Raw genomic sequence first — 142,762 nt, forward strand, 5'->3', positions numbered from 1 at the left:
ATTTACACAGAGAGCGGTTGCCACACACTGAGTGTAAATTAAATGGATGTATGAGCAACACTTTTGGGACTTTTTCTGGGAAGTTTGAGGGAATGTAGGGTGCATGTTCCAGCAGGAACCAGGCCTTGTGTTCTGACATTCCTGTCTCCTGAGAAAATGACTTTGTAAGATCCTACAGATCCTGTTTGGCAAGGGATAGGAGGGAGGGAAGAGGGGAAGGAAGGGTTGGGCTAATATAGGCCTGAGCATGAGAACCAGCCGAGCTCTTCAGTTACTTATTTGCATGTCCTATCTTGCCTAACTTTAAATATGATAAGCCACATTAAAAAATTGAACGCTGCTGTCTTCGAAATTACAGATACGGTAATTTTAAATAAGTGGAAATTACCTAAATATTCTGACAGGTTAAACACATTGAGGAAAAAAATTTGTAAATCAGGAAGTAGAATAAGTGAAAGTATGAATTAAGTGTGTATTTACCATAAAACAGTTAAGGCAAACCATTAAAAGTGTGAAAGAAAACAAAATGCCACTGGGTGGTTTAAGTTAAGACATATGGACAAAAGCTCTTGCAATCTGAACAATAACATAACGTTTACCTCAAACAGACCTTAAAGCGATTCCATTCAAACAGAAGACCAAACTGCTGGTTATTGCTTTTCCTCATTAAGTGTTGAGACTTATTTCCATATGGACAATATTCTTTATCCCATGTAACCTGAACAGGGGCATTGATGCCATCTAGAGGCGCTGAGGTTCATGCAACATGACACATGAGCTCGTGTTGCACGATCAAGAGCAACAGACAACTAAAACCACAACTCTGCAGGTCAACTTGTTGAGTGAGAAAAGTCTCTTGACAGAGAGATGTTTAAAAACTTGAGAGAAACACTCTTTGATCAGCGTACCACTAGAAAGCAACTCCATAACAGGTTTTTACAACCGCACGTCCCTCTTCATTCATAATCCACTTCACTTCTTATTTGACATACATTGAATATGTTTCTCATCAAAAATATCAAGTTGATGTGTCTGGCATTGATAAACAAAGTATAGTTCTCTGAGTAATTCTTTGTGTACCATTAGAATCTTAACTTTAATTTCTGAATACATTTTAGATACTTCTATTTGATGTACTAACTAAACAGGTATATGCTGTATGAGATGAATGACATGTGTACAAGTGCAATTCAAATGATATAGAACAACATGGCCATGAGAATGTTAGGAGAAAAAACTTCTCAAGCTGCTGCAACACAAATGCACATTGTTGTTTGAGGCAACAATAAAAGTTAATTACAATTCTGAATACCTCAAACCTGACAGAAAACAATATTTAACTCAATTGAACTGTGGCAGTAGTAATTACGGATGCACCACTGAACAGAAGATCTCTGGGAAAGTTCTTACACTTTGTCTGGTCTGTCAAAAGTTAGATCACTGTCAACACAGCACAAAGCATTTTGTAAATAATTGAATTGCAGCTCTAATCTTATGAGAACATGATTGTGTGGAATGACTGTGTTTCTGTTGGGAAGGAGTGTATGATTTGTTTTCCAGGTTCTAGGTCAACCTATTTATTTAAATGATCAAAGATAGCCTTCTGGGATCATTGTTTAATTGATGATTGTTTGGTTTCAGACTGCTGGGTGTTCTCGGACCAAAAGCTGGCATCTTTATTCAACCTACAATAACAATACAACAAAACCCAAGCATGACAATATGTATTTAAAACATGCAGGCTTTAAAAGTTGTAAAAGTTTATTCGTAGAAAGGTTTTTATAATAATCAAGTTTACTATTTCAAATATAATTAAATAGTCAAATAGTGCCTTGAAGAATGATTCAATTTTGATTATCTGGTGTTTTGCTTGATTTAATGCATTTAATGCATAATTTAAAGCTTATTCAAAGCAACCAAAGAAACCGCCTGAAAATAAATTGTTATCATATATGGGCATGCCCATAGAGAGTGTAATGTATATTAAATGTTACCCTTGCATGTATGTTTCTCACTTTACAGTATGTATTGTGTATACTTGTTATGTCAGATCTGGCAGGGATGGGTCTAGGGATATTTTATTTACGTGTTAAAAAACATAGAAAAAGTGATAACATGAATGTCTACTTGATAATCTAAATATCTGTTAAGATATTTGCCACTTGACAAATTGCTACAGACAACTTTAAACTGATTTGTCCAACATCAAAACTTTGACAATGATCAGAAGCAGATATAAATAGCATGTGGTGGTGCAGGTCAAAGTGTGCTCACTGCGTCAGCCACCTTCACATTTCCATTCCGGAGAGTTGTAAGTCACTTCCCTTTGCAGTTGTTTGGAGAGGTCAAACTATTCCACACGGGTAGCATTTGTGCACACGGGTCGACTTGTCAGATGTCACAAAGCCTAACTGCATAATCCCGACATAACTAAATAAATGATTAATAAAGAGGAACCCATCAGCAGATTTGGAGGCAGTGTAGCATTTCAAAAAGGAGTACATTTTGCTGATGTTGATGTTGCTGACAGTCTTGTGGAGTTTTTCAGTAAAGTGAATGGTGAATAACAAGTAAATCAGTAACATGGTTTGAGACTGTTGTTTCACATACTGCTTAGATACACTCGCTACATGAGCTATACATACTACAGGTGATTCTCCACACCCTAAACTTTACTTCAGTGTGATCATAATGTGGCAGAGTATATTTTTCTGTGGTGGGAATTCTTTAATAATTGACATCCTGACCTGCTGAGAGAGAGATGGACAAAAAGACACTAAACAAGTGTATAACCTCAATAATAGCATGCATGTATATTGTTTATGTTATTTGTTTCAATAATATATATATATATATATATATATATATATATATATATATATATATATATATATATATATATATATATATATATATATATATATACAATAAAAAGAGACTCCTTCTTTATAACCTTATAATATTAGCTTTGGCCAATAGGTGGCACCAGAGTGGAGGCCAGAGTGGGTCGTCAGTCTAAAAGCTGCACCAACAGAGTATCTGTATTTACACGAAATAAGTGGAACTATACATAGTATCCAGAAATATTCTGTGAATATTATAATAATAAACCTTGATTACCATCAACACACTGTCGCCTGAAATATAGTTTCTCTAGGAACAAGAAGATATATTTAAGCAAAACAATAGACATGTGTGTGTCTCCATGGTGGTGAGGAAAAACACACATTGGGATGTTCGGCTCATAAGCAGCCAAACAACATAATCAAAGGACAACTGTAATTATTTTCTCCCTGCCAACAAATAAGCTAAACATTAGCTTGAAGCAACAACGGTCTCATGACCGGTTCTGAAAGGCGTGTACTCAACCAGCTCAATATATAAAGCAACCTCCAAGAGGAGCCTACACACGTTACAGAGTGCCCTCCTCCGACAGCTACGCCATCCTTCCCCTTTGCACGAGCTGCTTCTCACCTGCTCACACACGGACAACTTTCAGTTTGGTCTCACCTGTAAGTATTTTCTCTCGGATTTATTCTTCTGTTTCTCTCCTGCACTGTCGCTACATTTTGAATTATGCAATATCAGCTTAGAAGATTAACATACCGCTATTTTCTATACTGGCACTGAGTTTGTTCAAAATGAAGAAATACGCCTATTAGTTGCAGCGTTTTGAAGTTTTGAAGTGGAGTTATTTGTGATTTCACAACGCACGTGACATTTTAGATCAGGGGTGTCAAACTCATTTTCACCGTGGGCAACATCAGCGTCGTTGCTGCCCTCAGGTCCGGTTGGAACTGTTACACTGTATAAATACTCCCAGGCATATTATTAAATAACTGTCTTTGCATTTGATTATTGTTTATTCAAGTGTACAAATAGTGTACATGCATTTATATAAATGTAAATATATATATATGCACATTTCTCTAATATTATAAAATAAATCCATTTAATTATATTTATTAAAACCCACATTACTGTATCAAAGATCAAACACACGTTATTACATTAACTTTGTTCAAAGCTTTTTTGTCACAGTTGAGAAGAACTTAACTCCGGTCCAGCTGCTAAGAACATGTGTGACAGATGTGGTCTTGGGCAGTGGTTCTCCACTGGTCTGGGACAATGGTTCTCAACTGGTCTGGGGCAGTGGTTCTCGTATGGTCTGGGGCAGTGGTTCTCCACTGGTCTGGCTGTGGGACCCACCATCACCCCTGAATGACAAGCGGAGACCCAAATCAATTCAACTTCTCAAATTGATTTAATGAAAAGATGTTGCAGTTTGAACCTGAGATAGTAAATAATATCACAGTATGCAGAGAACTAGTTAGGAATCAGAGAGCTGATTGGCTCTTAGATCTGACAGCAAACACCACATGTTGTAGAAAATCCTTATTGTATGTGTAGTTGTAATACTTAACATTCGATTGTTCGCTATTTGTCTCATGTAGTGCAAATATGTGGGTGTTAATAATAATAATAATAATAATAATGTATAAAGTTATTTATTTAGCATCTGTAAATAAATAATTTATAGAGAAATAACAACTATCTTCATATGTATTTATATAAATGTGTAAATAGATATGACATCCAACAACTACAATATGGCCAATCTTTTGTCCTCAATTCCCAAAATAATATAGTTAAATAAATAAAAAGATATCAAAATGTGGTCTGTAAACTAGTACTAAATTAGTTCCGTAACAACTGTGTTTGTGACTTCCTGAACACTGACTTCCTGTGTGTTCTTTGAAGGCAGCTGAAAACTGTCCGTCTTGATCGCAGTTTTTTGGCCACGCCCCCTGCAGCGGCCGCCTGCTCTCGTCTGGATTCCAGAAAAATGCGCTTCATTCGCGCAAGCTGGAGTTTTTAACTTGTGTGAAAAGTGTGTGAGACATATGACCTTCAAAATAAAAGCACAGGATTTTTTTTCTGAAATTGTTTTTAAAAAAGGCGATCATATGTCTTTCAAGCCGTCGCGGGCCACATAAAATGAAGTGGCGGGCCTTGTGTTTGACACCTGTGTTTTAGACGCTGCTATAATTATGCGACGCACCATTGTGAACCTGGTTATTGTTGCTACACGGACACATTTAAATAATGCATTAGATTTCATGACACTCGGATTTCATTGGATTTAAATATTAGCTATATTTTAATAATAGCAAATCCGAGAAAATCCTACACTGTTGCACTCCAGCCCTATGTCCAACATCAGTCAAAGGATGAAGATAATATTAACAATACCAGATTTACTTCAACAACCCTTAATATTCTTTAATATACGGTAGGAAATTAATGCTTATACAAATATATAATAATAATAATAATAATACATGTTACGATTGGCTCAGATCTCTACAGCCTCCTGTTCAGATAGATAACTCTACAGTAATGTTGTGCTATAGCAATGTGATGCCTTTAATGTGGCTCGCCCTAATAATGACTTACTACTGACATAAAACACTTTCTCATAACTACTTCCCTTTTTCACAACATAGTAAATCATGCCTGCAGAACAAAATGATGTATGCTGTTTGGGCTTGTCAACTATTTTTGGGCTTGTTAATATGTAACTTTAAAAAAAAAAAAGTAAACCATGCAGTGAATAAGGAATATTAACCTCTAACTTACGTATTTTATGTGCTTTTGCAGTGTGTACCATCAGCGGCTCGCTTTCACAATGGATGTCTCTCTCGTCTCTATAAGCTGTCATTTTATGATGAAGCCAACAGACAAACCCTACATACCTAGCTAGCAATATATTTGGATTTCTTCCCATTAGTACTATTGGAACTAAACTAAGGGGAAAGGAACTGAGGGTAATCCATTTTTGTGGTAGAAATTTATTTATAAACACATATTACCCCATACGTCACCATTAAACCACAATCTATTGGCTTGGTTTAACTCTAATTGTTTAAATTAAATAGAATTTCAAGTAGCGATGGATGCAACGGCACTAGCAACCCTGGCTACTGCCACCACAGTAGTTCTGGCCTCTCAGACCACCATGTCAGGCTACTTGTGGCTGCTGGTGTTAGGCTTCGTCATTGCCTTCATCCTGGCTTTCTCTGTGGGGGCCAATGATGTGGCCAACTCCTTCGGTACTGCAGTGGGCTCCGGAGTGGTGACCTTGCGTCAGGCCTGCATCCTGGCTTCTGTCTTTGAGACGGTGGGCTCTGTGCTGCTGGGGGCCAAAGTCAGCGAGACTATCCGAAATGGCATCATTGACGTCCAGATGTATAACGGCTCTGAACACGTCCTGATGGCGGGATCGATAAGTGCAATGTGTGGTAAGTACTCATATGTGTGTGAGAAATTCTGGAATGGTGCACGAAATAAAGCAAAGCACATATTAGACATTTTTATTTTGAGATTGTGAGTACAGGCCTTTCTCATGTTTTTGTCCCACAGGCTCTGCTGTGTGGCAGCTGGCTGCATCTTTCCTGAAGCTCCCCATTTCTGGAACCCACTGCATTGTTGGAGCCACAATTGGCTTCTCCATGGTAGCCAGAGGTCACCAAGGGGTCAAATGGATGGAGCTACTGCGCATTGGTGAATATATGTGGTTACATTACATTACTTGTCATTTAGCTGACGCTTTTATCCAAAGCGACTTACAATCATGTTACATTCATACACTGTAGACACTGTAGACACAGCTACAGGGAACAATTCAGGGTTAAGTGTCTTCCTCAAGGACACATCGACTAGGGCGGGGATTGAACCACCAACCCCCCTGATTGAAAGACGGACCTGCTAACCACTGACCCACAGTCGCCCTATCTGTTTTAATGTGAAATACAAGTGTCGCTAAAAAAAGCTTAATAATGAATGTTATTTCAAATGTCTTTCCAATCCAAAGTGGCATCCTGGTTCCTGTCGCCTTTGCTGTCCGGCATCATGTCAGGAATTCTTTTTTATTTTGTTCGCAAATTCATTCTGAACAAGGTAAGCCCAACGTTACTGTAACACTGACCAGTGTACATGGTTAATGCATGTTATATGAAGTCATCAGTGGTGGATGAAGAGTTCATATCCTTTACATAAGTACCAGAAGCACAATATGAAAATACTCTAGTGAAAGGCCTTCATTCAAAATGATAGGTGCATATAAGTGCATTGGCACTATTATGATAATGTATTTAAAGTGATGACAAATGAAAGTTCTTATTCTGCAGAAGACTGATATATTTTTATAAACAACGTTATTCAATGTTTAATACTGATGGGTCAGTGCTGAGGCAGCGTTTACATACTGTTAGGTAGTTTAATCCAGTCAAGCCCTGACCAAAGCAGTTTAGAGGGGAAATGTTTTTTTGTTGCAACTGCCAACAACTCCTGCGCTCATACATTGATATCCACAGGCTGACCCTGTACCCAATGGCCTTAGAGCTCTTCCCATCTTCTACGCCATCACTATGGGCATCAACCTCTTCTCCATCATGTTTACAGGAGCACCCAGTGAGTACCACGTCCACACGCTACACCAATGCTTCTTTTGATTCACACAGCAGCTGTTGACATCCCTGGAGCAACAGGAGGTCTGAGTAAATGTCACAGGAGACACAGAGAGTTGATGACAGTCTTCTTAAGACAAAGTAGGTGACAAACAAAGAAGAAACATTTGGTTGAAAAAACTGTAGATCATTTTTTTTGTTGCCATTTTAGCCATTAATTCATCAATAACACATCTACCCTGGCATTTCTGTCTGATGAACTGTTCTCTTTAAGATAACACCAGTGATAAAACAGTCAGGCTCTAATTAAGACAGAATGGCAGAACACTGACGCCACCAAACACAGCAAGAATAAAGTAAAACCAGTTGAATGGGACTTTGAGAAAGAAACACATATTAAATGGACGATTTCCACTCCTTTTTCTTTCATTTGCAGGATTGAACTTATCGAGAAGTCAACTGGCCTGGGCCCTTCACTGAAGGCTGCAGGCCGGTGTGTGTGGGTCACGAGATAAAACACACCATGACTCCTGCGATGCAATATTACCGAGTAATACAGCAGAGTGCACGCACACACACACATGTTCCAGCCAACGTTTTGTTTCTGACACAGAAATACTGTATTTTATGTCAATCAACTATGTTTGTGGCTTTTATGGCTTCACATACATGTTGATAATGAAAGCCCCTTATTTTGGAACTATAACATGATACGATGTCTCTAAAAGTAGGCTAAACAGAATAGGAATGTGTAAGTAGGCTACTAACAGATTATTTTTTCTCACCATTACAAAAGGAGCAGCATCAGTTGTGAATAAATGAAAGAAGCAGTTAAGTTTCTGTTTCACCTCATCTGAGACCGAGTTCTCTCTCATGTCCCTATCTTGTGTGAACAGTGTTGGGTTTTGACAGAGTGCCATGGTGGGCTACACTGTGCATTTCGCTGGGCTGTGCCTTGCTCACAGCCTTGGTCGTTTGGTTCGTTGTCTGTCCATTCCTGAAGAAGAAAATCAAGCGTGAGTTAATCTTCGTCTTTATCTGACACAAATGTTATGCTTATCGTTTGCTCTTTAATAAAAAATATTGTTATTTTGGCTGAAATTGCACGCAAAATTCTTGAGCAGCTCGGGAACAATAATGAAAATAGAGTTTTAAGATATGAAATGTGTCACTTGGTCTCAATTGAACACTGTCATGTACTTCAGGAGAAGCAGCTGCTGCTCCCTGTGAAACTCCATTAATGGAGAAGAACTCCAGCAAACGTGCGCCAGCGGAGCCAACCCCAACACCAAGTGCCCCTCCACGCCAGACTCCGCCAGCAGACTGTCAGAAGGTGGCTTTCAAACTCGGAGGCTCAGAGGAAGCTGATTTGGACAACAATGACATGGAAACCAAAGACTTGGATTTCAGCAATGGTGAGAAAGATATGGCTTGAAATTAATTTGACTTGGTAAACTGGTTATATAACTACAAGCAATTCTGACAAAGTTTTTTTATTTGCATAGGTCTAAATGGCACTGTTGGCCCCATGATGATCACTGATCCTCACAGTGGACAGTCTCACGCGATCCACAAGGATTCCGGCCTTTACAAAGACCTGCTACACAAGCTTCATGTGGCTAAGGTCGGGGACTGCATTGGTGACAGTGATACAGAGGAGCGACCCATCAGGAGGAACAACAGCTACACCTCCTACACCATGGCTATTTATGGCATTCAAGGAGATCCTAAATACAAGGACCTGGATGGTGACCTGCAAGGAAGACCGAGGGTGGGCAGTGACAGCAGCTACAACTCAGCAGTGACCAATGGGAGTGCAGTTCAGGAAGAGAGCGTGACTCAGGAAGCTGGCGGGGACATCGCTCCGGAAGAGGATGAGCTGGAGGTCGACCAACCAGCCGTCTCCTTGCTTTTCCAGTTCCTGCAGATACTCACAGCGTGCTTTGGCTCCTTTGCTCACGGCGGGAACGATGTCAGGTAGGCACGGGTGGTTTTCTCCTGGAGAATTTATGTATGTGCCGTTTCTTCAGAGTCGTTACAAAAGCCTTTTTTTATCACCAGCAATGCGATTGGGCCACTGGTGGCTCTCTGGCTTCTGTATGAGAGCGGCTCTGTGGCATCCGATGCACCTATACCCATTTGGTTGCTTCTTTACGGTGGAGTGGGCATCTGCGCTGGACTCTGGGTATGGGGACGTAGGGTGATGCAAACCATGGGCAAAGACCTTACACCCATCACACCCTCCAGGTATGCCACACATTTATATCCTACAACTAAAATTCTAAAATATGTGACAGTCAAAGCGGACTAACATATGTTCTTCCTATTTAGTGGATTCAGCATTGAGCTTGCGTCGGCACTCACAGTTGTTGTGGCATCCAATGTGGGTCTTCCTGTCAGCACAACCCACTGCAAGGTAACAATACTAACAACTCTGAAACCTAATTATAAACAGATAGAGTATGGTAATCAAAAGTAGGCTCCAATTTGAGCATGTGTTAAAAAAGTATTGCATATTCATAGTCACAAATGACTTTTATATCGACACAGGTGGGATCCGTGGTGGCTGTGGGATGGCTGCGCTCCAGGAAATCAGTGGACTGGCGTCTGTTCAGGAACATCTTCATCGCCTGGTTTGTAACGGTTCCTATCTCCGGGCTGATCAGTGCGGCCATCATGGCTCTCTTCATACATGTTGTCCTGTGATCCTCCCCATTCACGCTGGGACTCCAGCTGACAGTTTTTGTTTGACTGACTGATAAAACTGTGCGAAACAAACATGTTCCAGCTGATTTATTTTAATGATGTTTATAAATTCATTCAAAGTTATTTTGAGGTCAAACCCCTGATATGAACTGACATGAATGATGTAGGATCTAATAACACTGTTCAAATATCCTATAATCTTGTATATTCCAGTGTATATTTGTATAAAAGCGATATGTATTAAAAATCAAATAATTCAATTTTCACAGAAAGAGAAGAAAGTATGTGTATGTTTGTGTATTATGTTATTGCTTGATTTTAAGGAATGTCCATGTATTTTACTTACTATTAAAAATGAATCCTCTGAGGTCAAAGGCCAATTTCTCGATTTTTGCACATTTTCTTAAATTCCCCTTTTAATGTACTTTCTTATACCCCCAAGTGTTTCAGAAGAAAACTTGCAGAAAAGTCTCAGTTTTATGTAAGAGAGGGGTCAAATTTGTTCTAAAGCATTGATTAAAGACATAGTTTAAGTCTGATTTCTGAAATTCTTAAAATCTCAAATTGAAACACCTTTACTCATGTGGACAAATTGCTTTTGAGCTTGTAATGGGTTCACCAAAGTCGTATGTGCACAAAAGTAGTGTAATATGTGAATAAAATAGGAGATACATAATAAATGTCTAAAGTTAAATATGTTAATATGATATTTTGAATAGAAGTATTCGCTCTCACTCTACTTTCACCACAGGAGATCAAATGTAACAGAGCAACACAATGTTTTGTCAGCACATCATGTTGAAATGATTCCAGTAAAAGAGTAAAGTACTTTCCTGTTTGAGATTAACAAGGTCTAGATTATCCATCCATCCATCCATCCATTTTCAATACCGCTTATCCTCATTAGGGTCGCGGGGGCGCTGGAGCCTATCCCAGCTGACATAGGGCGAAGGCAGGGGACACCCTGGACAGGCCGCCAGTCCATCGAGGTCTAGATTATGAAACTGGCCAACTACATATTCACCTGATTGTACTGTTCTTCTGTACTGCCATCTAAATCCTTTCTGTTAAAATGAAAATATTCTATTGAAATAGACAGTATTTAAAAACGGAGTTTTAAAAGTGTTACCAATAGTTGTGTAGAAATTATCTTTAGTTTAAGAATATTAAAAAGCCATTGGGAATATTTTTTTTCAGGTTGAATAATTTAAAATAAACATAGTGAGATCAAACAGAAATTAGTACTTTTTGTCTAAACCACTGGGCTTTACTGTACTTATCTCACAGGAGCACGAACTAACTTTAGAGTTTAGTTCACTAACACCGAACGGTCACATGGTGGTGCCCTTCTCCAGATGATTGAATCCAGTTGTTATGGGTTTAAAGTGGATGAGCCTTCCCCATCTTGGTGGCTATAAGTGGCTCTCGTACAACGCGAGCATGTCCAAGGACGCTCCCAGTCTCCTCATTTCCTTTATTAACATGTTCCTCTTTAAATACAACGACCCCACTAACCAACCTCTCTACAGAGGATAGATGGACAGATTCACCACGTAATGAGTTGTTATCTTTCTGCTCAAATGTAGCCAAAGCAACCTACATGCACTGAGGAGAATTCCTTTGATGTTGCATCTATATAGTAGTATGAGGTATGAAGCTTGCGAGGGATCCTGGCTGATTAAGCCAACTTAAAAGCATACCCTGCATTTTAACAAAGGAGAGTATTTCATAGAAATATTTTTATTCTGTACAGTTCATATGTGTTATGTTTTACTCCACGTATCTCAAAACAGTCAGACTCTGAGATCATTAAAGCATTTCACTTCCTCCTTAAAATCCTCAATGTGGACTGGGACAGAAGATCATATTTAGACAGTTTGACCTTTTACTTACATATAACATTGTTAGTGTTATAAGCTGTTTTCAGATCTGCGATGATCAATTGAATTATGTTTAATTTCCATATAAATAGAGAGGGCAGACAAAATGACATTGTCATCATGAAGGAGTGCAAGTTATGCAATTACAACTGCATGTATCATGTGCAATTTATAAACATGACTAGAGTTACAGATAGAAGTAATGCTGTTCATATGGATGTTCATGCATAACACCTGTAGATTAATGCTATACTTTTTTTTACAAAATGAAAGAGATGAATATCTGACAATAAAATATGTTGTTAAGGCTGATTTTACTTTACATAAAAGACTGGAGGGGGAGGGGGTATAAAAAACACACATATCCAGAGCTATTATCCCAGGGGATTGCCAAAAAGTCCTTGTTTTTTCTACCATTTGCAGGTTCACTAATTTTCCAGCAGATGGGACTGTGTTATCACAAAAATATCCAGATCAATCAACTATGAAATCATCTACACATTTTTAATTCACACATTTGACCTCTCTGCTTTCTTTAGAAAGCATCTCACCAAATCATCTAGCTACATCTGTATATTTCCAAGTTCATCCCCATCATGAATTATTGTTATAGTTCTAAAAATGTTGTATCAAATAAATTGACACTATCATTTCAATGACGTATAATCAAACAAGGCATTAGAAGCCAAATTGTAATCGACCAATAAAAAAGAAAAGTCATTATTTTTCACAAAAAATAAATATCTTTGGCCGTTAAAGACAAACTTGTCTGTGAGGGGGTTAGATGTCTCCCTAGAAGTAAGATGCAAATGTGAATATAAAATATATCTCTTAATGATGATCATAATTAATAAATGCACACATTGTGTTCTTCTTCTCGTGTATGTTAGTCCGCTACCGTGAGCAGCAGCCCACCTCGTCATGCCTCACTCGGTTCTCAGTGAAATCGTGTGTCAGCAGGGGCTTTATTTTGAAACCAGATACCGGAAGTTGTATCATTATGTTTTGACGTAATTGACACCGAGGGGTATTTCATCGCTAACCATACAGGTGCTACTGGACATGTATGCCTAATGTGCGGGCGGCGTGAAATGCGTGGTTACGATGTTCGTGCATGCTGTTTGACGTAACAAGCAAGAAATGCGCGTCCACAGAGGAATGGCTCTGCACCTCACACACTGAAAACTGTGCAACGGGGGCATGCATGCACTTGAACCCAGCAGACCAACAAGCTGCTGTGTAGTCTGTAGCAGATCCACGGCAAAACGACGTCTTGGTTTTTCTGCAATAGCATCACTGGAGCTGGAGGAGGAGGGCTTTAAGGACAAGACAACATTTACACAATCTCTGATGTGAAGAGGCAGGTGCACAGATTTGCGCCTCGTCTTTTCTTCTTCTTTTGCAATCAGATTTTTCGAACGCAGCCTGTGATATGCAGCCTCTACCTGCCAGATGTGTGGTACCAGCGCCACAACTGCAGCCTACAGGTCTGTATCGGCAGAATCAATGTGTGCGTGTTGTGCATGCGACGAAAAACATTCAGTATGAGCCGTAAGAATAAATACCATGATCAATCATAGAGGCAACAAAGGCAATGTTCCTCTTTTTGCATGTATTACACATGAACAGCTTTCTATGTGCAACATGCCAGAGTGATATTCTGCCTGCTGGGATTATGATCTGGCTGTTTATGTACACCGCGCTGTCCCCTCTACACACATCTGATGACCATCACAATTATGTTCGATGCAATTTAAACAGTGTAATCGTAATTGCCAAGATGTACAGGCCACTAATGGGCACATAAATGATCTTGTCTGAAACAGTACTTGCTGGGATAAATCACAGCATGTGTTGACCAGTGTGTTTCTGTTCCTAGTCTTTTGTTTAGAGTGCGTCTGCTCTCTACCGACTGCTGATCTACTGGGATCGGAGGTGGAGCACTGAGACGTCCACAGCTGCAACTCTCATCATCATCATCATCATCATCATCATCATCATCATCATCATCATCATCTTCAACGTCTGCCACTTACAACACGACAAGACACAAGAGGAGAGAGGCTGCGTGTGTCTGATCAAAGAGCCAGCAGTCACAAAGCACCTGTAGACAATGACTCCAGCAGAGCTGCTTGGGTGAGCGCAGCATGAGATAATTGAGGAGTACGATACTGATCGCTGATTCAAGCTTTTTCTGTCTGGCGCTGAGGAAAATGTTCCAGAGTGTCAGTTGACTGGCAGGGTTGCAGTGCTGTTGTAGCCCTGGACATAGCCAGCAGCTGAAGCGCGGACACCTCAAAGGAGATGGCTCGTCCAGGATCAGGGTTGCTGGCGCCCGGCAACGGGCTGGGGTACCCCCCTCAGAACCTGGCCAGGGTGGTGGTCTGGGAGTGGCAGAATGAACATGGGCGCTGGAGGCCCTACAGTGCAGCGGTCTGCCACCATATTGAGAATGTGCTGAAGGGGGATGCCCGGGGAACTGTAGTGCTGGGGCAGGTGGATGCCCCGCTATCTCCATACGTCATCGACCTGCAGTCCATGCACCAGTTTCGACAGGACACAGGTAAGAGGAGGTGCAATTTTCTGTCCATGCACACATATGGGGGTCAACAGATGATGTGGTAGGTCGGGATGATTACACAATAGTTCCAACATCTGAAAGAGTTAAATAAATGAATCATGCTTGGATGTCCTCACCACAAATAATGTCATATGATCACACTGGGGAGCGATTAAAACAGAGCCAGCCTTGATGTGGTTGCAACACAAACATTATGTAACTTTCAGGGGAATAAACGAGTCCTGAATGTGCCGTCTGCTTTAGGACTCATGCAGATGAGCCACAGGTTGAACAAAGAGGTGTTGCAAAGAACAGGACATAAAGATTACTTTTAGCAATGATTTATTTATTCGGGAGTGTCTTCATGCGGCTGCAGGAATGCCATGACCTTCCCAAAGGTCATCATGTTGGAGGGGCTGTGCATTCATCTGGCAAATGAGTGCTGTAGCTAAGTGTGACGCTTCTCACTCTTCTCATCTGATTGTATTCATCCAAATGTGTTGTCATTCAGATGTGAGACTGGCAATCACAATAGTGGTTGGTTATAAAGTCACTGTACACAATTACTGTATGAGACCCTGCTCGTTAACCATTAATTCACCCTAATTTATTTCACTCCACATGGAAAGAATAAACAGTGTATGAAAAAAAAAAACCTGGTAATAAAAGCAATATTCCACGAAACCTAAACTACTGAGTGGCTAATCAAAGAGTTTATAAAAAACAGAAAACATAAGTGAATTATATGTGAAAATGTGGGTTCTGCAGCAGAGCATGGGACCAACATAGACTGGGGATTATTTAAACTATGGCCATAACATGCTACCAGTAGTATAACCTTTGCTTTGTTGACTGCAATTCTCTCTGGTGACTGCTACCCTTGTAAATAAGACCAGATGTTGTTGTGCTGCGCTCCACCAAGACTCAACACACTCTCTGCTGCCTGCTCTGTGTGTGCATTCCCCTTCCTGCTCTCCCAGTGTTTGAAGCAAAGCTATGGGGAAGGTTTTAGACATCTACAAGCAGCCATGGACCAAGCAGCCATGGACCAATCTCAGCTGCCCTGACCATATTCTTCATGTCTGATTCGGCTACACATGACTGTATCTGAGCCAGATATATTTCACTGTGACTCCTGTGTTGGATGCTCTTGGGACAGGTTGTGTATGCACTTAAAAACAGATGTGTCATCAACTCATTGATGATGTGAAGCATGAACAGTAAAACTCTCACTGTAAGGCAGAGACCAGTCTCTTATTTAAGGGCATTTGCACCATTAGTGCATAGCAAGAGGCACGGAGATACACATGGGATATACGGAAGGGGACTTCACTGTGCATGAATCTGCACTATTTCACCTTTCATGAATTTGCAACACTTCATTTACATTTGCATTAAAACATATTTGTAGATTTAGTTGGCAATATTATTCAGAACACAGAATAATAACAAATACAGCTTACATTTGAAAACATCATTGGAGTAGCTGTCAGTCTGGCCTGATTATAGTAAAACTGTAAACTGTAAAACTGTAAAAGAAGCTGTAAAACATTTTCGTTATGTGCTTTCTTGCTCCACTATGTGTGTGTTTTTATGACAACCTAAGTCTACAGAGGAGCGTAGCAAACCTGCTCAGGCTGTACATTCTATCTTAGGTGAAGACGTGGACTAAATATAAATATAACGTTAAATATGAACATTAAAATAACATTTTAAAAGATCACTACTTAGTAGACTGTTCCCATTTAGGATATCACTTGTGATATGCCATTGTTACATTATTGCTGTACAAGAAAGAGGCTTTATTACCAACTTGTGTTGATGCATTTAGACGGACATTTCGGTAAATTTTATTATTACATCATCAGAAAAATCCCAACATGTAGACACTAGGCAAGTATTATGTATTCCTTAATCTCTGCAATATGTATACCAGAAGGGGTACAAAGTCCTTGAAAGGGCCTGGAACCCCATATGAAAGTATACTGATGGTACACTAAATGTATTGGCTATACAGTACAAGACACAACTATACCACTTGATATAGCAGCATCTTTCTATTCTTCATCACACTCCTTCCCTGTACCCAAACATGAGCAAACCTCTGCCAAGGCACAGCAATCAATGAGCTCCCATGAGGCCTAGCTTCCCAGCTGTAGTGATGCTGTTGCACTGCTGCTTACACAAAGGGCCCCAGTGAGTTTGTTTTAGCGTGGATTGTGATGCATCTGTTTCACATTAGATGTTTGCTGTATTTGCAGCTCAGCGGGTCACTCATAGCCACTTGCTCTGTTACAGGTGTCCCTGCTGGGAACCCCATTTTGTCGCGGCGCCAGTGATCTCATCCTCTGAGGCTTTTTTTTGGCAAAAGCTGTAAAGTAGAGTCGAGTGTGCTTGGTGTCCCCTGTGTGTTTATATGTCCTTGTTTCTTTACATCTGTGAGCCTGCTGATGATGGTGCACTCTGCCCACTGTGGTGTCCCTGCAGGCTGTGCCCTGCTCCCTCTGTGGGTTTGGGAGGCGCTCCTGTGGGTGGGAACCAGGCAGAGTTACTCCGACTAATGAGACGGCAGCTATAGTTTATCTCCATGGCTCCCTCTAATCAGAGTATCATAACCACAACGCACACACCACAGGCATTGCGGCAGCGCCCCTCTCTGTGGAGAGCAGCCTAAACACATATATATTTACTTACCATTGAAACACATAGGGCATGGAGTTCATACAACTACTGGTGAAGAAAACCAGTCTGTGGCAAAATCCTGAACCACAGTGCTTTATATACGTATGACTGAAGGCGCAGATGCTTATATATATATATATATATATATATATATATATATATATATATATATCTATATATATATATATATATATATATATATAGATATATATATTAGTGTTGATGAATATCTGGCTGAAGGCAGGGAGAGGATTGGCTGCCAGCCAAATAGGATCGATTCGTTCTCCTCCCCAGAGGGGCGTTTGAACCTCTAAACACTGCTGTGGACTGATCCCCTTTCACTGCACCCTCTCCACTAACAAAACACATGGGCTTATCCGCCATCTCCATCATAAAGCTATGACTTTTGCTGTCCAGCTTTTAAGCATTTACCTGATCTGTATGTTCTCTTAAGATGGAGAGGTGGCAAAAAGCAGAGAGACTCGCAGGTGTGCATTTATACAAGACAACTACAACAGTGATCTAACATCAGCCCTACTCAAAACCTGGATAGTATTGACTTTTGTTGTTAGTCAAGTCAGTTCATATATATTTGGCACAGTTTATAAATGACTGCAGTTGACCATAGTGCTTTTTCAGGAGAAATTGCAAAAAAGGAGAGTGAGCTTTTTGATTGGTCCAATATTTGTGTTGGTGGGTACTATAAACTATAAATTTATTCGCAGTTGCTTGTCCCATCTTTCATTAAGTGCTTCCAACGTTATTCCCTGACCCAATATGTTACTGTGTTGTGATTTTAATGACATTTGGGATGTTGACTGATTACAGCTTTTTCTACTGACCTGGATTAAGCAGGATTAAATTGTTTATTCATTTCAATTCAGTTTATTTTGTATAGCCCATAATTACTAATTTGCCTCAGTGGGCTTTACAATCTGTACACATACGACATCCCTGTCCCAGGACCTCACATCAGATCAGGAAAAACTGAAAAAAAAACTTTCACAGGGAAAAAGGGGAAGAAACCTTCAGGAAAGCAACAGAGGAGGATCCCTCTCCCCGGATGGACAGAAGCAATAGATGTCATGTGTACAGAATGAACAGAGTTACAGAGTTACAACACATTCAATGAATATGACAGAAATTATGAATAATGAGTAGTAGGCATGGACCACGATCCAGATAACCACGATCCATGGAACAGAAGGAGGTAGAGAGGAGGGGCATCAGCATGGCCATGGTAGGAGGCAGGGCCATGGAGGCAGGGGCCAGGCCAAGGGGCAGGAAGCAGGGGCAAGGAGTCGGGGGGGGGGGGGGATATGCTGCTATAGGCCTATAGCAGCATATCTAGGGGCTGGACCAGGGCAAACCTGATTCAGCTCTAACTATAAGCGCTATTAAAGAGGAAAGTCTTAAGTCTACTCTTAAATGTGGTGACTGTGTCTGCGCGCCGGACTGAACAAGGAATCCGGTTCCATAAAAGAGGAGCTTGATAACTGAAGGCTCTGGTTTATGTTTGTCAACATTATGCTGGCCTGGTTTGAAAAGGGGAAACATGTCTTTCATCTCTTTTCGTAGGCTATACAGGGACATGACATGCAGTAGCGCACCACAGAAGTTGACTTTTCGTCTCCTAGCAACATCGGCCCACAGATGTCAGACAACCGCTGCCAAGAGAAACACCCACCAGGCTTCAAGCATATTTTTACAAATATGTCCAAAAAAGGTTTTATCCTCATTGCAAAAAATGAAGGGAAAAAAATAGTTGCAGTATCATTATAGTAAATTATTAATGTTTTTTCTAGACAAAACAAAATGACAATTTAAATTAAAATCAAAGAGACAGAATGTAGCGTGCAATTCATGTCTTATTCTATTCTGTTTGTGTTCCTGGAGTTGCAGAGACCATTACAGTTGCTCGGTGCTCACTGTTGTGAGATGGCCCATGTGTGACTGCAGAGATAACCCCTATCAGCGGCTGTTGGCTGCTGGTTTTGCTGGAGCAGGGCTTTGTTTATTTTGCTTGTACAGGCGTGAGAACCTCCTCTCCTCTAGCCCATTTCCCTCTGCTAACAACCGTCCCTGACTAATTACATTGAAAAACACCAGAAAACAAAGCCGAGATGGTCATGTTCTCATGTCTGCTTTGTGTTAAACTGACATACAACTGCCGCTGTGGTTGTGGTTTTGATGCTACCTAGAAACTTGCAGAGCATATGTAATGCTGCAGAATATCGAAGAGGGACGGCTTTAGGTTTTTCTTTTTTAATGTAGTTTAGCATATAGTAAATGTGTGTGGGAACTGTTTTGGAGGTCTGTGGGAGGAAGCTGGAAAAAGGATTCCCGCTATGTACATACTAAAGGTCAGGTGCTGTATGCATCAGCTCTGACTGTGAAATCCCACTTGCGTCAGAAGAAAGCACAATGAGCAAAGAGTTGAGCCCCGAAGGCTTTTTAGAACGGAAACGTCAAGAAACAACACTGGAAGTACAAACCAGATAGAACCAGGCACTTTTATATGCGTCTACAAGTGGGGCAGATGTGCACACATCAGCAGCACGGTGCTGTTTGCTGACACATTGAGTTATTTAGCTCTGTTCTTCTATGGCTTAGACATTCTAGGACTGCTGTTTGCAGGTATCCTTGCTATAGAGGCAGTGTGTACAGTACACTGTATATACATATCAATACATTCTCAGCAAGTCATGTGGACGAAAGATAAACAGACATGACATATAAAGTTTTTTTTCTCCGAGAGCTTTTTTGTAATTAGCGTAATTAGTCATTGAAGGTCTTTGACAGGATTAAAGCGGTGCTTAGCCACGCTGGTGCTAAGGTGTTACTGTACTCAGGGGTCCATTATAGCCACCAACCAGCTGGCTGAAGTCCACTTGGATGTTGGCAGGAAAGGGACGGGAGTGGCGCTGGAGAGAGGGAGGAGGGGGAGTTAACAGAGGTGAGGAGAGAAGGGGAACTGAGGGAGAGGTGGAGCGTTTCCCTGATGGAAAGTGTCAATTCATTTTCAGATTTTGACAAAGAATGTCCACCTCAATTTCCTAGAGCCTATCTGATGTTTTGAAATTAGTTGTTTTGTTCAAACAACATTCTGAAACCCAAATATATTAAATTTACATTAAATCAAACAGACAAAAGGTTCATACTTTAGAACCTTGAGAGACCAAACGTTTGGCTATTTTTCTTAATAAATCCACACATTTTGGAATGAATGCTATACATTAATTAATCAAATAATTATTTCAGCACTTATTACATACTTTTGAAAGTATTCCCTCTTCAGAGCCACCGGTTTTGCCAGCGTTGTCGTGCTTTGGTGTGCTCTGTCCAGGTCCTTATTGCGTTACAGTAGGCTGTGCAGCAAATCACTACTTTTAACTTCTAGAGTGCATATCGTGCTCTGTATCAGCTTCCAAGCTGCTCTCTGTGGTGCTTGCTTATCAGGGAGGTCAGTCAGATCGCAGGGTGTCGTCTGCCTCAGCCGATCAGCCTGCTCGTGCAAGAATAGGAACAAGGCATCATCCCTAAACTGGGTAAACTATCCTCCATCTCCTGAAATGCTTCCCTGTCTAGGATGTTGGATGCTGTCACGTCTTTGATCTACGGGCGTGTATGCTGCCAACGGTTGCAGCGAGCAAAGCTCAGATTTCCATTGATCATTCTCTGTGAAACTCAGAAGAACAGTGATGGACTTCCGGTTTTGGTCTCCGCATTTAACAAGAAAATGCACCCGCAGCCCACTTTAGCGCAGCGGCAGCATGACAAATTGCTAAAGCTGAAACCGGGATGGCTTTCTGGAAAGCTTCTTGGTGGTAAGGCAGTCGTCATTGTTCCAGTGTAAGCCACCGTGATGGCCCAAAAAGATCTTCCTAAACTCTGAACACAGAGGCAGGAGTCACATCTCTGCTGTGGGCCTGTGAACAATCAAATACACCACCAAGTTACTTGGAGCAAATTTCATTAAACCTTTTTTTCACTGACTACGCGCTCCATCTACAATACAACTTTATTTATTCCACATAGGGCAATTTAAAATTAATATATTATACATACAAAGCACAATATAGGAACGGATATTTTTAGTTTAAAGTACTACTTGCAAGCTTTAATGTATCCTTACTAACGCAGTTCTTTTTAGGCACGCTTAAATCATCTCTCTAGGGATAGTGACCTCCTGACTTTGCATCTAGTTATATTGATTGCCTAAAACAAATATGTGTCCAATACTTTGGTTTATATCTGCAAAACAGCCTCAGCTGTACGTTGTATTTAGCAAATGAGAATGCTAACACTAAGATGATGAACATTATACATCAGCATTGTGATTGTGAGTATTTTAGCATGTTTACATTATAATTTAGCTTACAGCACCTAAGTGCAGCCGCAAGTATGTCTCATCACATGTCTGTTGACAGGATTAGTTAATCCACAGAAAATCTGATCAACAACATTTTTAGGTTAAGAGTTTTAAATTAAACTAATTTCAAGCAAAATTTACAAACATTCACTCGTGCCACTTTCTCAGATGTGAATAATAGTGAGTTATTAAATCATTGTATACTGAATGTTTTGGACTGTTAGTTGGACAGAGGAAGTCACTTGATGTCTAATCCTTGTGCTCTTGGAACTAGTAATGGACACTTTTCCTGACATTTTAAGGACAGAAAGAAAGTGAAACAATTCCTCAATTCATTGGAAAAAAAGAATTACTAACAATGGATAGAATCACCAGTTGCAGCCTTAATGTCAATTGTACTGTAATTCAGTAGTTGGTCCAATACTAACTGCAGCTCTAGTGTCAACAGTGATATAGCAACATGTAGTAATAATGCTCATGGCTGGTTGCAGCTGTTTGCTCTCTGGTTTTTCTACAGAGTCGCTCGCGTTCTGAATGCACCGCCTGTTCGGTCTAATGGAAATGAGAGGAGGAAGGAATTACTATGGCACAAGCATGGACATAAGAGGTTCACATTCCCTCACACTCCTACTTTTCAGCCATACAAAAACAATCACTTTGCACTCAGCAAAATATCAATGGGAGTTTTATTCTCCCACCTTCCTCTTCCCCTTTCTCTGTATCCCCTGTAAGTGCCTCTAAAGCTTGGTTCATTGTGTATTTACCAGGTGCTTCTGGCTGAGGCCTCAACTACCTCCACAGCTGCTTACACACCATAATTTTTTCAGATGTTTCATTATTAATGAGAGCTCTCTTAGGATTTAAATCACTCGTGCCGCCAGGTGAATTTCTATCAGAGTTCAATGGCAATTGCTTCTCCTCTGTTCTGTCCTTTATATGGATGCATTCAGTCAGTTAAGACATTTGTTAATACACACTGTAATGTATTTAAGATTTTAATGTACATGTTTAAGGCTAATTGTTTATAATTCACATGGAGTTCTGAACCAAGTAATTTAAAAAAAGCGCTTCACACAAACTGTGGAGTGAACTACTTACACATGAGGTAAATAAAGTTACCTACCCGTCACCACGCCAAAAAAGACAGACTTCATCTTTTGCACGCTTAAAATGTGATATACCAGCAAGCAGTTACGCCACAGTGATGCACAGTAGATAGTTTTAGACAAAGGAAACACGACAGTAATATAATGTATCCGAACACTTTGCTCCGCGCAGATGTCCCACTGAAGACACGTGCTGCATTTCAATAAAAGCTTGAGCAGTAATGGGAAAGACATAGTTGATCATAAAGAAAAAGGGGCTAAAAATGGTTCTGTTTTTGCAAAAGAATTCCAAAGGAACCCCTCCATATATAAAAATACATTAAAACACTGTGATAGATATACTTTGTGTCTGATACGTTTTTTAAAAAAAGGTTAAATTATCTTGTTAAAATATCTTCAATTTTCATCTGCCTCTTCTCATCATTGAAACATCCAGAATCCATTCTCGGTGTATGTGAACTAAAGATTTCATGTTTCCACATAACACAAGTTGGCCTCCAAACTTGTCTGTATTGATGTATAAAACTAATGCTGCACACACATCACTCTGCACTTTGAAGCTGAAACATTAGAGTGAACAACAGTTAATGCGTAACAATAAGCAAAACACACTTTTGAGTGGAGGGGTGGGGGGGGGTCCAAACTACCACTGTAGTGTAATATCTACTTCTCTGCTCTCCAGTTCTATGATCAATTGTTTCTCCAAAATACGCATAATTCCACTGCCTCCAGTGGAGCTTCAGATCTTTGAGGTAGCTCTTAGCATGTGTCTTTTGGGTCGTGTATCACTTTAAGCCCAATAATCCCTTCCTATGAGTGCAACATTAATTTAATTTTAAAGTTGACCCTTGTCTGTTCTGGAGTAATTAAGCTTTCCCAGAAAATCATTAATGATATATTCACCATAGTTCAATATAAATGATGTATGTTTCTGCAGCTGTTGGAGCCTCGAGAGCATGAAGGCATCCGCTTGAACTGATTCTATACTGTAAACAACCTTTTATAATGATACAACATCAGAGTGACGAAATGAAGGGGTCTTCCCTCAATACATTCCAATAACAATATTCATTGTTCAGCAGCTTTCACCTCTCTTCATTGCAACAGAATTAATGACTTCTGAAAAGTGGATTTGTGAAGTTACACCACTGTAAAGCCCATCGGACTCGTGTTCAGGCTTTAAGCTCAATAAAAGCTTTTAGCGGTCCAACAGCAACTTTCCAACGAGGACGGGGCCCTGGTTTGAGTCCAGCTCCTGACCTTTAACCTCCACAAGCACAAGATTGTTCCCTGAATATCCTCTGCTCCTCCTAATAGTCAAATGTATGAGAAGTGAACTTCAGATAAATACAGGAGTAAAAAGCTATTCAAATGAGCTATTAATTAAAATGAATGCCTCTGCATTAATGTTGGGCTATGAACACAGGAGTTGTGATTACACTTGTGATTCAGTAGGGAAAAGGTCTGGGCCTAATAATAAACACATATTGGGAAAGTAGAACATACTTAAAGACATGTTGTGGTTGTTATGGATACAACATTACTATGGTCTGACGCCCCCTGACCTCACACACCGTGGCCACTTAACTGTTGATCAAAGCTGACCAGTGTAGTCTGGCAGAGAGACAATTTACTGTAATGTAGACAGACGTTTCCTCTGATAAGGCCTGACAGCCATAAAGTGGGTTATAAAAGCCTCTCAGCAAACTCATGTACTGCATTCATCTCAATGAGTCAGACTCCTTTTATTTGTCAAATGTCATTTTCTGAGCAGTTTTTCTCTTTCTTCGAACAGCCTTGATGTTATGATGTCATTTGGTAGAAATTAGTATCTTTGTTTTTATTCTGGGTATTACTTTATAATTAAACTGATTTTTATTTCTTTTGTCAGAAGACTCTGTAGGATCAAAAACACATATTTTGTATAGATATGATATATCCACACACACATATAACCTGTAGGTGGTTGAGTCAGAAATGTATGACGTCGGACTGCAGAATAAGAGATGAGATAATCATGCAGAAACATCTTCCTCTTTCTAGAATCTGACCTTACGATGCTGTCATTTGCTAATTTAATTTTTTGTTCAGTGTCGGGGTATTAGCCATACACCTCACATTGAGTGCGATTGATTCACGATGCAGTCATGTAGCAGTTAGCGGTGCATGTACATGTGTTGCAGAGGTCATTTCATGGCGAACCGCATGAGCTATTCTTCAAAGTCTCTTCGGACGCGGTACGGCATCAATCAGCTTCCCACTGAGCAGGCACAATGGTTTTACTGACATCCAGTCTGTCGTGCTGGTGTGACGGCTCACATGAGATATTGTGTTGCCACAGATGAATACTGCGCCATGTTGGGTGTGTGTGTGTGTGTGTTTGTATGTGTGTGTGTGTGTCACTTTCTCTTGTATTGGAAGGACGCAGGAGCGATGCCATCTGTGGTGCAAGGTCAGCTGTACAGATGGTGGCACTCATTGGCAAACAATGCAGAATATTAATATTGACGTCACATTATTGTCGCAATACAATATATGTATATCAATACTTTATACGTTCTGATGTTGATAGATGTAACAATAGGGCAAACGTACACAGAAATCAAAATCACTGTTCAAAATCAGTTTCCTCTTCCAGCTTCGTGGAAAGGACAAGAAGACTAAACAACACTTTGCTGTCTGATTGCAAAAAGTAAAACATGAATGTTAAAATAATCTGTGAAATGCTATATTGTTTCACAAAAAACAGTTTTCAGCAAGACTATTGGATTGGGGGATGGTTATGTTTAGTCAACGCTTAATATCATATAATAATCTCGTGCTCTGGAATGTAAAAACCTATAAACATAAATAGGAAATAGAACCTGAAAATGATGTCCAAATTTAAACAATCCAAACCCTGACATACCTCTTCAGATTTCCACATTTTAAATGAATATGTACAAAGCCTGAAGAACAGCAGCTGACAGTTTCACGTCAGGAGAACCAGTTATATACAGTAAATAAAAATGCAGTAATGCAGTAATTATGGCATAGTAAATGGCCGTGTTCACAAAACAGTTGGCAGCTGTCGGGGATCGGAGGAAATGTTGTGATAAAATAAAAAGCCTCCGAAGTGCACGCAGGATAAGCAGGCAAGAATCCCCAAAAAGGAGGATCGACCAAAGCTGCATTGACCAAATAAGCTGTTTTTAATTTGTTGTCAGATTGCAAGCCATATCTGCTGCTGTTACTTAAATAATGAACATTGCAGGATTTTATTTGCCACGCGTGCAATGACTCCTCTCTGCTAACAAGAAGCCTGTTTCACTGTGACCCTGACACTGCTTGGCAGGGCTGGCATGGATGTGTGTAGCCAAGGCTGTGTGTGTGTGTGTGTGCGTGTGTGTGTGTGTGTGTGTGTGTGTGTGTGTGTGTGTGTGTGTGTGTGTGCGCATGTGTGTGTGTGTGCGTGTAATAACCGTGCCTGGAGCTGTGCCTCCCACTCCCTCGCCCTGATGAGGACACGCATGGTGCTGACGCGGTAACGAGGTTCCTGCTGGACGTGATGAGGTTGAAGTGGTGTGAAGTGGAACTCACAGAGGCACGCTCACCTCTTCAGCGTGTACCACTTTTGGTGTTCTCACACACTGTCACGTTGACTGATTATACACACAAAGTGAGTCAGAGGGCCTCCTTGGCAGAGCTGAAGCTCCTCAGCTGAGGACATCCACAGTGCCAGAAGGTTGTTTCAGGGTCTGTAGCTTCACTGCAGTACAAGAGCTGGCAGGTGGACAGGACTATAACTTCATTTTCTCAAGATTTTTTTGATCTACCCTTTCGTTTTTGTTACCCCAGTAACTGCAAACTCTGCACAAGTGCTCGGTAACTGGCCAGCTCCCCGGGCCGGGCTGTGGGAGAGTTTGCAGAGTTGAAGGGCCTGAGGATGAGGATGAGGATGGTTGCAGTGGGAGTTAAGCCACTTCTTCAACACTTTGTCTTGCTGGCAGCAAAACGGTTTTACTGCAGTGTTCACTTTCTAAGCTCGGGCAGAAGTGAGACATCCTCTTTTTTTATTGTTATTTGGCAGAAAACCTCCACTCATCACATGCTTTCTTCTGTATCTTCCTCCTTTCTCACGTAACATTTCCTCTTCTTCTTTTTCTCCCTCCTCCCCTGTGCCTGGCCCTTCTTCTTTATCCCTATCCACCCACTCCATCTTCATTCTCTTCTCCCTGTCTCCTATCCTTTGCAATCCCCTTTTCTCTTTTTCCCCTACCTTTCTTTCCTTTCCTTCTACTCCCTCCACTCCTCTCTCCTTCATCAGTGTCTCCCCCTACCTCCCGACCAGCGGCAGCTCCCCCACTTTTGTTCATCCATCACTTTTGCAGACAAAGAGGACAAGGGCGCTTAAGGGAATCCAAGTCTTTTTTCACTAGTGTAGCTCATTATAAAGAACTGCATTCTGGGAAAATAAAGTGTCATCTCAGTATAGAATGAGCTTTAGTGTGGGATTTTGTGAGAGAGGAGCAGGAGAGCTGCGATATTGTAACATATAATGCTGTTAAACCAGCTTAATGCCAGACTGTCATCCTCATTATTATGGTCTCTGATCTCTGGGTATGTGCTAATGAGCAGATAATGCTCTTACAGATCTCTCAGACTTTGATGTTCAGGTATGACAACGCTTTTTAAGCATGCAAGTTTTTACATCTAAAGCCTCAGTGATACAAGCGTTAAAGGAGAAGTTCACCTCTTATCATATTCATATGCTGCAGCATCAGATCTTTTGGAGCCGGATGTTTTCTCTCAGTCTGTGATGCATTGTAAACCTCTGCAGTATTCTATCTCTTCATCATATCTAATAGCCAGCTTGGGTGTATTGTTTGTGAAGGCCTTTTTAGGAGATGAAAGTCCTTTTTCAAGCTGTTCTCTGGGGTTTATGTGAAAACATCAAACAAGCTTCAATTATTTCATTTCCCCCATACTGTAGAATTTATTTGCATATTTATCATATGTTCACTATTCATATGTAGGATATTATTAGGGCTGTATTGATTATAGTTCATGCTCTGTGCCTGCGCTGAAGCTTTGCTGCTTTGCAGTTCTTTTGTTTGAACAAAAGTTCATTAACTATCAAATGAAATGAAGAACTATTTCCGCTGACTAAAAAATCTGAAACATGCGCACCGAATCGTGTTTTGATAGAGGAGGGCTGTATTTATTGTATTATGAAGCTGGGGAGGAGGTGCAGTCAAGATGGCTTTATAATACAGAGAGATTCTTCAAAAAGACATAGCAAAGATTGAGGCTGAAAACAGCCCTGTATTACAACAGAGCAGAGGGATGCATTCATGTCTTGTTTAACAGATTATTTTGAAACGCATTTAAAGGCTTATCATTTGCCAAAAGAAGGCATAATAGTGTGTAATACTCACACACAGGATTGTGACTATAGACATGGCTAACTATTTTATTTTAACTAATGTAGCTATTCTAACTACAACGTTTGCATTTCAAAGTAATGGACCAGGAATGTGCGCCTGCATGTTTTTGATCGACCAACAAACGGTTGAAGCAAACGAATGAGTCTAAAGCCTTGCTCGCGACTGTGAGGCCGCACTTAGACACACTGATGGTTTGAGTTGAATACTAATGTCAGCATGCTAACTTACTCACAATTGCATAGCAAGTATGCTTATGTTTCACAGGTATCACGTTTACCATGCTCAACATCATGTTAGCATATGGTTATTGGTTTGAGGTCATTCAGAAAAAGGGTCTCCTTCACATAGTTTGTCCACCAGAGAGGACGGACGAGTGGATTTTTGTACTGTAAAATGTTCAGTTTGAAATCTTTGTCACAATTTAAGATAAAAACAAAATAATTAATCATTATTATATTGTGTTAATAAAAATACATTAGGTCAATAATAGTCCCAATATTGATATCAGGCGGCAACCTTTCTTCAGTTCACAAACCAATGGGTGACGTCATGACAACTACAGTCTATGATTGATATAAGTATTGGTCAGGCTATAATCCATCCAGTAGTGAGGTATTTCAGTCTGGACCAACTTGTAAACAGACTGACTGACAGACCACCGTTGCCGTCCATTAAGTCTTGCTGCTAGCATGGCACAAAAAAGAAGAAGCTCCTTTTTAATGTACACATGGGCCCCTGACTATTGTTTGAAGACGGACTCAAGAAAGTGTCATTTAAAAGGAAAATGTAAAACCTTTTTTTAGGATTTACTGCCATTATTATATTTTGATGTATGTATTTTAGTTGTACCCAGTATGACTTTCAACAGACATTCAGTCTGCTTTATGTAGCTGTCTAAAGTTCATAACAAACAATATTAAATGTTTTCTGGCCAAGTAGAAGTGAGAGTAGGGGGAGAACAATGCTGTGGTATACTTACTGTGCCTTGTTAAAAAAAATTTTTTTTTTAAATGCCACTGAACATGCAACACAAGCAACATGCTGTGGCTGCAGCTTTGTGGCTAGAACACAAATATGAATTTATATGTATGTCTCTGCTGTGATGAATCTCTTGTGATTGGTGAGAATTGTTAATAAGTGTGCCTGAAAGAAGCACTTATATTTTATATTGTTTCACCTCATGTGTCCCTTCAAATTTAGGCTACTGGAAAATTCAATCAAAACTGTTCTTTGCATTGCAGCTGTCCTGCAAACAAACCTCATGTCATCTCTTTGTAAATTATCTGTGAGAAGAAAATACAAAATGGTTTATGCAACCAGAATTAAGTGTTTAGAGTAGTGCGGAAGTAATTTTTAGTATTGCTTATCCATAAAGATGGTGTACTTATTAGAGATATAAACAATGGACAATCCTGCATTTCTCATAATGCATCTGAATAGCATTGTAACATCGGCTTTTTGGAACGATGTTGTTGTCTCCAAGCCCAAATCATACAAATGTATTATCCAACATGGCCGAATATGTTCCTGTTCAAACTTCTGAAATGTGAGGATTCTCTCTTTTGTATGATTTTAAATGGAATAGTTTTGGGGTTTTGGTGTTGGTGGAGAAGACAAAACAAGCTGATTATGTCACCTTGGACATTTGCTGTGGGTATTGTTCACTGCTGTTGGATAGTTGTTTCTGTTCTGTTTAGGCAGCGCCCCTTCTCTGTCACAGATCTGCCTGTTCTCCAGCAGAGACCATGGATTAGCAAGCTTTAAATACCTTTCAGACAGCATTGAGCCATATGAGGCTGGACCTGTTACTGGTCTCGCTCCTTCTGTAGTTAAAAAGAAAAATGCAGCACTATGTTTTAATAGGCTCAACACTGCCCCGGGGAAATTGATTAGGCTTGCCGATTATAAGGATATATTTTAGAGCTTGACCCGGTCACTTCTCGTGCATGGAAGAGCATTAACTACAAGGTGATGTGGGCCCTAACTCAATGACGCAGAATTCTGCTCTCTGTCCAAGTGTTGGGCATTGTGTGAGAGTGGGATGGGGTCCAGTGAGTGACAGAGTGGAAAATGTGAAGAATGGCTCAGGGAGACAGAGCTGGTGAGGAGCCAGGAGAGACTGTGGAGAGCGAGGGGAAAGCTGGCGTCAGCAGCAGATGAAATGAGCGAGCGCAGTAAGAGTTGACTCTGATTGTGCTGTGCTCAGGGAAAGGAATAGTAGAACCGTTCACATACAGGCAACACCCCCCTGTCCTCCTCTCACTACTCCCAGCCCGAGGGACGGCTTGCATGACAACACAACCTCTGTGTTTCTATGACAACAAAGTCTGAATCTCGTGCATTTTGTAGCAGCTGTTCAGGTGGTAACACATCAGGTGCACGTCACTGACACATTACATTACGGTTGTTGTTTTTTTTATCACACTTTCCTGTGTGACCACAGAGTTGTTAGTGTGATAGGAACACACACATCAATAATCTCAGTGACAGATTTAGATTTACTGCTCACTGTGTGAAGAGAAGCAGTTTTACTCCGGAGATGAGTTCTAGCTGAAGGGAAGTGGATTTGGTCCCTGGATGTTGATAGCACATTGTTGCCCCTATTTTTTTGATCAGTTATTTGATTATTCACAAGCGGCATACAAGAGTAGATCCAAATAATTAAATATAACAACAATTTGAAAAAACATACTATTATGCTTTAATGTTAAATTATATATTCGGGCCACACTTAACTGCATCTGATAAAAGCATCCGCTAAAATGAACTACAAAGCATCCGATTGCCAATCTGCTATCTTTCCCTCCAGCAGGCCTCTGAGGGCAGTCAAGGATGTTACAATGTGATGTTGCATATCCTTCCATTTAAAAGAGTTAAACAGGCAGACCTTCCTTCACTTCCAGAGGAAAACAAAACTATCAAGGACAGAGACTGGCACTGCTTCATGTGGCGAACACGTCACTGCAGGTGTGTCCGCTAAGATGTGAGAGGGCAGCCAAGCTCACCCTGAACCCACTTGGCACAGCGTGACAGTGGGGTTAGAGTCCCACTGCGAGGCCCGACGGGGCTGTACATCACAGCTCCAGCACAACCAAGGGGAATCTCGCTGGTGTTGGGCAAGGACAGCTGGAGGACATCGTGGGAGAGAGGAAAAGGGAAGTGAAGGGAGGGCATCCAAAGGCACACAGGGTCAGACAGGAAGTGGCCACTCTCACTTGGTTTCCTGCTAGGAAGAGCGTAAAGGGTCACAGGGAGAACATGAACAACTCAGTCCTGGCTTTTTAGCAGACGCAGGTACAGGAGTGAATTACAGCATAATGGGAGGCAGTGTGCAGATTTTCAGGCTGTTTTTAATAAAACGTTCTACGTGAAGCCCCAGAACTCATTGTTGTGGCCTGTCCCTGTTCAGCGACCTGTACGGTCCCTGCATAAAATGCAAATATTTAAAGAATAGTTCGGGGGTTGTATTGTTTATAGTTTGGGCCAATTGGTAACAATGGTGTTATACTTTGTCTGACCTGTCTGATTTCTCCGACTTTATTGCAGCAATGGCTTTGTTTTAGTGAGTTGGATTATATAACTGATAGAAATGATGGCCAGATATACTGTTATACGTTGAAATAAACTGAAATGATTATGTTCTAAGATACACAACATTGTTCAGAGCTCTATATCATATGAGCATTTGCCTTTACGTTTGTTTTGTGACAGGCCCAGTGTGTGCTCTGCATGCATTACATTTAAGATGTAAGGATCAAAACTTCTGAAAAATAAATGTTCATGGATTTTGAAAAGCTTGAGAAACTGTTTTGAGAAACTATTTTTTTATGCGCAACAAATGTATATGTATCCAGTTACATGTGTGTTTGAGTATATTTGGAAATATTTTCAGAGCAGCAGTAAGTCCTGAAAAATGTCCTTCTAGGTTATTCAATAAATCGCCAGGTGTTTATTTTGATGGAAAACTGGGTGCTTAGTTCAGTGACTGAAACGTCATGGTAATACACAAATCACAAACGCCCGGGGGTAGGTCTGTGAATGCTGAGCAGAGCTCTGTCCTCGCCTCACTTTAACTACAGTGAGGAAATCTGACTGCTGAACAACCATCCCTCCAAGCCCACTGTAACAGGTGTGAGTCTCGCGCAGGCACAAAAGAGGGCAACACACATGATCTTTTGCAAAGTAACCAGCTTTATTAGTTACAGTTATAGTTCCGCTTCCGAACGCTCCGTCAACATCTGCTCCCCGCTCTTCCTCCCGTTCTCCAGCTACTCCTGCTCTTATATGGAAGAGACACAAAAACATCCACTTGACCCCAGCTGAGGCTGATTACACACCGCGGCACCGTTCCCTGAACCACACCACCACTCCATCCCCTCTGCAGCTGAGCCTAACCACACCCCGCTGCCACACCCACTAAACTGTTTATAGAAAAACTTTCAGCTGACCACATGTCATGCATCAGGCTCCATCAGAGCTCTCATGAACAATTACCAGTACTAATAGGCTTTCAAAGAGATATACTGTTCATGTCTCCTCACCAACGTTGTTTGTACATAGATTGATGCTTGGGAATAACACATCTCCACATGTTCAAACATTTATGAAGCTTGTGGTAAACTTTGCACTGAGCAGCACTGTGTAGAGCGTTGCCACTATTGATCGTGGCCAGAAACATGTTGAATGTGTCGAACCTAATGCTTCCCTCAGGAGGCGCAGTGATAAAAGGTTCAGATGTGTAGCACGCCTTCCACCACGATGCTAAAGGTGCAGAGAAAACTACTTAATTCCAGGTAATCAATGAGGGTTTTATTCTGAAATCCGATAAAGGAAATCATTATAATATTCATTGTGGTCCTTAGAGATAATGGAAAAAATCAAGCGACCAAACCGTGAGCAGGCACGGCAGGAAAAGTTGTGCATGGCTGACTGAGTGAAGACGTGAGAGATAGTGGCATCTAGCTCTCTGAGCAGGTGTGTCTGAGTGATTCTCAGCAGCTCTAAATGAAATTAGCCATCAAGCCAAGTCCTTTACCAGCAGTCTGCAGCAAAGATTCAAGGTTAGAGTGGCCGATTCAGCTGATGCTTTTTATTTTCTGGAGCCAGTGAGGGCTTACCGCTGCCCACCAACCACTCTACTCATTCCCACATCCATTCTGAACGCACTCCCATCCCTCCATTATCAACCTGGTCCTCCCAGGCAGGGGAGTGTGCATTTACCCGTTAACTTAGGTGGGGGATGGAGGAGGTCGGAGGGCCTGGATACCTTTGCCGACGTGCAGCGGGGAGATGGATAGGCTAAGGTGTCCTGATTTCCCATGTGACTACAGTAATTGTGTTATAATGGAGGCGGGAGCTGAGCAGCCATCCGCAGAGGTACAGTGCTACTGGCTGGGCATCCCCTTCCTTCCTGTCACCATACAGAACAGTAGACTGCAGACATAGACAGCAAGGGATTATGAGTATAATGTCTGCTTCCCTGAAGGCCCATGCAAGTCAGAGCTTGTATGTATTCTAAAATATATAGGTATTGTAGCCAGTGTATTTATTATAGTCAAATAAGCCTTGTACCTGATTAGGTCAGTGCCACAAGTATACAATAATTTGGCCTCTTGGGTATCGAGTAGCCACCTCATGCATGAGTTCCTCCCCCGGCTTCCCTACGAGGGAGACACCACAGAGTCAACTTGTTCAAACTGCAAACGTTGTCCTTATTAACTTGTTAAGGATGTAAGAGGCCTGTTCACAAGGCGGGCTGGGCTGTTTGCCTTATCACAGCAAAGGCCAAGTTGAATTTCTGCCAATTTCATTCCACTTGTGCAGAGTAGTAATAGCAGCAAATCAAGGCAAGACTGGACATTAGATTGTACCTTTAGTTATGTTACCACCTGGCTCAAGACTGGCAACAAAAATGGAGGCCACACAGAGATTTTTGATCCAAAAACAGTTTAATCAAAGCTCCACAACTTCCATTAGTAAACCAAGAATGAGGCTGATGCAGGCCAAGAGAGAGTGACACTCCCAGAAGTGCTGTCTTTAATGCCTTCTTGGAGGCTCCAATCAGATGGGCTCCAATCAGCAGGAGAATGTCCTAGCTCCTCCCACCAGGAAGCCAATGTAGAGCAGAGTGGGAGGGTCGTCACAAGGTGTGTGTGTGTGTTCATCAGAACAACACTGATTATCAGATCAATCCAATTCATTTCTTGTTTGAAACAAAAGGAGCAAAGGAGGGACAGAAACTGGAGAGAGCAAATGTTTTCAATATAATTTTAACCTCACCAGTGGCCAGTCTTTCAGCCGTTGGCAGATGCAAAACTGTGTCGTCGCTCAGTCAGGGAGCTCGTCCACGATGTTCTTCAGACCGCCAAGCTCTTTCAGCAGACATTTTAGGGTCAATTTGGTTCGGTATTATCACAACCTCCTCCCCCCTATCATATTAGTCCTGCACAGACCGGATAGCTGGTCCAGACTCATTGTACTCCCAGAGCTGGTTCCTGTATCCCAGAGCATCACCAACACCACTCAGGAACATGGCTGCTTTGTGGTGCTCTACTGTAGCCAATCTGATGGCACAAAAGAGACCATTTCCACTCTGTTAACAAATATGTGGTTGCCACTCTGAAGTGCCCCCCTGAGCCATAAGAAAACTAAGCAACTCCAGGGAAACTATAAAACCGGAACATTGCAAATGAAGATGCTCTTTTTAACAGTCCTCTTTTCACTGTCCTTAAAATAGAAACGGTACTGAGGCGAAGAGGTTTTAAGAGTTTTAACAAGATCATTTCAATTTAAGTGCTTTTTCACATTTAGATGTTTATATTTTATTTGGTTTGTAGAAAAACACCAGTAACACTAGCAGTTATCTTTTTCTATTGACCATAATTAAAGAACACTGTGCTAAGGGAATGCTTCAAAATACTGATAATATTATATATAAATTATACACACACACACACACACACACACACATATATATATATATATATGTATATATATATATATATATATGCGTCACATGCATACAGACCAGTCATCTGAGACATTACGTTACTCTCTGGCTTGATTTGAGAATACTTTAGGTAAAATGTCCATGCTGCGGTCAGTGGAAGTCTCACCGGTCCATTGCAGCACGTCTTTCCCAGAAATCAAGCGTCACCAAGCGGCCTCACACAAAACCGGGGCTGCAAACTGAAGCGCCGGCTCCCCAACTGCTCACTTGATACTTTTCTTGTTGTCCATGTTAGCTTAGTATCTGCTCGGAGTAGAAGCTCGGAAAGGCCATTAGCAAACACCAGCCTTCATTTACTTAAGTTGTTGCACGCAATTCCCGCAAACGTAGAGGCTAAAAGAACACAAATCAAGCTGCAATCATTCTACTTTGATCATCAAAATAGAATGATCTCATTCTCAACAGATGGACATGTCCAGTAATTAAATTAAATTAAAGGGGCCCTCACATTTACACATGAAGTTCAATTTATTATTTTTGGGGTCTGATGTATAAAAGATTTGGGAAGCAGAGGAGGTCTTATGAAAGGCGCTAACCAGTTGCTTTCAAATGGATGCATATTTGGAACTTGACCCACAATACAGACTAAAAGTCCATTCCTTTTTTTCAATCGGTCTCTTATAAGTCTACTAAGGAAGATACTTAATACATTGCTGGAGTAAACCTTTAATGACACTTTTAATGAACACTTAAGTAGCTTTCAAAATCAGTAAATTGACTTGAGTTTCTTTGAGTCACCAGAGATGTCTGAGATGCAGAACACAGATAATCTGCACTTAAATATTGCAATGATGTTTATTCTTCTGCACATTTGTCATTATTAATATTTTGTCTCTGTATTTCATCACTCCTAGACATGGAGAGTAGCGGACCATAACCAATGCTTTCTTTGTGATTGTCCTCACGTTCCCCTTCTCGTCTGTCCTTTGCTTTCAGGCACCATGAGACCAGTGCAGAGGAACTTTTACGAGCCGTCGTCCGCTCCGGGGAAAGGTGTGGTGTGGGAGTGGGAGAACGACAACGGCTCGTGGACGCCGTATGACATGGAGATCTGTGTGACCATCCAGAACGCCTACGAGAAGCAGCACCCCTGGCTTGACCTGACTTCTCTGGGCTTCTGCTACCTCATCGACTTCAACAGCATGTGTCAGACCAACAGGCAGAGCCAGCGCAAGCGACGCCTGCGGAGGCGCATGGACCTGGCCTTCCCGCTCATCATGGGTTCCATCCCCAAGTCGCAATCATGGCCCGTGGGAGCCAGCTCCGGCCAACCCTGCTCCTGCCAGCAGTGCATCCTGGTCAACAGTACGAGAGCCGCCTCTAATGCCATTCTGGCCTCCCAGCGGCGGAAGCTCTACGGAGGGACAGCGGGAAACCCGGGCGCCGCAGGAACCCTCGCTGTAGTGCGGCAGAGCAACACCTTTGCTGGAACCTCCTTGTGGTCGCCAACATCCGCCTCCTCCGGCACCAACAACATCAACATAAGTATGGGAGGTGGGCAAGCCAAAGCTGAGCAGGTGCAGTTGCCACTGCCCTCTGCCAACTTCCCCTGTTCCCCCATGATGCCACCTCTTTCATCCACCCATGGCCACCACGCTCTCACCGTCAACGGACAGAACAACCTGAATCGGCCGGGCACACAGCGCATTCCCATGGGCACTGCCAGAGGAGCCATTCCACAAGGGTAATGATATTTGCGATATTTGCAAACACAGTCGTTCATACTTGTTATAGCGTGTCTATAATGCTTGCATTCTGTTGAACTTGCTGAGGCAATTGGAACATATAAAAAGCAAAGAAAGAAGGTCTGCCTGTCTGCTTCACAATGCTTCAGCCTGAGTGTGTCTGGTGTATTGTGCTTTGTCATTTTCTCTCTTTCTCCACTTCTCTTTCAATTGCTCTGCTGATTCATGACTAGTCGTGTTAACATGCTGATCAATGGATGTGCAGAAAAAGTCTTGGGTCCAGCTGATTTTACTGACGAAGAACCCTTCTCTTTCATCTGTGTGTCTGCTCTATAATGAACTTATGTTGGCCCTGATAGGCGTGAAATACTGCAACTCTTCTGGATCATTCTGTTGCCTCTGCTTTGAACTATTTTGTTATTATGACTGTACGCCGTGGTTGTTTGTGTCATAGAATGAGATGTGTTTGTTTTATAATGCGGGTGTGTGTATGCACGGTCATGCATGTGAAAGCGGGCTCTGGTGTAGCTGTGGAAACCTATTTGCCATGGAGGCAGAGCTCCACTGGGGAAGAATGAATAATGGATCAAGGAAAAATGGGAGCTTCAGACGAGCGCTCTGACCTCAGAGCGTTATAGCGAAAGGAGCAGAGGAGAAGAAATGTGTGTAGCGTTGTAACCAATACTTCTGTCCCCTATCCTGCTTTCTTTTACTAAAATAAACCCTCTCTTCATCTAATTGGATTCCACTTTGTTCTTACCACTCATGGGGAGAGACATACTTATTGCATGTTTGTATAATAGCGTCCTTCAACCAGGCAGACATGCTTTCACTTTCTGTGGCCTATTTCTGTGTCACTGAAAGGAAACGTATATGGTTTCTGCTCAGACCATGACCTTGTTTTTATACAGCAAGCAGTTGGAAAATGATGCATCTTTGTGCAACGTTTTATGTAATAGAGAAAAACAGTATGGGACGACGTATTCTGGGACATTTCGTCTGTAGTTTAAGAATTAAGTGAAAGTTCAGGTGAGCGTGGAGGTGTGGATGAAATGTGACTCTTTCACCTCGCAGCACAAAAGGTTTTTGCGTAGATAGAGAGAGTGAGGGTGAGAAGGAGGAAAGACAGGAGGTGGAGTGGAGTGCGTCGTTTCCCAGGCATGTGGCTTGACATACAGGATGATTGTGGTTAACATACACACAGCAGAATATGAGAGCTCACACATACACACATACACACACACACACACACACAAACCTGAAATGTGTATTGACTCGCAGATTCCCACGAGCATGCTTGAGATAGATAACGAAGGAGCAAACTCGGAATGTAAAACATCAGATCTGTTTCTCACACGCCCACAGCCCAATATAACTGGTGCTGGGTACGAGAAAGATGGTTTTCACGCTATGGCGTGTTTACATGAGTTTATCTTACTGCACAATTATCCATCTGATTACAAATCTACCACATTAATATATCCATTGACATTTTTCAAAAAAATACTCTTGCATATGACTGATTTTATCTGTCCGTAGACTAAGCTAGCACAGCGCGTGTGTGCGTGTGCGTGTGTGCGTGTCATCTGTCTTGCGTGCACCAATATAAATATATTATTACTGGGTTGAAGCCGCCCACTTTATCACCCCCTGCATTCAAATGTCGTCATGGCCCCGTGTCTTGCTTACTCACGCTTGGCTCTACTGGAAAACACAAAAGTGGGGATAAGCATCAAAGTAAAATAAAAAAATTAACTATGATGACATAGAGGGATCAGAAGTGATAGTATTGAATTGTCTCTCTTTTTGAAAGATAAAGAAACATAATTTTAGGTATAATGAACACAGAAAGAATGTCACAAGATCTCTGGGGATTTTTCTCAGGTCTTTTTTGTCAGCCAAACCACTTCCTTTCATCATGCACAGTGGTATTTAACCGAGTTAAGACGCGCGCTGCATTGTCTTCACACAAAAGGAACAAGTGTGTGCGCTGCCGTCGGCTGTTTAGGAGCTCCACTCTGCTTGTGTTAAGACTGCTCGTCTGAGTGTTGGCTGGAGGGATGTGTGTGGAGTTCAGAGATCATTTTCTCTCAGTGGGCTGCTGCACCGCTCTGCTCTGGTGCTCACCACATGATGCACATTATTATTGAAATTAATGAATAAATCATGAGAGCTTATATGGACCAAACTCATGCAATTTGGAAATTCTTGGTGTCAGTATTGCTTATTCTCTGGGCCTTTCAGGTACAGTGTGCCCCCTCTCCATCAGTGGAGCAGGCAAAGTTATCCTGCTATATATAATGTATATATATCAATATGCAATTAAGCACTCCTGGAGTTCTCTCACTCCATTTTTTCTCTCACTGTCCTTATGGTGCTTAATAAACAGATGAGGAGATATTAGTCCTCCAGCAGCACTTTCTTAACCAGCTTAATGTGGTCTCTCTATTTGGGAAATCTCATCGCTCTCAGTCTGATTAAATCCTCGAGGCAGGCTGGATATTTTCCCAAGAAAGGAGGCAGGAGACAGAAGAGGGAGAGCGACCCTTGAGTCTTGACCTGACAGTGGCCATAAATAATGTGGTGTTAATGGGTTAGGTATGTTGGGGCTGGATTTATCACTTAATTGCATCGCTTTTAGGTCAGAAATTACAACTGACATGAAAAATACTGGCATTCGAAATTCTTCTTTCTCTCTTCAGTAGTACACTACTGTCCTCCATCAAAGGTGTGAGAGTAGCCAGGCTCAATGGACAGAAGGGAACGAAGAAGGGAACACATGTTAGTAGGAGGTAGAGAAAAATTAGAAATAGAATTGGCAAAGAATAATAAATGCAAAAGGTGAAAAGGTCCAGTCTGGTTAGCTGAAGGTGCTTTTGACTGACGATGAATTATAATTGCTCTTAAGATGTGAATACGAATCACTGCCTTTTGTTCAGGATCATTGGACTGCTTTGACGGTTTCAAGCATAACAATTACAACTTATTGACAATGAATTTGGATGTACACCATCATCACCATGGTGTTTTTAGATAATTATGATGTGAGAGAGGGAGAGGAATGAGCAGCAGGAGTTAAACCCTTGAAATCATCCACCATGAGGAGGTGGCGTGTGTCTTAACCCCCAGTGCTCCAGGTCAGCCAGGACAGGCAGGGTTGATAAAACAAGAGAAAAGAGCGACGCAGAAGGAGATGAAGGGTGCACAGATTATACAGGTTGGCTGGCTGGTAACAAGCAGCTTTGTATAATATATCTGCAGTGCATAGAGAGGTTATCATACGGTTTACAAGAATAATGAAGTACAACACAATGGGAAATTGTTTGCAGAATGAAGAGCTCTCTGTCTCTGTAAAAAAAATGCACTTTAAGCAGTGCAGAGTTTTCTTTTTTCTTTCAGTTTCTGAGATAATGATCATCAGTAGCTGGTTGTGCAATCACACAGTGTGCAGCTGTTTCATCAACATAGCTTATTTATTATGCAATGTTATGCAACACACTCTCTGGGTGATGGCGAGATCTTTGGAAAGCAATAAAGATGAAAAGCATTTCTAATTAATGTTATGCTATACGGATCCCCGATCCTCCGTACCGTATGCGTACAGGAGTGTTTAGTTTGTGAAGCGGCACACAATGAGCTGGTGTGAAGGGTTCTCATGTTGTGCTGTCTCATCCCCTCTTCTCCTAATGAACATTATTTGTTTGACAGTGCTCTCACTGAACAAAGCAAATTATACTTGCACTCATAAGGTGTGTGTGGGGGGGGCGTCTTGTTCAGATCTGGTTTTGATTTGATTTCGTGCATATTTAAATGAAGGAGGAACTCTCCCACTGGGCAGCACCTAAATTATTTTTTATTGCGTATCACATTCTACTTGAGCCAGCCACTCTACTTTGGATGTTCATGTTTGATAAGGTGTTTGTCACTTCCTCTGCCTGAAATGCAGCCTCAGTGAGCTGAGGTTGAAGGTACAAATTCACTCATCCTTTCAGGCTAAGACTACAGTCTTAAGACTGTAGTCTTAGCCTGAAACTAAATCCTGCATCTAAAGGATGTTTCTCAGCCCTGAATTCAACATTCTGACATAACGTGTTGATCACAACTGCACATCGCTGTACTTTCGTTTATTTTGACTCACATCAGAGACACAATGTGTTGTGAGTCCCTAATAGTGCTGCAATGGGACACATCGGTCTCACCCAGGCCTCACGTCCTTTTCTGTTATTGCACTCAGCTTATTGAAGGGCTTCCCCTGGCACAGGGACAGAGGCACTCGCTAATATGAAAGCAGCCTCTTGAAGAGGATTTGTGAAACACCTGAGCGCTGCAGGGCCAAAGATCTCAGACGCGGCGTCATGGACAAAGAGCAGGGAAATGTAGAAGTATATGTGCAGTAGTGTATGTGTGTGTGGTTGATAAACTGATATAACCAACAGGGCCTCCCTCAGCAGCACTCCATTTACACCTGTTCATTTCATGGAACTTTTCCTAGATGTGGTCAAAATATTTCTGGTTTAGTTCATTATAGACTTGACCACTAGTAGTGCTGTGGAGCATTTATTTTAATGAGTGACCCTGTTGTGTTTCCTTTGTTTTTTGCAAGCAATATAAGGATGCGAATAACTTTACAGAAGCACAAGCCAGTGAGGGACACGATGCACATTGATGTTAGAACTGTAATGCAAATATGGGGTGGAGTGAAAATGGTAACAGAATGAAAAATATGTAAATGAGGCCCTTCTACCCTGAAGCTGAGATTTGACTTGATTTTATGAGCCCGTCTCACGTTCAACTCACATCTGGTGCAATTTTGTTGTAGCTTCTTTGTTGAATTGTGATGTGATTTAAAACAAGATATCGATGCAATTGCATTTTAAATGAAGCCAACATGAAACGACTTCACTTTACTTTGTTGTCACACTAAGCTTACTTTTAGCCTGAGGAAAGGAGCTCTGCTGCTCTGTGGTCCTTTCTGTGGGATGCTGATTGAATTGAGGTTCCAACGCTCTGAAAAGAGACTCACTGACTTGTATGCTCATATTAAGGCCTCAAGTGCTTTTGTCCACTCCGCTCCACAGATCTGGAAGAGTGCATAATACAACTGTCTTTGTCGTCTGTGTTCGCCATGAACTCCACCCTCTCCAAATGTCATCCTAAATCAGGCTCTGCTGCAGTGCTTTGTACATGAGTCAAGCTGTCTCAACCCATTGCAGTTGTCTCCGTCTCTGTGGTGGAGCACATGTGACATTTTAACTTGAGTGTTTTTTTGTGGCATCTAAGGGCAGAGCGAGCTGCTGTTCTCACTTTTCTCAGCTTTGGCATAACAGGCAGTGGTGCACGATCAGAACAATTAACTGCTCATTTTAGAAGTTACATGTTTTTTTTTAAGCTTGAAGCCCCCCTAGCCACACATGTGCGATTATCAATATTTTGTGTAGATCTTGATGTCCCAAAATGGCAACTAGAGGTGGTAGTATGACCCTAAATAAATGTATAATGTGCGCTGGTCACTTTCTGTGGCTATGAGTTATTTTGGAAAAACACCAGTCCAGAAAGTCCTTTTGTTTTCTTTCCTTGTGTAGGGTTCCTGCCCTCCCAGTAAAGAACCTGACTGGATCTGGACCTGTGCACCCGGCACTAGCAGGTTAGTCAACATTCACTGTCTACCATCTGCTCAGAAAACAACCAAAGCAAGTGATTTTTATGGTCAAACTCTTATTGATCTTGAAAGACTTACAATCAGTGTTTTTTCCACTCTTGTGTGTGTGTGTGTGTGTGTGTGTGTGTGTGTGTCAGGTATGACAGGTATCCTGATGTGTGCTGCAGGTCTGCCAGTTTGCCTGACTCGGGCACCCAAGCCCATACTGCACCCACCACCCATCAACAAGAGCGACATGAAGCCTGTGCAAGGGATCAACGGCATGCGCCGCAAAACCAAGAAAAAGCACCTGAGGAGAGGTAAGATGGAGGAAATCAAGGAGTAAACAAGTAAAAGTGTAAATGCTACCATTGTATTTTCATTGTGTGCTAGTGAATACATTCTAAATAGACCAGCGACAGTCGGCAGACTTTCTCTGTCCTGCCAACCTTTGCAGGATTCTTCCATTTCAGCTGTCTATAAGTCTGTTGTTTAGCATGCAAACAAAATCAAACAGGTTTTTTATTGTGGTCATAATTGTTCATTTAATGCCTGCCATTTAAGCTCAGTGAGGGTTATGCAATAAATCTAACCTCAAGGTCGTTGCTTTACCTTTCAGAAAGCTCCTATACAATGTAATGATGATTGCTAGTTCAGATTTATGAGCCCATGCAGTAAAAGTGTTACTGTAAACAATTTTATAGGTGTTACACTACATGCACAACAGAGGCAGTTGTGTAAGTAATTAACAAGGGACTGTTGTACCGAGCTGGTTTGAGAGGGGAGCTTGTGTTTAGTTGGACGCCGTTGTGCTTGAATAAGTAAGTGCTGGTCGATGGAAGCCGTGGAAACCGATGGCCCCCTGAAGGAGCCTTTGTCCTAATAGAGCAGTGAGGCTGTTGGGCTTCCATCCCTGCACTGTGGTTGTCCTCTTCAACCCTCCAGAGCAGATGATGCAGCAGCGCTGTGTTTTACGAGTCCCATATAGTTTTCTATAATTTATCAGGAAGGACGTGATATGCGGCTTTAAATTTACAGGAAGGTTCCTGCAGAGGATTATGTCTCCAATTGCAATGATGAATGGCTAATCTCTAAATATAAAGGGTGTTTTTTATAGAGCCGTTCTTTTGTGGAATCTCACCTGAAAATCAATAACTTCTGATAGACTCAGCCTTCGCCCTTTCGCACTCTCAAGTCGTCCAATACTAACGCTTGCTCGGTGGCCCTAAGCCACAAGCTGTGACGCTCCAGGCACCTCTCAAGGACGTGTCGTTTTGGACGTGTCAGGGATGGCGTGTAGGGTTCCACTAGTTACAAGCATATAGCGTCCTTTAAAAATAAACTAATAATGTAATCTGATCTTCACAGGAAATATGGTTGAGGCAACAAAACCACTTAGTTAGGTTTTGGAAAAGAGTGTGGTTGACGGTAACTTGACTAACCACCTACTCATGTGACGAGCAGGTGACCAACAAGTCACGTGATTAGCAACTCACGGGACAAAATGTCAACGTTTACGCTTGTGTTTGTTTGACCAATACACCTCCACCACTCCCGCACACCAAGTGCAGACTATCTCGCTTATTAAACCACGTCAGTTGCTCTGAGCCTCTAATACTGAAGTGGGTGGGTTTATATGGCCGTTAGTTGAAAGTGCAGTGCGTTGGTACGCTGATGGCCACTGAGCAGGCGTCGGTATGTCGTAGTTGGGAGTGAGACCGCGTTGACTGAACACAACAAACTTAACTCTAAAAATACCACAGCCATGCTACCATTACTTAGTCACAGCGATGGTTTGAGCTAAATGCTAACGTCAGCTTGCCTTACATGAAGCCATGCCGCAGGCCTTTCGTTCATTAGAAACTATTAGGAAAGTGTGGGCCTTTTTAAAGTTGAACCCTATATGTGCAGTCTGAGTGTGAACACAGAGATACTGGAGGGTGGTGAGTGGAATGGAGATGTGTTTTTTCTTGTGCAGGGAGATTTGGGCTTATCCTTCTCTGCTTTTTGTACAGAAAAACAGTTAGGGAGGCTTTCGATCCAGCTAATGAAGCCATCAAATAGCTTTAGCAATTGAGTTTCTTCTGTCTTTCTCCTCCCCCTTTTCACAGCTCTCTGCCTCCCCTTCCCTTTATACCTTAACATTATTTTTTGGCTCAGTCTGTCTCTGAGCTCCACTGCTCTCCCTCCCTCTGTTGCCTGGCTGTCCCTCAAATGAACAAACAAAGGCTCCGGGGGGAAAAGAGGTTGCCTGTAAGCGTATTAGGGGTGTAAGCTGTGGGTGTGCTCTCAGCCATGCTAGCCTGGTTGCACACAGGGATTATCAGAGAGTGTTGGGAAGGCTGGGTTGTTATGTCCCAGTTTGAAGGTGACCTCCTCTTCAACATCACAGACATGTACACTACATTCACATGCACACTCTCGGCAGAAAATAAAGGGCTGCAGTCACGCTCAGGCCAAAGCAACTGCTGAAACTGATGAAAGTTTGTCATCCATCAAGCTGTTCTATAGCGGTTATTCTCTTGTGTTCAAATAACAAGCAAATGCCATCCAATGGTCCATCATGCTATTTTTCTTATTTACTTGTGGTATGTGGGTGTAAGTAAGTGGCAAGATGTTTTTTTCCCCCGGTGGTCATCTCATCTCGCTTCTGTTTATTCTATGACAAGGCAAAAACCCAGAGGATGTGGTGCGAAGATACACAGAGAAGATTAAAGTGGTGCCAGATGAGGTAAGAAACACTTCAAAGTGTTGTGTCCACCAAGCGATTGCCTCTGTGACCGTTTGATCCCCTAACTAAGTGTGAAAGTCTCATAAATACAGAGTCATGTAGAATGAGAGCTTAAGTATTTTGCTTGGCTATTCCAGGACTGTACCATCTGCATGGAGAGGCTGGTCATGTCATCAGGCTATGAAGGCATCCTGCAGCACAAAGGCATCAAGCCAGAACTGGTGGGCAAACTTGGCAAGTGTGGTCACATGTACCATCTGCTGTGCCTGGTGGCCATGTACAACAATGGCAATAAGGTGGGTAAAAGCTTGTGAGCCAGACGATGTTATGATGTCACTCTAGGCTCAAATTCTAAACTTGTGATGTCTAACCGGATTGCATGGCACTGGCAGATGATCAGGCTTCAATATTGCTGTACACAGATGGGGATCTTATGCAGTCTTATCAGATCAGTCATATTGGTCTTGACAGCCAGACTTTGTAAAATCATTATAAATGCAGCTCACTTCAGTTCAGTATTCTTGCATGAAATACAACTACAAGAGGATTGTATCAATGTAACATCAACAACATTTGTTCTGATTTCAAGGCAATTTATCAAACAATATGAAAAGGCAAGGTCGTGCAAAATTCCTATTTTCTCCCTTCCCTCAGGTGGTATCCGACCATGTGGTTAGTTTGGTTTGTCCAGGTTTTGAAGTATCCATATACATATTTGCTTGCCCCCTGCTGTGGTAGACAGAGCCTTGAAAAACTTGTTTTGAATGTTTCAACAGCACCTTTACAGGAAAAACATTCCTATTCCTCTCAATTAGACCCTGTCAACGGCTGTCTTTGGGACTTTTGTTTTTTCGCTACTTGGGGGGGGAAGCATTAACATATTATCACCTCTTAAATTTGATTTGTCCAACATGTTTGCAAACAGTTGCATTTACACATCCAGTAAATTCAGAGCAACATTGGCATGCATTTGGGTTTGTGTTCCTAGCAACCTGATAAATCTCTTCCGTAGCTGTGGTTTGGTCTTTTCCCACAAATATACTGCTTCTCAAGACAGTTTTAGGTTTTAGGTGAGAGTGAACCAAAACAACACATCATTCATTTGTAAAACCAAAACAATGAGCTGAAACATTTTGCAGATCTTAGGGGCAGAGTTGTGTGATATTTTTCAACCCAAACTATTTGCATGGCACTTTAGGTGAAGTTAAGAAAATAGTATTTTTTTTGTTTTGGTGAACTGACAGTATAATAATTGCAATATGACACAAAGCAATACATGTCAATATTATCGCATTGTGTTATTATTATCATGCCATTAAATTAATATTTTCTTCCATCCAGGATGGCAGTCTTCAGTGTCCAACATGCAAAACCATTTACGGTGAGAAAACCGGCACCCAGCCTCCTGGGAAGATGGAGTATCACGTCATCCCCCACTGCCTGCCTGGCTACCCGGACTCCAAGACCATCCGCATCGTCTACGACCTTCCTGCTGGGATCCAGGTCAGAACTGTGTTGCTTCACTAAATCCACCATGCTGCTTTTGTAAATCTGTGCCCTTTCTTCAACTGCTTATCCGCTTTAGTTTGACGGACGGTTATCAGTGCAGAAAGGTGAGGTGTTGTGGCTATGTAAGTCACTGAGGAAAGAAACGGCCTCCCTAAAGCCCACACAGCGGTGCTGGGCAGAGATAGACTCTTTGCCAACGTGTATTTATTTGCAGGGGTTTTGTAATGAATTCATCATTTAGTACATCTACCAAATAAATAGATTATGTAAAAGGAACATTGACGCAATTAATTTACTGTACATCACATTTACAGTGGAAAGGAGAGCATGTTTGGGTTGGTGAGATGAAAAGGTTGCATATCTCATCCTGACTGCTGAGAAGGAGCTTTAATAGAGTCAATAAACTGACCTTTTTCCACCAGAAGAACAGGGTGAATGTCCCAGGGGATAGATAATACTGGGGGTGACCTGACCACTGAGGTCAGCATAGCAGCACTATTGCCTGGGAACATTTCTGTAGCTCTCCTGCCTTAAAATCACCAAATGAATGAGAATGATCACAGAAACAAACAAAGTCAATACATCCCTCCACATGTATAAATTCAGTATATTTCTGCTGCTAGATTGGTTTGTTGGTCCATCTCATCACGTCCATCATGTACTCACCCTTTGAATAAGAGAGGATGGCAATCCAACATTTTAATCTGCCCCATTAGCGTGTCTAATAAAGGCAGAAAATAACCTAAACGCTCTGAAAAATGAAGTCCCTTGTTTGTTTTTAAACCTCACCAAAATAAGGACTAATGTGTCACAACAAGACAACTCTAACTACCTTTGATTCCTTAATTAATAAGGGTGCACACAGACAGTTTCCATGCAGATTTCCGATGGGTAAACCCACCCCCCCCCCCCCCCCCCCCCCCCCGCCCCCACACACACACACACCAGATGCCAATGTGAATGTATTAGGACTTATTTGCTTTTTCACATCAGAGCCCTGAGACCAACTTTCAAAAAATATATATTGAAAGAAATAATTGGATATTTACAGTAGCATATCTCAAAATATTTTTTACAAAAGGCCATTGTCAGCCTTGTGAACAATAAAGCTCGCCCTGTGGGGGCTATTAACATTTCCTACACAATTAATTCCTAATTGGAAGAGAAGTAGTTATAATGCTTTTTTTTTGTTGCTCTTTTTTCACCAGACCAATGAGCATCCCAACCCCGGGAAGAAGTTCAGTGCAAGAGGGTTCCCTCGTCACTGCTACCTCCCTGACAATGAGAAAGGCCGGAAGGTAAGCTCCCCATGTTGAGTAAATCCCAGTGCACCTGGATGCATAGAATTCCTTAAATTACTTGTGTAACCTCGGTTTTCTAAGAAGCATGACAATGTCTTTCATTTGTTTTGAGACATCAAAACAAATGTTATGAAAGAGGACTGACATTATAATTATATTAAGTATTATTATACTTTTGTCTCTCCAGGTACTGAAGCTGCTGATCATGGCCTGGGACCGACGCCTCATCTTCACCATCGGCACGTCCAGTACTACAGGCGAGTCGGACACGGTGGTGTGGAACGAGATTCACCACAAGACAGAATTTGGATCCAACCTGACCGGCCATGGCTACCCCGACCCCAACTACCTGGTCAACGTCCTGACAGAGTTGGTGGCCCAGGGGGTCGGTGAGGACAACTTGAAGGACTGATGGTCGGCTGAGCTGATTCACAGGAACACAACCCAACATGCCCCGCCATCTCCCAGAGGACAGAACCCTGCATGACGGGCCAACAAGTAGCCGACAACTCTTTAGTCCCCACAAACCAAAATACCCTGCGGAAGTGGTGACACAAGAGCAACGGAAGCTAACTAAATGGTGTGGTTATGGTCGATATTTTAATTTGAATAACCTACGGTTTCCTCCATGCTGTCTCTTGATCGATGCCTTGAGCATGTTGTATTCTTGCCAAATGTTCTCAGAGGGTTGAAGAATACAAAGACAAGGTGAGATTTCTGTCTTGGTAAATTGTGTTTAACCCCTTTTCGATTACAACTGAAGCTGTTCTTCTGCACTTGATGAGGACTCATATTTGTAAATGGGCCCATATTTGTAAATGCTGAACTCCAGAATGCATGGCCCAGACTAACGCTGCATAATGAAGGTTGGGTAAATATCTGCAATCGGATAAAGTGTCTGTTTCTTGCTTGATATTGTGAAGAGAAATTTAAGAGAATTTCAGCATTTTGATTAATCCAAATGAATTGATTATTTGCGTCCCCCTTTTACTCTAATAATTGATTACTAGTGAATGTGTGTCTGTTAAGTTGCACTGGGCATCTCTGACATTTTACACTTCTAAGACCTTTGGTCAGTTCTCTAAAATGGAAGTTTGTTCTGTCGTGCACAAAGTTGATTCCAGGGAGATAAAGGCTATGAAATATTAATGTTTGGTAATAAGCGTATGTTGTATGGTTAACCTTGTGAACTGTCTATGAGAGGAGACATGAAATAAATGAAACAAGCATCTTACCAGTCAGTTTGATGCTCGTCATGAGGTGTTGTGACTTGACAGGCTGAGGTTGTGAAGAGGGATTTGCTATGCTCCAAGGTTGAACTCATTTGTTTTGTTGACACGCTGATGATGATGATGACCTCTGTGAACATAAATCCTGCATTATTTTTCTCCTTGTTGGAGACTAATCCAGGCATCTTCACAATCCATCATTCTGACCATTCAATGGGCGATTGCGGGCTCTGTGGCAATAACATGCTGACTTGAGGTCCTTTAGGAGAAAAGCTGAACATGCTTCTAGCAGATGGATGTTTCTCTTTCAAACACCAATAGTTCTCCCTTGGCGATCCATCTCGGGCTTTAGCTTGCCAGAGAGCCACACGTCTTGTTTTCTGCTGGGCAGTACGCAGCGCTCCACAAGCTCCACTGCTTGTACAGCGAGCAGGGAAACATTGTATTCTTTGCGTGAGCTCATTCAGTCATTGAGTTGATAGAGCCGATCCTGATGTACATCCCCACTTTCCTCCCCCTACCCGGCAACAGCAGAGTACTTCATTCTAGAAACCTTGTTCTTGAAAAAGAAATTTCATATTTCCCCCTCAGATTTTATGCCCATGGGGTGAAGACTGTTTAAAGGTCCTTCAATGAGGTCTTGTGCTGTTTCTGCGCTCTGAGATAAAAGATAACCCAGTCCTGCATAATTCTCCATTCATATATCTGATACATTTTAATGAGAGGGGGTGTTGATGTAAGGTTTATCGTGTGGACACCCAGCTGTGAGCTTAATTTTGGAGTGAATCATAGTCTTCCATAGCACTTTGAGGCAACGGTTTGGTTTAATCAGTCGTTACATTTTTAGGAAAATATAAAATAGCAACTAAATCTTCTTCTTTTTTTTAAGTTGATGTTTATAAACCGGCTTGCGATGCTTTGAAAAATAGGCCTATCTATCGATATACATTTGCAGATGTGATATATCTTTAAATTCAAGCTCAATTTGAGTCAATGGTGTAAGTTTAATTTATTTTTATACTCTTCTATATCGTAAATATAAAGATGGCCCACATATCTATACACAGGCACATGTTAACATGAATACATAAAATCTGGCAGAGATGAATTTGTCAGTATGTCAGGGACTGTTGAAATATGTATGACATGTTATGGATGTCTTATATTACAAGTAGTCTTAGCGTATGCTGCTCTCGTTACCTTAATGTAGAATCTGTGTAGATGATCCCCTGTGGGACTCCAATAAATACAGTAAATGTGTCTTTATTATTGGTGGGGAGCTTTTAGAAGCATGAAGATGTCCGTTCCCCCCTTTTTTTTTAAAGGCCCTGAAAACACAATACTCCCAAAGTTAAAATTGTTGTTATTTAACATTGTTTTAATGCATATCCTTGCTTTTGTCTTCAGATACAATGCAAAGAGTAATTAAAATACTTTTCTGTGAAAAATTCAAACTTTCTGGCACCTGCACAGGCTTAAACAAACTATACAAGTGTGATATTTGACCCAGGTGTTGAAAACAGATATTGTTTGGCCTGTTCCATCTCAAGTTCTCTCCTTCACAACCTTTTTGACTCCCTTTATAATACGGGACAGCAAGAGATAATGCTTCCAACCTATCAGGGACATTTTTCCATGTTGAGAGAAGTTTAATCAACCAGAGAAATCCAAATGTTTGCTTCTTTGACTTTTCCTTTCCATGTGTTGGCCTTGTGGTATGAATGATTGCAGGCCCTTAAGACTTTTCAGGTGTGTACAGACTTATATTGGATCGATGAATAAAACATGGTATGGTATTGGTCTGATTGAGTGAGGTGATGTATATGCAATTTACAATTTTTAAAATCTTATACATGATTTATGTGTAGCAAGAAGGCATTTTATTTGTTTGAGATGACAATGGATGTTTTCTTTATGGGGTGCCTACTGTACCTCGTGGATTCTGAACAAAGGGGTTGGGATCCAAAGATCACATTATGTGTACTAGAAAACATATATTTTTGATGTCTTTTTTTTTCAATGATGATTGTCTCTAAAAGAATGATTACACAACATTACTGTCTAACTCTTATTATGATTCATAACATACTACTTTGCATTTGATTAGAAGTGGAATAAGGGGTGAAATCAATTTAATCCTAACTCATAAAGTATACAGTTGTACTCTCTCTTAGTATCAACTGCAAACTTTACTTCTTTTTCTAAATGATACCTTGACATGTGTGCTTGTATCTCGTTGTCTGTGCGAGTGTGTGAATGTGTGCCGAGTGCATAAACACGTGTTAGGTTCATGTCCCTTAAAGATGCAGTAATGTTCTCCGAGAGGTGCATGTGAACCAAACTGTGAGCAAGTTTATTGACGATGCATACGTGAAGGCAAATCAATGCAACAATCCGCAAGCGCAAATGACATCACGTCCCTGCGTGAAGAATATCTCTGCTCGCGAGGAGAAACCAATGCTTTGAGGGCAAGGAGCCTCACCTGGTGCATGACTTCTCTCACTGCGCTTCTGCTCACAACGCTTTTTATGTTATTTTATTTCTGACAGTAAGTGGGCGGGCCCAGTCGCCGTTGTGTCAATACATTGAATTGGTTTCAACCCTCGTCTATACCGACACAGACGCTAGGTGGCGGTATCACGGCGGGTTTCAAAACCGTCACTAAACGCCACTCGACTAGATCTCAGACGCGCGCGCAGATCTCATTTGTGCTCGCGGACGCTGACGTGGATTTGCCTTCAGCTGCATAGCTTTTTGCATAATGGAACATCATAGCTTCTTTAGAGATATCACACAGGTCTTCTGGTGATTTAGCACTGTGGTTTTGCATCTAACTTCAGTTAGAAGGGTTTGTTCCTCTATCGTGTTTGGTTTATGGGGACGAGGCAGCGTTTGGCTCCTCTCCTCACTCTTTTGACCATAAGATAGTTTTACATCTGAAGTACCCATTTTAATTGACAGTTTCAAATCATGATTTGTGTGGTTTAATTTCTCTTAATCGGTCTCTACATATTGCTATTTAAAATGGTTCATAAAGAGAAACTGAGATCAACTAAAAGCAAGATATAGAGAGACATTGATTAAACTATAAAGGGCTTCTTAATCTATCGGTCTTTATTGAATTGTGATGACCTTGTTGCATGTTTGTGTGTTTCTTGTGGAAAAATAAATGTGCCCTGGACTGGGGTAGTTTGTTTGACCTTTTGTCATCTTGGCTCCCCCTCGTTTTTCCTTCCACTTGGTGGCATGTCGTCCTCCATTTATCTTCACCATTTCCTTCTCCACAGGCAGCTCTGTGCTAGACTCATTATATGGTTATAAATTAGCTTTGCTGGAGCTTTGGAGTGCAGCAGAAATGTGCATTACGGTCATTTTCTGTAACTATGTTGTTGCTGTGATTGGCGCATAGGCAGGCCTTTCACCTCGGTCATAACCAGCAGTCTTCTCCTCTTTCCTCCTCCCATCACTCACCTCTCAAGCTTAATGAGAGAGCTAGAGTAAATTCAGAAGAATGTTTTGGACTCTTTCACTTACAGTCTGAATAATAATGTTATATTATAATAGAATAGGATATTCTACCACTCAAGGGACTGATTATTTATAGATTAAGGGCTAATTGATTTAATTTTTCCACAACTGCATCTGGCAGGAACATATTTGGAAACAAGTGCATGTCTTTCTTCTTGATGCATTTCATAGGTTATAACTAAAAGCTTATCTGCTATTCTTAAAAAATACAATTTACCACAAAGTCTGACTATAATTCCTATATAATTGTAGGCAGATGCCAGATTCCAATGTCACAGAAATAGATAATTGTGTGATTCCTAAAAACACACTTTCATACAAGTGTAATTGTATTAAAATGATTAATTAATTAATGACAAAATAAACGGGAATTAAATCAAATTATTATAAATAATAAATAAAAAGATAATTTTAGAGTGCAAATATCCACTTTTTATTTCATACACCAATGATGGTTTCAAAATGTGCACCATGGTTTAATTTGAAATGAATTCAGTGTTTAACAATTCTCATGATTTATTATTTGATCCATCATTGAAACGGTGGCAGGAGGACTGGTGTTCACACGGTCCATGGGAATTATGTAAGTTCTGTCCAAATCCTACGTATATTTGTCAATTTTTTCATGAAATTACGCAATTCTCCACTTTCTAGTTTTTGTGGGCGTCTTCTTTCTTTTTGTGAAATTTCAATGCCAACTTTTAGGTGCATATACTGCTACCTATACACTGGATTATGTAGAACAGGATCTAGTTTACATTAGTCTGTCTTTCCAGTATCAGTGCAATATGAATGCTATAAATGATTAAAAAGTCTATTATTATTATTATTATTATTATTGTTGCATGTTTTTTCTTTCTTTAACTGCCAGTGGTGTTGCATGGTAAGACAGGTGGTTTAATTTGTCATATAATTGTGGATATTCTGCCTCAACGGATGAGGCTGATGTGAAAAGAAGAAGAACGTTATACAGACCATGAGACAAATAAATTATCTCTGCTGAAGCTCTGAGGTAGGAAATTTCTCGACAATTCACGAGATCATATGATATGGTCTGTAATAGACATGGACATTCAGACATCATTCATTGGGATTTTCACTTCCTGCGAAGTGGAAATCACTTCGTTGAGAGCTTGAGAATACCAGAAGTTGATATTACAGCCAATTTAAGGAGCTAATTGCTTGCCTTTGTAGGTTTTTAGAGAAAAGACAGAAGGTGGTGGGGTAGGAGTAGCAGACTGAATGTAGACAAGGACATCAAGGTAAGGAGAGGTGGACTTGAAAAACACTAAGATCTCTACACAGCTGAAAAGTAAAATTACATGATTTTTAAAATTGAATGATTGTGTGTCTCGATCAAAACTGGAGAACCACATGGAGGGTCATTAGAAGCAGCTCAGCTATCTCCGAGACAGGATCGATACTATACATTTAATGACTACAATTAAATACAAAATGAGAAATATAAAGAAAGCTGGTCAGATAAGACATGAATACCATCTGCCCGCTTGCCGTACAATCAGCCGTTTACCGGGATCATAATGGTTTATCGGTGGATAATCAATTCCTGAAAAACATTTGCTAAACATTTGCTAAATTAAAAAATATATTTCAATTTAATGTTATCTGTTAGTCTAAAAGTTCATTCTCAGCAATATCAGTACAACGCAGGATTTTCCAGGATATTTTATTTTTTCATCTCATTTTCCATGTGTCTTCTATGACCTGAAAATGTATCAAAGATAAGTTCTAACATACACATTAATGAGAAATTGTAGAAAATAATAAAATACAACAGTGAGCTTTGGCTCTGCTGCCTCGATAAATAGTCTGGTTCTCACAATATTATACAATTAGCGGGCTATACAATGTAAACATAAGCCTACAGGAGCGTGCATATAGCACCTGTAAATTATAGATAATAAGGCTACTCAAAGTTCAATGTTAATGTGTTTTTTTTACTTGTATGTCAGGAATCTACATGCCCACAGACCATTTTAAAACATGCCCTTTTAAAAAATCGTTATAATTATCAGAAGTTATCAATGAACCAAAACTCAAGTTAATTGTAGAGGTTTTCTCTGGCTCTCAAACTTACCGCAAATCGCAAATCCCTACCACCACCCAACTAAACTCCTGTTTCCAAGATAATTAAAATGTCACCTGATCTTCAGCTCATGAACTTCGTCTTTACCTCCCGCCATTTTCTCGAAAGTGCGCCATCGGCACTGTGGATGTGCAACTCTCAACGGAGATGAGAAGCAAGCGAGGTGGCTCAGTTTCAAGTTCCGTTTATTTATAGAGCACATTAAAAACCCACAAAAGTTGACCAAAGTGCTGTACAGAGGTAAAACAACAATACTATATAAGATGGCTCACTCCTGAGCTAGCTTCAGAAAAAGAAAAAAAACTATGTTTAATGTTTTATTTTGCCCAATCGGGTAAGGGATTTACTAGCCCAACCGTTTCATTTTACTTTACTCGGCAAGCTAATTGTTTTTAGAAAATCTGCTCAAACTAAGTTAAATCTATAGCTATTATATTTGTGTGCATGCATGACAATAGTGTATTGGTGGAAATATGTACTTTTCTCTATAATTTCAATTAAAACTTCTTTTTTTTTTTGTACTCAAGTTCTCAATTAAATCTAAAAAGAAAATAATTACTTTATATTTAAGTATTTATTTTACACAAAATAATATGTTGTTGTTTCATGTAGAATATGTATTTATTGAACTACCAGAAAACATGTTATGTTGCGATAGAAGATTTTGGCCATTGTCCAGCCCTAATTTGATCGAAAATCAATGTCATCCATTGTTTCCCATCTTGCTTTTGCTTGCGTAGATGAACGCATGTTCCCACGCAATGTTGTTTTACAAGCTGCAGTTTTTAACACTGTTTACTTATCAATTGTAATAAATAGTTGTATTTCATACAGTCTGATTTCACGCTCTTAGTACATTTGCACTGCGCAGCCAGCTACGTTAAGCTAGCACCTCGACTTATTTGCTTACATCAAACTTGGAGTAAAGAAAGCAAGTTTACCTAATTGTTAATCCCACAATTCACTCTCATGGTATTTTGTATATTTAGTTCCGCTTCGTCTCTTCCAAAGTTGCAAACACTGGCGTTTGACTTTAGTGAATTATGATTATTGCTGCCTCCGTTACCTCAATTCTACCCAAGTTAACCTAATTAATCAATAATGAGGTGTAATTTTGTAAGCTGGTATAAAAGTACAGGCAGTAGTGTTTTTCCTTTTATTTTTTCACAATAAAAGCCCTCATTTAGGGAATATCTCATACGTAAGTGACATCTTATGTTTACTAGTTGAAGAATGTAGAAAATTGATTGTCATGTCTGGCATTTGTACTAAGTGTAACATTTAATGGCAGGAAGAGTGTTTATGCCACTCATACATACCCACAGTTCTTCCTCTGATGAAAGACTGTACCAGGATATAATGTAAATAGCTCCACAGGCAGGACGGCCTATTGAGGCTATCTGGGAGATCACAGATTTGATCTATATTCCACTCACTTACCTTCTCTATTTATGGGAAAGACACTGAAACTACATGCTCTATGGGAAATGGCTTTAAATTATTTTTGCTCATCGTACAGGCAGCATTTTACTGTGGCATGTGCACCAGTATTTCAAAAACTCCTGATGCTATGACCTATAATGTTAATGTCACTGCTACACTACGACCATGGTGATAAATTGCCTCAATAAAATACAAAACGTTGATGAAAGCAATATCAAAACACCTTCAGACATTGTAGATTACACTACAACAAGCTTTTTGCATAAAAAAATGTTTGACCATGACTGAGGTCCTGTACAGTATCTCAAAATATAAAAGCTTCTTTTCACATTTCACAACAAGTGGATGCAGGCCATGCAAGAGATCGCTTGTTATCTACATAAAAGTCAAATCATGCTTCAAAGCCCCCCCTTTGTCGTTAAGTATCATAATCTCTCCCCGGCGCTGCTGAAGTCGGTGGCACTCAGAGAATACAAAAGATTAAAAGTGGCAGAATTCCCTCAGCTTTTTACAGGCATTAGTATTAGTAATCCAAGTCTGTGTTGAGTCTAGGGATTCAGAATGACACTGGTGCCGTCCTCTTTTTCTCGGCGCTGGAAGGTGGCGTGAGCCTGCTCCAGATCCTCTATCACCACCAACAGGCGAGCAGCAATTCTCTGACCTGCCTTCATCCGCTGAACATTGCATTCTGCACCATCTGTGAGGCAGAAATTATACAATGCTATCCAGCAGAAATAGATACTCATATTGACAACACAAGGCTATCCACATTAATACAAATCCATCCACCATGGCAGAACATGTACAGGTTAGATGCAGCCTCACCTGGGTGAACGTCAGAGTTGATCGGTTCTCTATTGCTGGATGTCTGATCAGCGTCTGGCATCTCTACATATTTTTTCCTGAAATATGAATCTTATTATCACTGAATATTCTCCAAAGCCATTTTGCCTTTGCAGGGCAGTGCATTCCTGTGTTGCAACATGGACCTCTAGTGTGCAGTAAATTAACTGCACCCTAGCTGGGAAAGTTTACAGACTGTTTTTTGCCACCGACCTGAGTTTGTCTCTGCCCTGGAGAAGCTGCTTGTATATGGTCTGTGTCTCTCCATCAGGATCCAGCGGATCACTCCAGTCACCCAGTGTCACAGCTGAGTGGGTCCTACTGCAGCCTGTAACTGAGAGCCCGCCTTGTATTGAACAGTGGTGCTCTTCATCTGAACCTCACACAGGTACACATTATATATCATTCCACTTGCCAATTTGACAGAGGTCTCATAGTAATACAAGTTTGTACATTTTTAATGCTAGCATATCTGTTGCTCAGAACTGTGAAAACCCACACAAGCAAGTTAATCAGATGTAGCTTTTAAAAGGTGTCTAAATGTAATTGTTCCGAGAAGATTGCGCTATGATTCTCAGAGCTTCTTCTCCACATGGCAGCTACAAATTGAGGGTTTTGCCATGAAGTACAGATCACCAGGAGCTCATTTGCTCTTTGAAGCCATCTACAAATAAGTTGACCAGGAGGGAAATAATGTATGTTGGCGGTCAACAATGCTGAGATTATTTTAATTCCTGATGATCCTTCTGGGGGACATGTAGTTGTAATTCAAAATAAATGTAGATAGTTACACTACATCCCGAGTCCCAATAGAAGGATTTAAAAATGTGTGCGGCTATAAGAAGTAATGAAAGCATGATTACCAGCACGGTCCGCCTGCAGGCAGCAGGTCCACTTGCCACTGCGATGAGCCCCCGGGTGGAAAGAGGGCAGCATGCGCTCATTGTAGATGCTGACCTTCCTGATTGCTGACAGCCACTGGTTCAGCTCATTGACATTCTACACAGACACAAATATATCATGAACCATTAGACCATTTGGTGGTCTATTAAAGTCCATACAAAAGTATATGGTCAATTAAATCACATGTTTACAATATATATGCCTTCCCAAACTAACTAATATGTATTTATCAATTTGTTTATTTCATTGGGACAAAGCATGTTAATGCACATCAGTATAAAAATGCAAGATGTAAACATGCCGGAGAAATAATGCTCTACCATTGTCAGCGTAATTGTATTTGATCTTAAATGTTCTATATGACGTGTCAAGAAAGTGGTGGAAAAATAATAATAATAATAATAATAACTATATATTTTTTTAAAAGGAATAGTTGACAAATAAATTAGTTTGATCTGCACCGATCCAAGAAAAAGCATTTCCGTGGCAAACTGAAAAAGGTCAAGAACACTGTTGGTGACTGACTGATGTCGGGACCAACGCACCTTGCATTGGATGTACATGGTGTGCAGCTGTCCGTCGTTGTCCTGGCTGATGACTTGCATTACATTCTGCTGCTGAAAGGCATTTTCATCCACCCTCTCCACGGCACACACGCAAAGAATAGGGATTGAGGAGCGCACCTGCAACAATTCAGCCACAAACCACAACACTAATTAACACAAGTATGCAGGCTGATAAGGATGGGTCATGCCTGAGGCGTCTACACGAAGGTTTAAGTGAGATAACATTTGATCACATAGCAAATTAATGGAGCAGTGTCTGATACTGAGATACGTTGCACACATTAGGCTTAGTTTTTAGATTAGGATGAACCATGCGAGACAAGGAGGAAGTGAAGATTAAATCAGCATCGCAGGAAAGGCCACTTTAAAGTGTAAATCAGCCACTTCCAGTAGGAGCTCGCTTCACTGAGACTGGAGTGCTCCAACATTGAGTAAAGGGGCCAGGACATTGTCTACAATCTGATTTGCAATGTTAGCATGAATATCCACAGCCTTCAATTACCCCTCGCCTTTATTCCACTCACACAAAGCCGAGACTGGCTCAAAGAGGGAGCTTTTTATTGGGCTAGAGAGAGCCTGCTCCCCTCTCCGTCTCCCTCTCTCTGGCTGGTGAATGAGAGGAGATCATTATCACAAGGTTAGGCACCACATGGTAATATTACTAATGATGTTCTCACAAGAAGATCAACATGAATACAATAAAGAAAGCTGGGGATGACTGAAATGTTTCCTCTTTTTATGAGTTGATAAACATCGTTAAAAAGGGTCTACCCTTTGACAGTGATTAATTCACCATCAGAGGGCATATCAGCTTCTAATAATGGCTGATTAATTTTCACATGACTTGGATTCAAAAGTTGACTAAATCTATTTTTGGCTGGTATACAAGACAAGGGGAATAAATAGGCATCTATTTGGCTGACGTCACCAGATGTCACAGTGGAAGACAGATTCAAGAACAATACGCTACACAGGAACAAGATAAAAACATGAAACAATGGCAGGTTGCCAAAATGGCTAGTAAAGTAGATAAACATATGTAAATATAAACAATATAACAATACAACCTACTGGTTCAGTACTAACCTGCCAATCAGATGTCTTGGCGTAGGACAGCGTCTCACTAGTCAACCAGAAGTAGCGTTTCTTGAAGGCAAAGCGGGATAGCAGTTGTGGTCCCTCTGCCTTGTGTTTGTGGAGGTATCCCTCTTTAACGGTGACTGAGGGCATGAATACAGCCCTCTGTGGCACCTCAGACACTGCAGAATGAAGATGAAATAGTTTTAAACAGCGAATGTAAAGAAACACTTTGCAACACACATGTTTTAGCGTGTTCAATTCTTCATTTTCTTTCATTTGTCTTTGTTGGTACCTCAGCCTCCTTCATCACCACATGAAGGACAGCTTCAAAGAGGCAGAACAAGCCTCCATTGCTGTCCAACAAATCCACTTGAAGAGCATTAAATGTCAAACTGGCCTTTAAGAGAAAAGAGTGGGTGTGGTGTGCAGCAGGCGGCTGAAACATGATATATCAGAGGGGGAAGAAGTTTCACAACAACAGCCTCGCTGACACACGACAGTAAGAAAGCAGCCCAGAAACTGTTGGGTAACCAGTGTGGCGTGTACGAACGCCTTCGGCTTCTCATTCCAGCTCCCCGCCAGCTCATTAATTATGTCACTTCTTTTTTAGTCTTTCAGCTAGTTATGAATATTTCACCACTACAGTATTGTTTTGCTTAATCCTGATAGCAGCTGGGAGCTGCTCACTAGCAGCTGGCCTGTGGCTGATTAGCTCAACAGCATGACCTGCATCCTTTTAAAGTTTAGCGGTGTGTGTTTACTATTGTCATCCTTACCAATGTCATGATCTATATCAATTAACTTGTCCAAGAAGTCTTTGACAGAAGCCACACTGCGTAGAATGATGGGATGGAGAGGCGCCATCCACTGCTCCTTTCCGTGACCCAGCTGAAGGCCCAAGTTCCCAACGCTTTGCAATGCCTGGTGACCAAAGACACAATTTCCACTCAATGTTCACATCTCCAGCACATCAAATCCCCAGTAACTGACAGAACTCAGTGTGAGTGACTGCATATCTCAAAGTCGGAGATCAAAAGGGTCCCTGAGGCCAAGCATGCTGAGAGGCCCTTTGTCCGGCCCACACCTGTCCTAGGGCGAGGAGGAAGTCCCTCTCTACACCCCTCTCTGATGCTCCGCTTTGAACCGCAGTCTCGTCGTGGCACACACAGAGGTAAAAATAGCATTTTCTCTTTCTCTGTAGAAGACCCATGGCAACAGCACTTCAGCACCATGGACAGCAACCACAGAACCACATGTGGGAGAACAACAAATGTTCACTTTTCTTCTAAAATGACACCCCTGATGATGTCGAGGGTGTTTAGTGTTAGCGGCAGTCAGGGGTCCCTTTCTTTCAAAATCATGGTGAGCTCTGTTCCCTTCTATGCCTTTCTTGCCGTCAAAAATGATTTTATTTTTTTTGATTTCCATTTGTAATTTGAGCTATTTCCACATGAAACAGGATGTTTGAGGAGGTATATTGTTTAAACTTTATACTTAGTGTAGTTGGTAAAGCAATTCACTGCGAGATGTGCCGTGTAGGATCTTGAGTTGTCACAAGTTTCTACTTATACAAAATAAATGATTCCAGCCTCTGGGACATAACAAAAAGGAAACCTTTATTTATAGGTTATCAATAAAATTTCAAGGAAGTGCAGCTTTTATATTGACATAAAACTAAAAGTTACTTTGGGCAGATTTGTCAGACTCAACAGTATTATGTAATTACCTCACAAGGTGAAAAGGTAGGAACGGCTCAGTGTTTTACCTGCTGTTATTGGGCATCATTGCACACAAAGGCACTGCTGCCTGCACATGTAGTATAAACATGGTACGATCAATTCCTGCTTCATATTTATTTGTTTAACACTTGCAAATTAAAATTCCTCAACGTTGGCAAACAGCATGTGTCCTCGCATCCTGTTTACTGTTTTTTTTTTTCAGACAAGTGTAATGTCTGGAATAAGTTAGTCATATTAGTGTGTGTACATTTGTCTGCATTGTAAATTGTCATAAATTGTACCTTGGCCAGCAGTAGCAGTGTTCTGCTTGTACGTGTATCAGCGTGCTGATCCCTCAGCTGGAACAGTTTAGGTGTGAGGATTGCAGGAGCAAAGAAACGCAGGAAAAAGAATCCACTTATGGCCAGATACTTCACATCCTGTAAAAAGTATGTTAACAGCTGTAATTGTAATGCATTAATGATTAAATGTCAAATAAATATTCTCCACAGATTTATAAAAATGCTTTTCCAGCTGTTTGTCTCCAGACTGACCTCATTCTCAGGTTCAGCAAATTGCTCCTCTACTCTCTTGTGTAGCTGTTTGAAGGCCACTCTCATGACAGGAGGACACTGATCAACTGAGCCCACAATGGATTCGATGATGCTGGTTAAATAGCTCTGCAGTATCTCCACGCTGCTGTCCCGGACTTCAGCCTCTGACACTGCACCTTTAAATGAAATTCGTCTTCACAGAGTAGGACAGATTGCGTCAATGACTGAATCCCTGCATCAGGAAACTACAGATATACAGAATCCAAAGGTAAACTGACTATATATAAAATTTAGTCAGTTTCCATGCCTCTTGTAACATAACTAATAACCCCTCTGTTCCTGATTATGTCATTACATGTGAGAGCATGCAATGCGTTTGAGTGAGCAATTGAAGACGTCCAAAGAGATATATAGACAGTGAGTGGAAACAACAAACAAGGTGATTGCAGCCAAATCTACTGCAGACAGACAGCACATTAGATCCTCGATGGACTCAGGGGGCTCATAGCAGTTGCCAAGCAACAGCCGTCCCCCTTTTTCTTTCATTTTCTCACATTTTCTCTCTGGGCTGAAGTGTGAAGGAAGCGGGTAGTCTCCTGTGGCAGCTTTTCCATTTGACCATTTTAACACATAGATTGTGAACTACACACATGAACCTACAATCCATATGTATGATGTGTGGCTTAAGACAAACACCTGAAGCAGATCTGAACAATGTTTAGGTCAGAATAAAGAAGTCATGGTCTGTTTTACCTTGTGCGGTTCAGATCAATCTTACATGGGTCCAGCTCAATATACTTCTTCTCATCAAAGATGCGGTTGATGATGGGCTTCAGCACCTCATGGAGATACAGCATGCCAACGGCCTGACAGCAAAGCAATACCAGATGTTGAATACATCTAGTTGTGTAAATCTACATATTATAAAGAGTAAACAAGGTACAGTATAATGCAGCAAGGGTCCATAAAACATGCATCTAATCCAGTAGATTCATTTAATAGAGGTAGGAAACATTAAGGAAGAAAATAGCACAAATTAGCCAAAGGATTAGAAATAATTAACAGTCAGATCATGCTTTCACTCACAGTAGCAACAGAAAAATCAACCCTGACAATCCCTGATAAAATAAAACAACAGATTCATTAATGCACCTTCATGAACTGTTCCATGGCCTTGGAGGAAAGGGAGTTGGAGCGAAATAAAGTGTTTGGATCAGCTATGAGAGCAAAACAGAAAAGAGATTGATTAATTAGGTTTTTAGAAAATGATAACATAATTTAACGTCTCCACATAGCTTTTGATTTAAAAAAAAAAATCAACTCTCTCTCTGTGTCCACTGAATTAAAAGCTTCCAACGAGTGTAATAAGGCAAAATATAAGCTTTCACAGAGACCCTCATCAGGCACATAATCAACTTGATTTAGATCTCTGAGAGTGCTTCATTAAATTGAATTGAATGTCGGGTTTTTGGCCTCATTTCAGGCTTTTGCTCTCACGTGTTCATGCTTTTTTTCTATTTGGCATACGTTTATCGGCTAAGAATTGATTTGCTTTAGAAACACAGAGCCCAGTGTCACAACTGAGGGGCGACTGACCTTGCTGAAACATTATAGAAATCCTTCAAGGTGGCGATACATAAATATCCACAGTGACAGGTAGAATATTTAGATTTTAAAGATCCAAACATGTGGAGAAATGTGGGGTTTTGATTACAACCCAGTCGGTGTGCAGTACATGTTCCTTCTCTTTACCAGTGCCCAATTGTAATGTCTGGCTGCTTGCAACATCTATTCCTGACCAAGTAGTTACCGTTCAGATCATGTGGAGTTGCTATGGTAACATAGGCACTATGCTTATTATCTCAAACTACACCAACTAAACCAAACTCAAAGACCAGAGCGCAACTCTGTGTGAATTTACAATAGGGATGTGGTGCAGAGGCAAAAACATGATTAATACAGACAACAGAGAAGCCATGAAAATAATGTTGGGTAAGTACATAATTGGCATCAGGGTGGAAAATATAGTGCTGGTAGTTGAGCTGCCCACACATAGAAGTCAAATGTTCAGAGACCTTGATGTCAATTCAGAGTTTAAATAGAAGCATCCCTCAGAAGGTTTCTCTGACTAATACGAATACTGACTAACAGAGATAAACTTGTGTAGGTGTGTTTATTATTTAATGTTTTGAACTAGATAGCTCTGCATATCCGCTGTTTCACTTGCTAAAGGTTCAGACTGACAATGATCGAACATCTTAAACAATTTATGTTGTTCCTTGAACCTTACTTGTGTGGTTGACCTCCCGCGTGTTGAGGTAATCCAGGAAGGGCACCACAAGGCCCTGGCCCAGGTAAATCTTCACCAGGGTCATCGCCACATCCTGTCGGCTCTCGACCGTGTTCACCTCCTCCAGCATGGTCAGGGCACTGCTATCCTCCACCTGGGGAGAAGAGAGCTCAGGTCATGAAACACTGCTTACATGTACAAGGAGTGTTTCTGTTGGCCTAAAAGCCAAGGTAGATTTAGTGAATTGTCGTGGAGTCAAATGCATAAAACAATATAGCGATCCTGACCTCTGTAGGGGAGATGACTGACTCCACCAGAAGGTGAATGAGGGGCTGATAGTACACAGATGGCAAGATCCGATCCTCCACCAAACACACCTTCAGACGCAGCGCTCCCAGCTTGCCACTGGCAACAGAGGAAAATATCACAGAACCCAGAAAAAGGTTTTCAAGCACACCTTGGTCTTATCATGAGATAGGCTCCCATACAAATACCTTTCTTAAGTGCATTTTAAAACACTGAATGCTGCTCAAATTGCATCTTAAAAATTTCAGAAATGCTCAGTTATGCAAACACACAAAGTCCCCACATTGGACAAACAAGCACACCTCCTCACCCAGCATCAACCTCATTGTTTCCCAAGGGAAGCAAACGAAACCAGCCCTCCAACAGAGGTGTCTTGTGCAAACAAGCAAAAGGGATTTCTACCTGTGGAAAGAAAGAATAAACAAGGACACAATATCAGACGGGGAAAACCACAACTTGAAACGTAATGCATATTTTGGTGGGAAACTCCTTGCTTCCAGGTAAAGCATATTTTGTGATCACAACATGAAATATATAAAAATATGCCATACTACAGAATTATCAGCATCCTCACCTTCCCCAGAAAGTCATTCTTGCCCACCATGTCCCAGTCCCAGACCTCCACAGTGACAGTTCCCTCCTCACTCAGCTCTTCTAGATCTAACTCCAGCTCCAGGGTCTCTCCCCAGTGAGGGAAACGGGTCTTCTTGATAATCTAAAACCCAAAGGGTTGGGGTGTTAGGAGTTGCTAACACCTTACATATCTACACTACTCAAATAAAATGACAGACAACCAAACAACCATCAATTACAATAGCAGAACATGTATCTCTGGCTGCACTGAAACCAATACATAGTGCACTTGCACGCACTTAGAGCTCACCGAGGTCTCTGCACTGTGGTTGTTGAAAATAACTCTTGTAAATGGATCAGAGGTTCCAGAAATATCTCTTGGAGCCAAGTCTCTGCGGGCATCACCAGAACAAAAGACAACAGATCAATACATTTGAAAAGCTCAACAAACTCCTGTTACCTGTTCTGCAAATTGAATTATAAGCAAAGAAAAACAGCTAAAATGTTCCACTTGACCTTATTCCCTCAAACTTTATTCACATTCATTTGAGCATTTGAATAACAGAGTGTCAAGCTCTCATGCTCATTACATGCTCATTAATGCCCTGCTTGAGAGGAAGAGATTGTAGCCCGAGACACACAGATGGGGCAACGAGTGGTGTGATGGTGGCAGGATGACTCAGGAGGAGAGTGTGGAAGCCTGCGGGTCGATGGTGATGAGATTTCAGCACAAAAACACGGGTGGCATTGCCAGGTTTTCAGCAACAGTAATGTAACTTGTGACTAATGACTAGTTTAATCATTTTAAACTATAGATATGTGATAGTTTTACCACTTGCAACTACATTTACATATGCGTTTAGAGTCTACCAACCCTTCTGGTTGCAAGCCTGCTACTCTAATAGTTAGGCCATTGCTGTCCATTGTTATCTCTAAATGAGAAATAATTTCGCCTCACAGCAGTGGTAGAGGCAGGATTTAAAGCACACAGGGATGCTACCTGGCTTCAATGACTTGACATCGCAGGCTGATCTTCTCTGTATCTTTCAGTAGCTCCAGGCTCAGATGGATTTCTCCCTGGACTTCTTCATCAGGGTTGACCCTCGTCAGGTTCAGCCAGCTATCGAGTCCTGACCAGAGACATTACTCATGAAAACAGCCATCCTCTCAAGAGTCAAACATTAAGAGAGGATACAAAAACAGAAAAACTAAGGATGCAAATCATATTTTTCCAATAAACAGTTTTCTGTTAATTGACAAATTTATTAATCAACTGATCGTTTTGTCAATGAATCACTTAATTCATCACAAGATAAAGTATATAAAACTATTGTTAATTTTATTCAATAGTAAACAGAGTAGTAGTTTTAGGGTTTAGATTGTCGATGGATGGGGGAACAAGCAATTTGATGATATGACCTTGGCAATATAGTCCTTGATAGTCTGTCATGTCACATTCAATATATTCTGTTTTATTATTTCAGAAACACCAAACATAAGCGAGTGTATAATGTCAAGGACAGACCCGGAGAATATCCCTTTGAGTAACTAACTGACTCAGTGTATCGCCATGTAGAAATGAATGACACAAGTGAAGGCCACGCCAGGTGGCTCCCAGGAGAGATGCATTAGTATGCAGCAAACATTCCCTGGTTAACACTGAGCAATCTAATTAAACTGCAACTTCATCCAATATGTTATGCTTCATCACAAACCAGTTCATGAAGACAAACACAAGGATAGTCGTCATAATAATACATACATACATACATACATCAATGCGAATGCAAGTTTACACAGTTCAACTCAACTCTTAAATAAATGTAAGAAAATCACATGAAATGTGGGAGAGAGCAGTGAGAAACATTCCCAGAGTCTCAGTCTAAAAAAGGCTCCTCAATCACTCAGACCCTTGGTCCTGGGAAGCCGTGTGTGTTTAACCTATGAGCGTGCACCCAACCTGTTACAGATGTGTGCAGACATACCTTTAGCTTGAGATCCAATGGCTTCTTTGCTCAGAATTATCTTTCCGATAACATCATCATGGCTGTCGAAAGAAGGAAAGATAAAAGAAGAGGTTATCAAATGGGAGCTATTGAAAATGCTAAATGAATTTGAAGACTGATTAGAGAACCGGTGGTCACGAGGAGAGAAAAAAAAATAAACCTTTAAATCACTCAATCTGGGCGACCATCTGCCTCATGATGTTTGTTTATTCAAATTCTATGAGGATCATGTTGATTCGTGAGACAAGTTAAGCAAACAGTCATGGCTTGAAGGACTATAAATCATATGGCAAACTCTGTCGGTCGAAAGCAATGCTTAGATGTGGAATCATTTTGATACAGCTTTGTATGACAGTGTTACCCAATTGTGTCTTCGTCCATGACATGAAAGGAGAGTGAATGGAACCCCATCGGGAGGTGCAGTGTGTACTCTTCACCCCAGAAAGGACTGAGATTCTTCCACACGGTGGCCGTCCTGAAAAGAGGTTTCACATGCGTACTGATCATACCGTACGCAGAAACACATCACATGAATGTGTGCAACAATAGAGACCAGCAGAGTAATGGCAGGAGTCAGAAATTATTGTAAATGTGCCAGCAGTATAAGCCGTGACTTAACCACCCACACTACCTGAGGGTAGACAGATCACATGCTTATTCCAGTAATATGTAAAAGATAAATACTGGGGTTTTGGACCCCATGATGACTGATAAGAGGATAAAAGAAAAGAATGTGTGCCTTTTCTGACTTGGATTTTTTATCATAGGACAAGCAGGGCTGTGTATACTATTTTTGAAATCAGGAATGTGTCCATAACACTAAGTACCGAAAGTTGGCACTGAATGTCTGGTCAGATATTATTATTTTGTCAATATTAGACCATCTAAATAAAAAAGGATTTTAGAGAAAACCATGTATATATTATTTAAAGAAAGGTATTGAGAAAAATCATTATTTCAGTATATATACTGGATTTCAAAGAATATACCCTATCTTAGGGAAAATCTTAGCTTTCATCAGTATAATCAACCTTTCTGTTTGTACTGTACCCGTTATTTCCCACCTACATCTACCAGCCACATCATCCAGTTGGCCAGAAACACTCAGATAATTAGTGAGTGTCTGCAGTGAATCATGGTGCTGTTTTCCGTAACATACCAGATGGAACAATAGCCATTGCATTCACCCCATGTTCATTCTTTCACACATCAGACATTTCTTTTTTCAAAACGCTGGATTGCTGTCAAATACCTTTTTTTAAAATTTATTATTTGAATACTTTGGAGGATTTGTACTTTTTCCACTCAAACTGAGAACACCTCTGAACCAGCTTCCAGCATTCTCCTTAGTTACACCGGGAGCTCAATGCAATAATTGATGCACCCTCTCCATGGTTACCTGCGGGTGTTTTAAAGGAAGGAGTAGTATCAGGTTCTCTGGATGAGCCACGCTGTGGGCACCAACACCCTGATCATACAAACTACACTCGGGTTTACATGTGCAGAGTTGAGGGAGCCCAGCCAGAAAAGTAACCTACTGCAAATATTCCACCTGTTATGACAGATGAGCACTTTGACTGTAAGCAACAGACATGCTCTAGCTGTAGCTATGTATAAAACAATACACGGCATGTACATATACTGCAGATCTTCATTTATAATCATCGAGAACTCACCTGGCCACAACTTCATTGTCAACTTTTACAATGCAGTAAGGATCACTGGTTCCAGAGCTTAAGATGACGAGAAAAATATATGACAACATGAAACAGTTTAGCATGGTAAATGTGCCTATTGGTAAACTTACTGTGATTTAACTTACATTTACTTATGCTATGGTAAATTCGAGCAGACAAACCTGATTCACCTCTAATTCCTTCAATTAACATAATTCACATGAGATAACGTACCAGAAATTGGCGTTTCAAATATAGGCTGACTTTTCTCTCATCTAACGTTAATCAAACTGATGAATATCTATTTAACCGTGTTGAGACGATATACATTACAATACATCAGGTTTGACAGAAACACATGCCATTCCGATATTACTTACACGTCTTTGGCTGGGAGGTTCCTGCCCTCGACAATTCTAAAATAAAGAGATGTATTTTTGGCCATTTTAGACGAGGAAGCTATTAATCCAATTAATCCTGTTACCATACACGCTTATCAATAGTGCTCTTCCCCCTCCGCAAGTGAGTTTTCTTCATTTCATGGCACCTTTGGCGCGTGACGCCGCATAGCCCACCAGTAGCGCGCGACACAGGCGCGCGTGCAGCCCAGTCAGACCAGCAGGTTGAACACAGTGGGCCACAGTGTGGGGAGCTGAACGTGGTCGGTCTTATATCTGCTCTTCTTTTAAACGAGCCAAATGGATGAACCCGCCAGAAATGTCCAATCTGAAATAAAAAGGATCGAATAAACACATAAATACATTATGTGTTGTCATATCTGACATTGCTCACTATCTGTTTTTATTTTATGTTACTGCCTCTTTTTTTTTTTTTTTGCGCTTCCTTGCTAATTTATAAATGTGTAAACGTATGGCTATATCCTGTTAAATAGGTACTGGAGCGTCCCTTCTGCGATACAATGCGCCACCTGGTGAACACATTAAGCTACTGCACGTGTCATTATGGACAGGCACATTGACAGCCAACAACTCGGGGTCCTTAACCCACAGCAAACAAAACAATCCATTTCCTCCAGTCAAGTTGGGTTAGTAACTTAAATCGCCCTTAGACGCAGGCTAGTCTTCAATATAACGTACATATCGTGTTTCTGAACACGTTTAAACACACATGCATTAAAGTAGCCGAGCCGGGTGCGTTTAGCTCTCGTATCTGAACGTGTTAACCAACATCTGTGTTCATCTTTGCAGTTCAGGAGATGGATGGTTATCCCGGAGTCACTGACGGCGATTCCACTAAACATCAAGAAAGACATTACTACCTGTTATCTGAACTGCAGACCTTAGTAAAAGATCTACCATGGTAACAGCCCCTTACCCTCAGTCGAGACTTCCTTCACGGAGCTCAAAAGGACTAAATAAATTCACATCTCGTTGATTCCATGTGTGATTCGTTTGGTTTCTCTCCGCGGTGCAGCTCCTTCCAGCAGCGCCTGTCCTACAGCACCCTGGGTGACCTGGCCCTCGCGCTCATCGACGGGACGGTTTATGAGATTGTGCAAGGACTCCTGGATATTCAGCATCTCACAGAGAAAAACCTGTACAACCAGAGGCAGAAGCTGCACGGGGAACACCAAGGTTGGTGCTCTGCTTTCTTTCGGGAAAAACGAGTCGTGACTACTGGGTCCTGTTCCAAGAAGCGAGCTCGTTTAACCTGCATGATGGCTGATTCAAACTATGAATTCCTTCAAATCAAGAACAATATCAAGCAGCAAACCTGCTTATTGGAACGGGCCTCAAGTGTGAGGTTTGCAATTGCATCCCAGTGAGATGTTTGATTCGCTGTTACCTTTTGTGTGCAGCACTCAAACAAGATCTTGTCCGGAAACACAAAGATGCTGTACAGTCATGCAAGTCTCACAACCTCGTGCTTCTCAAATCCAACCAACAAGCAGAGCTAGAGGTAAGGCATTGACATCCCGATACCTCTGAGCACTAAAAGGGCTATGCTTATTGCGCCGTTCTTTTTGGATTAGTAATGATTGTGTGTTGTGTCATCAGTCTCTGGAAATACGTGTGCGAGAGGAACAAAGAATGATGGATAAAAAGATTGTAGCGGAAATGGATCAAAAAGTGATAGACCAGCAAAACACCTTGGAGAAAGCAGGAGTCCCCGGATTTTTTATCACCACTAATCCTCAGGTTAAGGCCTTTACCTGTCACTCACTGTAGTTGAAATACATATACTCACACCACAAATGGTAGGACACGTGCTCTTTGTGGTACAGACAAATGCCCAGCAGATGGCAATGCATGTCCTCACTAATTGCTCCTCAACTATTATGTGTTATTTCAGGAGCTGACAATGCAGATGAACCTCCTTGAACTGATCCTCAAGCTTCAACAGAAGGAGTCACAGTCTGGACTCCTTTGAGAAGGAGGCCTAATTGTGCCAAAAGAGGAGGGGGAAATCCTGCAATAGCAACTACTGCATATGTTTCTATTCCAGTAATTGTGAGATTCAACAAGTGTCAGTCATGTGGCATTGATCGCTTTAACAACATGTTTATCACTTGTAATAAGTGTAATATTCACCATCTAAAACTATCGGAGAAGGCTGGTTCTTGAGTGTACAAGTAAGACGTTTGCGGTCTTTGTGGAACTCGGAAGTTCAGGTCTTGCAAAACCTTTACAGATACATTGTTTACATATTTAAAGAGAGCATTTAGGGAGCGGGCTCTGTTAGAAATTAAATTGAAGAAGATCAATATGTTGCTTACAGACAGACGTGAATGCCTCCTGATGCCTTTGTCTGAAGTGTCAGGTCCAGTGTCATGGCACTTCATTGCTTATTTATATGAACAGTATTGTAATACATCTCCTCATACTTGTGCTACGTTTGCTTTATTGTATATTTTGTATCTGTTAAGTTTGCTTTAGTTGTGTGCACTAGGAGTGTAAATTAGATCTTGAGCTAACACCTTCACATTTACATTGATATTTTTGAAAAAATTATGTTTGTTTAAGTTAACTGCCTACATGGGCAACAGTGAACAATTTAGTTAAATATATGATATGCATATGAACAGAACCAGTTTGGATGGCAGTATTGAATATTTGTATGTGTTGATATTCCATTGCATGAATATTTGTTTTCATAAAACAAATTATTTAAGTCTCTCAAAATTGTCTGCCTTTTGTGAATTATTTTACAGTAACCTTTTTCAGTGCAGTCATTTATGCATAGCACTGGTTTCCAAATTGTTTCACAAGGAGGCTGCCACGGCTCCTCCATCAATGATGAGCCAATTATGACATGCAGCTGTTTACCTGCTGCGGAACTCTGAGGGGGACCGACCCATGCGTGCTTTTGCCTGTTGTCACTGAAGACAGGCTTTTTTTTCCCAGGTCGAACCGATTTGTTATATTATATTTGTTCTGTTTGATCCGAAGGTTGCTCTTATTATTTGAATCACTTACACTCTATAAGTACACTTTTACTTTAAACCGTTTTTACCTACTTCGGCTGCTTATCTTCATATGATTCTCCAACATGTTTAAATTCATATTGAGCTCCGGATGATCTCGCATTCTGCTGTAATATGAGTGGGGCGCAGTGGGGAAGCCCTCCGAGTTAAAGGTGACTGCGCCTTTAAGAAGCAGCGCATGTAGGCGCACCTTCGGCTCCATCACCAGACAAGGCACCTCGGTAACTTATCTCCGCGCCGGACCCGCAGCTCACATGACAGACCCTGAACAGCAACGGTAAAGCAAGCCTTTTTTTCCTTATGTTATTGCGGGCGTCTCTGTCTATGCGGCTACAAACGGAATCACGTGAAATCATCACACCTGCGCACGCACGAATGATTGCGATGTCGCTCTGCCCATTCCGGACATGCAGGAGTAGGGAAGCCTAATAGACTAACAATCTTCTGTTTTGCTTCCGTTTCCATTTTGTTTTAAATTATTAATATGTCATTAAAACAACGTTTACTCCCGTCGTCGTCTGTTCCCTCCACGGAACATTATGTGGTCATATATATATATATATCCTTCTGAAGATTAAGTGTAAACGAGTCCTGTCGTTTATGGCGCCAGGGGGGTATTTCTAGAAGGGAATAAAGCGTTACGTAATACTAGCGGAGGCGTCCTGTTGTCGCCATATGCCCATCGAGGGCAGGAATTGGATGTTGCACCGCCCAGACCAGGAGGATGAATACTGGGTCTAACTGATGAAAAGCCACAACACATTGTTTGCAGTCAAACACATACAAAATGTACCGTATCCATCTCACGTCGTTACAGTATTTTAAGCTTTTATCGGCCCATCGGATGACGTTGACTTGCCCTGTAGGCTATTGAGTGACGAGTGCCCAGTGTAACACATGCAGGCCTCATTGTGCGATCGAGGTAAGATAGAATGACTCAACTTGATAAACGGCCAGATGGACTACATCTGGCATTTTTTTCTTTTTTTCTAATTATTTGCTGTAAGTAAATAAGCTGTTTTTGCAATGACTTATAAAGCTAAATGTTACTAATATGCTGTTTTTACAACCAGAACTGTAACATTTGGCTCTACTGCATACAATTAAACCAACCTGTTATTTCCATTATGACCATCACCAAATATATACAAGATGCGTATTTCTTCATGATATATGTACTATGCAGTAGCATATGCCTGGCTCAAATATAAACATAAAGTGCATTAAGTAAAACCATTCGGGCTACGGTTAGACACTTAACCTGCAGTAGTTTTTCCTGTTGTTCCTGATGCATTTGTCAATGTTTGTCTGCTTGTGCTCTGTCTTACAGGTCAGCTTAATAAACGGGTAATGGCTCCAGTGTGATTATTTCAACAACTTCCTGTCCAGCTGGCCTGTCCAACTCTGTAGCTATGGAAACTTGTCCCAGAGGCTGCACCCCAGCGGTGCGCTTTTATCATAAAGTGAACCGACTCAAGACACTGGATGATGACATGATGGCCACATCGCTAAAACGCTGCCTCTCCACCCTGGACCTGACTCTGTTGGGAGTCGGTGGCATGGTGGGCTCTGGGCTTTATGTCCTGACAGGAACAGTGGCTAAAGACATGGTTGGGCCTGCTATCATCATTTCCTTCATTATTGCAGGTTTTGCCTCTCTACTGGCCGCCTTTTGTTACGCAGAGTTTGGAGCATGCATTCCCAAAACAGGATCTGCCTACATGTTTACCTATGTATCTGTGGGAGAGGTCTGGGCCTTTCTCATTGGTTGGAATGTGATTCTGGAGAATATGATCGGTGGTGCTGCTGTGGCACGTGCCTGGAGTGGCTATCTGGACTCTATGTTTAACCATGCCATCCAGAACTTCACAGAGACACACATTATGCAGTGGAACGTGCCCTTTTTGGCCCATTACCCTGACCTCCTTGCCGCAGGGATTCTGGTAGTTGCCTCATTCTTCATTTCCTTCGGAGTTCAAGTGTCCTCTTACCTCAATCACATCTTCTCCACTATTAGCATGTGTGTCATCGTTTTCATGCTGGTATTTGGTTTTATTCTGGCTGAACCAGCCAATTGGAGCCAGAAAGAAGGAGGTTTTGCACCTTTCGGGTTATCTGGAATACTGGCGGGTTCAGCAACATGTTTCTACGCATTTGTGGGCTTTGATGTAATTGCATCTTCAAGTGAGGAGGCAAAGAACCCACAGAAATCTGTTCCCATTGCCACTGCGATCTCCCTTGGAATCGCATCTGCAGCATACATTCTGGTCTCAATGGTGCTCACACTAATGGTACCCTGGCATACGTTGGACCCCAACTCTGCTCTGTCAGATGCTTTCTTCCGCCGGGGTTACAGTTGGGCTGGAATTATTGTGGCAATAGGTTCCATCTGCGGTGAGTCTCTATTTTAAATTTAGAAGTACAATTTAAATGGCTGTTAGACTAAGTATAATTTGGTAATACATAATGGTTATGCTATATTCTGATAATGACTCTCTGTTCCCATTTCTAGCCATGAACACTGTGCTGCTGTGTAATCTCTTCTCCCTCCCTCGGATTGTGTACGCCATGGCAGAGGATGGGTTGTTTTTCTCAATTTTCGCACGAGTCAATCCCACCACCAAAGTCCCTGTCATTGCCATATTGGTGTTTGGGATCCTCATGTCCACCGTGGCTCTTGTCTTTGACCTGGAGGCATTGGTTCAGTTTTTGTCCATTGGCACCCTCCTGGCATACACCTTTGTGGCAGCGAGTGTTATTGTGCTACGTTTCCATCCTGACAAAACCAGCTCAAAGGGAACCGCTTCCACATCTCCAAACCCTAATGCGGAGCCTTCTAGTGCCCCTTCAGAGTCTCAAACCATAAATGAGGACAGCAGGGAGCTGAAGCAGTACGAGTCTTTCTCTGACAAACTCCAGTTGGTAGAGAGACAGGCTTCAACAGAGCGGCGTGGGGTGGGACAGCTGAGGGCCTACTGGGAACCATACCTGGGCAAGCTGCTGGGAAACTGTGAACCGGGCGAGGTAGTGGGTTACTGCGTGCTGAATGTATTAGTGAGCTCAGTCTCCTTCTGTGTAGTGTTAGAATTTGGAACCAAACAGCTGCATCTGCCGCTCTGGAGCTCCATTGTGCTGCTGGTGATTTTTGCCTTGGCTTATGTTCTCAGCCTGGCACTCATATGGTTCCACGAGCCACAAACCAGCAGAAAAACATTCCAGGTGAGCTCCTTTATGTTTGTTTTTTTGCAACTATTACACAACAATCATTTTGTAATACTGCTTTCTTTCACTTTTGTATGCATCCTAAAAACTTGTGTTTGCTGCACTGTGCATGCATTTAAATTATGCTCAACAGTTAATCTCAATTGTTATTGTCATGAAGATTAAACCAATTATGGAGTATAATTGATGTGTTATTGTTGTATAGGTACCCTTGGTTCCATTGACTCCAGCTGCCAGTATTCTCATTAATATATTCCTCATGATGAAGCTCAGCTATCTAACCTGGATTCGTTTCACCGTATGGATCGCTATAGGTAAGAAGTCAGAAAACATACTCTCCTTATTGCATAATGTCTCAAAAACAATACTGCAATTCAAACACATGTTTGGCTCAATTTGAAAGGTGACAATCGCTGGTTATACAACACCCGATCTAAACAATCACTAATTTGCATTTTGTTAATTTAGTTTTGGTTACTTAAAGTCAGCATGATCCAAAGCACACACATACTCCGTCATTTGAATATCATTAACTGGCAGCTACTTCCCAGGTTTGAAAAGGGAAGCCAATGCCGAAGTCCCTTAAACTTGCATTCTGTCTAATAGCAGGGGGGCGACTCTTCAGTAAATATGTTTAGATGAGTTTATGCTCTCAATCACTAGTGTCAAGTCTAAATACAACATGATGTTCATATCTTAAATTATGGCCCCATTTCGAGTAAAATAGACGATAACGCGGGGTATGGGGGCGTGGCCACCTTGTGACGACAGGTAGCTGACGGGTAGCTACCAGAGTTGTCTAATCAGGGAGTTGTCTGTGTTTTCATCTTACAACCCTTTCACAGTGTGTTTTCAGTTCATAAAAGTGAATTATAACCTTTTCAGTCGCCTAAAAATGTCTTCAGCGTTTGATTGTTCTTGGCGCCGCCACCCTCTCCTGTCACTTGTGGTTCCAAAAAGCCAAGATGGCAACGGCCAAAAAAATAAGATGGAGATGGCTAAAATGCCAAGCTGGAGGCTTCAAAACTTTAATCCACACATACAGTAAATGAGGGATGTCACGGGGACTATGCCCACTTCTTTTTATACTATCTGTGATGTTAAAACATCTGCCTCATGAACTTAATGTGCATGAGCTTTACATCCTCAGAATAAACTAATATGTTCACACCAATGGCATTTTTTTTTGTGTGATTAATTTGCACGTCATTATATGTTTTTCAAACTGTTGTTTTTTTCATAAATACTTTCATTCAGAATGAAAATACCCCACAGTGAAAAAGCAAGACCTTTGAAACAAGGTTGATTTTTCTGAGTTATTCATTATTCGTAATGGACTGATTGTACACTGTAGTGTAAAACTACACAGAGTATGAACCAAGACGGCAAACTTGATTACTCCTACAGCGCAAACCAGATCCACTTAATCCATTTATTACTTTCACAAAAAAAAAACTAGACATATATCCTGCTTACCGCAGTGAACTCAAACTCACTCAGAGCATTTTGCGAAAAGTAAATAAAGAAACTCAATAAAGCAGCTGACAATAGCTTGGACTGTATAACAACCTCAGACCGAAATCCATGTAATCAATATGACACCAAAGAGAGAGAAAAAAACTATGGTACAGGATTTAATTGACTAGTAAATGGAAAGTTTGTGACTAAATGAGGGCATACTGAAATATCTCCAACTACAACAACAATTTGAGGTGTTTCCATGACATTTTGAACACATTTATGTCCCCTTCACTTTATTAACATTGTTGATTGTCCGACATCGATCTAGCACTATCACTATCAAAATTAGCATTCCCATCAGCCTCAATTGTAATTTGTGTTTAAAATGCTAGCACACAAAACTATAATTATGATCATGATAAAGATAATATACCTGCTTAACTACAGCATGTTAGCATTGGCATTTAGAGCATGCTGATACTAGCATTTATCTTAAAGCACTACTATGCTGCCAGCATGGCTGTAGACATTTGGTCTGGTTGAGATTAAAAAAAAAAGTCAAAGCTTTTATAAAGTTTGTATGTGTTGTTATAACACAAATATTGATTTTTGCCAAAAGAAAATTAAATATTAAAGCCATCAACATTTCACAAATCAAAAGTGAGATATCCCACGTGGAGACCTTCTTATCCTTGATTTTAGAGTCATTAATTGTCTCGTGCTGTCCCTTTTGGCAGGTCTCTTAGTGTATTTTGGCTATGGAATCTGGCACAGTAAGGAGGGAAAGCGGGAGCTGCAACCCAAAGACGTGGCCACCCGGTATGTGGTGCTACCCAGCGGCAGTCTGGTAGAGTCGGTGCAGCCTGTCCAGCCCGATGGACAATTGGACACCTCGGCGCACCACGTTAACCCCTCCACTGCCTTGACAGCTGAGGAGTACCCAGGAAATAGATGATGTGTGACCAAACATAGTCCTTACCACTGCCTGGTATTGTCTGTTGTCTCCCACTCATGTGCTTTACTATTTCTAGTGCTCTCCCTGTATCTCACTCCCGTCAGTGTGTGACTGGTCTGCCACAGTCCGTACTCGTTGCTCTCCAAATGTAAGCACATCACAGGATGGGATGCACGCTCTCTGTCTTGTTGTGAAGCCTATTTGTATATCTTGTAATACTCAAAATTACCGTAGGGAGCTTTATTACTGTTCTTTAAACTCCTAGCATCAAATATTGTGTTGTATCCTCTTTTCTTGCAACCTTGCCAGTTTGTCAAAATCCACATGGTTATAGGTTATATATGGTGCTTTCTATGTGACAAATGTTTAGTTATAGGTATTAAAATCAATATTCAGAGCATTAACAACACAGCAAGCTCATGGCTTGATTTATTTATTTTTAATGCTAACACAGATCTTGAGCTGTAAAATGATTTTGAGCATATTAAGCAATCATATGTTGCATGTTTTGGTATGCACAGACCTTTTGTGAGTTTGCATTTTTGCATTTTTTTACATTCTCCCACAAACCTCAGGAGAAACTACAAGCTCTTATAATGTGGATTCTCTTAGTGCATCTCCTCCTTTTTGTACTTATAGACTGCCCCAAGAAATGTGGTTTCTGGCAAATTCTCTGAAATCTGTATTTAATTTTCTATTACTTTATACAGATCTCATTAGCTTATATTTTCATTGTCTTTTTTTTTATGTCACGGTATCTGTGTTATATGTTTTGCATGTATCTCTATTAGTCTCCATCAGGAATTTGTGTTCCCCATTTTAGTCGCACTTCAGTGCTTTAGTTAATCTCATACATCTCATCCCATGATCCTGGTTTTTTTTGTGTCACTGATCTTGAATTTGGTCCAGTCTTTTCTCACACACGTTTAAACAGCAGCCCTTTACCCTTTCTCCCTGTTGGTATGAGATTATAAACATGTATTGAGCCTTTATTTTACTGTGTTTTCCTGATATAACCTGGGAGACAAATAGATTATTGAATATATATAAGGCAAGCACAAACCTGAATGGGAATTTTCACACACATGGTTGGACACTGGCAGGCAGGCAGGCAGACATTGGTTATGTTAAACCTGGGATGTGTTCCATCTGAGGCCTCGGTAATCCCAGCAGATTTGCTTCGGTCCCTGTCACCAGTCTGCAGTTTGACCTAGATAAGCGAGGCACATGTGAGTACACTCATATTATAGAGACAGCATTCTCAAAGCCTACACTTGTAAACAACAGTGTCAATAAGTGAAGGCTTTATTTTTGTATTACATAGGTAAATGTAATAAAAAAACACCCCAATGAATGTTATGTTTTCATTCATTTCAATTTGTGTTTGCATGTGTTGCATAAGAAACCGATGACGTGTTGTAGTCAATGCAGACTAATTTCCAAAGTTCGCGTTATCAGTCTTTCTGAATTAGTTAAATGTATTTGTATGTTAAATCAAATAAAACACATTTCATGCTTTCTAATTATTAAACCTAAACACAAACATGGAAGAAAAGGTAAAGTAGGAGGCATTTTGGCATTCCTAGAATTTTGTATAACTTTGCACAATGAAAACTATTGTCTGGTAATTTTCTGTTATGCTTTGGATGTCGGAGCCAGTATCAGATATTGATACTGTGGGGATTTTTTAAGCTAAATGTTCTGTCACCTCTTTCTCTGTCTCTTATAAATTCAATTATTTTATTACTTTTGAATTGTATTGTACTATGTACTTGCACACAAGTTCTCAAATATTTCTGTTAATAGTGTAGGTCTGTATAAAATGCATTATACTGTGTTATAAATGAAAAATACATGTTTTGCATTTACAAAAATAGAAATTGTGGACAAAATAAACTAATTAGCAGATAACATAAACCGCATGTTGTGCATAGCATTTCAAGAATGACAGGATAGAAACACCAGTTATTTGCATAGTGGTTGTGCCAAACTTTGACTCCCCATGTAGAATATCTGGGAATGTTGACAGAATGTCTAGTATGTAATATATATATATATATATATATATATATATATATATATATATATATATATATATATATGTGTGTGAAAAAAAATGTTTTAACCAGATAAACGCTCAAATATACAAAGGTTTCAACAGTCCGGTACAAAAAACAATTCTCTAATTAGCTGAAGTTAATTTTAGAAAGAAAACAACTCATCTCATATTTGTTGTCTGTTACATAAATATGAGTCATTTTTGTACTACTCTTAAATAACTAAATTCCATAGTTAATATGAACTAATTGATTTGTCAACTTCCATTGCATGCTTGAAGACACAGCTATGTACTTAATCCCATTTCAGGATTAACCCTCAGGTCACTTGCTGTCTTTTAAGTGCATGAAATTATAGATCAAGTGAGAAGATAATGGTGAGAAAACAGATTGTTGGTATGAATGGTCATGATAATCAGGTTTTTGCAGTTAGTTACTAATACTGACAAATGTTTACTATCTGTCAGGTTTATTAATACAAGAACATATAGAGGAAATGTTTGACTTTAACAGCTCTGACACAAGCTAACATTAAGTCTCTCGGGCTCCCCATTAGACTCATTACACAACTGAGCTAAGGGCATCTCAAATTACCGCTGCAAAGCAAGGATCGTGACTCTTGGTGCAAACACCAAAACGATTGAGAAACGTTACAATTTGTGTGGTCTTGATCTCGGAGCACTAATGAGGACTAACATACAGATTAAAGGTATGTAGTGATTCAGTGTTCAGAGTGTGAATCCTGTGAGCAGGATTGGGAGTGGGAACATCCCACTCGGTACCCTCGTCAGATAGCGCTTAAAAAGCCACAACACACCTGTCGCTGAGTAGATGGGCCGTTTGTACAACATTGAGTGTCACACAAGCAATGACACAGAGCCAAGTGACTCATCTATTGTGAAGGCCACCCATTCAGGTACATCCAGCATATCATATATCTAGAAACCTGATATTCAATAGACTCAATAGCCTATTAAAAAGCAGTGCTCCTTACATATATCAACAATAAGTTTATATCTACAGCGTATTTATTCAACTTAACATCATCAAAAATGTAGTGGTTACAGTGGTATCCATTGTCATAACTGCATAATGTAATGTAATTGAAAATTACAAAATAATTAGTGATAGTGTGCTTTAATGTACAATAAGACATCATGGCATATTAATCTGCCTTTTTATGAGCTTTGTCGTTGTTGTCCTTTCTCACTCCAATTGCAAGAGTGTTGTCTGTTTGAGTGCATTTAATCATTCAGGGTTTAATTTTGTTCTTCTGATTTGAGCTTCTGGAGTGAGAGACAAGAGGACCGTTGCGTGTTTTTGGATGTTTTTTAGCAGCCGTGGCTTCCATGTCGAGGTGGAGGGTTTGGAGGTGAAGTTGCAGAGACGAGGCGGCGGACACACGATCCTCTGACCCAGCTGAATCGAGACCACTTTCCCCTCGTCTTGCTTCCCTCCCTCTGTTATCGTATGCCAGCCCTGTTGCACTGCTGCTCACCCTGTGGCACAGAGGAGAAATAAGGCCATACCCAAAACACAGTATGACGATTAATCATTTATAGAAATGTATGCATAATGCTACATGTGTTCAAAAGTAACATTTGTATCAAATCAAACTCACAACGGACTCTTTTGTATTTGTGTCAGGTGATTTTGTTGCTCTTCAACAGACGTGTTGGGCAGAGAGAGGCTCCATGGCGAGGCTTCCTGTTGAATACAAAGGCTAATATAATTATCAACATCCACAAAACCAACATGTAGCACCTGAATGAGAGTTAATTAATGTGTAACACACACCAATTCACATATGTTCATCCACTTACCCTCGTGGCCTTATCGTGTGCTCTTTGCCTCAGTTTTACAATGCTGGTGTACAGGGTAGTGTTTTCTTGCTCCAGGATTTTTGTACGTATGGTATTTGCCTGCAATTGTTGCTCCATATCCAAAAGCACATTTCCTGTACCTTAAAATATGAAATGAAGAACATGTAAACACTTACAACATGATTGCACTCTTAAAAAAGAAGCAGTCGGGAATGTGTGTGTACTCCAAAGAAAAGGTATGTCTATCTGGTGCTGTAGTCTACAGGAGTGTAAACAACACTGAGTGAGTTATATTTACATTTAATTAGTTAGTGGATGAGTCATGCAGAACGTAAATTTTGTATCGACAAATATTGTTTTACTGCCATACTCTTTGGTTGGGCTTGAGTCAGAGGGCTGAGCTCTGGGAAAGCCACCAACAGCCTCTCTCTCTCCCTTAAAGCTTGTACATCCTCCTTTAGCTCAGCCACACTGGTCTTTAGCTCGCATACGTATGTTTCCAGGGTCTGCTTCTCCTTTTGGAGTTCCAAACACAGCTCCTGTTGGAAAGAATCATCACAGCATGAACCACTCAGGTAAAAAGTATTTATTATGAAATGTAAAGCTGCACTCAAGAACTCTGATATACCCGCTGCTGAGCAAATGGAGCCTGCATTTGTTCCTTCTCCTTCGTCATCTCTTGCAGCTGATTGTGAAGGTCACTCTGTCTCTCCTCCCTCTCCACCAACTGACTCTGCAGCTCTTCACACTCTTTGTCGAGAGAATCAACTCTCTCTAACAAAGACTTTTGCTTTGCCTGCATTGACTAAACACACACACACCCACATGCACACACATAACTAACCTGTTTGAATACTATCATGGACTCAAGCTAAAAATAACAAATAATTATTTTGTAAGTGATGTCACTGACCTCTTGCTGACGACAAGCGCTGTGGTACTTGGCATTCTCTTTGTCAAGATGAAGTTGAGTTTCAGAAATATGAGTCTCTAACTGCTGGATTCTTTGCTGTAGTTTGCAACAGGCCTCTTCCTCTATGTGCAAGGTCCTCACTTTATCCTGCAGCACACACGTTTCTTGTTCTACCACATAATAATACAATCCATCAAACAACAGCATATACAGTTATTTTATTTGTATAAGTAAGACGAGTGTTATATTATGTCCTTACCAAGTGCCTGTAATGCATCATGCTGTAGTGCTACTTTCTCTTTCAGTCTGGAATTACTCTCCTCCAAACACAGTGTTTCTGTTATAAAAAATAGCAAAGATACAGTTTGTGATTGCAATGAGTTCCCATCATATCTATTTTTGACGTTTCTGCACCTCTCTTGAGTTGTTGTTCCTCCTCTTGCAACCTCTGCTCTATTTTTTCAGTGGATCTCTGTGCTTTCTTCAGTGAAAACTCCAGCTGTACTGTGTTCGCTTGGTGTTTTTCCATCTCTTGCTTGAACTCTTTCTGTTCACTTTCCAGCTGAGACCTGAATCTCTCCCGCTCAGCTTCTGCTTCTGCTAGTCTATCTTTAAGAGGCTGCACGGTACCCCGCACATCAACAAGATGTTTTTCCAGCCGGCGCATGTCTCTTCGCTGCTCATTGGCCCACTGGGCCACATCCCCTGCTGTCATATGTCCCAGCTCCAGGGTGTCTTCCACAGCTACTAAGAGTGGCTGCAGAGATGAGGGCAGGCTCTCACTCTGAAGCAGTTCCAACAAAGCATGTCCTGTTTTTATCAAAGTAGATTGCACTCGGTGGCATGCACTGCAGGGAACAAGGGATGATTCAACAGTCTGGCAGCTTACATTGTGGCTGTATACTTTAGGATAGCATGGGGTGTTGTGGGTAGCACTGGAAGGTCCAAGATTATGTGGCAAAAACATAGAGGAGCTTGTTGAAGACAAGGCAGGTAAGCAATGCTTGCTTGTGCTCATTTGGGGTGAGACTGACGACACTGTCACTGTCCCATCAGAGTCAAATAGCTTTGCTTTAGTTTGTTTCTTGATGTCTTTGTATGTCCCCTAAAATAAGAAAGAAAGCATAACAAGTAATGAGATCTGTCCAATCGCTATATGCATTCTTTTGTAAATTGTATATCTTCATTTAAATAAAGCAATGCCCCTACCTTTAGGTTGGAAAATTGAACTAAATTACTCCAATAGTTTCTGACAACAAGACCAACTGACATGCATCCTGTCTGCTGGGTTTGTTGCCTCCTGTGGCTGCAACTAATTTGCTCAACATATGCATTGAAGCTTTGTAGAAGAAGCAGTAGTCTTCAGCGAAAGGAGAGAGAAAAGGCAAATCATGTTTAAGTAAATATTCAAGAAATAACTATTGTAAATATTTGTTAATTGGATATGTACCTGTCAATCACCAGCTCCAATAACACAATGTGGGAGTGTTGATTGAATGCATCCTCCCTCTCCACAAAGTCATATTGATCTAGGAGAGTCACCATGTCCAGATTACATGAAAGTTTATCGGGGAACTTCCATGAGGAAAAGCGGACCGGTCCAGTTCGAGAAAAGACGTCCAGAATCGCACCTTGAAGGTCGACGACGTCTTTTCGGAGGCTTTCGATGCAGTCCTGACGACCCAACAGCTGACTCATGCCTGACCAGATAGCTGGTAGCCTATTGTGTTTATGTCTGTCACAGCAGAGAGGGCGAGTAGGTGTAGCTTGTTGGCATCACAGCACCGTGGCAACGTAAAAAAGAAACTGCAAGTCCCATAATGCTTAGCGGCGTGTATCCGGAAGTAATACATATTTGTTGGGTCAACGAAAGCGCGACGCAGTAAGTGTTCAACTACAGTAAATGTAGACTTTAATTTGATATATATTGTGTTTCGAGCTAAATATATAGTATACTATGTGCTTGTATAATACATAACTCGTCTTGTTGGTTTGGTGTTTGCAGGTTACTTCCAGTTTTCCGCGAAAGAAAGATATCGCCATGCCGCCTGGGCCTGTTCAAATTGTTCAGCCGGAGCCCAACAACAAGGTGACTAGTTATGTCGCTGCTAGTTAGCTCATGTTCACAATGTAGCCAACATACTGTTTGAGTGGAGACTAGTGAACAATTTACTTTTAACTGTGTCTCAATGAACGTGAATGGCTGAGTAAATAACGTCGGCGTCTATTTTTGGTAATCGCCACAATTACAGTTAGCTTGTAGTTAGCTTTCAGGGTCCATTCACAAGCAAAGCTTACGTTAGCTTGAACTAAAACTCAATTTGATGTTTTGAAATAATTTAACGGTCGCCCCTGCAACTTTTGGACTTGTAGACAATAGTTTGTCGTGATTACGTTTACAGCGGAATCTGCATTATATACAGTTACCCGAATATAATTTTACAATGAGGAATATTCTTTTGGCTATTGGTTTTTTTTAACAAGTGTTATTCATATTGTATAATGCTACAAGTGTTCCTCTGTTTTTTGGGTTGGTGACCATCAGATAGCTCAAAAACAGCTGCAAATACAACTTGATCTATATGCATGGCATGATCCTACAAGGGATAAGGGAGCTTAATGTGATGCAAGTTGGGTGAAGGTTGAAGCTAATGTGTTGGTAGTGAGTCAAGAATAATATTACAAACGCACAATGAACAAATATTAATTTTGCCAACAGAACGAGGCTCCAGCAGAAGAAACCCCAGCCACTAAACCCATCGTTGGTATCATTTATCCACCTCCGGAAGTTCGAAACATAGTTGACAAGACAGCCAGCTTTGTTGCCAGGTTGGTTACTCATCTTTTACACAGCTGCAGTCTTAACTGTTTTTTGTGTCCTATGATTGAAAAAAATGCTTGTGCTTTTTAACAGGAATGGACCTGAGTTTGAAGCAAGAATCCGTCAGAATGAAATCAACAATCCAAAGTTTAATTTCCTCAACCCAAATGACCCCTACCATGCCTACTACCGTCACAAAGTCAATGACTTTAAGGAGGGCAAAGGACAGGAACCATCTGCAGCAGTGCCCAAGGTTATGCAGCAGGCCATGCTGCAATCTCAGCAAAAAGTAAACCATGGCATTTTAATTTTAATTATTTTTTTTCATGTCCTTTGATTGATATTTGTTTAACAACTAATATACCTTTTTGTATTTGTCAATAGGTGCAATCACAGGTGATTCAAGAGACAGTGGTCCCCAAAGAACCACCTGCTGAGTACGAGTTTATTGCGGATCCTCCTTCAATCTCAGCATTTGATCTTGATGTTGTCAAGCTCACTGCCCAGTTTGTTGCTCGCAATGGTCGCCAGTTTTTGACACAGCTCATGCAGAAAGAACAGAGGAACTACCAGTTTGACTTTCTGCGGCCACAGCACAGCCTTTTCAACTATTTCACCAAACTGGTTGAGCAGTACACAAAGGTGACTCTACGGATTAATCTTCTGATTTTACCGTTATTTTATGTTTGGGACAGAATGCTAAACTTTGTCTTGATCTCGTCTCAAAACATGTAGATTCTGATTCCTCCCAAAGGCCTTCTGACCAAGCTGAAGAGAGAGGCTGAGAATCCAAGAGAGGTTATGGACCAGGTAATCCCCTTAAACTGACTTTTTCTCAGAGTAAGCACTTAATACCACTTTGCCCATGTTAACCAGCTGTCTTTCTGCTCAACCACCAGGTGAGGTACCGTGTTGAGTGGGCCAAGTTCCAGGAGCGTGAGAGAAAGAAGGAGGAGGAGGAAAGAGAGAAAGAACGTGTAGCGTATGCCCAAATTGACTGGCATGACTTTGTAGTGGTGGAGACGGTGGATTTCCAGCCCAACGAACAAGGTAATATGTCCACAATTATTGTAATTATTCAACATGTAAGCCCCTAAATGTAGCTAGAATAATTTATGTTTACTGACATCCTTATTTCCCCAGGTCACTTCCCCCCACCTACCACACCAGAGGAGCTTGGTGCTCGCATCCTAATCCAAGAGCGCTATGAGAAGTATGGGGAGAGCGAGGAGGTGGAGATGGAGGTTGAGAGTGAGGATGAAGATGATGAACGGAGCGGAGCGGTTCGGGGCGCAGGTCAACCCTCACAACCTGATCAAGACACACAAGTGCAGGACATGGATGAGGTAGGAAATTATGAAGAAATTAGTCACTGTGCCTTGTAAACTCTCAATCCTTGTCCAATCCATTGCCCCCGTTTCATTTTCATGTACTAATGTTTTCAGACCCTCTGCTTGAAAATAAACAAAATAATGATAAGTGCTGGTAACATGTCAATATATCCACCCCCTCCTGCTTTCTTTCTTAAGGGATCTGATGATGACGATGATGGCATGAAGGCTCCATTGCCACCAGACAACCCTATGCCACCCCCACTGCCCCCAACTCCAGACCAGGTTATCATTCGCAAAGACTACGATCCCAAAGGTAACACATGCTCCGTTAGATGAGGAACTACCAATTGCATAACAACCTGTTTCTATGTACAGTGTGTTAATCTCACGCCATCTTTTTCTTCCAGCTTCCAAGCCGCCACCCTCAATCATTACTCCAGATGAGTACCTCATCTCACCAATTACTGGTGAGAAGATCCAAGCCAGTAAGATGCAAGAGCACATGCGTATTGGTCTGCTTGATCCGCGCTGGCTGGAACAAAGGGACCGCAGCATCAGAGAGAGGCAGACCGAAGATGAAGTCTATGCTCCTGGTTTGGATATTGAGAGTAGCTTGAAACAACTGGCTGAGAGGCGAACGGATATCTTTGGTGTGGAAGAGACAGCCATCGGTAAGAAGATTGGTGAAGAAGAAATCCAGAAGCCAGAGGAGAAGGTGACTACATTCATAGGTTTTATATTACACCGTAAGGGGTTTAAGGAATTCTTGAGGCTTTGAGTCGTTTTGAAGAAATTGAGTCAGTACGTTATTTTCTCTTTCCATGTTACCAGGTTACTTGGGATGGCCACTCAGGAAGTATGGCTCGTACCCAGCAGGCAGCACAGGCCAACATCACCCTACAAGAGCAGATCGAGGCCATTCACAAGGCCAAAGGACTGGTGGGAGAGGACGACGCCAGGGAGAAAATTGGTCCAAGCAAGCCTAGTGAAATTCATCACCACCATTCTGCCATGTCCTCTTCAATGGGTATGCCTAAACCCGGTCCCCCAATGTCGATGCTTCGCCCACCCCACTCTGTGAGTATCTGGAAAATATAGTTAATTTGTAATTAAATTAAATTATAAAACCAATAACTCACTATTGTGTTCATTGTAAACAGATGGCACCAGTGCGCACTACTCTCCTGTCTGCTATACCAGTAATTCCAAGACCGCCTATGTCTCCTGTGGTGCGCCTTGCATCAGGACAAGTTATAGCGTCAATGCCTCCCATGATTCCGGCTTCCCGCCTCAATGTGGTCCAAATGCCATCAGCTCACCTAATGGCCCCGAGACCACCTCCCATGGTTGTTCCAACTTGTAAGATGATGGTTTACATACATTTATCCCTGACATTCAAAATATATATGCAAATATTTAGAGAACCGTTCCTACATAGGCCTCCTCATTATCATTTTAAATTGAAATAACTGCTTTTTCTTTCAGCATTTGTTCCTGCCCCTCCAGTACCACAACCCCCAAGCTCTGCTCCTGCACCACCATCCCACCCACCGCCACCTCACGATGATGAGCCAGTCAACAAGAAAATGAAGACTGAGGACAACCTTATGCCAGAGGAGGAGTTCCTTCGTAGAAATAAGGTTTGTTGGATCAATTAAATGTTATTTGTTTATTTACAATAGTTCGAAGCCAAGTGCGATCTGCATTAAGACAAAATTCAAAACACAGGATTCAAATTAAATAATTCTTTTTAGCCAAATTTATAGGCAGGGGGTTTAAATATACAGACTACAGAGGAACAACCAAATCAAAGTGATGAATTGTTCCTGGTTTGTTTACATGATTTGAAGTAGGTCTAGGTATATGTTCAATTGTGATGGCTGTGAAACTCAACATTCCTAGATTACCTTGATAAACCAATCTCTTTAGTAATACAAGTACATTTATTTCGAACAGACATGGCCAAATTAGTGATTGTCTTAGCTTGAACCATGATTTATGTATTTATTTTTTCTTCTCCAGGGTCCCGTGGCAGTTAAAGTGCAGGTACCCAACATGCAGGACAAGACCGAATGGAAGCTGAATGGCCAAGTGCTGAATTTCACTGTCCCACTCACAGATCAGGTTTGCAATTGGTGGCTTATTGTTTCCCTGTTTTTGAGTGAGTGTAAGCCAGTGCATTGACTGCATTCTTACTGATCTGCAAATGCAATGTCTCCACAGGTGTCTGTTATTAAAGTCAAAATCCATGAAGCTACAGGCATGGCAGCAGGGAAACAGAAGTTACAGTTTGAGGTAAACTGTTATTTATATCTTGGCTTTCATTTTAACAGTTTCACCTGATTTATAGAATAATGTATTGTTTTTTCTTTTCTTTTTTAGGGCATGTTCATTAAAGATTCCAACTCCCTGGCTTATTACAACATGAGCAACGGCGCAGTGATTCACCTGGCACTGAAGGAGAGGGGTGGAAGAAAGAAGTGAGCCATGCAGCAAGAATAAATATTTTACATGTGAATGTTTTTTCACTCACTCAATTCTTGTCATGTCATTTTAGTTTAATGACAATTTTCAAAATTATAATGTTTTTTTTCTTTTTTCTTGTCAACTTAAAGTGCTAAATGTACTGTACTGTCAGGCAAGGCTTCACACTATTGGTTAAACTGTTGATTTCTTCATGATTATATATAGTAACTTGTAACAACATCTAGAGACCCATTATGCTAAATAAAGGAATACTAAATAAATGTTGTTGTTGCTTCATGTGTACGGTAAGCAGCCAGTTAATGTGATCAGACGCACGATCACGTGCATAAAAAGACCAGGATTAGAGATGTAGACTAAATACAACATTGAATGGTTAGTCTAGACTAAAATGGTGGGTCACTTGTAATTTAGAGATATGAACTTCATTGGAGGAAAGAGGGCATGTAACCAGACATGAGGCGTAACACTTCCTCAGGCAGCCACTAGGGGAAACCGTACCAACTCCGGACAGCAGACTCGGTCGAGACAGAAATCTGTCCTGCACTCTTCGGGATGACAGGACAGCGAGTCAACACATCCGTTTGCTGAGAACATGACAAACTAGTCCGTTTACCATCCGACAGTTAGTGAAGGGCTAACTATGAAATACAAGCTGGCAACTCGGGGGTAGTTTGTTGAAGGTAGGAACCGCCATAAACAAAATAGTTGTGTTGTAGCTCTTCAGGCTAACTTTACGTTAGCAGCCCACCATTAGCTCGCTAACGTTAAATCAGAATAGGCGTTAAAGTTGACTTTGCTAGCTAACGACTCTTAACCCGTTAAATGTGCCCCCGACAGCTGAAGCGGAGCGGCACGTGCAGTTTATAGACCGAACAGTAGTCGGCAAGTTTAACTCGCGACCGAGAATCATGGCGTCGACGCGATTCAGCCCGACAACATATGCGGAGGAGCAGTTTTGACTTCGGGCTGTCAACAAGCTCGCTGCCGTTCAGCTAGCTCTCGAGCCGCCATGGCCCGAGTAGAGAACGGCCGCCAGCCCGCGGACACGAGGAGCATCCTGACTGTGAGCAGCAGTCACGTTGACGATGAGAGCTCCCTGGGCTCGGACTCCGAGATCAACGGATTCACCAGCGACAGACAAACCGACAAATATGGATTCATCGGTGGAGCGCAGCAGCACACGGAGGCGTCGTAAGTTTGTCTCAACTCTACTCGACGCTTCATTGTAGTCTCGACCTGGATTTTTTAAATATATCTAGCTACACACTTTAAAAACAGTGTTTACTCCACCTCAGCTAAAGGTGTATAGCGTAGCAGTGAATCTCGCTGTGATTACCACACGTTGTCTTGGTGCTTCTGCACAAACAGAGCTGCGGACCAGCTGCGTGGCACAATGTGCTGTTTATGCCCAGTGCTCGCCTCACCCAATATGACAAATGTATAAAAGATAGAAGCAAGTGGATTAAGACAACATATAGCCTGTTTTTATTTCCTTCATTCCGTCATGCAAACGTACTTTTTGTTCATAGATGTGTTACTTACTGTTCATTTCATTTGTGGGAAAAGCTGAAGAAGCAATTCACACTATTTTGTTTTGTTGTCTGGTTTTGAATCAATTTATTCATAACTTTTGAGACGAGTATCAGTGTTTTTTTTGTTTAGATTTTCTTTCTTTCTTGTTTTACTGGGGGCCTTAAACCCACATTACAGCACTGAAATAGTGGAAGGAGTGAGTGAAAGTTGTGCCAAGCACTGGTTGGCTGTGAGCTTCCTGTTTTCTGGAGTTTTGGCAGACTTGGAGCCACAGCTCTGGTGCCCCGTTACTAGAGGGCCTCTTTTGGCTCACAGCTTTATAGGTGGCCACAAATCTAGGGTTTAACTTACACTGTTTGGCAATGATTTGAAGGTAATGCATCATTGCTTAAGGTCTTTAGAAGCTGAAGCTGGAGAAAATATTGTTGTACTGATCCCCAACATATAGCCGACAACCTTTTTTTTTAACTGTAAGAGGGCTGTCCCAAGTTAAAAAAGCTATCTTTGAAGACGTTTGAACACTACGATTACAGGCCTGTGTTGATGAGATAATTACATAGCTTTTGTAAAGTATTCATAATGTAGGTTAGACTCGCCTCCATTTTCTTTTTCTGCTTGTAAATATTATGTGCAGTCCCTTAATTTTGTTTTTGCCTTTTTTTAAATGTTTTGAAGTTAAGTTACATCACAAAACAGTCAAATCCTCACTGCATATCTTTGAGGTCTAACAGGCTTTGCCATTAAATTGGCTACATATGAGTTTGTGTCTTTTATAGTCTCCTCAAACTAAGGTTTATAGTTTGGACTGGATATGAGCAACGGCCACCCATGCAGATCTGATGATAAACTTGGAAAGATGAACAGCCTCTCTGGGGATGTTTTTTGTTTGTTTTTGTCACACCTTGCCAACATACTGCCTATTTATGTTCGGCAAATTAAAAGGTTTACTTTAGACTTTCCTTATTTTAAATTGCACAAGCTTTTTTCAGATGTTGTTCAGTCTCATTTGGTTTAATTTTAAATTAATGTGACAAAATATGAAATATTAAGTTTTCCCTGTCTTTTCTCCATTGCGTTCCCAGAGCTCAAGATTTACCCCCACAGGTGCTCAGGCAAAGGGAGGTGAAGTGGTTGGACATGCTCAGCCACTGGGATAAGTGGATGATCAAGAGATTCAATAAGGTCCGCAGCAAGTATTAACTAAATAACACAATGTCATGTTTGTATGTTTTGTATGATACTCGACATGTGGTTAGGCCAGACTTGCATTTGTGCTTATGTTCTAAAACTTTTTTGAAAGCCATTGTCTCCATGCTGCAAATAGTCAATCCAGAGTAGTTTGTATAAAGGATCAGACATGGCCAATGGCATTGCTCCAGTGTTTGATTGCACAAGGGCAATGCTTTTGAGAACACATTATTAGCAGCTGCACTTGTCTAGCTGGTTCTTTGTGAAATCAGCAATTCAACACGGAGCTGCAATTTCTGCTTGTTTCCATGAGTCAGCAGCAGGACACGCCTAATGCACCATGTGACAAATTGACAGTCTCAGATTCAGGGTGGGGCTTGAGTGACAGACAACCATGTAATAAAGGGTCTGTGAGTATAAAATATAGTTGTACTCAAATGCAAGACTGCTTTTCAGAGTGGAAAGCACCTCACAGGAAGAAGAAACAGTGTTTGAGCTGCAAGGCCCTGTCAAATAACTGAAGCGGTCAGGATGTCTGATCCCTTATTGTGCTTGCTTCATATCAAAATAAAAAAATAGTCAAAAGTGGCGTTATGGACAGTGTTTACACGTCAACGATAACACAAGAAAAGAATGGTTATCAGGATTTATCAAGTTTTTGAGAGGACAGCAAACCAGACCCCCTTTATTTGTTATTTTTTTTACTTGTTTTATATTTCTGTATATATATATATATATATATATATATATATATATATGTATGTATGTATTCTATCTGTGGTGAAAAGACAAAAATAAATTGTAGAGAAAAAAAAGTGGCGTTATGACAGATTATAGCATGTTATGCTTGAGGTATTCTATGAATGTATGTAGTTGGGCACCACTGTACTCTGTACGTACATTACATAGTTTGGGTCTAGTAAGGCCACTACAAGCCTCCATTCAGACACAATGGAAAGCAAAAAAGTGAGTAAGTAAGTACAATTTCCGGGAGTACAATGTGCATGAATGGCACAGTTAGTGTCCAGGTATCGTTGACCAAAACCATTTCCCTCCTAACTACTACCTCAGCTGTTAGGCCCCTCCAGGACAATAAAGCGGACAATAAAGGGATATTGTATTACTTTCATTTTGGTTTGTAGCAGACGTATCAGTCTTTGATCAAAGAGCAGCCACAAATACTTTTCCAGATAATCTTGGAGAATATTTTCAATAGGCATTTTTCACAGCAAGACACAGCCAGCTGTTATTCAGTGTTTTGGACAAATAACTGCAGTTCACATGTATTCAAGAAAAGGAACCGATACCAAGTGACGGGTTCAGTGCTTTTACCACAGACTGTGCATACTGTACCAACCTGTCTTTACTTGTGACAAGCCTTTGTCACGAGTTTCCTTTTGTATTTTTCTTTATTTGGGGATCCCTTGTTTCTCTGTGGCTCAGGTGAGGCTCCGGTGCCAGAAAGGAATCCCTCCCGCTCTCCGAGGCCGTGCATGGCTCTACCTGTCGGGAGGGAAGGTGAAGAAAGAGCAGAACCAAGGAAAGTTTCAGGTCAGAGAGATTTCTGTTTCACTTCCTCTGCGCAGCTTATTTTATGCTGTAATTGGGCTCTTTTCTTTTACTACTGAAACTGTAGCTTACTTCTTTGGTTGAGAACCCTGTGTTGGTTACATTTAGTTCAATAGGTTCAAAAAGTAAAATTAAGTGTTTTAGCTAATAATACAGCCATCATTCTTTTTCAGGATTGTGGAGTATTTCAGTGTTGAGTAAATCTTTGAGAGTATCAATTTTCTGAATTGATTAATCCCCTCAGTGCCATTTGTGTGTAATAAAGAGATCTCCCTGTGTCCTCTGTGTCTTTTCAGGAGCTGGACAGCCAGCCTGGAGACCCCAAATGGGTAGATGTGATTGAGAAAGACCTCCATCGACAGTTTCCTTTCCATGAGATGTTTGTGTCACGGGGAGGACACGGGTACGCTACTGTCTGACATGATGTGACATTACAGACTGGGATTAATGCCACAGACCTGTTTGACAATCAATTTGATTGCATATTTGTGTTTTGACGCTCCGCAGGCAGCAGGATCTGTTCCGTGTTCTTAAGGCTTACACTCTGTACAGACCAGAGGAGGGATACTGCCAGGCTCAGGCTCCCATCGCTGCTGTGTTGCTTATGCACATGCCTGCTGAGGTACATCGCTCCACCACAGCCGCCATATAAACTACTGTATGAGTGTACTGTCACCATATGTTGGTAGGCTTTGTTGGCTGGGGAGTTTGTTGTAAAGCTCGTTGATATTTTGGTCTTCAAAAGAAAACTCCAACCGTGAATAGAAATCGCCTGTGTTTTTTTTTTGTATTGCATATCACAGCTCCGTCTTAATTTCTGACCTTGGACAAGTCTATTTGAAGCTAAACAGCACAGAGACATACTGTACAGATGATGTCATCTAGAGATACATCTTTGAGCTGCTCAAGAGACTGAATAATAGGAAGAACATAATGGCTGCAGCCATGGTGAACCTTTTTGTGCTGTACATGTAGGTTTTCTAATTCACAGCCATATAACTCATTTCTCTAAAATTGTACAAACCCCGGGCATTTTAGTTTAGCATTCCCAGCTTAGTTGTTTAGGTTTGATCGATGTCTATCATCAATTTGATATGTACGATTTTGAAGTTACATGACAAAATCAACAAGTTTATTTAACTTAAAAAATTATTACATTTGTCAAGGAGAAAGTTCCCTGAAATTAAGTGAACTATGCAAAGAAATCATTAAAGAATATCCAAACAAGTTAAAATTCAACAACTGGCTTATGATGAACATCAACTGAGTCTACAGGTTTTAAATGCTGATGACTTATTTGTGTCCTAATGTGACCCGCCTTCGTGGTAGTGCCTGGAGTAAAGTTTTGTCTTTCCCCTTTAGGTTTTGCTAAGTATTCAAAGTGCTTTATTATGGCAGAATAAAGCAAGTGGCTAGATTTGAGCTTCTATTATCAAAGTCAACATTTCCAGTATTAACCTTCTTCTCTTGTGCGCATGCAAAAAATATCCTGTAAAACTAACGGTTCTACTGGGTTTCCTGACATCATCTGTATTTGTTTCCACAGGATGCCTTCTGGGGGCTGGTCCAAATTTGCGAGAAGTACCTTCCTGGATACTACAGTCCTGGCTTGGTAAGATTGAAACACATACAGGCATGCACAATGACATCACCAGGTGTTGGAAATTAAGGGAGAGGGAGAGCGAGAGAGAATGACCTCATCTGATTTTGCAGTCACAAGAACTATAATCCAGATTAACGAGCTGAGTTTTGGCTATGATTATAGTAACACTGGAATGCATTTTGTGGTTACAGATGGGACAGTGTACAGTAGTGAGGGTCATAATTTACTGATGAAACTAATAAGTGTTTAATTAATTTGTCCTGATAGTTCAACATGAATGTTTTCTTATTATGTCATTCATTTTAAATGGAAACAAGACTTATTAATTGAATGTTTGAAGAAACATGACCCATTTAGACTGCTTGACTTTAAATGGATGAATATCCACATGCATATCAGGTTTCAGCTCCAACAATAGAGATTACAATGGCTTTTGTTTTCTCTGTTAATGCTTTCCTACCTGTGTCTCTTTCAGGAAGCTATACAGTTAGATGGCGAGATCCTGTATGCTCTGCTGCGACGTGTCTCCCCGCTAGCCTTCCGCCATCTGGAGAAACACAAGATTGACCCCATCCTCTACATGACTGAATGGTTTATGTGTGCCTTCTCCAGGACGCTGCCCTGGGCCTCTGTGCTGCGTGTCTGGGACATGTTCCTCTGTGACGGTAACAATGGCTTGTACCACTGTAGTTGCATTTGTACCAGATGTTGTAGGTAGAACTTTATCACACTGGTACTCAAATGCCTGTCTCTTTTCCCTCTCCCAGGAGTAAAGATAATCTTTCGTGTGGGTTTGGTGCTTCTGAAGTGCATGCTGGGGACCCGGGAGAAGCTGAAGGCCTGCCAGGGCCAGTATGAAACCATGGAGCTTCTCAGGGCCTTAGAGCCTCGATACATGCAGGAGGGCTTCCTGGTCCGAGAGGTAATAGCAGAGAGGCAGCAACATGGTGCCCTGACAAGTCTTTAACCAGAATGCATGTGTGCAAATTCCTTGTTGGTAAACATTCACCCTACTTAATTGTCCATGTATGAAGTTCTCAATCTCTACCTGGTGCAGGGGGAGTTAAATTGGTTGAATATATCAAAAATACTGAAAGATTTATGTCACACAAGGGCTGGTCCATGTAGGCTGGAACATGCTTATTGTTTTGTTTTTTTCCAGTTATCACTCATATAAACAACCTAAATACAGTAAGTGTTGTCGATTAGTTCATTAATGGTTTTGGATGATATTTATTTCTTACATCTTGCCAATTTTTGTTAACGTCTATTGCTCCAGTTTGCTTGAGAGATGTACTGTTATTGAAGTCATATTACACTGCCGTATCATTCAAAGATGTTTTGGAGTGTTGTGGTCATGAACACTGGGTGCTCAGAAATGCAGGAAACAGTAGAGACTCTGAGAGATTGAATTGAAGTGATACAGAGACAAATTGACCAGAGTGCTGGCCAGTCACTGTCTGGTTCCTGTGTCAAGCTTTGTGAGAGCCTCTGTCCAGGCTAACAATACCACTTCTTATATGAAGGGCTGTCTTGTCTGGGGAGGAACATGAAGCCTTGAGGCCCTTTGGCATTTACTGAAAAAAATCACATTTATAACACAATGGCCAAATGTGGAAGGACTGTATTTTCCAGCAAAGGCGGGTGTTTTCCCACACAGTGCCTTTTGAAAATTATCTATATGTTGAACATGAAATTGACTCCAGCTATGACCTAATGACGTGTCTCTTCCTGTCGCAGATTCTAGAGGTGCCGGTGACAGCGCGAGACGTGGAAAGGGAGAACCACACCCAGCTGAAGCGCTGGAAGAAGAACCACGGAGAGCTGAATTTCAAATCCCCCCCGAGGATGCACGGCGCTCAAATCGTCATGTTGTCTGAACCGCCAAGACGCCAGGACCTGCAGCAGAACCCCACCATTGTACTAGAGCTGCCTCAGCCCACCCCTCAGCTCAAGAAGGGAAAGGAGGAAAAGAAAAGCATGAAGAAGAAGAAGAGCATGAAGAAGTCCCAGCCTGTTGTGGAGATCCCTAATCCTTACTCTCTTCCCAATGACCCTCCACCACCTCCCCCCTCAGATCCACCAGCTCCTCCTCCAGTCAGCAACAAGAAGCCAGAGGCTGTGCCACAGACTGAAACAGACCCATCTCACCAGCAGCAAGCGCCTCCTACAGACCTTCCCCCTGCCAAAGAATCTCCTCTTCAGCGATCCACACAAAGCCTTAGCAGCACAGAGCAGGACACATACCTGTAGCTCTACATCAGTGTGTGTGTGTGTGTGTGTGTGTGTGTGTGTGTGTGTGTGTGTGTGTGTGTGTGTGTGTGTGTGTGTGTGTGTGTGTGTGTGTGTGAGAGAGAGAGAGAGAGAGAGAGTGTGTGTGTGTGTGTGTGTGAACGGAGCACCAGCACCCTTCAGCCAACGGCCAGCAAGCCTTTCCAAGGTTTATTATTCTAATGTTGGACTGTTTAGTATTCATTTATTCATTTTAGACACCATTTTGCCTTTTTACATTACTGTGATACACTAAAGCATCATGGCTATGTGTAAAACTACTTTGATGCTTATGCCATTTCTTCATGTTAAGCTGATGTTAACTCCTGTTGATGCTTAATGCTCTTACCTTAAGTATTCTGTCTGCAAGAGAGACGTGTTACTGAGTTATTGGGAGCAGTCATTTCTTCATAGCAGTGTGGTTTCAAGGTTAAAATGGGACCTAAAGAACAATGGGGTGCCACAGCTGATGCAGTTTTACTATACATTTCTGCTCAAATTCAACACTATTAAATTAATTAGTCATTCTGCAGCGGTGGATGTAAATTGTCCAACTCCATGCTTTTCCACATTTTCACTTTGTCCACTAGAGGGCAGACTGGCAGAGGTTTCAGCTGTTCTGTCCCCTGTTAGGAAAGCTGATCACAGCAGGGATGGGATTCCTTTCAGCATTCTCTAACTTTGGGAGGTACAATTCTGAGATTGAGCTTCTGTTTGTTTTTGTGTGTTTTTTTTTTCAATCAGGGAAATTGTGCATTTCCGTTTTTTTATTCTTAAATTTGAATTGATTCATGAGATTGAGTTAGACAACACTGTTTCATGCACGTCTTTTCTTCCGATCCTTATTTGTTTTAAGCGTTTAAGACAGTTGAATGACGGATGGTGTTTGTGCATTCCCTGCTAACGCACAAATGGTCACTTTTTTTCAGATTCTGTAGAATATATGTGATTCAACTCCAATATTCACTGCGCCCGGCACTTCCAGACACTTTAGAGCAGCAGTGATTCACGTTACTCTGACAGAAGAGAGGAGCACACTGGACATTCCTCACTGGATGACGCATTCCTGCCTGGTTAAAAGCTTATCAGTTTGAAAGCTGTCTCTCGCCAAATGCAATCCTGTATAATGTATGGATTTGTGCATGTGTTTCCTGTGAGGGCGAGTGAGTCCAAATCACCTTATTGTGCTGACCTTCCTCTTGGCTTTGCTCAAATATCCAGTTACAGCCAAGAAGATCTTATGCGTGGTGGGTCTGTTTTTTATATATTATGCTAGAAGTTCCAAAACGGATCAAGACTGTAGTTTTGAGACGACCTACAACCGTCAAGAGGGATCGAATGATCTCAAGATATTTGTAGCATTTCTCTTTTGAAAACTTGGCTCATTTGTTTGCAAAATATGGAACCATCCAGGGGTTGTGAGGCTTTCTTTTTCAAAACATTGGACAATCCTTTTTTGTGACGGTCCAAGTCTGTTTTTCTATCTTTCATCACAATGATAGAGTAAAGGGAGTTTTGACAAGCTTAGGCACACGTGTAAGATGTGTTTTTGTATATGATTAATATAAAAAAAAGTATGCTAAACAATGCATGTGTTGGGTCAGTTTTAAAAAGCTGTGTGGTTTAAAGGGATAATACATTTTCAAGCAGCCAATTGTATGCAGTAGATCTTTAGTTGCTTATTTTACACACCTCACATTTCGCTGATGTTATATTTTAATTTAATGCTCATTGTGTAGATACAACATGTAAAATAACAATTTCTTTTGTAATTAAATATATGTTTCAATGTATAATGCTATATTTGATGTAGCAGTTATATAAACAGAGGAGACATATCTAAATAATTTGAAGTGTAGAACTCTTAGATAAACATTTGTAATACGAGAAAAATTTGTGAGTAACTTTTGCAAGTGAAAATGAGTGTTACTCTAAAGATGGATTGGTATTCTTGTCTCATTCACATTAGGATTATTAGGGATGTTTGACAACCATGAGGCACTATGCATCATCATCATGAGTTAACATTTTACAAATACATTTTTGTTTAAAGCTGTCATAAAACCTTCTTTTTTTGCTGCATGTGTTAATTGATGATCATAAACTGGTTGAATATTATATTTTTACCACCAGATGGAGCTCCAGAGTTATCACTTTGAATTAAGCAGGAGTTTATGTGCATGGTACTGTGGCACCCTGAGGCGTCATAATGAAGAAACGAGCAATCAGTTTTAAAACTCATGTAAGACATGCAGTAAGTTCACAGCTTATACAAATCTCTAGAAATACATTTAAACAATTGGCATACTCAATTGTTGTTCGTTATATCATAATCAAAAAATGTATGTCTATACACACACAAGGATTTGTTTTTTCTGTTTCTCAATATAAATTCACAGAAATGGACAAAAAAACAAGGACAACAAAATAGAATAATGGTAAGCATGAACATTTTTGGTTCAAACTGCTTATTTTATTTCTGAGAATAACTGAATATTAATTAATATAATAAATAAGTGTTTATTCTACAGCACTTTACAATATTCCTCTCATTCATCCTTTCACACGCAAGGTGCTGGCTTGGCCATTATGAGCAGAAATGGGCAAATATTCTACATTCTAATCTTTGTTATGTTTGATTAAAAAAGAAAAAATTGCAACACACACGCAGTCTTGCACTGTTGTGTGTGCTGGAAAATGTCTTGGTCGTAGTTAGTGCGCTTTAGAGGTGCTGATGGATCCAGTCTATATATTAAGCTAAGCTAACTGGCTTCTTGCCCCCTGTAGCTACATATTTAGCGTACGCATGAAAGTAATATCTATCCTCTTCTAATTTTCTGGAAAGAATTAATGATTCAGGATATTTCCCAAAGGGGTGGAACTTTTCCTTGAAACAAGATTGCTGTGGTACAGCAGGAGTTACCAACGTGGGATCTGGTATTTTAGACTCTCCTAAATGTATGATAATTAGTTAAATTCCTCTACCACAGTTAGTTTAATGATTGGAATTTGAACTCTGCAGTGATCAATTTTCTTCAACTTTGTAATTGTGCACCGTCAAATCTATCACCTCAGATAGTACTACATAGTACAACATCTTATCATATGGGAGTCTATGGTCTGGTGTATATCTGTCTATCTGCAAAGGAAAAAATATAGTGTAGTCACTGGAGGAGTGTATATATTCATGACACAAATATTTGACCTTTCTGCTCTAAGGCTATTTCTTCAGCTACAAAACGTCCCCCCACCCAAAGAGGTTATTCCTGGCCCCGCTCTTCGTTTAGACTAATAACAGGTTGCTAGTCTTTTCTTAATTCCCTGTTTGAACCGCCGACTGCCTCTTTTCTCCACCTTGAGGTGTGGGATATTTTAAGGTTCTGCCTAAGGCTTGAAAGAGTTCATTGCAAATTGCTACCTTGATGACCTCAGAAAGCTTGCTAACTGGATTCTAATCGTCCAGCAAGGCGTGAGCTGCAGCTGTTGACCTCTGGTCACGAGGGGCTCAGAGTAGTGATTACAAGAGACGGCAGACAGTTGCACAAGCTCTGGGAATAATTGTCTGTACGATTACCATTTGTTTCATATGATCAGTCGAACTGCAGGTAGGCTAGGTGTGTGACCATATGATTAATATCTCACTTGAAAAACAATAGCTATTAATCATACTTACCCATTCGGTCATTCTACCAAGCCATTATGGACCATTATGGGATCTGTTGATGTTTGCTCACATGAGGCAAAGCAACAGTTAATGGTCTAGGTCCCAGACGAATGCATGCACCGTCACGCTTTCCCTCTTTGCATCGGACACCTGGCCCTCTTTCAGTGCCACCGTGCCATTTACATCTCAAAGGGGGACAACCAAGAAGGCTCTCTCTGTGCTCCCTTCCTTACTCCAGAAATGATCTGATTTATCTCTTCATCAACGGAAATATATGCCTTTAGAGGGCCATCCCGCCTCTCTCATCCTCAGCTCACCGAGATGGGAGAGGGAGCAGTAAAAAGAGAGACTTGTGATCCTCCGTGTGATCCCAGACCCAACGGACCCCTGTCACAGTGCTTGATTCATGTGATGCGGGTGACTTTCTCTCTGCTCCCAGGCTCAATGTGTTAAGGCGCAAAGGGGGTGGATGGCATAACGCCGAGCAAAGGCGCCTGTGTTCCTGAGGTATCCGATTCCCACGTTTGATGGAGCATGACAGGTTGTTCTCAGGTCAAATTAAAAGGCCACAGTAACAAATATGAGGGCAGACATTGTGATCGTCTGTGCAGGTGAACTTTCCGTGGCAGTGGAAATAAAAAGTTATTTATTGCACTGAGGGAAAACATTAGTCTTTGTGGCATTAAGAGGGGACGGGGGATCTCTGTGCGAGAGCCAGGGTGGATAATTGAATCATCCCTGTGTTGTTCTTTCAGTGTGGACCTCTTCAGTTCATCTGCCAAAGGAGAAAGAGAAACCTCACTTTTATTGTCCTCTTGTAGCGTCATGGATGACTGTTTTCTTTTCTGAATCAGACCGTTAAAGCTAATTAGTTATAATTGCCCTTTTTTTCTGCAGCATTGTAATACGTTTGTCATGAATCCTACTGGCCTCCAGTGTCTACGACGGCTCTCTCTTCGGACAGAGCTTTGTAAATGTTTTCCATCTTCTGGTTCTCAGCTATGTTTGACCGCCCTAAACATAGACTACTGTTAAAACATTAGCAGGCATTTATAACAGTATTTAAGTCTGGAGCTGTGCCTCCAGACTTAGCTATTCCATCATGTAATATACAAGGCTCTGTGTATCTTGGAAATATAGTTTTGGCACCTCTGCTGTTTCCACCATATAATTGTGTTTCCATTTATGTTCTACTTATATAAATGGTTAATACTTAGCTGGTAATTTTAACAAAGAATAACAACTAAAAATCCTCATGTGTGCATTTAGAAAATTACGTCATCACAGTTCTCATTCATCAACCTACGAAAGTTATTCTGGGCTAAACTTAATGTTTGACTTTGACCCTCAGGGTTATAAATATTTGGATTTGACCCTCCTCTTTAATAGCAAAAATGCAACACCCTTCAACCTAATTTCTAAACTTGGCCCCAAATTTTAAGTTAAATTAATATAATAGAGTTAACAATAACAATAACTTTTCATAGAGCCCACAATAAACACAATAATAGTGGAATTAATTGCCAAAATAATGAATATATGTGTTGTGTTTTCAGGGGCACAGGCTGAAGTGCTTCACCACTATAACGTTTCAGTTTCACCCAACAGTAAGTATTTTGGTTGATTGTGTATGATCCTATAGGATAACATTGTATTAAATTTAAGTGAAGTGAAGGCGACTGTTGGCTATGGGAAAAAACGTGTGCCTTCTAGAGAGATACTCTTCAATTTGTATTAACTAAAAACATTCACAATCACTGCTTTAAAACTGACATAGTGGTCCTACTAACAGCTGGAACACATGATTGTTATTTTGACTATTTTGATTTAATTATCCACGGGATGGGATAAAACCCAAAACTTGGGCATGGAAAAATTAAAATAATACGCTATATGCCTAAAGGTCATCCTCCCTTCAGCAAAAGCCAAACAAATTTGCTCCCCCTCCCTAAAAATGTTCATGAAGTCCCGAAGCACAGCTTAAGAAACAACAGCCACTTAGTGGTTTTAGGGGGTTCCAATCACATAAGGCAACACGCCTGTCTCTGTCAAGTGAGATCCAAACATGCGGGTGAGTGGTAAAAAGGTAAGTGAGGCATAGTAATTGTGTCTGCTAATCACCTGCCCACAGGATATTTTAGATCCAAACGATGGGTGTGTGGGGGTTATGTTGGGGTAACTGCTGCACACCTGCGTGTCTGTCATACACCTTGAGGAGTTTTAGGCATTTCATTTAATCTCCATCAGTTGTCCCCCCCTGCACCATCCTGCTGACCTCTTAACCCCCTACATCCCCTGGCTCAGTTTGCCAGAGGCACGCGCAATTACAGCTGTGAAGTCTTGTCAAGTAAATGAAGCATAAGCAGCAGCTACATTTTTCCTGACACTTGTAGTCTGTTGATTTGACGCAGGTTTGTATTCCCTGCTGGTGGTAATTGAAAGTTTTCATATCGTTGTGCTCTGATTGAGCTATTTTTCACAAATTCCCTCCATATTGAGAATAATGAAAGAGCCTGAAGTTACTGGGCCCCCAAATCCTGTCTCGCTCCCCATTATTCCCTCTTACCTCTCCACACTGGCTCCTGCCCTCTGCTTTTTGGGTGGCACTATCAGTAATTAACAGAGCCAGGTAGAGAATTAGCTGTTAAATGGCTCTCACTGGGTGATTGTTTACTTGTGTGTGTGCCTGCGGAGGCTCCTGGCCAGTGGGTGATGAGTTACAGACACAGATGGTGGGCATCAGGCAGGCTGGCTGGGGGCAGATTAGCAGCCTCCCATGTCTGAGCAGCCTCGTCCCAGCCCGCTCCCACTCCCACTGAGCCCCAGAGGAGTGCCTGTCTGTAACTCTACTCGCTTTGGCAAGCCTCATGTGTTGATGGAGGCCTACCATGGGCTTATCTCGTCTCATTCCACCATCAGTGGGCCTAGCAGGCTCGAGGCTCCCAGAGAGAAGGGGTGGGGGTGTGTGTGTGTGTGGGGGGGGGGGGGGGGGGGGCGGGGGGATGTCTGTGTGAAAACAGTCTTGTTTTGAAAAGGTAATGCCATTGCCTTTAGTGGCACATGTTTTGCAATTAGAAGTAACTTTACACCACTAAATGGAGCCTTATCTAAATGCATACTCATTTGCACTTTTATTGCATGGCATCTAGGTGTTGAACCCTCTTTTTTTAAACCACTAAGCCTTTGGGACTTTTGTGAATCATAATCAAAAGTCTTTGCTGTAACCCTCTATGTGCTCATGTGTGGGAAGGCGGCGGCCATATGTGCCACCTCCATTGGGGATGCGTTGGTAATTCCCTCTTCCGCTGCATGAAAAATGCCGACAGTGCAGATTTTGCCATGATGCCATATGCATGTTACACTGGACAGGAAGAAAAGTTCAAAGAGTCCATGGCAAAGGTCAGCCAGATGCGATGTGGAGGGCCCAGGAGGGGGGAAACTGGGCTGTCTGTAGGTTAGTGTTGGGGGCCTGTTTATTTTATAAACAGTGGGAGCAGATTAGTATTGGAGCCAGGCTCCCTCGGCCATATGGGGAGGATGTCCTCTGTGGTAGGAGGCTCTTGACAAACCATTGTGTGGGACACACAGTCACTGGCATCATTTCTGGTCACCGCTAATGAGATGATGTGATTGCCAATACACACGTGTGGACCCAAGGATGCATGGTCTGCACCACTTCCATTCTGGGCATAATAGAGAATTGAATGATCGTGTTAGTATAGCTAGACACAAGGTTTGAGTCATTAGTGGTGTTGGCACACGCAGGCCCTCGTCCCCGTTTAGCTCAGAGGTAAAAACAGGAAATGGATAGACCCCCCTCCAAAACATCAGCGCCAGTCTAATGAATCCTGCTTGAAGATGTTTGTGTGTGGCTCATCTCCTGGAGACTCACAGGCCCTTCCTGCCATTGTTTGGGGTTTTTGTGAGATGCTGTGGCAGTAGAGTCTCTTTGATGACCCCAACTGTCATCGCTCGGCTGGACTGATGGGTCTCTCTCGACACTTACGGATTTACACAAACACCCTGTTGTTTGATGGTTTAAATACCCTCCCCCAAAGCACCTAACTGTATCATGAATACATATTTTTGAGGATTGAAGGCCACAGATACATTTTATCGACCAGCATAGGACCACCAACTTTCCTTCAAAATCTAAACAAAGACAACAATTTCAACACACCAGCCAAGTAATTTATCAACCTAGCTGAGAAATATTTTCTTGGCTGGCTGCTGAAAACTGTTCCCGCCAGAGCTGTCAGCCAGTTGAACTATTTAACTGTGCCAGGACACTGCAGTGCTGCCGACAAGCATGCTGCAGGGTGTGTGTGTGTGTGTCTGTGTCTGTGTCTGTGTGTGTGTGTGTGCGTGTGTGTCTGTGTCTGTGTCTGTGTCTGTCTCTGTGTGTGTGTGTGTGTGTGTGTGTGTGTGCGTCTGTATCTGTGTCTGTGTGTGTGTGTGTGTGTGTATGAGAGCAGCGTCATTAAAACTCCTTGCTGATGCATCGGCGAGTCCCAACCTTTACGTCCCACAGTACGTCATTGACACTACTAATCGTCTAATATGTTCCTTTAAATTGATTTAAAATATAATTTAACACTATAAAAGTGGCTATCGTTACAATATTTCGTTCACACAATTTAACTTCCAATTTTTAGGTTGCTTTGGTTGAGCTTAAATAATAATGGAAGTGGCATAAGCTGAACCTTTCATTGTTTTTAGCTAAGAATTTCCTCTGTTTATTGTTGCATTTAGCTAACAAATTCAACTTATCATTGCAGCTAGCTAGTGAGTCCAACTGGTCATTCATTAATATAAACTTTTTATCCATGTAGCATTACCTGACGACTTTTGTTGTATTACAGATTGACCAGGTGCAGGCGGAGAGAACTTGAGCTGGGCAGCAAACCAAAACCACAAAGGGTGGATGAGCCTTGGACACAGGAAAACACGAGGACACAGAAGATGTTCACCCAAACTAGTATTGTGGCTTTAGCGTCAGAACCTCGTAGGCAAACTGAACTATCTGAAGACTGGAGTGTAGAGCTGGGGTAGATATACAGCAGGACCCTGGGCGGGTCTCAGGTGTGCAGGTTGATTTGCAGGAGAAAGATTGAATGCCACAGAAATAAACTAGGAATAAAGGAGAGGCACACTTTGTAGTCATTATAGATAGCTAACTTTTAGCTCATGATTTCCGTTATCCATTCATTCAATTTAGATAATTAATTAAATTAGTTGACTAAACTTAACAGTTACATTTAGGGCAATGTTTTCAGTTGTTTTATTTATTACATTTAGCTAGTAATTTCAACTTTGTATTCATTAGGATAGAGAACCACTGATTTAGAATAATGTCCAACATGAATTTCTGGAGATGGTGATGGTAATGATGCTCTTCTTTCTCCACCAACTCTCTTTTCCTGAAATAAGTTAGAGGTCAGACAGATAAAAAAGTGTGGAGTTGGTAATTAAGTGTCTTAATGCTACTATAACTGTCATAAGAACAGTAATAAATAAACAATAATCTACATTTATGTCACTCCGAATGCGACTGTTGGTGGAACTTGTGACAATGATTGAAATAATCAGTAATAAGCAAGGACTGATGCTTTGTGGAAATGTTGTAATAGCTGTGCAGTCTTAGATCTTTGGTTTCTCCTAAATCAGACGGCACAGAATCCCAAGTTGGACGCAAGGATGTCCCCTCACAGCTCATGTGTTATAGAGACCAGATGAGCAGAAACCTGAGCGCTACTGAGCATGAACCCATAAACCAACCAATAATTTTGATGTTCAGCTATGTGTAAGGGGCCTCTCTAAAAGATGCGCCCTGGAGTCCAGTACTGTGAGGAAGACAGGACGCAGTTGAGGACTTGAGATACACATTGAAGAACACAAAGCGGGTTTGTTTCCCATGGAAAGGGCTTGAGTTTGGCTTTTCTGTTATTTACAATGAGCTGTGGGGATGAAACAGCAGCTCATGTATCAGCACAGAGGGTGTTGTGTCTTCAGAGCTGCATGGACAAAGCCCCTTCATCACCAGGTCGGGTATGATTGAGGAGGATCAAGACATAGCGGTGGGACTTGTTAAAACTGCTGTTATGGACCACTGGCCGCAGGTTTCAGTCTTAGCCAGTGGGGTGGATCTGGGAGCTAAATATTGTTGGTTTATGCTGGATTGTGACTCACAAAGATTGCTTATTGTTAAATTCTGTTATCCCAGATCTTTCTCTATGTACATGAAGGCGTTAGTAGAAAGTTCAGCTGCAGGACAATTCCTATTCTTTAAACTCCTAATCCTAAATATATACACACGTCTTACAGGTGCATGCTATAGACAACACAGGTTTCCTTATGTAGCACAAAAAGTGTCAGTTGAGATGGTGGATCTGCAGGAAGAGGCTGAAAAGTAATAACTACATGGATTTAATTGTTCTTGCGTTGACATAAATCAATAGTAAATTCATTGCACATCATGTGAAGCAGGTTCCCCCATTCGATAAAAGGCTAGATAATACTAAAATACATTAAAATATAAAAGAAGAAGGAATAGTATAATGAATGATTGATTGATTGACAGGCTGATGTGTAGTAATTATCTAATTAGTGAAACTTGATTTAGTTAATAATAGATTTCCCTCTGATACAGTCATTCACATGGTGGTCATGGTTGACCCTAGTTTTAATCTAATTCTGATGTGCCACATCGGTGACTTCTTAACTTTACTGTAATGAAAATAAACAGGTCAAAGTATCGTGGTGTCAATGAAGCCACATGAGAGCACATCTGGAGTTTGGGCTTCAGCTAAGGTTTGGTTCATGCATTAATATGAGCTCATTGTGCCATATAATAAATCTTGCTGCGGCCATGATTGCATGTATGTGCTATTGTCACCTAAACTCAACCCCAGACTGAGATCTGCTAGGGGCCTCAGATCATGATAGATGTAAGAACATGATTGCTGCAGATGAGAGAAAAGCAATCATTCTTAATCACTGAGAAACACATCAACAGATGAGTGAGCCCGAGATGCTTTATTGAGTGTGTCCTAAATTATAAGGAGCTTTAACCTTTAGATGCAGTGCATTGCTTTTATTAATTAGCAGCTGAGCTGGGTCAAATGTGATTGTACTTTTTCAATGTGTTTTTGGATGATATGAGGAGGTTGGCTCTGGAAGAAGGATGCATGAGGGAGTGGGACCCTGAGAAAGAGAAGTTATGTTGGGATAGCGTGCCGGCTGCGCTGGCTATGGAGATTAGAGAGGAGAAGTAAGAGCAAACAGGCAATGCCAGCGATAACAGCAGGAAGGATAATAAAGGAGAAGGTTTTTCCTGTGAGTGTACCCTCAGGAAAGGTCCTCCACTACTGTGGGTTTATGGTGGACTAGATGCAGGTTAAATCCTCGGTCGCCATCTTGAACGGATTTACTGTAAGCTTGCAAATCAAATAAAACTGTCCTGATCTTTTCTATCACAGGAAGGGAGGGGGTTGCAGTCCATTTCAAGTACATACTGTACACAAAGATGAGCATGCAAGCCTATATACATGCACACATACACATACAGGTCCTATTGTGTATGCTATCCTTTACCCAAGTCAGGACAAACAATGGCCTTGGCTCCTAACACTGACTCAGATGGCTGCTGTCCCTCTCCTGATGCTAGTAGCTATTGTCCTGATGTTCCGCTCCTCTGGCTCTGAAGATGAACTCATGTGTGATTCAGCTTTGGCCTCACCAGATGTCACAGGTGCTCTCAATTGCATCTTAAATTAGATGCTCAATCACGTTACTCACTCTGTGAACCCCCATCACATAGAAACGTCACCACCAATAGTCTTTAAAATTTCAGCCATCACCGGAGTGTGCTGAAGAAAGCTTTGTTCGTCGGTTCTGTGTTTCCAAGCTGTTGTTTCCAGTTGAAAGAGCTGCTCAGAACCAAAGCATGTCCCAGCTGACTTTTAATCACACTCACCAAGGCACTGGCTCAAGTCACAGAGTAGTAGGCCTGTAATTAGATGACAATGGGCCTCTCTCTGGTGCACATATTGATGGCTGACGGGTGGCCACAGAATTATCGATCAAAGACATAAGCACAGGAAGAGTAGGGGGAGCAACAGGCCTGGTATAGATGTTGGGCTGTGTGAACAACAGGTGACATCTTACAGACCCATATCTAACTCATGCCTGCTGTGAATAATTATATCTTACAGAGAATTTGCCGCACATGAAAAGCTGTGCTGGAAGAAAGAAGTCTCATATTAAGAACCCCTTGGAGATTAGATGAAGATTAGATGTGATGGAACGGATGGTACAGAACCAAAAGTAAGCTGTTGAATAGTATATCCATCAATAGGCCCACTGTCAGGTTTTCTGTTCTTGCATGGTAAATCATGAGTTTACATGGAAATTGTGGCAGATTAACCACATGAAATTCACCTTAATATTTGCAACAATATGGGCGACAATATTAACATTGCCTTCATGTTTTTAGTGTAAAACGTTGTCTCCAGCTCTTTTTAAAACAAGAATCTTGTAAAAGCGGTCTTGAATAGAAATGTGATGGTGACACACAATGTAATCTACATATGTAATGAAGGGTTGTAATGCAAATTGTACCTCCATAAAATAATAATGGTGGGTTAGATTATTACTATATAAAGACAGCACTGCATACATGCTAACATTAGCAGTTTACGGCAGAGCAGACAAAAACACTGTTTAATCCAAAGGTTTTGAGCTCAAAGAAGACACCACCCTCCAAACTCTTTGTATATTGCTTCAGACTAACTTTTGCATATGGAGAAATACAAAGCTTTAAAGTGTCATGGATGCTAAACTACAATTGGAAAATAGCTCTTTTAGGTTTATTGAATGGTCAGCTGACCGATCAGTTTTCAGAGATAGGCTGTGGTCAGTAATAATAACTTACTTACTTCTTACTAACTTAATAACTTACTTCTTGCAAAAGATTAACTCCAGAGAAAAATAAGCAATAACATTTAGCTTTATGTTATCTGATACTTGAAGGGATTTACTAAATTGGCCACAGCTAAGGGTCTTTTAACTATTATAAATCCTACTTAGAGTTACAGCAACATGAACTCTGACCCGCCGAGCTAAATCTCATCAGTTACCACACACACGGGCCAGAATGTGTAAAACACAGTAGCTCATTCAAGTATGAATAATCTAGTGTTGGTCGGGTGAATCCAGCGGCGGCTGCAGCACACGTGTTTTAGCGCTTTGTAATGAGGCCTGGACCCAGTGAGGTGGATGTGGTCCAGCTGGAGCTCCAGCTCTCTCCTCCCCTGGCCTGCCTGCTGCTTCAGTTATCACTCTGATGTCATGGGAGAGGCTGTGGTGGTCAGACTTGGAGGCCCTCCTTAGTTCTTAGAGGAGGTGAATATGTCACAGTTTGCAGATAATTAAGTGGGGGAGAAAAAGAAATATGCACAAAGACTCTTTCTCTCAGCCCTGCTTCCAGATTCAATAATTCAATATTCAAGAAAGTAAAATGATTAAAGTTATAACTGTGTAATATTTCTGTTTCTATTTCCCCCTAAATCCTTCTGTAACATTCCCTCTGCATATCTTGAGAGAGCTGTAGATTATGTCTTAGCATGAGTTGCATCATATGGGAGCTGATTTTGTGCATCTGGTGGTGTGCTCTCAGCTGAAAGTGTAATAATGACTGGCTGTCTGCAGTACAGCCCTGTTCTGCAGACCCCGGGCCCCTCAGGAAGTCATCGGAACTGGGAATCCACTAGGTGTGACGAAAGGAGCCGCCTGTCCAGCCGCTCACAGTGTACTCTGCTGATTACTCCTCTGTTTGGAGCTTCAATTTACAGTAGTGACTTTTCTCAAGGTCCTGGATGAGACTTTATGGCTCTTCTGATTCACACCATTACTAAGCCGGTGTTTTCCAGGAGAGGAGCTCACACTCTTTGGCAAGGATTGAGAGTTTCTTCCTGAGAGACTGGCAACATAGAGATTTAGAGTCTCGGGTGAAAATCTTTTGAAGTGTCCCTGCTTTCACCTCCCACACTGCGGGATACCATACACTGTATCCCCTCTCATACATGCTGACACAATTATCCCCCGGTAATTCCCCTGCTTTTTTAAATATTTGTTGTTTTGGTTGATGCTCGCTGTCTGCACGCCTCGTGCCTGTGGATAAAAGCCAGTGGTTTGTTCTTTTTCTGCTTTCATGTGCGGGAAAGGCTTGTGCTTGTAACATATGACCTCTGGCTTCAGCATATTGGGACCATTACTCATACATTATGTTATGCGTTTGGCTCATGAATGGTATCACCCTAGAAACTACTAGTGGTTTACACATCACTCCCCTGCATCCTCTTATCCTTGAGGTATTTGTGGGTCATCTAAAAACCATCACCACCCACCACATTTATTTTATCTTTGTTGAAACCCTGTTGTTTTTCATATATATTCGCAAAAGATGGTTGACAACAGCAAATAAATATTTTAATTATTTGTAAATCTGCAGATTAATAGCAAAAGGCCATTATACTGTACATTTCTAAAATGATCTATTTTTACTATATGCTTTATTATTATTCAACCACCACTTTTAACAATAGTTTACTATCCTCTCAGTTCACTTTTGGAATTTTTCCTTGGAATACTGATAGATACTGATTTTCTGATACATTTTCTGTCAATCTAATAAACTTTGCACCAATTAAAACTGTCCTGGCTGTTGGGTAATGATACTACAGTTTCTCTCTTGCCCTGCTGTGTCTCACCTCTCTTCCTCTCTATTGCTGCTCCCATTTTCTCCTTATGAAAACAGGAAGAGGGTGTGTTTGGAGAACCAGAGCCTGAGGACTCAAGCCGTTCACCAATGACTGACCGTAGCCTTTGTATGTGTGTGTGTATGCGTGCCACGATAATTGCTTTCAGGGAGCCCCTAAATGCCTTACCCTTGTTTCTTCAACTCCTCAGAGATCAGCAGTATTTGCTTTGGGCATTGTGCCCCAAAGATAACATCTTAAGCCTTATGGATGTGACATGAAACATGCTGCTGCATGTGGGCATTGCACACATGACCATATTACCAATCACAGCAAATGTGTGTGAGCAAATATCTTCATGCTCACATGGACATTTTTCCCTTGTTAGATATCATTTACCACACCGTAGTGTAATTCCCTATATGAGTCTCAACAGGTGCTTTCCTCAATCTGGTCTAGAAGGGACATCTGCACTCTTGGGATGTGCAGAAATGTGAGTACAGCACTGCAGGCAGGGAACCAGACTGGTGAAGCTCGATCTGGTGGGGATTAGAAGTGGGCTGTGCCTCGCCCGTTCCCCTCCCAGCAGGAGCTGTCATGTCGGCAGTTGCATCCTGCTGCTGAGCTTCACTCCCATTGGGTGTGGGTCAGGGGCCAGCGTCAGGTCACACCACTGGCTTCTGCAGCTTTTACTGAGCATGCCCTCCTCTTATACAATGTACGACAGCCAGCATACATGCGATCTGACAACCCACGCCTGAGCAACAAAAGAAAAGAGGAAGACTGAGGCTAAGGGCATTATCTGCATGTACAGTGCTGTTGGATCGTATCAGTCTGGCCCTTTGATTTAATCTGGAATGTTTTTAGCTCAATATTTTTGTTTGGTGATTCTGAGCTATTTAACTGCAAATATTACAAATGATATTTAGAGTCTTTGAGTTGTTTGCATGACATCAGAAAGAACTGTCATCTCAAACTCAGTGGAGAGGGAGAATAAAAGGTTTGGAACCGGATAAAGGAGTTGCTGCATGGAAAACATTTCCATGGAACATAAGTTGTTTTATCACAGAAAATTAACTACAACAGCATTTTGTGTTTAAATGACCGAGCTTGGTAGATAATTGCATGCTGGTGGTATTTTGTCTGATACGATGTTCCTCTGTGAAAAGTCCACAGGCCTCCCTCCTTTTCTGCCCCATGGAGTTTGTTAGCTGTGGAATTTGGAGGGTCTGTCCATGAACAATCCAGGTCAGATACGATGGTGAAGTGGAATGAGTGATATGTGGAAACGCTCTCTCTGAGTTATGCACATGAAGCAGAGATGTAAGGAAAAGGCGAGGAGTCAATGTGCAAGATGAGAACATATCTACGGGTTCATTTATAGTATTTTCTAATAATTTGTGATAATGATCCATTTGTCTTTGCACACGTGGATCATTGAAATTTCATTGACAAATATTGCATTATTTCTTTGCATTTGTGTGTAATTTAATGCTTTATATCTAACTGTTCAGACGGCTGTAGTGAGAATGAGTTGATCTGCTGGGGCAGCTGTCTGTAACTTCGGAGGCTCTCAGTCATGACAGACAGCAGCTGGATGGCAGAAAAGAAAAAAAGAAATCTCAGCATCTGCCTTGGAGACTTGCTGTATCTGATCTAAAGAGGCGTCTGCCTGCCATAGCGTCTCCCAAACAATAACAGCAGTGGTGGCCAAGCTATTAACAGAACCAACCCCGCCTGGGCCAAGTGGTGCCAGCTCCTCTATACTTACAATGTAATGCTGTAATCCTTCCTGTGAAATTTATTATGAAGACTATACATCTTTCCAAGCCTGCCTCTCATTTCCCCCTCTAGCACCGTAGCACGGAAGAGCCAAGTTCCTATTTCCCTTTTTCTTTTGCCAAAACAGCAAAATGTTTTCTCTGAAGCCTGTGGTGGCCTCTGTCCCTCCTCTGCAGCTCAATAACTGAGTCCAAGAAGCCATGTTCTTACAACATACTGGGTCACACTTTGCATCTTTATTCAACCTGTATTCCTGCCAGAAGGTAAAAGAGGAGGATGAGGTTTGAGCTCTTAACATGCAGAGGGCAATTAACCCAAAGCTGCAGCCTGAGAAAACAGACGACCTTTTACTGAGGTTTTTCTGGCAATATCGGTTGGTAAGCCCGCCACTTTGATCCAGACTGCTATATCTTGATATTTGATAGATTGACATTTTAGACTTTAATGGTCCACAGAGGCCTAATGACTTAATTGTATCACCTTGCTTTTTCTGTAGCACAACCAGCAAGTCACAGTTTTCACTTGTTCTGTGAAAAATACTTTGCGCCTACTGCGGAAAAGCCAAATTAGCATGTTAACATGCTAAACTACGATGGTGAACATAATACCTATTACACATGTCAGTATGTTCATTTTGTGCATATTAGCATGCTGATGCTCGCCTTTAGCTCAAGGCCTCAAAGTAGAGCCTCACAGAGTTGTTAGCACGGCTGTATTGCTTGTTTACAGTTTGTTTGTTTTTATTGAATCTCTTCCACTTTCTAAATGTCCTTTGATTGATGTGTCGGCGCTGTCTCCACCGTTTTAATTGATCTTATATTGTCACTCCCTCAAAGGTCAGAGGTCAAACCTGAGTAATGGAATCTGTTGCCTGTAGTGATTGCAGTGCAGACTTGTTGACCTGTGCATTGTCTACGTCAGCCTCAGGTTCAATAGCCTGACAGGTTGAGGTGAGTACGGTCAGTGGTGTTCTGTCGCTTACTGCTCTCTGAGGAATGTTACATCCGCACAAGCGCATGCCTGGAAGGGGCCCTGAAAAGCAATGGAGTCTTAAGTCAAAGTGTGGCATAAATTTGACTAAATTCCTTTGCCTGACGTGGTCAATTATGTCGTTAGAGTTGGATTACAAAATAATTTGTGTCGCGTTAGAGCCTTACTGTGAGTATCCTACATCATGTCTGTATTATAAACATGTATTTTTGCTGATTTAGATAGTGTTGAAAAAATATGCATAAAAGGAAAACATTGGTCTTGTACGCAAGCACAATTTATCACCTCTGGGATTTCTTTTTGGGAGGGAAGTTCCTCCAGTTCTGAGACAGCAGTACTGATAGCCCGACCAGCTGAGATGTTTACTGCACTTGTTAAATTAAATTTTTCCTGTTTGTGCCCCCATGCCTTGAACTGTTCCCCATTTGTGGCCCTCCCTTATTTATTTTTTATAGCAAAGTTTCATTCACATGCAAGGTCAGGTTGTTTTTGACATCAATCCTCAAACAACAAAAGACCAGCTATAACAGGTTCTAGGACTCAGGAGTTTACAGTGGTGCCTTCCAGTTGACCACAAGGAAGTTCAATCTCCAGACCCTGTGTGGTTTCCCTTGCCTGGCCTCCTGTTTACCCTTTACATTGGAGGCCAAAGAAAGTGATGGGGACTGGGGACAAAAAGGCCTCGACACAGCAGGAGTCATGCGCAGCAGCCTGTTTTTAGACTTGAGGCATCCTGCTTTTGTGGGTGTTTTACCCAAGGGTGATACAGAGGTCTACAGAGGAAGAAACCAAGCACACTGCTGCACAGAGCAATCAGCGCCTGCAGAACGGAGCTGATGAAGGATCACGTCTGCAAAAGAGAAAGAAAGCCCCTTTGACCTCTGTAAACCTGGAGGCAGCCGCTCTACACTGTAAAGCTATTTAAGACAATTAACATATAGCGTGTGATGTTTAGAACATATGCATGGGTGAGTCCCAGTGTATATTTGTTAACCGCCTGCTGGCTAAAGTGTCTTTGATTACCTAGAAAAGCGTTATATAAAATTGAAATATTATTATTATTATTATTATTATTATTATTATTATTATTATTATTATTATTATTATTATTATTATTATTATTATATTTAGATTATTTGATCCAAGCTGACCCATTAGAATGTTGAAAATGCAGATCTATATAAAATAAATTGAGATAAGAGTCACTTGGAGAGCTGTCAAATGACATCTTGGCTGAGTTCCAACATTGTTTATTGTGTGCACTTTGAAATTTGAATCAGTGAGTGGCAACTGATGGGTGTATCTGGCCGTGCTGTCCAGGGCGGAGAGGCAGGGTGTGGACCTGTTGTAAACTTGTGTCTCATTTATGGGAGGCTGGTCTGGTCTAGGAGACAGCTCTGACCAGTGCCCTCCTCTCTGCTCCAAGGAGGTCTGGCTGATGGATGGCCTCTAATCAGCAGCAGACAGACCTGCCACAGGAAACATCTCCCTAGCACGTTTACGGAAACCAGCACTTCTCCAGAGACCTGCTGATAGCCACAGAGGGAGAAGGGGAGGGAGCTGAAAAACAATTGGATTCTCCCTCATTTTCTTCAAGGAAAATACGCAGACTGTCAACGGTTCACTGACCAGAATATGATTTAGCGGCCTGCTGTCAAAAAGCATCCGTGAACAATACAGCAGCACAGAGCTTGATTAACTTGGAAACAATTGCCAAAAACTTATTTTGGGAGTAGGTGCCTTGTTGATTTTCCATTGCATTCTGAGTAAAATTACAGATTTCAAACTCTTAGTTCAACATTTTGGGAGAGCTTATTTGCTTTCTTGGCAATAATTAGATGAGAAGATTGATACCACTCGTCTGTACAAAACAATTATAAAGATTAGCTTAGCACAAATACTGGAAACAGGGGGAAACAGCTAATATTAGCCCGACAATAACCTGTCAATTAGTGAGTTTTAGAGGGGGTCGAGGGTTGATTCTGTTACCACTGGACAGAGCTAGCTAGCTGATTCTACACTTTATCATACGCTAAGCTAACCGCCTGCTGGCTATAGTTTCAACTCTCTGGCAAGAAAGCAAATACTCTAATAGCCTATATCCAAAATGTCTAACTATTCAATTCAATCTGATAGGGGTAATGCTCCAAACAGGGTAATTATCAATGTCATTTTAATCAAAGCAGCAGGTGCTTACGCATTATGCACGCAGGATGTTGAAGCCAAGATAAGGATCATTGGGAGGCTTAGCATGTTTCTCCATCATACGTATAGTTATGCATAAATATCAGTAGCAAGAAGTTTCCCAAATTATAAACAGAGCAAGAATATGCAACTTTAAGTAAAGGTGTATCTTTTCTTCTAAGCCCCTCCTCTTCATGTGTGTCAACAGGAAGCACCTGACCTGTCGGATTTTGTTATGGGCTTTGTGTCCTGGCCAAAGGGCTTTTCTACATCTGACAGGTGAGGCTTCTCTCCTGCAAGACAAAGCCCCCTAAACCCCCCTCTCCCCTGCATGTCAGGAGGAGCAAGGCAATGAGTCGCCATTTGCTTTATGTATGAATAGGCCGATCAGTCTGCCATGTTGGAATGCTGAGAGCTGTTTGCCTTTTGGGCCAGTGAAAGCCTGTCACTTCGTATTGTGGTAGCAGAGATTATCTCTGAAAAGAGTCTGGGTGTCCTCCTCTTTCCTCCTTCTCTCTGACCTTGATCTTGCTGTCAAGCAGCCTGCTGCCCTATGCATGGACCCATACAGTCACACTTGCACAGGTGTGACGGGGTCATGGTGGTGACCGCAATTAAAAAGTTTCCATTTTCCATCAGACCTGAATCTTTTAATTAGATGGTTTGTTCAGTCACATATTACCTGTATTTCCACCACAATTTTGTGTTTGTGTTGTAAAGTGGGAAGGTAGGAGAGCAGGTTCGGGCTTGCCCCCTCAGTCCTAATCCTACAGGCCCTCAGGGTTGTACCCACCCCAACAATCTGTTTAAAAAACACTCCGTTTCCATGATAATCCTGAAAACAGGTACATAAGTTCCTCCAGGTTCTGCTCCATTAACAAATGAAATACCTCAAACTTCTACTAAAGTGCAACCTACAGTGTGATCTTTCGAGAGTAACCTGTAGAGCCACAAGGGCAATCCTTGTTGATGAAGTCGTACCGCCCTAAACAAAGACCAACAAAGGCAGGAAGGGCTGAGCCGTTGAACCCTACACCTATAGCATCACACGTATGCTTAGTGTCAGTGCAGTATGATGAGTATGTTTTTCCTGTTTTAGTATTCCCTCTCGGGGGATTCTCACTCTGAGAGCAAAGACTCGGGGTCTGCAGTGCAATGTAAACACTCTCAAATCATGACTCTGATGTGGCTATTGTGACATCAGAAATGGAAAGGTGTGAATACATAGTGTGCTAGGCCATTGTCACACACTTTGTTCCTCTTGGTTTCAAATAAAGGAAGACACAGGAGGGAGGGTCCTGGTTTTTAGCCATAATGGTGCACAGGTATCAAAAATAACCTCCCCAATGAATTCATAGTTTAAATGAAAAAAGACCTTAAGCGAGATGTTCAGCTGAAAACTGTCTCACCTCCACACTCAATCCAACTGCTGCATGACGTGGACAGTCTGGTCAGGATACCAGATTTGGAAGAGTCCAAGTTGCCTACGTGGTTCTACACACTTCAAGTGTTAACTGCATTGAGGCACAGTAATATATGCGATTGGTTGCAAAAACATTACTGAAATTCAACAGTGTTGCTCCGTTGTTTTGTGAATGGGCCTGGCTGTCACAGAGATCATATATCAAGATGGTCCTTCCAGATTGTTCCACAGTACTACTGCCATATGGAAGCCATGCATATAACCAAGTAGCTGCAAAGATTTATGAGGAGGCATGAGCTCAAATCTTATTTCATATCCAGGTCAGCATTAGCCACAGCTATTGCTTACACTGTACTATACACTACTTATTAATGCTCAGTATCACATATTGATACTGTGTATGGATTACAACTCAATACATAAAAAGGGTGTCACATGTGAGTGATGTTTAACTAAATGCTGGGCTGTGTTTTTCGTGGTGGTTAGCAGGAGATTAAAGAAGAGACGCTGTTGGAGCGGGAGGGATGTGGTCTGCAGCTGTTTCATTCAGCTAAATCAAAGCTGGATGAGTGTTGGGTGAAAACATTTGGCTTCATAGGAAATTGAGCTGCCAGCCATCACATATGCTGACATCATGGCCACCCTGACACCCAGCTCACAGAACAACCTGGTGGCTCAAAAGATTAGGCTGCATGCTGAGAGCATGGATAGAAATGACACATTTTAAAAACCTCTTCTTGCCAATGTTACCTGTTTTAGAGTTTGAAAAAGGTCTTCCTGAGGTTAGAAGTGTCTTTATTATTAATTAAGAATGCAAGAGGTCCTAAATCCCTCAAGCTGTGTTTCAAAGCTCTTAATTCTTGAGAGAGATGAAGTGCAAAAACATGTGCTAAGTTTCGAGTATTGGGATCAACCCATTTTGAAAGCTTAAATAGTCCAGGGCTTTCTCCAAATATTTTCTTAGAGTCCTGGCTTCTTTTTGGAGGCACTTAGCCTTCCCACACAGGGCTCAGAAGAGTGGCACATGTCTTGACGTTGACTTTAGGCCTGTTTTGGGATCGTTAAAGGCCAATTTGTCAGCATTCAACAGAGGGCAGACAGTGAGATGTGTTTCAAGGGGCCTCACATCTGGACCTTTTGTGTTTTAACAGTGTCCCGCTTCCTCTTTTAGAAAGCTGAAGTACATGTTTAATGGGATGGCCACGTTCCATAGCCAGTTGGTCTCGTTTCATTAGCATGCGCTGGCCATGGACTCTTACTCAAATACAAACTGTCCCTAATGGCCCAATCCTACCTTTCTTACCCCAGTCACACAATGTCATACAATGTTAATATTCATCAGTTGTAATGAATTGATGTAATTATCAGCTGCTCCTGAAGGGGAAAACCTTGTAGGGTTTAACATGAGTTATATAGTAAACAGAGATGGAGAGACGGGCAAGACGAGACCAAGGTCTGATCTGGCAATCAGTCACTTTGAGGGCAGCTTGATTAAAGGAAATGGACTGAGTGGAAACTTTGAATGTGTGTTGTCAGGAGTGCTTTCGAACCGCCTGGGTGATAGCAACAGCAAAACAGATGCTGCAACAATTAGGGCAAGTCGGAGGATGTTTTTACTCCCACTCTGACCCCCCCTCTCCTCCTCTCGCCTTGTGATTGCACATCAAAGTTGTCGACAGAGTGTTAAAGCTGATTTTATTGTTTGACTCCTTAAAGCCGTTCTCAGTTTTTAAAGGAGCAGTAGCTTCTAGCTGCAGAGCAGTTGAGAACACGGACATCCTCAAAAAAGACCACAATGTCCAGTGGTGGGATCTATTCAGGCACAAATGCAGTTTCAAGTCGTAAAATTAGTTTTATGATGGTACGATGGTCCTTCCTCTTTTTTAGTTGTATGTACTTGGCGTCCGAGAAACCATTTTCTGTTTGAGATAATATTACTATTGCTGAACAGCAAACAGTGTTCATGACAAGGTAATGGCACATTGAAGTTGTCGGCATTTACCAAGATTCTCCTAATTCAGTTGCTTTGAAGTTCCTTTAAAGTCAAGTTTACATTACAATGTGAAGCAAACAGAATCTGCAAAATAAAATGCAAATAAATGCACATTTCCATCCACAGTTAACAGTTATGTGAATATAAGGAGTTGGGCGCTTCAAGATAAACAGTTGGTGGTGTTTTGTATTAATTTGAGAAACTCTCCTCATTCCTTAATTTTGCACTGATTTTGCAATTTTGCAACTGACATTATTTATTTTGTTTGCTGTTGGACGAAAATGCACCATATGTTTCAAGCAAAGTGTAAAGTCACCAAACTTACTTATTCTTTTTAGTTACACAGATAGCATCTAAATGCTAACGGTCATACCACACCAAGTAGGTGGCGAAACCCCAGTAAATACCATAGTATTTAAAAAATGTGGCTCCACTTGACCCACCTGATAGGGAGCTATCGTCAGCACCACATGACACGTACAAAGCAGGCCGAAGATGCACACACACCCTGTGGTTTGTTTGCTCTGAGCAGAAGGAGAGCCAGCCTTGTCTCAGAGGTGACTGATTTACAGTTTGTTGCTGTCTGTCAAACAGCTGACAGATGGGTAAAACAGTGCTGCCTCCGACACACTGTCGCCAGTCTTAGATGCTTTGCAGTTTCACCAGTGGCAAGAATGCTGAAGACCGCTGCTTACGTTTGTTAGGAAGATTAACAGCTACCATACAACTGTGTTGTGTTGTACCTGTGACGACACATTGAACCTGTTAAATATCCTGTTGAAGGATATTTAGGCACTGAACACAAACAATACCCACATTGTAAATAAATGCAGCTGCTCACATTTGAAAGGTCTTTTTCGTAGATGTAATTTTTAGTCTTAATATTCTAGATATTCCCGACAAGCTCATTCTGTGTAACACAACTTTAAGCAGTTTTTCCAAAAGGCTCCAGTGTTGGGTTGGACTTTCAACACTTGCCATTTAACTGCCATAAACCTGTTTGTGCTTTATGTGCGCTGCTGCATAAAGCACATGTTTAGGCATTTAAATCATATGACTAGTAATTTTCGGAGTTAAAAGCTAACAAGTAAAGCCAACTGATTGTCTAAGATGTGAGTTTATGGTTTTGCTCCGCAAGCATTTTTGTCAGGGGCTCCGTCCTGGCCTTTCTCACTGCCAGTCAGGTCTGCGACAGCTCTTTCATTCCTGTCCTGGAGATAAAAGGTTGGCTCAGACGTTTGTGAAACTTTGAATGTAAAGTCTGCAACACACCTGGTTTTCACATGGGCTGCTATTTTGGGTTTCTCTTTGACTTCTCTTAACAGGACAGGATTTAGGTTTCTATAGTTTCAAGGAAAACAGGCACAAATCATGCTGGTGCTTATTGACTATGAAATCCAGACATTTCCTTTTAGAATAGATTTACTGCCTTAACCATTAAGAATAATCATCCATCTTTAAAGGATCAGCCAGGTTATCTTAAAAGCAGACAAGATAATTGATTTTAAATATCATATGAACTCAGTAAGATGTGACTGTGGAAGGAGATACTTATTTCCTCCTAATTGAGTCACAGGGTTTTTGTTTTGTCAGGAGATTTTGGGCCAAATGGAGTCGGATTCCTGCAGATCTCCTGGGATGATGGGAGGGCCGAGCTGCAGTCTAGCAGAGCCAGGAGATCCCAGCAGTCCCCCCGGGTCCTTAATCCCTGTCATTAGCTCTCCTACACAGAGAGAACTGGTCTGCCTGCCAGCCGCTACCCTCTCATCAGCCCTGTCCTTTGTCCCTTTATTTCTTCCCTCACATCCTCTCTTTCATTAGACTCATCTCCCGCTTCTTTATTTTCTCCTGTGTTATTGTTTCCTACGGTTTCTACAGGATTTCCTTCCCGATCTTCCCCTTGAGTGCAGGTGAAACATAAATCTTAAGTGTTTCACCTGCACACTTCATTTACAAATAATGTCTTAACTGATAGAAACAATTAGAGAATAACTTCCAATCTGATCTATTTTTTTTACAAGTTTCTTACAAGAGGCAAGGAAAGAAAGCACGCCATCTCTGAAATGAATAGCTTACCATAAGCAGCTAGAAAATAAACGCCTGACAGAAGCATCTCAGTTGGAGAGGACAAATGGTCCTATTATAGCACATCCTGTGGTGCTTGCTGTTTTGTCCAGTGACAAACACACACACACAAACACACACACACACACACACACACACTCACACACAATATAGTGGGGAGAGGATGGGTCCGGGGGTGGTCCAGAGTCCTGAGAAAGGAGAAGGGAAACACCTTGTGACCCTCTTGTTCCTGACCAAGCTCCTGAAGGAGACAACAAGGATGGACGAGCAGAGAGCTGGGCAGTTGGGTCAATCAGTTGTTGTTGTTGATCATGATTACAACATTTGATCATGATTACCTGCTTAAATTTGATGCATTCATGAAGTGTTAAAAGCATTCTCATCAGGTGGGAAAAAGTGCAAAATTTAAACTTGAAGACGTCCAAATAATCCTGTCCTTGTGTGTGTTGGAGGGTGTGTGTTTGTATGTGTGTGTTTTTCTTCTTTTTTTTGATTGGCAGACATGCAATAAGGAAGGGAGATAAGTAATACATAAACAGTAAGGATTGTGTTTCTCGTGCAACAACAGTAAACAGTTTTTGCTCTGGATGGGCCATGTTTGGGTTTTGATATGGACGTCAAAGCCAACTGTCTCAGTCACAGACAGCACGACTTCTGCTGCAGATAAAGTCTCTGCTCCATTTGAGCCATCCAAGGAAAACAATGCTTTGATGCACGCATGTGTTCAGTTCACTTACACAGATTAAGTGTTAAAATACATACATCTTTACTTCTTCATACTGCAGCCTCAGATACATAGGAAACAACCAGCTCCACAACAGAAAGAAGCTGCATGAAGTTCTCCGCTGGTTGAGCATCGTCGGACTCCCGATGGAGTATCATCATTATGTCGAGTCGAGTATCAAAACCAATTCAGCAGAACCTCTTTTTTAAATTCCACACAGTTTTTAAACTTCTTTCTTATCAGAACCTGGCACCTACATTACCCACAATGCATCTCGCCTGCAGCAGCAGAGAGTCTTTTCACTTTTTTTCATTATATTTTGTTTTCGTCTTCTGAGATTTATAGCAAATTTATGCAATAGGTATTTGAGTATATGGACAAAAATACAATAGCAATTGTGGGGTTACACCCCACAAGTTATTCTTGTAAATTAGAAAAATAAAGGCACGTAGATGAGTAGCAGATGGTCAGATTAGACCACCGTTTTGAATAACTAAATTATTAATGTTGAAAGCATCTGTTGTTTCGACCTAATCCGGGATGCATGTTGTCATTTTTCAATAGCACTCAAACTACAGGTGTATTGCTCATTAAGAGAAAAGTGCTGAGAGCGCCAAAAATGAAACAATGGAGCAGCTTTATCAGCTCAAACATTTCTTATGACCGGGCGGAGGTCTCTTTTCAGTTCAATGCTGAAGTCAAGAGTAGGCAGATGTGGGAGAAAGATAGCTGCTTGTGACCTCGAGCTTAAGGGTTTAATTCAGCACATGCAGCACAGCAAGCAGTATTCCCCCTGGAAGCTATTTACAGAACTTTCCATTTCACACTATATGAGAATGTATTTCATTCTTGTGCTTTCTTGTGATGTTTGATTTCTTTTTACATTGAAAATGCAGACACGAAGAAGCAAATTGTCATGCAGAAGTAGCAGACACACAACAGCCAGTGATAACCTTCAGTTTGACAAGGTGCTCTGCCAATAAGCAAACCCCTCAGCTGCAGCAGTGCCCTCGCACATCTGAAGCACTGGCTCCCCGGCACAGAAGTGCGATGTCGTCTGACACGGCAAAGTCGGCACTTAGCAGGCTGACGTGAAAGATCCGCGGCTGTCGCTTAGAGTTATAAATATTGGATGGAAATACAAACCGGGGCCCATTATGAGTTATTGTCATCTTTATTCCGCATAAAGGATGGTGCTCACTTAAGGACCAACCTTGTCTCTCAAATGACACCACACTGTGATCCTACACACTGTTGGATCTGGTCCCTATGCCTCAGCATGATTTGTGAGGTCTGGGGTCTGCTGTATTGGCCACAAATCAATGAGGGGAGAGGGGGGGATCTGTGTGCCGTCATCAATTTTTACACTTCAAACAAACCTCAGATCCCAGATTACACCTTCAACCACTTATCTCCACCTCTGACCAGACTGGAGCATTGAAAATGTGCCCCAAGTTGCCTTTTATTCGCTCCAGTGAACACGGTAAAGATGAGTATCACACACCTCCCTCTCTTTAAAAATATCTGCTGCTTCAAATCATGTAATAGCAGTGACTTTCCATTGTAGGGTTGCGTAAGTATCCATGAAATCCCTCAAATGAAAATACAGCTGATGGTCAGAGTGAGATAGAAGCAGTCATATGCAGCAACAGGGCCATTACAGCAGATCAAAAGCAGTCCCAGCTGTGGCAGGGACACATGTGTGGTCCAGGCCTAACAGGGAACACCATGTGACACAATGCAACTATAGGTGGCAGGGTAGCTATAGTGATATGGGGTGGAAAGAAAATATGACACAAAAAATAAAAGCATGCCGTAACTGAGATTGAATACATTACATCATAGTTGATGATCATCCTCCCAACCCACATAAAAAACGACTTTAGGCTCAGCAGCGGGACTTTATCTTGGCACCTATAAAGGCTCTGATTAACAAGTGAGGAGGTCCTCTGAAGATATCAAGACGGTGGTCTAATCTGACCATCTGTTTCTTATCTACTCGCCTTTATTTTTTAAATTTGCTAATTTATTTGTCTAAGGGATACCAGGTCTGCAAGCAGCAGGCGGCCAATCCTCTCCCCGGGGAATGAGGTAGAGGTGGGATCCACCTGGTGTGTGTTTGCTTGTGTGTGTGTGTGTTTGTGTGTGGTTTTCTAAGATCAAGGATCAACTGCAAGCAGAATAAGCATGGTGCAATTTTCTTTTATCAAAGCCAATCTGAGTAGGATCACTGCTTTCACTTTTTTTATTGGAACTTTGAATTTTTTGACACAAATACAAATTCATGTAAACAGATGTATTGCAGCAGTTGAGCCTCAACAGAGAAGAAACTGGGCGTCAACGTCTCCTCATTGTTGAAAGAAAGATAAAGTTTATGTGCAGCACAATAACCAGACTGATGAACTGGGATCCAAAGAGAACTTTACTGAAAGCGTTTACAGAATAATGATCCACAGTGAGGATTTATGTAGTAGCAGCTCTCTGTCATCACCACTAGGAGGCCAAGTTTTGGGCAGATTATCAAAACTGCTGTAAATATTGTTCAGCACTGCTCAAAACGGTTTCACTGAAGGTAATTAATTTGACCTGTCTTGTGTTAGTGCAGGTCTACAAATAACATTATTTTGTGAGCTGATTGAATCGTTTCTCAAACTGTTGTTTTGCAGATGGTTGTGCTCAGTAAAGTTGAATTCCCATAATGCATAATTCTATCTTTAGGTTGGGTGTTGACGATCCTTTTAGAAACGTTTCCTATTTTTTGTTGTGGTTTGTTTTATTGTTGGACAGTTACATATAATATATAAAATACAAATGTAATATGTGTTGTGAGTTGCATGAATTCAATAAATGAGCATGTATTAACCAACAGGCTCAATGAAAACGATGTATAAATAGACATTGTTAGCACAGTGATGGTGTCGATGTGAGGTTTCCTTGTGTTTTTGTTTCAAACCGGTGCGTTTGCTTGGCCTTTTATCATGGAAATAAATCCCCAGACTTGAGAATTGAATTCACACGTCCCTCGAGCTGCCCGCTGACGTCTAATCTAATCTTCAAACAGTTTGCAATTCACTGTCGATCTAATTACGTGTATATTTCAAGGCAACTCATCCAACTGGTGGGCTGATATTTCTGATGGCAAGACTGCAACACATTTTAATCTGACGGTAAACTTTCGTTAATTGTCAATTTGGCGACAAGAAAAAGAAGAAATGTGACACATCCGACAGTTTGCACTTTTAAGGGCCGTTTGATTGGGATTGGGATGTAAAACGAGACCAGTTGAGATGCCCAGACTTGTTCCGAACACGGTGCGCAAAATCCACTTTTACTAACGAAGTGTAAAATAATGCAACGCTGAAACGTTTTCATGCCGATTAAGAGACACAATATTTCTCCAGCGACGATGAGCAGAGTGGCCAACAGGTCTGCATCTGTCCGCTTTGTTTATATGATGTCATTTAATCTCTTCAGTAACGGGCACACACTGATTAAATCAACTGCTGCATGATCAGCATTATTATTATTGTTACATTATTATCATTAGTATTGTTATGGTTAGAACTGGCTCACGATCGCAAGTTAAAATGATGTAGACTTATTCATTGATTGATGGATTAATTCATGTCTCTCTTTCGCAAAATGCAACTTCGATCGGACCTCAGGTTGGGATCGAGTAGGCAAATTCTTAATTTTCTTAGTTACTGAATTAAACCGTTAATTAAATAAGGGGTTTCTTGCTGATTCCTAAAAGATGGTTATTAATTTCCCATTGTCCAAAAACATTCGTTCGAGGGTTTCACCTGTCATACGGGGATCCTCGTCCTCGGGTTGGGCCCCCAGAAGAGGTGAGAGAGGGGATGAAAGGAGGAGGGGGGCTGAGAGATGTTTTACTGGGGGTGGAGAGGGAGGAGGAGGGGGGTCGTCCTGGGAGGGAACCAGGGGTGTGGAGGGCCGAGTTTAAAAAGGCAGACAGAGCCAACAGTCACTCACTCTCTCACACAATCTGCCCTCCTTCCACTCCCACCAGCAGTCAACTCAGCAGAACCCACGGCTCCTGTGATTCTCTGATTTTTGCTTTGGCTCACTTCTGAAGACTTGGAACTGTACAGGAAACTTTTTCTTCTTCTCCTGAGAACGAAGGATTTCTTTTCCACTGCAGCATGGAGACCACCACTGGGGAATATGTTGATAACTATGACTATTATGATGACAATGAGACTGCATGTGACTTCTCAGAGTGGGAGCCCTCTTATTCCCTCATCCCGGTCCTCTACATGCTCATCTTCATCCTGGGCCTGTCAGGTAACGGTGTGGTCATCTTCACCGTCTGGAGATCCAAATCTAAACGTCGGGCTGCAGATGTCTACATAGGGAACCTGGCTATTGCGGACCTCACCTTTGTTATAACCCTGCCTCTCTGGGCCGTGTACACAGCGCTGGGCTACCACTGGCCCTTCGGTGTGGCTCTGTGCAAGATCAGCAGCTACGTTGTTCTGGTCAACATGTACGCCAGTGTGTTCTGCCTCACCTGCCTGAGCTTCGACCGCTACCTGGCCATCGTGCACTCTCTATCCAGCAGCAGGCTGCGCTCAAGGGGCACCATGCTGGCGTCCTTGGGTGCTATCTGGTTCCTGTCCGGCCTGTTGGCTGTGCCCACGCTGCTCTTCCGCACCACTGTGAACGACCAAAACAGCAACCGGACCACATGCGCCATGGACTTCAGCCTGGTCACCATGAACCAGAGGCACGAGTACCTCTGGATAGCCGGGCTCAGCCTGTCCTCCTCCGCCTTGGGTTTTCTCCTACCGTTCTTGGCCATGACCATCTTCTACTGCTTCATCGGCTGCACCGTCACACGCCACTTCAACAACCTGCGCAAGGAGGACCAGAAGAAGAAGCGGCTGCTGAAGATCATCACCACACTGGTGGTGGTGTTTGCCATCTGCTGGACGCCCTTCCACGTGCTAAAGAGCATGGATGCCCTGTCTTACCTGAACCTGGCCCCGAACTTTTGCGGCTTCCTGCGCTTCCTGCTTCTGGCTCACCCCTACGCTACCTGCCTGGCCTACGTCAACAGCTGCCTCAACCCGTTCTTGTACGCCTTCTTCGACCTGCGCTTTCGTTCCCAGTGTCTGTGCCTGCTCAACCTGAAGAAGGCGATGCATGGCCAGATGAGCTCCATGTCCTCCACACTCAGTGCCCAGACTCAGAAGTCAGAGATTCAGTCTCTGGCCACCAAGGTGTAGAGAGGGTAAAAGGAAAGGTGGAGCGTGGCTGCGGGTCGGTCCCAGCTCCAACCACTGGAACACTTGTAAAAAAAATGACTTTATGTGTCCGTTGTTCAAAGCTGGTAAGCTGAGATGTTGAACTTTCACTGCTCACAGTCATGAAATCCATAATTTGTTCTTCCTATTCTGTGAAAGATGTGGATGCTCTGATTTGAAGCTGGAGCCAGCTGGCTGAGCTCATTAGTTGCTTTGTTGCTCAAATTCTCAGAGAAGAAAAAGTATATTTTTTGTTTTGTCCTGCTCTGCAAAAAAGTTAATTTCTTTCATGGAAAGAGGGCAACATTATGATTTTTGAAACACACACTGATGTTGGTAATTGCAAATCAATTTATCAGTTTACACTGGATGAAACATAAAGCTGTACAGTATTTTCATACCATAGCATTGTTTTTCTTGTTCAGATCTATTGCTGTTTTGTTTTAGAAGCACTTGTTAAAAATATATGTGAGCAGGGAAATCAAATAAAGCAGTGTCCTCTGAAAAAAAACTTGTTGTTTTTGAAGGTAGAAGTCTGCAGGAAGCGGGGGGATGGAGGCGGGGGGGGGGGGGGGGGGGGGGACGTGTAAGAGGAGAAAAGGTGTTGCGGCTTAATTATATAGTTTGTTGAGAGGAGACTGGGGCAGACAGGCAGATGGCAATTGACAAATGTTGTTGGGGAACAGGAACAGGGCGGGGTGGGGTGGAGGGATTTTGCAGTGTAGTCAAAGCACTAAAAGAGGACAAAGGAACTCTGTAAATAAATGTTCCGATTTGATGTATATCTTTTATTTTTTGACATCACTGTAACTAACTACTGTATTAAAGATGTGTTCTATGAACCAGATTTCTTAGATTTATTGAGTGTGTGTGTGTTTGAGTGAAGACCAAAAAGTACTTTGTAAACACAAAAAGTTCTAATACTAAATGTAAATATTTGTACTAAGGGGTATCTTTTGGAAATTAAACTCCTGCAGTTCAACATCAGTTTCATTACACCTTCCTGTTGTTCCAGCGTGAAGTATCTCCAGAGGGTTAAAGCTTTGTTATGAATGCTTTTTGCATTTGGTTTACACCTTCAGACTAATAGATCTCTAATCTCTATTGATTCACAGTCAGTATCCAGACTGTAACCGGATTATGCAAAGTGGCCGTCCTCCTGAGTGTGTATTCAATGCTCACTTGTGACTTCCATCAGCTGTGGTACTCTAACCATTTGATGACACTGTCCTGTGGGTCACAATCAAAGTGTTTTCAATTTAATAGCAGATGGAGGCCTTTACAAATATTCCAAATTATAAATTAAGCACATTTTAAGTATTTACAATTCATGTAAAACAATCACACACAAAAAGACTCTTTCTATCCGCAGGACGTAACGTCACCCGAACCCCACATGTTCACAGAATAATAGGGTCCTTACCAATGAGTGACTCTTCTGAGGGATCCTCTGGTTTGACAGTAATGAGCTCTGTTGGACATAATCACCGTTTGGAGATGGCGGCGGCGGGGGGGAAGTGGGGCTCTAATCCTGGCAGAAGTCGGGACACTGAACAAGTCAATATTTGTCCCCGCAGACAAGTGATTGCAGTTAGAGCAGTTGTTGAAGTGCAGGCTGGGGCTGTGGGGGCAAATGCTCCAACACACTGAGCAGAGGCCTTTATAGAGGAAGAAATAGTGAACACGGTGGGGAGAAATAGCTGCAGCTACACAAGTTCGTCTCGCATCGCACTGTAAAGTAACAACATATGTGAAATAGCGAGAACGTGAAGACGCATAGTTCAGTTCGTCTTTGTGCGTGAGCGATCATATGTTACTTATTGTCCATCCTGGCAAAATGCAGCAGATTTGACTGCAGAGGAGCTTGAAGTGGATCCCAGGATGGATGTGAGGGGCCTGGGCCTGTTCATCATACGCAGACAGAAGCAGGATTGCTTAAACACATAGTTATTCTCTTTATATGAGTCAGATGCCATTTGGACAGCTTTATAAGCGATAGCCCATACGACCGGCTTTTACAGCATCACGATCAGGACATAAAGCAGACCGCCCTTATCTGGTTCGTCCTTTAAATGTATGACAATAAGACAGTGGAATCAGGGTGGAGTCAATCATGCATGGCCAGACTTTTTGTTGTTATTGAGATGAGCTGGGCTGACAGCTTGTCTGACGCTGTTAGGCAGCAAGTCCACTTTGGGATAACTCACCCAGAATACCAGCTGAGCAAAGCACCGGGGGAGCACAGGGGACACTGCCAACACAAAGACAACAATTGTGACGGCCTCTGAACGCACATACATGTGTTTGTGTGTGGCCTGTGTGACCTGTCTGCGTGTGTGGATATTTGTGAGTGTGTGCGTTACAGTGTTCCCAAAGTATTCTGAGAAGGAGTTCAACCATGGTAACCCACTGGTACCTACACATGTTATTTCTTCCTCATTAGGAGAGTGGAGCATAAACGTGCACATATTAATGTACTGGTTTGACCAACAGCTGTTACTTCTATTAAAAATAAACACCTTGTACGAGTAATTTAATCACATAAATGAGGTGCATTCACTATTATAATCTTCTTGAATGAAAATAAACTAATTACATTTTTAAAACTTGCTTTTATTTAATGGATTTCTTGTCATATATGAAGATCAACTGATAATGTGATCCAGTCCATCTCACTGTGAAGGATGAGACTGGTGATATTCTACATTTTCGTTAATGTCAACAGTTAAAATCATGAAAAGACCAAAACCAATCTGTAGGAACTGGTCCAAAATATGTAGTTTGATTTTCAAAATGGACTAAATTAATAATTTCAGCTGAAACAGCTGGGCACTGTAGTTATTAGCAAACATTACTCAAACGTGAGCAAAGTATTTGAAGGGAACTATTTTGTAATAGTTTTTGACAACAATGGCTCAGAGGAATTGGGCTTTTGCTACACAGACCATACTTGTTGGCAGGATCAATTAATTCATAGTTTTGGATTGTTGATAATAAACTAAATAGAATATCACCAGACTAATGTCACTTATGCCAACTCTCTGCATGTCCGGCCTGAGTTAAAGCAGGACACACAGGTGCCTGCTCTGAGGGCTGTCGTCAGTGTGAGCTGCCACACCCAAATGGGACATCTGAACCAAAACACAACTGCTCACCTCTCCTCAGATCTCCCTGCTGTTCAATCCCACCCAAGCAGCAACAAATGCACTCTGCCAGTGCGTAATGTGTGTGCGTGTGTGTGTTCATATGCACATGTAAACAGAGATCTGACACATTCCATGGCCTGTCAACGCTAACCCTACTTTCTCTGTAGCATTCGTCCACCTGTTGCCAGACCATAACACACACACACACACACACACGCGCACACACGCACACACATAATCCACCCATTAGTTGGTTTAACACAGTGCAGAGTAAGGGAAGGGGGGGGGGGGGGGGGGGGGGCATTACTTATTATCTGCCCAAAACTTTGTCTTAAAGATCAAAAGGACCTTTGGATGTCCCTCTCCCTGCCTTCCTGTGCGTCTTACCTGCGAATCTGGAGCCCAAACATGAGGAAAGAGGAGGAGGGGGAGTGATGGTGTTTGTGGGCTACATGTGTTCCTTTGTGCATGTGTCTGTGTGGGTGGTTGCATAAGTGTGGTGTATGTGTTCTTATTTTCCTACTCCCTCCTTATTTCTTTAAAGGGCCTGAAAACACATTTTCTCAATCAGCTTTTGACCATAAGCAATGGGGGTCGTCATGAACACAACATGTTCTGTCAATGTTTGACCTGTTTTGATTATTTTATTGGAAATACCCATCTTATTATTTGCAGGATAGTATTTGTTTACAAAAAAGAGCATCAATCAGATATCGATTAAATGCAAGTTATCTTAACAATTCCAGCTTTTCACTGTAGGAAAATGAACTGGGAGGATTTTTGTACGAGGAACCATCTTTTAAGCTCAGGATTGACAGCTTTGAGATGAGAAACTGTCCAGAGGATTAAGGCGCAGATTGTACTGCTAATAACATAACGTGTCTGAGACAGTGGTGGTCTGAGTGTGAGTCCAGCACCAGCATTATTATTTAAGTCTTTACTGTCTCTCACTGATGTCGCCCTTCCCTTCACACATCTTTTCAATGAAAACCTAATTCCGGAGCATGAATGTTACAGAGATGTTTGCATTTTAATATTCATAAACTAAAGATGATGGTGGGGCTTTAAGAATTGTGATAATGAACACATTTATTATATAAATGAATATGAATTAGAGCTGAAAGGAATACTCGATTCGGTCCTAAATGACTTTGGGTTTTGGTTTGTTGGTTTGTTGGACAGACAAAAGACTTGATTTCAGACAGACAAAAGACTTGATTTCAGTAAAAGTTTTTAAGTCTCACATAAGTAAAAGCTTGTCTTTTAACTGCATTCACAGCAACCTTTCTACTCGTATCCTTTCCCTCTCCTGATAGTGATCAATGGCATTCCACAGCATTTGGAAATGGAGCCAAATCACCACAAATCTTATCAATAAGGTCTTACAAATAATGAGTAGTACATGTCTAATCATGCCTCACTTAAGTGGCCACTTGAGTATCCAATACATCGACACTGCAGCCTCCCTCCTTGACGTCTCCCCCACGTGATGGCTGTAAATTGCTACCACGTCTGCTCGAGACTCATTGAAATCAGCTTGTCTCAGTAATCTGTCTGGTTTAACTTGGAAGTGGCCTCTCACTGCAATGGTCCAGACCTTGAGAACCTGCTGAAATACATCATTTACATGAGATCTGTGTTTTCATGGTAATGTTGTTGCTATCTTTTGGCACGTTTCGAGAGGGGATTAGGAAATCTGGGCTTTCCAAAGTCGCCTCCCTGTTATTGTTATTCACTGTTCAGGGTCATGTCCACTCCACCCGTTACGGCACTAACTGGATCTGATGGGCTGAGGATTTTAGTCAGCTGAGAAAATATATGAGGATATTCAGTACACTGCAAAGACTAGGGTTAAACTTATAACATGTAGCACATATCTATTTGTCTGTCTGTCTATCTATCTATCTATCTATCTATCTATCTATCTATCTATCTATCTATCTATCTATCTATCTATCTATCTATCTATCTATCTGTCTGTCTGTCTGTCTGTCTGTCTGTCTGTCTGTCTGTCTGTCTGTCTGTCTGTCTATCTATCTATCTGTCTGTCGGTCTGTCTGTCTGTCTATCTATCTGTCTGTCCGTCTGTCTGTCTGTCTATCTGTCTGTCTGTCTGTCTGTCTGTCTGTCTGTCTGTCTGTCTGTCTGTCTGTCTGTCTATCTATCTGTCTGTCTGTCTGTCTGTCTGTCTGTCTGTCTGTCTGTCTGTCTATCTATGAAAGCCATGAACCAGCTGCATGGTGCATAGCAATGAGCCCTGCTGCTGGTGAATATTGTTAGGCGAGAGATGCTGCTTCCGAGGACAGCGTGGCTTGGCCAGACCTGAATGTGGTGGGCTCTCGTCCCCTCCGGATATGGCCGCTCAGGGCCCTTATACACAAAGATCCTCTTCACATCCTTCTCTATCCCGTCCTTTGAGACGAGCCTGCCTCGAGCCACGCGGCTCCTGTGCCTGCTTCAGGGCTAAATGCATCTCCTGTCACTGACTGGTCCCAGTGCCAGTTCAGCTGCTGGAAGCACTCAGGTGCTCAGGTCTCCAAATATCAGACAAATGACAGGGTTCAGTTCACCTTTCTTGCAGAAGTAACACTTTTATAAACAGGGTCCAAGGACCGTACTTGCAGTTTTTTACCTTTTGAGCTTGTTGCATGTCAGGGCAAATTCCTTCATTGTGAAGAGCACCTGGCATCCGCATCATGGAGAGAAAATATTAAAATAATTGAAATAAGGCAAGTTGCTCGAATTTTAAATCTTGAGTCGGTCATTAAAAAGTCACATCAAAGTCGAAATGTTTTTGCACACTTGATGCCCCCCGACATCTCTTCGGGATAGTTCTGCATATTTTCAGGTAGCTTATCAGTCCTCCAATGCTTAGCCACTGGGGAGCATCAGCAGACCGCATAACTTAATAAGGGAAGAGGTTACCTCACCTTCCAGCTGATTTCTATCTTCAAATAAGTGTCTTCCTGGGTCAAGTATTTTTTCCTGTTCAGTCAGTTTTATATTGTCCAGCTTGCTCAATGACAAAGTCTTTCCAATCGTTATTCAATTTTTATATTAGTGCTCCACAAGACAACCCATTAATTACATAATTACACCATAGTTTCATGTTGCTCCACTGCAGCAACAAGTTATAAAACTGCTTCATCACTCTTTGCAAGGAAGGCGACATTAACCTAGATGGGCTTCTCGACAGCACATAAATATGAACTGCTGCCATCTGTTGGTCAGATTTGGCCATTAACAAAAGTATGTTTCCTCGAGTGTAAAGTGGCTCGTCACCCCGTGTCTTAAAGTAGATGTATTAATTTAACAAAATGTACAATTAGTTATTTTTGTAATTTAATAAATGATTATCAAGGTTTTGCTTCACACTTGGTTGCACCTCATATACATGGCAATTAGATTATTGTAACACTCATGGGACCAATGTTAATTTTGAGTTGTAAGTTAGTTTAACACATTAAAGCAAAAGCTTTAAGTCCTTTTGTGAGAATATTCAAGATGATTTACAGAGCCTGGGTTTTAAATTAAGATACAGATTTTGTTACGGGACTGGAGAATACCAGCAAAGGCACACACAATGCATTGACTGTATTAAAGTGAATGAAGAATCTTTTTCCAAACTCTTACAATATGCTTTATTATTTTTTACCATTACAATTGCTATTTTAAAACTCTTTTTTTTATTTCTACATAAAGTTAGTAACATGGCTGAAAGTGCTGTAGTAGTAACAACCCCTCTGGCAAATCATAAACTGGACAACAGTTTAGAAGGTACAGTAATGACCATGAACAAACAATACAAGATGTGACAGTTTTGACCTGAATGCTTTGTTTATCAGGACAGATAAAGATAATTTTTCCTTTTTTGCCTCCCAAGTTGAATCAGTTTCCTGTTTTAGCTTTAGCTTTCGGCCGTATAACCTTGTTGTTCTGATGCAGTGGTGGACAAACTGGGGGCAGCGGCTTGCGGCTCTGGCAAGGCTTGTAGACTGGTAGTAAGAGCACTGGATCCCTCAGTAGGAGTTGAGAGCGTGCACCCTTCGAGGTGATCAGTGTCTCTGATTTGGCACGTGGGCCAATGATGACTGGAGCACACGTCTTAGGGAAAATGGTGGTCATGGTCCGAGTCAGGACTCTTCCTCGTCTGATTGCCGGAGAAGGAGCTGCTGCAGTCTTCTGTATCTTGTTTGGACCTTTGCTGTCTTGCTGCTCTTTGCGATGTTGTAGATTGCTCTGCATCTTACATTCCAAGTCTTTCCAAGACTGGTCGGTGTAGGCCCGCATTTCTTCACGCACCTGAGAAATCTTTCCTTCAAATTCATCCTTTAAGGCCTTTTCACTCGCCTCAAGCTTTTTTTCAAAAAGTGCACACAGCTCCTCTTCCTTTAGATCCACCCTGTCTTTGCTCTCATCAGTCAGCATCTCTCCTGGTGTCTTCTCCTTGCTGCTGACATCCTTGCCCTCAGGTTCTCCGTTCAACTGTGTAATCTCCGTCTCTCTGTCTCTGACTCTTTGCACCAGCTCTAATATCCTGCTCTGTGGGGCCTTCATACCCACTTGTGATCTGATCTGATCACGTACCTGTTGGAAAACAGACTGCACCTTTGCTTGTGTCTTCTTTTCTGCAGGATCGCTGTCTTCCAAACATTCATCTTCCAGACCGACATCGGACATCGTCCCTTCTATTGTAGCATCCTGCTGTTGCTCCTGTTCTTCACCATTCAATAGAATTTGTGGATTTATTTGTGATGATAATTCGCTCATTTTTATTTCTTGTCTTGACGGCTGTTCTGTTCCCTTCGACTGAGCTACGACAACAATGTGAGTTGTGCTGGTGTGGGAAGGACCTGATTCACTGTCCTTAGAGACACTGAATACCAGGGGATTTAAGCCTACAGTCTAGCTAGCGTAATGCTGCAATATGTATGAAATAACATATAACACATTGCAATTAGATGAGACTATTAAAAGCCTGGAAGAACAATTCTGCTCTGGTAAAGAAGTACTTAAATGTAAATACAACTATCTCAGTGACACTTCAATTACAACAAACAACACCTCCCATATCACATTATCAATTTAAATATATGTAGTTGTGTAAAGCAGCTCTTATTATTTCTCTCTCTGCATGTGTGTAGTTGCATCCCATGACAATGAGCCTCCTGGTAACAGCATGAAAAACAATGATCTTCAGGGAATATTGCAGTGGGAGCTCAACATTCTCATTAGTGAGCTGTTACTGGAATTTAGAGCTGTAACACACAACTAACAAATATGTATTACTCTAGTAAAGCTGCTCAACATGTGCTCTATGGAGGACTTGTCTAAATATGTATCAAGAATAGGCTACTGGCCACATTTACAATTCAGTTTTCTTTACATGTCTCTTAGACTATCTGCTAGATTCAGATTCAGATCAGATTCAACTTTATTGTCATTGCACAATGTGCAGACAATGAAATGTTGGTTAGCATCTGACCATAGTAGTGCAAAGAAAGCAGTATATATAAAAAAATATAAAAAAAGTGAAGTACCGGTGATGTGTTGGGCAGTTTTAACCACCCTCTGCAAAGCTTTGTAATCTGAAGCAGACCAGTTCCCATATCAAACTGTGATGCAGTTAGTAAGGATGCTCTCGATGGTCACCTCCTGGTCATCCCTGTCAAAGCGAGTATAGAAGTTGTTCAGATCATCAGGAAAGGAGGCGTCGCCGGTTGGGTGGTGTTGGAGAGTTTGTAGTCCGTAATAGCCTGGATGCCTTGCCACATGCGTTGGGGGTCGGAGTTGTTGTTAAAGCATCCCTCAAACCTTAGCTTGTGGCGGTGCTTGGCCCTCTCAATGCTCCTCTTCAGGTTGGCTCTGGATGAGCTGTAGACTTGCAGACCACCTGATCTGAAGGCGGTGTCGCGGGCCTTTAGTAGTAGGTGGACCTCACTGCTCATCCATGGCTTCTGATTCGGGAACGTCTTGATGGGTCTGACGGAGGTGACGCTATCAATGTTGGTACTGATGTAGTCAAGATCGGAGGAGGCAAAAGAGTCAATGTCCTGTAGTGTAGAGTCTGCTTCCTCTGGCCACACTTTGACTGCTCTCACTGATGGTTTCTCACATTTAATGAGTGGTGTGTATTTGGGGAGTAAGAACAGTGTGAGATGACCCGACTGTCCCAGGTGGGGAGGGAGATGGCTTTGTATGCCTCAGCCATGTTCGTGTAAACATGGTCCATGGTCTTGTCTCCTCTGGTGGGGCAGGAGACATGTTGATGGAATTTGGGGAGAACAAACTTCAGGTTGGAATGGTTGAAGTCACCCACAACAATAAAGGCTGCCTCTGGGTATTTGGTCTGTTGTTTGCTAATGGCAGCATGCAGTTCTTTCATAGCATGGTGGTCAGACGATGTAAATATGTAGGTACTCCATACACTTTGTGAAAGAAGTTTGTATTTGGAGTTATTGCCTTTTCCACATAGCTCAATGGTCAAATCTTAAAGCTGAATTACACATAATCACAACATACTGAGGGACTACTCTCTAACTAAGTAAAACTAAAACTAAAACTATATAATTGTCCACATCTTCTGATTTATTAGCAAGCATCTGCAATATCGCCATCACTGGCATTTTTAAGAGTGGCCTCCCATGTAGCTGAATTTTAAAGGACAACACCCTAAGAACACCCGTCCTGGGTAGGAATAGCTGGAAAAGTGGGAATTGGTTTAATTTGTATGAATTTCATTAGAAAGTTGAACGATATACAAGCACAGAAGTAATGTGAAATATTCTATGTTTCTCTGAAAAGCTGAAGCTACACTGCATTGCCAGCTTTAAATGTTGAATAATATTTTATGTATTATGTATGCAAAATATAGAGTAAACAATCAAATAAGTTCAAATGGGAATTTTAGAGCAAGGACCTAAATAAATGTACGGAGTAGGAGTTGAGGTTTTCTTTGATTGTATTTGTTGAAATGCAGATAAACACAATTTGCTGAGTTGTAAGCATTGTCAAGAGCACTTTGATTTTTGAAAAAACTCCATCTCTAATCTCATGTTACCATAATTGAGATTTGGGGGCTTCTATTTTGAAAAATAAACCTAATTTTCACTTCCTGTTAGGACACAGTTACTTTATGGGGCTTTTATTTTGAAGAGGTGGGGGAGAGGGAGAGAGATAGAATCACACTGTCTGATATCCATAGGTAAGTTATTCCATAAGGATGGGGTATGATAAATAAAGGTCCTTTTCAACTATTTCTAAATCCTGTGTGTGTGTGTGTGTGTGTGTGTGTGTGTGTGTGTGTGTGTGTGTGTGTGTGTCAAACTTCACTAATGAACTCACCTGTGTCTGTCTAGCAGCAATCAAAGGCTGTCGTGGTGACGGTACTTGCAAAATGAATCCTTGGTGAGACAATTTTTCATCGTTTCAACAAATTTTTTAGCTTAAGCCATTAAAAGGAAATAAGTTTTTTTTATTTTTTTTATTAAAAGGTCCAATATAAATTGAGAAGTCCCAGTGCTTTTCTACCTCTTGTGATCCACTTTGTCACCACTAGATGGGAGTGTTGACAAATTAATTTTAATCTGTCTTGCAGTTTGAGTGCATCTTACCATCTTCACACAAACATGAACACACTTAAAGACAAAATGTTTAATACAGTTTTTTGTTTTTTTCTGACAGCAGTTGAGATTAGAAAATAATGCATTTAAAGTTTAGACAACCCCTCATCTACTTGGTCAAAACACATTGAAACATTTTATACAACATATGAATATTAACAAAAGCCTACAATTTAAAAACCTGTTTTGTCAAACTATTTGAAGAAAAGAGAAAAAAAAAGCAACTATTTTACACAGAATTGAGGCACCTGGGCATTTTTTTTTTTAATAGACTGGAGTCTAGAAATTGAAAGATTTACTTAACTTAAAATACAGTTTCAGCTGTTTTACGTAGCAGCCTATGTGAGGAGGGAGCACTTTGCCACCTGGAAAGCAAACTTGCACTTTTGGTCCATTTGAACAGTTCAAGTTGGGGGGGAAACAAATACCCAGTGACCCCCCTTTAAAATAGGTGATCAGAGACAAAGCCACATCCCCAATGCCACAATGACGTTAACCCTCACTTGAGTCTGAGGGCTTAGGAGCCCTCTTGCACCCCAACTTAATACACTTCAGGCTCCGCTCGAGAGGAATTAACTACAATTCTTAGGGTACAGTCTGAAATCAGAGCTGGATGAAAACAATAGTGGCAAAGAATCTTGGCTTTTTCCTCAATGAGAGTCTGACCTTATTGATTTGTTATTTTACCTAATTTGATTAAACATCCTAATAATAATAATAATAATAATGGCCAATTATTCTGTGATTGTGTATCCTCCCCTCACATTTTCACTGAGCAAACAGGTTATTGAGTTATTGGGAGTTTAAGCACAACTCATACCTCGACTCCCCAGACAAAAAGCGTAACTCCTATCACTTAAATATTTATACGTGAGGATTTAGGACCCTCTGATGAACACAGTATTGAGAAACATGTTCCTACTTTAATTGCAGTTGGTGCTGTAGTGGTGCATTTAAAAGCAGCTCAATGTAATCCTACATGACTACTATATTACACATATAAAGAAGGTTTATATTCAGCATCTAGTTATGGTTGTATCATAGAAATGTAAACTGGAGCAATAATACCATTCCATGCTACTGTAACCTTCTCTTTGATTTTCCTCAAAGACCTAAGGGGTATTGACCATTGTGACTACATAGGAACAAAGCTAAATATTTGTTCTTGTCCTTAGCATGAGCAGGGAAGGTTCCTCTGCTTTGACCACATTAACTCAAACTGCTCGTTGTCCAGTTGGTTTTGGACACATTCAATGTATTTTCTGTTACTGTATATGGCAGGCTGTAATACTGCAGTACAAGTTGTAGTGTACAAAAATATGGTCCTGTTTTCAAATTAAAGTTGAACATATCTTATCATATTAACTTCATATTATTGTTTGTACTCATATGTCATCATGTATATGGTATAATAAATTAGTATAATCTGATTCCATACATTTTTCAGATACCTTTTGTGCAACAATGTGCACAAATGAAACCAGTCAGCTGCACTTTGGGAACAGCTGAAACCCACGAATTCAACCTATAATGTCCCAAAAGCAGAGATTTTAGTATCAATAGTATACAATAGCGTTACTTCATTTTCTGTAAATCTTGTTCACTCAGCTCAACTTCAGCGGGCCAATGAAAGTCCTGCATGAGTGAACCTCCTCTCACCACTAAACACTAACACATGGATGACTTCTGGGGGGAAAAATAATTGTATTTCTAAATCTGTGTGAAAAAGTTATTTTGTATTTAGGATGGACTATGAAGGGAATATATTAAATATGAAAAACAAAGCGAGTGACAGAGAATTAAGTGACAATGAGGTCTAATCAGACCTATATGTTCCAAAGTAGTCATTGTATAAGTACTATCACTCCTCCTCCCTCTACTCGAATATCTCCCCCTCACCGGTGGGTGTGGATCTAGAAACTTCCCACTCAGCTTTTATATTCTGAAATTCTTTGCTGATTTCATTCTGACAGTCAGGTAACCAGGAGCAAGATGGTGAGTTCCATTTGACTGTTGAATAATTTTCAGATGACTTCTTGTCTTATTATTAACTGGGATGAAGAGACCCTGTGTTTGCACGGCCACGACATCTGTCAATGTACTCAGCATGGCTGTTGTCTTTCTTTGTAATATAATTAGGTGCTTTTTTGATTTTAGACAACATACACTGATAAAGGCAAAAAGGTAAGCCAATAACACTTTTGTTTGTGTTCATTTAGCTGTAGATTTTATTTCCCTTTCAATATGCATTTTTTAGTTCAACCTTGTCTTTGATTTTCCTCGAAGACCTAAGGGGTATTGATCATTGTGACTACATAGGACCAAAGCTAAATATGTGATCTTGTCCTTAGCATGAGCAGGGAAGTTTCCTCTGCTTTGACCACATTACATTCTGGGTTGGAAATGCCAAACAGGTAAGTTAACTCAAACTGCTCGTTGTCCATTTGGTTTTGGACACATTCAATTTATTTTCTGACTAACTGTATGTGTAAACTCACTAGCCACTGGGAGATGATCACAAAGTGTAAGGCCAATTGTTTGAAGTCATGCTCAATGTCAGTTAACTCTAACATTTAATAAGATAAATTCCCATGTTTTTCTGTTGTATATTAATCCTCGCCTTCAACAGGCTGCATCATATTACTGCAACAAGCTGGGATTTGAGCCTCTGGCTTACCAGGGTTTGGAGACAGACAGCCGTGATGTGGTGTCCCATGCAGTCAAACAAGGAAAGGTAAAGAATCATCAGAGCCTGCAATAAATAGCTTTGTTGGACTCAAATGGTGACTTTACTTTGTAAATGAAATGAGAGAGTCTCTTTGTATTTCACAGATCATTTATGTGTTCTCATCTGCCCTCAACCCTGGAAACAAAGGTAAGTAGCTGAAGTAGTTATCTATGTTTCTCAAAATGTCACATGTCACTAATAACAATACATACTTAATAAATAGTCAAACTATAATGTTTAAGTTTGAAATGGACGTTTTCATCAACAATTGGCCTGGCATGCAGAAGGAAAAAAATGTTTAAGTTACAATTCCAAGAACTTGCTTTTGTCAAATTAAATCCAAATAATCCCTCTCAGTGTGCTCAGAAAGATTTTGTTAACCAGTCATCCCAATAGATTTGGCATAAAACATACAAAAATACATTTCAATCATAATTTTAGACGCATGAAGAGATGAACATGCATAATAATATGAACACATTTGTTCTCATCTCTTCTCAGAGATGGGCGATCATTTAGTCAAACATGGGGATGGAGTGAAGGATGTTGCTTTTACAGTGCAGGACTGTGACTTCCTGGTGCAGGTACATTTAAGTGCATTCTAAGCTATATTCTAAAAGACGTTTTACTTTTGAGGTTACAATTAATTGCTGTAAATTAATGCTATTAAAGTCATATTTTCACTTACCAAATATTCTTGTTCACAGAAAGCCAGAGAGCGAGGTGCAGTTATTGTAAAGGAGCCCTGCACCCTGGAGGACAAGTATGGTAAAGTCAGGCTGGCCGTGCTTCAAACGGTAAGACAAGTCTCCAAGTAGG

At 41.4% G+C, this 142,762-nt stretch overlaps 10 protein-coding genes across 12 annotated transcripts in view; 8 read left to right on the forward strand and 2 right to left on the reverse strand.

The window, feature by feature from the left end:
* The first annotated feature begins 3,406 nt into the window (after positions 1–3,406).
* slc20a1a (solute carrier family 20 member 1a) lies at positions 3,407–10,544 on the forward strand. The gene is made up of 11 exons (XM_034542703.1): positions 3,407–3,512; positions 5,662–6,302; positions 6,424–6,564; positions 6,875–6,960; positions 7,377–7,473; positions 8,366–8,485; positions 8,675–8,884; positions 8,975–9,446; positions 9,531–9,716; positions 9,801–9,885; positions 10,020–10,544. Exons 2-11 carry the CDS (start codon positions 5,954–5,956, stop codon positions 10,173–10,175), a joined length of 1,902 nt encoding a protein of 633 aa, XP_034398594.1. The 5' UTR covers positions 3,407–3,512; positions 5,662–5,953; the 3' UTR covers positions 10,176–10,544.
* Positions 10,545–13,047: 2,503 nt separating this feature from the next.
* Positions 13,048–52,511, forward strand: dtx1 (deltex 1, E3 ubiquitin ligase). The gene is made up of 10 exons (XM_034542604.1): positions 13,048–13,542; positions 13,935–14,618; positions 36,147–36,894; positions 42,478–42,539; positions 42,692–42,853; positions 45,203–45,264; positions 45,402–45,560; positions 46,606–46,767; positions 47,982–48,071; positions 48,262–52,511. The coding sequence occupies exons 2-10, from the start codon at positions 14,360–14,362 to the stop codon at positions 48,484–48,486; spliced, it is 1,929 nt and encodes a 642-aa protein (XP_034398495.1). The 5' UTR covers positions 13,048–13,542; positions 13,935–14,359; the 3' UTR covers positions 48,487–52,511.
* Positions 52,512–56,193: 3,682 nt separating this feature from the next.
* LOC117736675 (rasGAP-activating-like protein 1) lies at positions 56,194–69,519 on the reverse strand. The gene is made up of 21 exons (XM_034542169.1): positions 69,277–69,519; positions 68,897–68,953; positions 67,582–67,695; positions 67,200–67,261; positions 66,215–66,344; positions 65,525–65,606; positions 65,216–65,356; positions 64,952–65,043; positions 64,623–64,740; positions 64,336–64,489; positions 63,198–63,262; positions 62,799–62,911; positions 62,046–62,238; positions 61,794–61,931; positions 60,550–60,694; positions 59,780–59,952; positions 58,673–58,810; positions 58,088–58,223; positions 57,438–57,558; positions 57,207–57,283; positions 56,194–57,078 (listed from the first exon to the last, which is right to left on the reverse strand). The coding sequence occupies exons 1-21, from the start codon at positions 69,381–69,383 to the stop codon at positions 56,930–56,932; spliced, it is 2,505 nt and encodes an 834-aa protein (XP_034398060.1). The 5' UTR covers positions 69,384–69,519; the 3' UTR covers positions 56,194–56,929.
* Positions 69,520–69,878: 359 nt separating this feature from the next.
* On the forward strand, positions 69,879–72,039 carry dgcr6 (DiGeorge syndrome critical region gene 6). The gene is made up of 6 exons (XM_034542172.1): positions 69,879–69,941; positions 70,105–70,216; positions 70,331–70,491; positions 70,716–70,816; positions 70,915–71,055; positions 71,210–72,039. Exons 2-6 carry the CDS (start codon positions 70,113–70,115, stop codon positions 71,285–71,287), a joined length of 585 nt encoding a protein of 194 aa, XP_034398063.1. The 5' UTR covers positions 69,879–69,941; positions 70,105–70,112; the 3' UTR covers positions 71,288–72,039.
* A 475-nt stretch (positions 72,040–72,514) lies between these two features.
* On the forward strand, positions 72,515–79,893 carry slc7a4 (solute carrier family 7 member 4). Of its 2 annotated transcripts, none has more exons than XM_034542170.1 (5): positions 72,515–72,618; positions 73,672–74,735; positions 74,854–75,560; positions 75,769–75,877; positions 77,762–79,893. In XM_034542170.1, exons 2-5 carry the CDS (start codon positions 73,754–73,756, stop codon positions 77,977–77,979), a joined length of 2,016 nt encoding a protein of 671 aa, XP_034398061.1. In that variant the 5' UTR covers positions 72,515–72,618; positions 73,672–73,753; the 3' UTR covers positions 77,980–79,893. The 2 variants fall into 2 exon arrangements, with proteins under 2 accessions (XP_034398061.1, XP_034398062.1); XM_034542171.1 differs by lacking the exon at positions 72,515–72,618 and adding an exon at positions 73,190–73,263 and having other exon boundaries at positions 77,762–79,579.
* A 1,391-nt stretch (positions 79,894–81,284) lies between these two features.
* ccdc157 (coiled-coil domain containing 157) lies at positions 81,285–84,470 on the reverse strand. The gene is given in 11 exon segments (XM_034540811.1): positions 81,285–81,342; positions 81,344–81,535; positions 81,658–81,743; positions 81,860–81,999; positions 82,230–82,398; positions 82,488–82,664; positions 82,773–82,942; positions 83,032–83,109; positions 83,187–83,877; positions 83,982–84,132; positions 84,223–84,470. Coding segments are annotated over 11 exon segments (2,160 nt in total).
* Positions 84,471–84,588: 118 nt separating this feature from the next.
* sf3a1 (splicing factor 3a, subunit 1) lies at positions 84,589–89,674 on the forward strand. Its single transcript, XM_034542348.1, has 16 exons — positions 84,589–84,654; positions 84,778–84,861; positions 85,492–85,601; positions 85,687–85,882; positions 85,978–86,235; positions 86,329–86,403; positions 86,493–86,643; positions 86,737–86,939; positions 87,123–87,240; positions 87,335–87,642; positions 87,759–88,004; positions 88,088–88,286; positions 88,413–88,567; positions 88,950–89,051; positions 89,151–89,222; positions 89,310–89,674. Exons 2-16 carry the CDS (start codon positions 84,814–84,816, stop codon positions 89,409–89,411), a joined length of 2,343 nt encoding a protein of 780 aa, XP_034398239.1. The 5' UTR covers positions 84,589–84,654; positions 84,778–84,813; the 3' UTR covers positions 89,412–89,674.
* A 230-nt stretch (positions 89,675–89,904) lies between these two features.
* Positions 89,905–99,960, forward strand: LOC117736499 (TBC1 domain family member 10A-like). Of its 2 annotated transcripts, XM_034541874.1 has the most exons (10): positions 89,915–90,094; positions 90,252–90,605; positions 92,030–92,129; positions 93,579–93,686; positions 94,001–94,107; positions 94,212–94,326; positions 95,251–95,316; positions 95,783–95,972; positions 96,075–96,229; positions 97,048–97,560. In XM_034541874.1, exons 2-10 carry the CDS (start codon positions 90,424–90,426, stop codon positions 97,558–97,560), a joined length of 1,536 nt encoding a protein of 511 aa, XP_034397765.1. In that variant the 5' UTR covers positions 89,915–90,094; positions 90,252–90,423. The 2 variants fall into 2 exon arrangements, with proteins under 2 accessions (XP_034397764.1, XP_034397765.1); XM_034541873.1 differs by having other exon boundaries at positions 89,905–90,605; positions 97,048–99,960.
* A 27,231-nt stretch (positions 99,961–127,191) lies between these two features.
* Positions 127,192–128,944, forward strand: aplnra (apelin receptor a). Its single transcript, XM_034541871.1, has one exon. It carries the CDS (start codon positions 127,344–127,346, stop codon positions 128,427–128,429), a length of 1,086 nt encoding a protein of 361 aa, XP_034397762.1. The 5' UTR covers positions 127,192–127,343; the 3' UTR covers positions 128,430–128,944.
* Positions 128,945–141,187: 12,243 nt separating this feature from the next.
* The window catches only part of hpdb (4-hydroxyphenylpyruvate dioxygenase b), a 3,973-nt gene continuing 2,398 nt past the window's right edge, over positions 141,188–142,762 (forward strand). Inside the window, exons 1-7 of the mRNA XM_034541821.1 lie at positions 141,188–141,210; positions 141,373–141,399; positions 141,567–141,629; positions 141,845–141,949; positions 142,048–142,090; positions 142,445–142,527; positions 142,651–142,740. Of these exons, the coding sequence (XP_034397712.1) occupies positions 141,208–141,210; positions 141,373–141,399; positions 141,567–141,629; positions 141,845–141,949; positions 142,048–142,090; positions 142,445–142,527; positions 142,651–142,740 (414 nt within the window). The 5' untranslated portion in view covers positions 141,188–141,207. The remainder of the gene's footprint in view (positions 141,211–141,372; positions 141,400–141,566; positions 141,630–141,844; positions 141,950–142,047; positions 142,091–142,444; positions 142,528–142,650; positions 142,741–142,762) is intronic.

The sequence above is a fragment of the Cyclopterus lumpus genome, chromosome 9 (genome assembly GCF_009769545.1).
Source record: "Cyclopterus lumpus isolate fCycLum1 chromosome 9, fCycLum1.pri, whole genome shotgun sequence".
Classification (NCBI taxonomy): Eukaryota; Metazoa; Chordata; class Actinopteri; order Perciformes; family Cyclopteridae; genus Cyclopterus; species Cyclopterus lumpus.

Excerpts from the sequence above, each read along its gene's own strand:
- slc20a1a (XM_034542703.1), top strand. The coding sequence starts at position 5,954 with ATGGATGCAACGGCACTAGCAACCCTGGCTACTGCCACCACAGTAGTT. Across the intron at positions 6,303-6,423 it reads ATCGATAAGTGCAATGTGTG|GCTCTGCTGTGTGGCAGCTG; the intron begins GTAAGTACTCAT and ends TTTGTCCCACAG. Across the intron at positions 8,885-8,974 it reads AGACTTGGATTTCAGCAATG|GTCTAAATGGCACTGTTGGC; the intron begins GTGAGAAAGATA and ends TTATTTGCATAG.
- dtx1 (XM_034542604.1), top strand. The coding sequence starts at position 14,360 with ATGGCTCGTCCAGGATCAGGGTTGCTGGCGCCCGGCAACGGGCTGGGG. Across the intron at positions 42,540-42,691 it reads TGTGCACCCGGCACTAGCAG|GTATGACAGGTATCCTGATG; the intron begins GTTAGTCAACAT and ends TGTGTGTGTCAG. Across the intron at positions 48,072-48,261 it reads ACAATGAGAAAGGCCGGAAG|GTACTGAAGCTGCTGATCAT; the intron begins GTAAGCTCCCCA and ends TTGTCTCTCCAG.
- LOC117736675 (XM_034542169.1), bottom strand. The coding sequence starts at position 69,383 with ATGGTAACAGGATTAATTGGATTAATAGCTTCCTCGTCTAAAATGGCC. Across the intron at positions 68,954-69,276 it reads AACCTCCCAGCCAAAGACGT|CTCTGGAACCAGTGATCCTT; the intron begins GTAAGTAATATC and ends CGTCATCTTAAG. Across the intron at positions 67,262-67,581 it reads ATGGACGAAGACACAATTGG|CCATGATGATGTTATCGGAA; the intron begins GTAACACTGTCA and ends TTCTTTCGACAG.
- dgcr6 (XM_034542172.1), top strand. The coding sequence starts at position 70,113 with ATGGATGGTTATCCCGGAGTCACTGACGGCGATTCCACTAAACATCAA. Across the intron at positions 70,492-70,715 it reads GCTGCACGGGGAACACCAAG|CACTCAAACAAGATCTTGTC; the intron begins GTTGGTGCTCTG and ends TTTTGTGTGCAG. Across the intron at positions 70,817-70,914 it reads ACCAACAAGCAGAGCTAGAG|TCTCTGGAAATACGTGTGCG; the intron begins GTAAGGCATTGA and ends TTGTGTCATCAG.
- slc7a4 (XM_034542170.1), top strand. The coding sequence starts at position 73,754 with ATGGAAACTTGTCCCAGAGGCTGCACCCCAGCGGTGCGCTTTTATCAT. Across the intron at positions 75,561-75,768 it reads CCAGCAGAAAAACATTCCAG|GTACCCTTGGTTCCATTGAC; the intron begins GTGAGCTCCTTT and ends ATTGTTGTATAG. Across the intron at positions 75,878-77,761 it reads CACCGTATGGATCGCTATAG|GTCTCTTAGTGTATTTTGGC; the intron begins GTAAGAAGTCAG and ends CCCTTTTGGCAG.
- sf3a1 (XM_034542348.1), top strand. The coding sequence starts at position 84,814 with ATGCCGCCTGGGCCTGTTCAAATTGTTCAGCCGGAGCCCAACAACAAG. Across the intron at positions 86,404-86,492 it reads CAAGAGAGGTTATGGACCAG|GTGAGGTACCGTGTTGAGTG; the intron begins GTAATCCCCTTA and ends CTCAACCACCAG. Across the intron at positions 87,241-87,334 it reads CAAAGACTACGATCCCAAAG|CTTCCAAGCCGCCACCCTCA; the intron begins GTAACACATGCT and ends TTTTTCTTCCAG.
- LOC117736499 (XM_034541873.1), top strand. The coding sequence starts at position 90,424 with ATGGCCCGAGTAGAGAACGGCCGCCAGCCCGCGGACACGAGGAGCATC. Across the intron at positions 93,687-94,000 it reads AGAACCAAGGAAAGTTTCAG|GAGCTGGACAGCCAGCCTGG; the intron begins GTCAGAGAGATT and ends GTGTCTTTTCAG. Across the intron at positions 96,230-97,047 it reads AGGGCTTCCTGGTCCGAGAG|ATTCTAGAGGTGCCGGTGAC; the intron begins GTAATAGCAGAG and ends TTCCTGTCGCAG.
- aplnra (XM_034541871.1), top strand. The coding sequence starts at position 127,344 with ATGGAGACCACCACTGGGGAATATGTTGATAACTATGACTATTATGAT.